General features: G+C 43.2%; 2 protein-coding genes across 3 annotated transcripts; one reads left to right on the forward strand and one right to left on the reverse strand.

The window, feature by feature from the left end:
* The first annotated feature begins 2,384 nt into the window (after window positions 1-2,384).
* SERF2 (small EDRK-rich factor 2) lies at window positions 2,385-11,228 on the forward strand. 2 transcript variants are annotated; one of them, XM_075855258.1, is made up of 3 exons: window positions 2,385-2,496; window positions 8,166-8,268; window positions 10,745-11,228. In XM_075855258.1, the coding sequence occupies exons 1-3, from the start codon at window positions 2,490-2,492 to the stop codon at window positions 10,806-10,808; spliced, it is 174 nt and encodes a 57-aa protein (XP_075711373.1). In that variant the 5' UTR covers window positions 2,385-2,489; the 3' UTR covers window positions 10,809-11,228. The 2 variants fall into 2 exon arrangements, with proteins under 2 accessions (XP_075711373.1, XP_075711372.1); XM_075855257.1 differs by lacking the exon at window positions 2,385-2,496 and adding an exon at window positions 2,616-2,715.
* An 8,267-nt stretch (window positions 11,229-19,495) lies between these two features.
* LOC142748130 (ras and EF-hand domain-containing protein-like) lies at window positions 19,496-75,145 on the reverse strand. Its single transcript, XM_075855259.1, has 17 exons — window positions 74,147-75,145; window positions 61,689-61,844; window positions 60,499-60,589; window positions 47,061-47,156; window positions 45,027-45,104; window positions 36,023-36,138; window positions 32,507-32,575; window positions 32,189-32,267; window positions 28,737-28,786; window positions 25,468-25,669; window positions 25,271-25,387; window positions 24,090-24,234; window positions 23,265-23,346; window positions 21,625-21,739; window positions 21,308-21,418; window positions 21,150-21,226; window positions 19,496-20,155 (listed from the first exon to the last, which is right to left on the reverse strand). The coding sequence occupies exons 1-17, from the start codon at window positions 74,458-74,460 to the stop codon at window positions 20,059-20,061; spliced, it is 1,995 nt and encodes a 664-aa protein (XP_075711374.1). The 5' UTR covers window positions 74,461-75,145; the 3' UTR covers window positions 19,496-20,058.
* Between the last annotated feature and the right edge of the window lie 69,034 nt (window positions 75,146-144,179).

The following is a 144,179-nucleotide window of genomic DNA, read 5'->3' on the forward strand; positions in this document are numbered from 1 at the left end:
GCATGGGAGGTCAATGAGGGGATTATAACTGCACAGATGATAGGGTTAATCACACACAGTGGAGGGGAGATGCATGGGGCATATTAAACTGGAGGGGGGGGGGGGTTGGCAATGTCATTATGGTCATGGGGACTGTAGGTCAGTGAAGTCAATACAGCAAGAGTAAGGAGGTTGGTGAAGGGATCACAACTAGTAGGGTAAAGTCAGTGAGGGGACTATGTACAGGGGATAGTGGGTCAGTGTGGTGATACAACTCAAGAAGAGATCTGGGTGAGGGGATTATGGCCAAGGATGGGATAGTAATGGTATTATATCAAGGTGAGAGCATAATTAATATGGGGTAATCATAGTAGATTACATCAAGGCGGTAGGGGATATGGCAGGAGGGGGAGGGCTAGCAGCAGAACTACAGTGGAAAGGAAGTGGTTAATAATGGGTATACATTTAGGGTATGTTCACACGCACTAATTACGGACGTAATTCAGGCGTTTTTGCCCCGAATTACGTCCGAAAATAGCGCCTCAATAGCGCTGACAAACATCTGCCCATTGAAAGCAATGGGCAGACGTTTGTCTGTTCACACGAGGCGTCAAAGAAGTGACCTGTCACTTCTTTGGCCGTAATTGGAGCCGTTATTCATTGACTCGGCGTTCAATGGACGCGGCGTTCAAGCGCCTGCACATGCCGTTACGGCTGAAATTATGGGGATGTTTTCAGGCTGAAACATCCCCGTAATTTCAGCCGTTACGGACGCCCTCGTGTGAACATACCCTTAGATTGTGGGATGGAAGAGGGAAATATGTCTGGCAGGGTAACAGGAGAGGTGATTACATAATGATTGTATATAGAAGGGCCAGGTTGGTTGGCAAATGTGATTATATCAGGAGAAAAATGGCGAAAGAATTGTGTGCTCAATGTGCAATGGGAACAGCCAGTGGATGAAGTGGACTGCAGCAAATTTGTAAGAGGGACTCGCAAAGTAGTCAATAAGAGGACTGTGAAGAAGGGAGACAGTCAGGGAGGGGACTGTGGAAGAGGGACAGTCAGGGAGGGGACTGTGGAAAAGGGACAGTCAAGGAGGGGATTGTGGAAGAGGGACAGTCAGGGAGGGAACTGTGGAAGAGGGACAGTCAGGGAGGGGACTGTGGAAGAGGGACAGTCAGGGAGGGGACTGTGGAGGAGAGGGACAGTCAGGGAGGGGACTGTAGAGGAGAGGGACAGTCCGGGAGGGGACTGTGGAAAAGGGACAGTCAGGGAGGGGACTGTGGAAGAGAGGGACAGTCAGGGAGGGGACTGTGGAAAAGGGACAGTCAAGGAGGGGATTGTGGAGGAGAGGGACAGTCAGGGAGGGGACTGTGGAAGAGAGGGACAGTCAGGGAGGGGACTGTGGAAAAGGGAGTCAAGGAGGGGATTGTGGAGGAGAGGGACAGTCAGGGAGGGGATTGTGGAAGAGGGACAGTCAGGGAGGGGACTGTGGAAAAGGGACAGTCAGGGAGGGGACTGTGGAAGAGAGACAGTCAGGGAGGGGACTGTGGAAGAGGGACAGTCAGGGAGGGGACTGTGGAAAAGGGACAGTCAGGGAGTGGACTGTGGAGGAGAGGGACAGTCAGGGAGGGGACTGTAGAGGAGAGGGACAGTCCGGGAGGGGGCTGTGGAAGAGGGGGACAGTCCGCGAGGGGGCTGTGGAAGAGGGGGACAGTCGAGGAGGGGGACAGTCCGGGAGGGGATTGTGGAGGAGGGGGACAGTCAGTGAAGGGACTGTGGAGGAGGGGGACAGTCAGTGAAGGGACTGTGGAAGATGGACAGTTAGGGATGGGACTGTGGAGAAAGGACAGTTAGTGATGAATGAGACAGTGAAAGAGGGTCAGTGATGGTCGGAACTGCAAAGTAGAGACAGTCAGAGAGGCGACAGTGTAGGAGAGGGACAGTCACTGAAGGGGACAGTCAGTGAGGGAGAACAGGGGAAGGCAGTAAAGGTACTGTGAAGGGCAATTATTGAAAAATCTAGGTTCTCCGAATGCAGCGGGAAAGTTGAGAGGTAATGGAGCCCTTCTTGCCGACTACAGGTTCCTGTACAAATTGCTCGCTTTGAGTGAATACATAAAGTACTGTAAATTCTGAGTAAACATACAGTGCTGCCCTCTAGCGTCTACTAGAAGAATGTCATGCTTCACGTGTCGAGCATTACAGGTGATGTTCCCCACAATCCTCTACGTTTAACCATAAAACTCCCGGTAATAACAACATTCATATACGTGACCACGCGTACATTCGCTGTGGACGCTCCCATTCGCTGATCTGACATGGAGGCACCACCTTTCCAAGGGGCGGGTCTTATGTGTAACACATTGGAAATAGTTGTTTCGCGAAAGTGTTGCTTTGGCCCACGTGATGCGGAGTAGCCAATCAGTGATCGGGGAACAACGTCGAACCGGACTGAGGAGGAAGTTGGTGCAGCACTGGGAAGCGAGTCCCGGAGAACAGGAGCCATGACCCGTGAGTATAACGGAGTATGAACGCGGTTATATGTCTACATAGGCGCTATATAGCAGCTGCGCGGTAACGCTTTGGTCTACGAGGGTACGGGCCAGAGACTGCGGCCTGCGTGCCACGTCAACAAGGCCCTGGATACCCGGGGGTGGCTGGGAGTGATGTCCCATGTACCGTTAGTGCTGGAGAGGACGTGTGATATCTACAATGTTAATCCCGGCAGAGGTGGGATCAGCGCAGCAGTGTTTGTTCAGCGCACTACGTCGCCCTGTAATGGTGATATCCAACTTTGTATAGGAGTAGTTCCAGGTTATGGGAATAGTTGTATGTTCAGTCACATAAGGGTATGTTCACACGTAGTCAACCAAAACGTCTGAAAATCCAGAGCTGTTTTCAAGGGAAAACAGACCCTGCTTTTCAGACGTTTTTTACCAACTCGCATTTTTACCAACTCATTTTTTTACCAACTCGTTTTTGGAGCTGTTTTCATTGGAGTCTATGAGAAAACAGCTCCAAAAACGTCTGAAAGAAGTGTCCTGCACTTCTTTTGACGAGGCTGTATTTTTACGAGTCGTCGTTTGACAGCTGTCAAACGACGACGCGTAAATAACAGGTCGTCTGCACAGTACGTCGGCAAACCCATTCAAATGAATGGGCAGATGTTTGCCGACGTATTGTAGCCATATTTTCAGACGTAAAACGAGGCATAATACGCCTCGTATACGTCTGAAATTTGGCCGTGTGAACATACCCTAAGGCTAGGGAGGAGGGAAGTCTTCCTGCTATGGGCAGCATGGTGGCTCAGTGGTCCGCACTGGGTTCGAGTACGACCAAGGACAACATCTGTTGTATGTTCTCCTTGGGTTCATTGACTTCCTATGTAATCCATAGGGGAAATTAGATTGTGAGCCTCATTGGGGACAGGGACTGATGTGAATGGTGACAATTGCTGTGGTATATGTATGGAATAAATTATATATAGGGTAAAACTAACACGCAAAATAACCTGAGTACGCTGGTAATTAACCATGGAGATTGGTTCAGTGAGATCAATGCCCAGGGCCACATTTGTCCTGAATCATACCTGATGGGATAGACTGGCACAGGAAGAGGGACACGTGTGGGGGCTGCCTAAATCTAGAGTAGAGAAGTATTCAAGAGACTGATGTGTTGTACTGTAGGGTGCACTGGGCACTTCTGTAACCACTATGTTGGCGCTGCTATGTGGTTATGTTATGGACACTGCTATTTAAAACTTTTGTTCCATCTGGTGGTAACAATGGAATGGGAACTTGTGTGGATGTCTATTGCTCTGCCGGCACTACTAAACAACGACCGTCACACGGACGCCTGTATTTCAATGAAGCCGTTCACACGACTGTTGTGTCAACGGACCGTGTGATGGGTTTGTTGAAAAATAAAACATGTCCTATTTTGTGCCGTTTTTACGGATCCCTCCATAGACTTAAGTCTATGGGGATCTGTGAAAAAGGGACCCGCACAGGGACACCTCACCACGTTCGTCTGATTAAAGGGGTTGCTTTGCATTCATATTTTTATGTAAGAAGAAGTCACTAATGTACTTTAATGAAAAATTCTGTCGTAAATGGTGCTGTTCAAACCCGGTGAACTGTTCCCAGGAAGTCCAGTAGCTTTTCTAATATTGATGCACCGACACGGCCCCACGTGACTGAGGGCTTGCTTCCTGTGCTGTTCGTGTCATCAATGACATGACCGCAGGGGGCAGTCACATTGCTTATTGCTGGAGATCCCCGAGCAGAGCATTATCTAGAGCTTTGCTTAGGACTCCAGCCCTGCTCCGACGATTTGGTTGGTGACTTCAGAGGTTTCCTATCGCTGGAGTCCCTGAGTAGAGCATTAACTGATGCTCTGCCCGTGACTCCAGCACTGCTGCCAACATCACTGTCCATATATGGGCAATGACGTCAGCAGCAGTACTAGTCCCCAGGCAGAGCATCAACTGATGCTCTGCTCGGGGACTCTAGCGATAGGAAACCCCTGAAGTCACTGTCCATATATGGGCAGTAGTGGAGTCCCCGAGCAGAGCATCAGCTGATGCTCTGCCTGGGTACTCCCATACTGCTGCCAACACCACTGCCCATATATGGACAGTGACGTTGGCAGCAATTCTGCAGTACCCGGGCAAAGCATCAGCTGATGCTCTGCTCTGGAACTCCAGCTATAGCAAAGCCCTGAAGTCACTGTGCATATAGTCGGCAGCAGTAGTGGAGTCCCTTGCAGAGCATCAGCTGATTCTTTGCTCGGGAACTCCAGCTATAGGAAACCCCTGAAGTCACTGACTATATGTCGGGAGCAATGCTGGAGTCCCGAGCAAAGCGCTAGCTGATGCTCTGCTCGGGGACTCCTGCAATAGGCAGTGTGACAGCCCCTTGCGGTCATGCCATTGATAACACGCCGACACTAATAGCACAGGAAGCAAGCCCTCAGTCACGTGGGGCCGTGTCGGTGTGTCATCCATATTAGAAAAACTCCAGGACTTCCTGGAACAGTTCACCGGGTTTGAACAGCCCCATTTAGTACCAAATTTTTAATTCAAGTACATTAGTTAGTGACTTCTTTTTACGTAAAAATATGAATGCAAAGCAATTTTTGGTCCCCGGATAACCCCTTTAAGGCCTAAGGGTGAGTTCAGACACACAGTATAGTCTAATGCTGGGTTCACACACCATGTAAACATTTTGTGGTATGAGCCTGAAAATCCACATGTTGGCCCTACATTTAGCGTGTACGTTGGGATAGCGCATGACATAAAAGCTAAACATATCCATAGCTCTCTTAGCCCGACGTATACATTAAACATAGTCCAAAAATGTCATATGCACAGAGCCTTACCTGTCCATTTCGGTGCGGATATAGCCACAGATTACATAGCAATGGCTAAAATTTGCAGTGAAAATCTGCAGCATGCCCAGAATCCGCTACACATTTTTTATGCTGTGAGTTAATGGGGACGATTAAAACCCTAATAGCTAACATTGTACTGGACTCTTGTGGAATATTTGAGCGGATCTGCAAAGTGTGAACAAACCCTGAGGAGTAGGACTAGCCTATAACCCTGTGTATACACAGCACATGCACATGCTGGCAGCCAGTAGTCTCCATAGTCTGAGCACCACAACTGTGCAGGATTGAACCAACCTCCCTTGCTCTTCAGGAAAGTAGTCAGAAATACCTCACTATTATGTCAGTTTTCACTTCACTCTAAGGGCCTGTTCACATCACCGTTCGCTTTCCGTTCCGGGGTTCCGTTGGAGGTTTCCATCGGGTGAACCTTGCAACGGAAAGTCAAACTGAAACCACAGCTTCCGTTTCCGTCACTATTGCTATCAATGGTGACGGAAACATTGCTAATGGTTTCCGTTCATCACCATTCCGGCATGTTTCCGTTTTTCCAACTGAATCAATAGCGCAGTCGACTCCGCTATTGATTCCGTTGTTAAAACGGAAACCTGCCGGAATGGTGACGAACGGAAACCATTAGCGATGTTTCCGTCACCATTGATAGCAATGGTGACTGAAACGGAAGCTGTGGTTTCAGTTTGACTTTCCGTTGCGGGGTTCACCCGACGGAAATCTCAGAGGGAACTCCGGAACGGAAAGAGAACGCTGATGTGAACAGGCCCTAATCCTGATGTCTAGAATAACATTACATTTTATAATTACTAATTGAATCACAGCCTGTAGTTGCTATAAATTGTGCGTGTAAGTTTTGTATGTAAAACGTTGTGCGCTCTGATTGGTCTAGAGGATTTTAGATGGTCAGGTAAACCCTCTTGCGCGATCAACCAGGAGGGATGTGCTGCTTTGTATGCAGTGCCACCTTCCTTACATGGGAGAGAGAGGGCCTTGTGTTATTGGCATCTGATGCCCCAGTTTTAAGAGGTCTGTTTCTGTGAATGCATATGGAAAGCAGTTGTCGTGATGACACAACCCCCTTAAAATGGGTTATGGGACACAGTTGGGTCCTGTTATGGAGTTGAAATTTTCCCCCTAATGTAAAAAAACAAACATAATTGGTATGGCCGCATCCGTAAAAGTCTGAACTATTACAATGTAACATTATTTAACCCGCAGTGTGAACACCGTAAAAAATACACCGCTAGAATTGCTGGTTTGGTCACCGTACCGCCCCGCAAAAAAAAAAAAAGAATTAAAAAAAAAAAAGTGAGCCATATGTACGCCAAAATAATACAAATCTAAACTACAGCTCACCCTGAAAAAAAAATAAAATAAGCCCTCACACCTACATTAACAAAATATAAAAGTTAGACCAGATTCACACGAGCGTGTTTGGTCCGTGATATATGCTCCGTACGTCGGCCGCATTTCTCGGACCGAACACACTGCAGGGAGCCGGTCCGGGAAATGCGGCCGACGTACGGACCGTATATCATGGACCGAACATGATGGTGTGTGTGAGGCTCCTTATGCGTGTCAGAATATGGCAACATAAACTTTTTTTTTTTTTTTTACAGATTGCTTTTATTGTGTAAAAGTAGACCATAATAAAACTATAAATTTGGTATTGCCGTATTGAGTATCGACCCGCAGAACAAAGTTAACATGTCGTTTTTACTGCTCAGTGAACGCTGTAAAAACAAACCAATCGAGGAATTGCTGGCTTTTTTTATTTCCATTCCACCCCGCAAAATCATTTCAAAACACTTCATAGTACATTATATGGTTCAATAAATAGTGAAATTAAAAACGACAAATTGCCTACAAAAAAAAGCCCTCAAGGCTATGTCGACGGAAAAATAGAAAAACATATTGCTTTTGGAAGACCGGAATGAAAAATAGCTGCAGTGGCAACGGCTTAAAGAACAACTTCCATTCCTGTTACTTACAGCAAGTGTTACCTAAGCAGGGCCTATCTATTGGTTTTGAGTGCTTGCACTTGTTGCCTGATGTTCACCACAGTATAAATACCTATAGATTTAGAAAGCTTTGGAGACGTGACATGTGAAGGTAAAGCTTTTCCTGTCGTAGTATTGAATTACAATTTGAGTTCTACTGTTCACTCTCGTGGGTGAATCGGGTCCGTAAAAACGGACCCAAGTTTACGATCCGTGGAAAGATAGGACATGTCCTATCTTTCCACCGATCACTGACTGGACCCGGCTGGCACACACGGTCGTGGGCATGAGGCATTATAGGTAATGCCACGATACACCCGTAGCAAGCACTCCAACAGGAATGTGTGTTTACATAGCAAGGTTTGAAGGTGGCTATAAACATGCAGATGTCTGCGCCACAACTGATATCTTGAAGATCTCGCTAGCAGCGATCAGATGTGTCTGTGACAATTGTATACTCAGTACATAGCCGTCCTCCCTGCTCTGACTATGGATTCCTCATTTTACCACCTTGTCAGCATCTCTTAGCAAAACAAATCTGCAGTCTGTTGCTAGGGAGCGTCTGACAGGATTGTTTACATCGTAACTGTAGAAACATCAGGAGGGGCTCAGTTTTCTATGAAACTTTTTTTTTTTATTTGGAAGAGACCAGGAATTAGAGGTCTGTTGGGACTGCTGTTTTCTATTTTGCCTTTTTAGCACTAAAGGGAATATTATTTGACAGCTTTTGTCATTGATCCAACATGGGAGGAAATAATAAAAGTTCTAATTTTGCAGGTGGAAACCAGCGTGAACTTGCCCGAGCAAAGAACATGAAAAAAACCCAAGATAAGGGGAAAAAGCCAGAGGATGGACTATCAGCTGCTGCACGAAAGCAGAGGTAATGTGTATACATCGCAAACTTGTCTTTTGTAATCTTCAGGAATCTCAGAAGACCAGGTAAAACATTTAGTGAAGAATCCTATAATGTACTATCACCTACCTGAAATAACCATGCAAGCACAAAAATGACAAACATTTGGAATATTGGGAGATTTAAAAAAAAAAAAAAAAAAAAAAAAGTGATTACATATTTGGTCTAAGATTCTTTGATTTATATTTTTCCAAAAGAACATATCACAGACAGCAATCCAGAATGCAGAACAAGGAATCAGGCAGAGGAAAGCAATAATAGTAACCACTGTACATCCAAAGAGATCATGTATATTCCCTGACACAGTAGGACAAATATGCAATAATGAACAGGAAGTCAATAGAAAAAAAAAAAGATTATCTGTTATGTAGAATCAGCAGATGGGTCTCAATACCCGTTGTCCTAATTAACCCCTTCACGACTGCCATATACGTTCTAATTGCCGATGCCCCGTGCAGTTAGCACGTGTATAGACGTCGTCAGCCTGCAAGGGGTTTAAGGAGTGCAGTGCTGCTTCAGCGTGAGCAGCACTGCACTCGTGTGCCGGGGCTTTGAGAGGACCAGAATACACTCCCCACTGTAGATAATGCCACCCATAACCAAGCTGTAAATAGGGCCACATAAGCTCCCTCCAACATCAGAATCCCGGGCCAGCGCTCTGGCCGAGGATTCCCCCGCCGTCTTTCCATCCCCACTGTACATAGTGCCGCCCTGCTGTAGATGGCATCGCACCCCCGACTGTAAATAGCGCCACCTGAACTGAGTCTAGGAGCGGAATCCCCTGTCAGATCGCAGTGGCCGGGAATGCAGCTCCTAGACAGAGCCACTAACGTCACTGTGCAAATGGACAGTGGAGTCAGGGGCTCTGTCTAGAAGCGGAATCTCCTGCCAGTGCGATCTGACACTGGGGATTCCGCTCCTAGACTCAGTTCAGTTGGCGCTATTTACAGTCGGGGGTGCGATGCTATCTACAGCGGGGGTAGGGGGTTTTCCATCTGTAGAGGGGGTAGCACTATCTACAGCGGGGATGGAAAGACGGCGGGGGCTCTCTAGGAGGGGAATCCTCGGCCGAAACTTTGGCCGGGGAATCCGCCCCTGGTGTCACTATCCATATATAGACCGTGAGGTCAGGGGCTACTCCTGGAGCGGAATCCCCGCTCTGGCAGTGGATTCTGCTTTTAAGAGTTAACCCCTGATGTCACTGTCCATATATGGACAGACAGGGGCTTCCTGTATGACCTACAGGGAGCTACAGTGGCGCTATTTACATGGGGTACTGCAGCATTATATTGGCACACTGGTGCTATCTACATGGGCACTGTGTTTGGCACTAAGTGGGCATTATCTACAGGGTGAACTGGCACTATTTACAGTGGCCACTATGTGGGCAATGTGGCACTATCTACAGTGGTATTGCGTCACTATCTACGTGGTCACTGGCGTTTTCAGGGGGTTGGGACAAAAAGCCCTAACGGATAAAATTCATCCATTTTTTTATTTTTATTTTTTCTCTTTTATAACGTCCATGAAAAACGGGTGACAAATGCCGGTTAAAAACGGTCAGACGGCCGGGAAATGGATTAAAATTTTGAGAAACTGATGCAAAACAGCCATGAAAAACTGACCGTTGATTCGTTGACTGCCATTTTTTTCACGATCGTGTGTATATAGCGCTCTTCACTCTCCCCTCACAGCGATCCAGGGTGACAGAGAGAAGAGGACTAATTGTTACAGAGCTCTACAGTGTATATAGTTAGATAATGTTAAAAAGTGATAAGTGTTTTTTCTTTAATTTTTAGTGATTTGTCTGCTCATAATAAAAATTAAAAGCACTGAATTAAACTAATCTAGAAAATGAAAGCCTCAAATCTTGTAAAAATAGTTGTGATATTCAAAGCGGTTCCAAAGATATTATCGTTTAAGGAAGTGCATATAAAAAATGGAAAATTTGACCTGGACACGGGCATCAATGACCCTTGGTCATGAAAGGGTTAAGCAATCACAGAATGTATAGAGGCGATATGCTGGAAGTGACCAGAAAAAACCATATAGAACAATTATAATGGCATTTCAATATAGATACATGTTAGTACCAGGCCGAGAACCGACATACATTCTGAAGTTATTCGGCTCAAGAAGAGGTATACAAGCCTGAGGTGAGGCGAGTGTGTATGAGGAGTAGAAATACAAGAACTATGGGTGAAAATCATTCCACCTGTTGTCATCACCTTTTTAATATTTTCAAAAAACCACTAATCTATACGATCAGGGTTTTAGAATTGGTGTAGTTTGTGCGGTGTTCACCCCCTCCCATTCAATGGAGCTAAACCTGCACCATTTATTGGCTGCTGCTATTGATTGGCATACAGACAGATCCAGTTTTGCGTATGAATTCGGGACTAACGGTTGCAATTATGTAATGTATGTCTCCTTTTTATTTTAGAGATGCTCAGATAATGCAAGAAAAACAGAAAAAGGCATCGGAGAAAAAAGATGACCCAAAATAGCATTTGTGGTTGGCATGTGGTAGAGGAGGATGAAGAGGCGATGATGATACATTGCTCAATCCCTGAACAAAAACATTTGGCTAAATGGCTTTGTTTGCCCTAATGCAGAGTAATTTCTCACAATGCGTCATGTCCAGCCTTTTCCTTTGTCATATACTAGTAGCATAGATTTTATTTTTTTCCTTGTGTAAATATTATAAATATACCACTTTATTCTAACCCCGCACAAAATTCAGGCCGTTGTTTTTTTACTCCTGGCTTTCTCTGCATGCTGACCTAGCTTTGAATAAGTCAGCTCTAGCAAATGTGTTCTGATGGAAATCAGGTCGAACAAGCGCTTCACCATGATTTGAGGTAAATTCTCATTTTGTATTCACGGTGGACCCAGTCAAATATTTAATAAAGTGACTTTTTCCGTGAGTGATATCTTTTTACGAACTAAAACTACATTAAAAAAAAAACACTTCTGACATTTGCAACAAAGAACAAAATCCCAATCCAATTGCCCAAGGACCACCCACATCTCTACTTTCTCAAGGAAATGTGGGCCAGAACATTTTTCCAGCAGAACCTCCTCTAACCCCCTCACAGATGACCTAGAAAGTGTTACTAAGCAGATTTTATTTCATAATATTTGGTGCTCCGTTTTGCTGTTAGGCTGGATTTAAACACAACTTTGATGCGTTTGTGGTGGCATTTTCGCACACTTTTTTTTTTTTTTTTTTTCTTCCTCTAAACACCGCTATGGTCAGATGTTACTTTAGTAAAATATGAGAGTCTACATAAGTGTTTTGATTTGTGGTATTTTTGTATTGCTTTTGGGATCGGTGTTTTTTTTTTTTTTTTTAAAGAGGCTCTGTCACCAGATTTTGCAACCCCTATCTGCTATTGCAGCAGATCGGCGCTGCAATGTAGATTACAGTAACGTTTTTATTTTAAAAAAAACAAGCATTTTTGGCCAAGTTATGACCATTTTTGTATTTATGCAAATGAGGCTTGCAAAAGTCCAAGTGGGCGTGTTTACAGTAAAAGTCCAACTGGGCGTGTATTATGTGCGTACATCGGGGCGTTTTTACTACTTTTACTAGCTGGGCGTTCTGACGAGAAGTGTCATCCACTTCTCTCCAGAACGCCCAGCTTCTGGCAGTGCAGACACACAGCGTGTTCTCGAGAGATCACGCTGTGTCGTCACTCACAGGTCCTGCATCGTGTCGGACGAGCGAGGACACATCGGCACCAGAGGCTACAGTTGATTCTGCAGCAGCATCAGCGTTTGCAGGTAAGTAGCTACATCGACTTACCTGCAAACGCCGATGCTGCTGCAGAATCAACTGTAGCCTCTGGTGCCGATGTGGCCGACACGATGCAGGACCTGTGAGTGACGACACAGCGTGATCTCTCGAGAACACGCTGTGTCTGCACTGCCAGAAGCTGGGCGTTCTGACGAGAAGTATCATCCACTTCTCTTCAGAACGCCCAGCTAGTAAAAGTAGTAAAAACGCCCCGATGTACGCACCTAATACACGCCCAGTTGTACTTTTGCAAGCCTCATTTGCATAAATACAAAAATGGTCATAACTTGGCCAAAAATGCTCGTTTTTTTTAAAAATAAAAACGTTACTGTAATCTACATTGCAGCGCCTATCTGCTGCAATAGCAGATAGGGGTTGCAAAATCTGGTGACAGAGCCTCTTTAACTGTGTTCTAGGTAGGTGTTTTTTTTTTTTTTTTTTACCTTCAAAGGCTTCTCTTTAGGACGCCAAAAACATTTGAAAGGTGTGGCATCTTTTACATTTGTTTTAAACCACTAAAGAAAAGGGGAAAAAAGGGTGTGGAGATTTTACACAGCCCCAACTCCACTGCATATATAGTACATAGTTAAAAGCATTATTGGCAGCATTCAATCCACCACTATGGGAGCTTCCAGACCAACGGTACTTTATAATAATTTCCAGTGCTGGTTGCAGGCGTGTAAAAAAATTTTTTACTTGTGAATTAGCATTTTTTTTTTTTTTACGGTGTCCATTCTGCCGAGAGACAAAAATAATTATTTGCCAATGTTTCCAACATTACCACTGAGGCTAGCCAAATGGCTGATTGTGGAAATGATCACATGTAAAAGGTAAAAAAAAAAAAATAGAACATCGATAAAGTTCTCTATAGCTTTCAGAAACTACATTCTGAAACTCATTGGGTAGCCACGCAGGTTTGTCATGCTCTTCCTATAATCAAAACAAGAATTGGATCATAAAAGGAAAAATGTCAAATATTCTAGTTTCTGGAGGTATCCCCAGTTAAGAATCAGGTCTAAGGCCCCATGCACACAAAAGTAAAAACGCGTGTAATTATGGGCCCATAGACTTCTATTGGCCACGGGTACCTTCCCGTTTGCTTACGGGAAGGTGCCCGGGCCTTTAAAATAGGGAATGTCCTATTTCAGGCCGTAATTACGGCACAGGCAGGCCCGTAGAAGTCTGAGGCTCCCGTAATTACAGGTGCACCTGTAATTACGGGAGCGTTGCTAGGTGACGGCGGGATAGTCGCTGTCCAGGGTGCTTAAAGGGTTATAGAAACACAGAGAGAACCTCCAGCTCACCGGTCTGCGTCTCCTGGTAGCGTCAATCGACAGCCTGCGGTGTAGGACAGCAATGTGGAGAAAGAAATGATCCAGCGCTGGTGGTGGTTTAAAAGGGAGATGAGTCCCATGTTAGAAAATTACTAAAATCGAAAGGGAGACGCAGTCCCAAAATGCAAGTAGTCAGGATTTGGACCTGAGCCTACGCGTTTCGAACGCGATCTGCGTTCTTAGTCATGGCAAGTAAGGTCACTCTTTCAGCACCCGGGACTGACTACCGCTGGCGTTAATAGTATTAAAGGGAAGGTGTCACAATTTTTTTTTATATAATGCTTTTAGTATGATAAAATAAATTATTTATTTGTGTTCTTGTGTTGTACGTTTTACTTCTCGATGGGGGCTGCCACTTTTTTTTCTTTATCTCTGTATGTGTGACACATACAGAGATGGAATACAGCACATACAACCCCATAGAGAATGTGAACGGGAGCCGTTCCATTCACTATAGCATACACCATCTGTGTGGGAACGGTGCATGCGCCGCTCCCACACAAACCGAAATCCGGCGCCATTTTCATGTGGACTGGAAGCCGTGGCCGGACAGTAAGATGACTGCTTCCGGCCATATGTTCAAGGCAGCGAAGACACAAGGTATAGGAGTGGAGGCGGCGGCAGGAGCAGGTAAGTAATGTTCGTGTTGTACTGTCTGATTACCACTGTATCTAATCCTCCTACACTGTGCATTTGCTCAGAAAATGGCAGCACACAGTGTAGGAGGTTTGAAGATTCAACCCTCTCCTCCTGGCACTAACCAGAATAAAGGAGGGGGGGGGGAATTGTGTGAGAACACTAGAGCGAGTGTGTCTACACCAAATTTGCAGCATAACGCAATGAGGTTGCTTTACTACATTTCCATGTGCTGGTCACTAGAGGGAGCAATTCCCAAAATTGCAGCATTGGCAATGTTATAAATTAGAATCTAATTTTATAATATTTCCTGACTTGTCAAAAAATTAAAACAATGTGTAATCACTTATATACTAACTGTTTAACTGAAAAAAAATAAAAATTCTAGTGACACATTTCCTTTAAAAGTTAACTTACTCAGAGCTCCCTGCTGCTTCTTCCTCCAGTCCAGCCTCCCGGGATGACGTTTCATCCCATGTGACCGCTGCCGCCAGTCACATGGACTGCCGAATCATCGAGGGAGGTCGGACGATGTCAAAAGAGGGACGCGTCACCAAGACTACGGCCGGGGTACGTATGAACTTTCAATCGCGGCAGAAACTCTGCCAGCAAGGGCTGCCCCTTCTCTCTATCCAGCACTGATGGAGAGAAGGGGCTGCCGATTAGTGCAAAGAAAACGGGTCCGTAAAATATGAGCTTAATACTGGTTACAACGGACATGTATTTACGGGCATGGGTCCGTGAATACGTGTGACAAGGAACCCGTATTTACAAAGGGGGGAAAAAAAATACATTTGTGTGCATGGGGCCTAAGAAGCGGATTATTTACATTGGCTGAAATTATCTGATTTGTACACCCACGCTGCATGCCCATATCAAGGTGGAGACTAAGGCCGGATTCACACGAGCGTGTTCGGTCCATGACATACGGTTCCATATGTCTGCCGCATTTCACACACTGCAGGGAGTCGGGCTCCTAGTGTCTTCTCAATGATGCGAGGAGTCCCTGCGGAAAACGAACCCGTACTGAAAACATGATTACAGTACGGGACAGTTTTCCCACAGCGAGGCAGGGACTCCTAGCATCGTATATAACTATGATGCTAGGAGCCCAGCTCCCTGTGGTGTGTTCGGTCCGGGAAATGCTGTTAGCATATGGTCCATATATCATGGACCGTACATGCTCGTCTGAATCCGGCCTTAGAAATACAACCATAGGCAAAAAAAAGAATTTTAGTTGAGAACGTTTTTCACATTGCACTCACATATAGGCGATAACTTTTCTTGGAAATTCTCGAGCCATATTCAATATGAAGCACAAATATGCATACCCCCTGTATATTGACGCACAATCCCCCAAAAGAAGATATTCCTGCTTTGTTGTGATAGAATCGGATACCTCTTTTAACACACAATGTACAGAGCTGTATTACAATCATATGAAAGTGGCCTTACACTTCAATAAAGTATGTTCACACTGCTTATTTAAAACTGTTTTTGGGCGGTAAAAGCCCAAAAAACGGCTGAAAATACGGAAGCGGAATGTCACCATACATCTGCCCATTTACTTCAATGGGAAAAACAGCATTTTGTTCTGACGGGGCGTTTTTTTTATTATGTGTAAAAAAAAACGCCCCGTAAAAAGAAGTGCATGTCACTTCCTGAGCCGTTTTTCATTGGGTCAATAGAAAAAAACGTCTGAAAATCGAGGCTGTTTTCCCTTGAAAACTGCTCCATGTTTTACATCCGTCTTTTGTTCACTGCGTGAACATACTCTGAGAGTAAAGGTGCTCGGGGGTGTTTTATTACAGTACTAATAAAAGTGCTTGTGCACAGGCTTAACATGGCACCAGGTGTCACACAGCGCTAGCATGTGTACAGTAGCACTTACTGGCACAATCCTGTATGCCATAGGCTAACCACTTGTAGGGTCAGATCGTCATCTCTTGCTGATTGTTTACAAATACAATAAATACAAAATGGGGGGTTATGATGTGATTGATTAACGGCATCCCACTGATCCTCATAACATTTATCCACTTATGCGTGGTCACTCTTCATGAGAGGAGTTAGAGGCAACGTTAATGCACATAACAGTATTTAGACGCTGTAGCATACAGTGACAAGAAACTGAAATAGGGCATGCTCTTCGTATTATTTGCATACCGCAGTAGATGCAATTTAGAGTAAAAGTGGATGGGTTTTTCAGAACCACATCCACATCCACATGTAGCAGGGAAAAAAAAAACGGCATTGACATAAATCCGCACCTTGCTAATTCTTATGTGGAGAAGCCAGATTTCACCCTTTGCAATGCATATAACAGGATTCGCAACATAACCCACATGATTTTATCTGACACGTGGCAGATAAAATCTGCATGTGGGAAACATTGTTGCATGCAAGACGTGTTTTTGTGAGAGCAGCCAGTATTCCCTATATGGTGCGTGGCTGCGCACCCTCCCCGTTCACTAATTTTTAAAGCCTGCACACTGTCAAGGCTGGCGGGGGGATGCAGTGGCGTCGCTAGCACCGGAAGGGTCTGTGTGGCGCTGTCTACAGAGGGGGTCTGTGTGGCGCTGTCTACAGAGGGGGTCTGTGTGGCGCTGTCTACAGAGGGGGTCTGTGTGGCGCTGTCTACAGAGGGGGTCTGTGTGGCGCTGTCTACAGAGGGGGTCTGTGTGGCGCTGTCTACAGAGGGGGTCTGTGTGGCGCTGTCTACAGAGGGGGTCTTTGTGGCGCTGTCTACAGAGGGGGTCTGTGTGGCGCTGTCTACAGAGGGGGTCTGTGTGGCGCTGTCTACAGAGGGGGTCGGTGTGGCGCTGTCTACAGAGGGGGTCGGTGTGGCGCTGTCTACAGAGGGGGTCGGTGTGGCGCTGTCTACAGAGAGGGTCTGTGTGGCGCTGTCTACAGAGGGGGTCGGTGTGGCGCTGTCTACAGAGGGGGTCGGTGTGGCGCTGTCTACAGAGGGGGTCGGTGTGGCGCTGTCTACAGAGGGGGTCTGTGTGGCGCTGTCTACACGGAGGACTGTGTGGCGCTCTCTACAGAGGGGGTCTGTGTGGCGCTCTCTACAGAGGGGGTCTGTGTGGCGCTCTCTACAGAGGGGGTCTGTGTGGCGCTCTCTACAGAGGGGGTCTGTGTGGCGCTCTCTACAGAGGGGGTCTGTGTGGCGCTCTCTACAGAGGGGGTCTGTGTGGCGCTCTCTACAGAGGGGGTCTGTGTGGCGCTCTCTACAGAGGGGGTCTGTGTGGCGCTCTCTACAGAGGGGGTCTGTGTGGCGCTCTCTACAGAGGGGGTCTGTGTGACGCTGTCTATAGGGACAGTGGTGTAAGAGAGGGATTCCTTCATTGATGCCTGTAATTGGTGTTTATAACTGTATCTTATTGCTGGACTTGTAATATTATAGTATTTAAAAAAGTAATTAAAACTAATGTAAGTTTTCTTATTCTCTCAATTAGTACGCTATATTAGCGTTTACTGGGGGTATTACTTTTAGTCATCAGATTGCCCACCATTGATGGAGACTTGCCCTGCTCCCTAAGGGTATGTGCACACGCTAGCTGTCATTTACGTGTGAAAAGACAGACTGTTTTCAAGAGAAAACAGCTGTCTCGTTTGACTCGTAAATGCTCCTCCTCGCATTTTGCGAGGCGTCTGAGACGCTCGTAAATCTTGAGCTGTGCTTCATTGAGTTCAATGAAGAACAGCTCAAATTACGTGGCAAAGAAGTGCCCTGAACTTCTTTGCCGAGGCAGTCCAATTACGCGTCGTCGTTTGACAGCTGTCAAACGACGACGCGTAAATGACAGGTTGTCTGCACAATACGTCGGCAAACCCATTCAAATGAATGGGCAGATGTTTGCCGACGTATTGTAGCCCTATTTTCAGGCGTAAAACGAGGCATAATACGCCTCGTTTACGCCTGAAAATAGGTTGTGTGAACCCAGCCTGACTGCCTCGCTCTGGAGCTGCCAAGACTTCGAGGGAACATTGGGAGCAGTTCTAGATATTTTGCCTAGAACGGTTTCTAAGGATAAACACGTGTTAACACATGAAGGGCTGGGTTCACATGTTGCAGTTGTATCACATTTTTTTCAAAATTGTGTCAAAAACTGATACGACCACAATAGGTACACAGTCTAAAGAGGTACAATCTGCTATTGTAGAAAATGAGGGAAAACGCAGAACCCAAAGCATTTTGCAATTTAAAAAAAAGATACTACGACCCATATTTATCAAAAGTGGCTTCATTTTAGCCAGTTCCTATGTTAAAGCTACTTTATGGACATGTGACAAGTTTGCCCTCTTTGATAAATCTGCCACAGCATACATCACTGCCATAACCTTTAGGGTACGTTCACACGCTTAGCAAAAAACATTTGAAAACACGAAGCTGTTTTCAAGGGAAAACAGCTCCTGATTTTCAGACGTTTTTAAGCCACTCATAATTTTTGCTGCGTTTCTTACGGCTGTTTTTGGAGCTTTTTTTTCCCTCTAGAGTCTATGGAAAAACGGCTCCAAAAAAGGCCGAAGGAAGTGACCTGCACTTCTTTTTCGTGGCCGTTTTGAAAAACGACCGCGAAAAAACGGCCTGTCGCAAACAAACGCCATTTTTTCCATTGAAATCAATGGGCAGATGTTTGGAGGTGTTCTGCTTCCGATTTTTCAGCCATTTTTCTGGACGTTTACGGCCCGAAAAACAACTGAAAACACTCCGTGTGAACATACCCTAACTTCACTTTTTCTATGACGGGGATCGGTGTGGAGGAGAGATACAACTCTTGCGACTTTTAAAAAAATAATAATAATTTAATTTCATAGATGTGTCTAAACACTAGCCAAAACCTAAGCCACATCCACTTTTACAAACTGACAAGCATGGCACAAATGACTCTAAATTCTGGCCCAAATGGCTAATAAATATGACCGTAGATTAGACACTATTTTGGAGTAAAATGCGCCAAAAAATGGTTCAAATACATTGTTAAATATGGTCCTACATGAGTAGAAGCCACACTTTTTTTTGTTAAGGCTAGGGCTACACGACGACATTGGCCGCGACACAGGTTGCATAGTCAAAGATCGCTGTGTAATCGCAGTATATTGCTGGCTGCCTCACAGTAATGAATGCGTTGTGCTTACGGCAACCTGTGGGTCGCTATGCGGCCATATTTACTTTTATTAATGTACTGCAGGCAGTGCAACACAGCGATCTCTGCCCGTGTGACCTTTGTCGCGACCAGAGTCGCCATGCAGCCCCTAGCAAACATGGCTGCTATGTTAAGGCACCAAAAATACCATCGCCCTAAAAAAGTAAGCAATGGAGTTTTTACAAAACATTTTTATCGAGTTACATTTCTAGTCAATCAGATGTAGATCATAGATACTTACAAATACTTAAATAAAAGCTTTATTTACCATAAAAATTGTAACTCTTTATCAAGGTACATAGTCCCATATACTGCAGTTCTATCATAGCAAAAGTATTTCTATCAAATGTCAAGTGTGTTGAATTCAGAAGTACGAGCTGCAGCCTCCACAGTGGAGTAAGTAAAAGACCTCATAGAGGAGCATTTCTCTGATGTTCTGCCCGGTGTCCCCGCAACACATTCACAGAACAAGTTTTATACTAAAATGTTACCTTGAAAGTTATCATTATTGGTAACGTCATAATTACTTGTATGTCAGTTTAGAAGTAACCCAAACTTTAAAATATCAGTCTCAAAATTCCAATATCACATACTTACAGGCAGTGAAGTCATAAAAATATACCCAAAAGAAATAGGGATTCATGATCAGTGACAATATAAAGTGATTTTTCCCCTCGGAGCTCATTCCAAATTCTGTGCTAGAAATGAACACCAAGTATTTGTTCAACCATAAAAAAAATGTCTTGCCCCTCTTGGGACAGATTATTCCACCTCCACAGTGAGGAAATATTCCATATCTTCTGTGCATGCCGGTATCCTGGCTGTAGAGGATATGCAGTTAAATCTTACAACAATTTGACTTCTTCTCTGGTATACTCAGTTTAGTCACGGACTCCGAGCTTTCTTCTGCAACATCCACAGATTTCTTCACTTGCCTGGAGAGAAAAAATGAAAATCACGAGACCTTATAATGCAAAAGGCCACGTTCACATGATGCAGAATTTGTGCAGTTTTATTTATTTATTTTTTAAACAAAAATTGGTGGTGGACCTAGCAAAAAGGACAAGTGCAAGCCCTTATTCATGCAAGCGTGTTTCTCATGTGCAGGTTGCTCGTTTTTAACTACGGACAGCACACGGACCCATGCAATTCAACGGGGCTATTCCTACATCCATGATTTTTCACGGAGCGCGTGTCAATTGCGAGAAACTCACTGCATGTCTTATTCTGGTCTGTTTTTGCGGACCACTTTGCTAATTGAAGTCAAAAAGTGCGTGAAAATAACGGACAGCACACGGACAACGTCCGTGTGCTGTCCATTTTTCACAGACAGCTGCCAAAGGAAAAAATGAAGTGAAACGGGAAGCGAACGAGAAACATGGAGTTCACACAGGTACCATACGCACGTAAAACACGAATACATGGAATGCACATGGAAGTAAAACGATCCGTTTTTTTTACAGATGTAAATTGGGCACGCTTGTGTGAATGAGACCTCTGCCTTTCTTTTAAACATTCCCAGTTTCATGTTCAGTGATTTAGTCGCTTTCACTTCACTGAGCGCCTGCAAAATCATCAACAAGCTCTTATATAGTTCATAAACCAGACAAGAGAACGCTTTAATATTAGCAGATGAACACCATTGCTAAGCCGTTTCAGCAGTATTATAGCGAACAATTTGTCAATTTTTAAACAACTTTTAAATTGAGCCAGCCCTGATTGGTTATCAAGACTAGCGGGAGGAGGAGAGAACGGTTTAGCCCACAGCAGCGTCCTACGCACAAGGCTATAAAGAGGAGCTCTGTGTACAGACGTGACTATGGGTCACACCATTCTCTCCGTCTCGACAGCTGCGGCTCACATACTTGGACAATGTTTGGGATTTTTTTTAGAACCCCTTTAACGGTGCATATTGTAGTGAGTAATTACCTCGCTAGATGAAGCACAGCTTCCACTACATTGGTGCCGTCCCTTGCACTGGTCTCACAGAAGAGGGAGCTATAGGCCTGCAAATAAACAAAGCAGACATAAAGCTCTGCCGACAAGTACTTCAGAAATCAGTCCTGCAGACGTTATTCTAAACTTACCATAGCTAGCTTCTCCCCCATTGAAGTCTGAATTCCACATTCATTTCCTTCTGTCCTCAGGTCTGTTTTATTGCCAATAAGCATCACTGGGATGGATCGATCACACGAGTTCTGGGACATAAAAAACACAATTGAATGTGGTGAACGGCAACATTTTGACGAGCTAAAACTCATTGGGAATAGTGTGCAAAAAAAAAAGTTCAGGCGTGGCCCATACCAACTGTTTTATAATAGATTCATAGCCGTCATGGCTAGTAATTCCAATGAAATCATGAACACACGGTCTGTCAGAAAGTAAAAGCATCTCCATTTTATACCTTGATCTCATCAATCCATTGGCGTACATTGAGGAAACTGGCTTCAGATGTGACATCATACATAAGTAACACCCCGTGTGCTTTACGGAAGTAAGACTTTGCTATACTGCGAAACCTAAAAAGATTACGGAAAAAAGGTGTATGACATTAAACAGAGCTATTGTGAACTAGAGACTCGCTGCAATGAAACCGCGCACCCTCATGTCTTCTTTCTACCTTTCTGCACATCAAGAATGTATCAGGCAGTAGTGCAATAAGCGAGTCTTTCCACAACCCTGTGCTGTGCGGTATATACTAGAGTGTTTATGACTCGTCAGCTGTAAATTCCCTTATAATTCTGCCATTGGATAATTCTAGCATTAGACAAGCAGATCTGATGTGAACCCATTATAGGAAAACCCCCTAAAGTTCACCTCCGTTAGAAAATAATTAAACTTTGCAATAGTTACACTTTCCTCTTCCTTTGTCTAGTGGGAGTCTTAGGCACTGTACACACGGAGTTTGACGCGGAAACCACACCAAAAAACGTCAGAAAATGCCTCCCATTGATTTCAATGGGAGGCGGAGGCGTTTATTTTCTTCCCACGAGCGGAAGAAAACGCTCGTGGGAAAAATAAGCGACATGCCCTATCTTCGGGCATTTACGTCTCTGACCTATTGAAATCAATGGGAGGCAGAGAAAGCGTATTTAGTGGCGTTTATGCACGTGGCGCTCAATGGGCGTGAGCGAAAAACGCCATGAAAAACGTGGCAAACGGCTTGTAGGCAGATCAAAATCTGCCTCAAAATTCCAAACGGAATTTTGAGGCAGAATTTTCTGCCTGCAAAAAACTCAGTGTGAACAGGGCCTTATTAAATCTACTTCTATCAAAGAGGATAAAGCTGCTGATGGGTCTCTTCCCCGTGCTTAAAATGGCAGTACTGCCTTTTTTATATTTGCTGCGGTGTATAATCGTAAACCCACCAGAAAGCTTGTGTGAACAGATTTTCCATCACAGCAAGCATAAAATAATTATAAACTACAAACCACCATCAAAAAAAGATTATCAGGTAATAAGCAATAATGTGTGGGTGGGGATCCTGGAGATCAACTTTTCTATAAATCGACCATTGATAGGATTTTATAACTAAACTGCATAGTGCTGTACAACCAATCTTATTTATCCCCACTCTACAGTCTAAGGCTCTGTTCACATCTGCGTCAAGGCTTGCCATTTTGCTGCTCCGTCATAGGAGCAGAACAACGAAAAACCGGGGTCACCGGATCCATCATATGACAGAATTTATTGGACTCTACGTCGTAGATGTGAACAGAGGCCAATATACAAAGTCCAAGTATAGGAGTTGTTATTTAAAGCATCTGAATTAGTAGAGGACAGTGGTCACTAAGCAGTTGTCAGTTCCCGTCTATGACACAGTAGTCGTTTCCCTCAATACTAAGGCAATCACTCGTCCACGGTTTAGTAGCCCAAGCTTATTCCACTCCATAACACCTACAGTCTCCCCTTTTTGGGATAATATTTTACATAAAGGTTTGTAAACGTGCTGTTTGCCAGGTATTTCCGATCACATGTGGGTTATTTTAAGTTCCAGTATTTGATCAGTGTAGATAGGCACATATTTTCAAGGTTTGCACACACCTTTCTTGCCCAGCTGTGTCCCAGATCTGAAGGGTTGTATAATCTCCATCAACTAGTAGTTTCTTCATTTGAAAGTCCACCCCTGAAATAGAAAAATTCTTAACTGACATGTTTATAGCAACCAGATAGCCAAGACACTACTGAATAAAATAGATCTGACGATAAAATAGGCTTAGCAAAGACAATCCACTGTTAACAAGGTGATCTGACATGGAAAAACAAACACAGCATCCAGGGCAAAGGTTCGAAATTGGGTGAGAAGACCATAGATCTTACTTTACTAAATCATAAAAAGAACACGTGCATGTGATCACACAGGGGATATTACGTACCACTAGTATGATAGGTAGGTAGTTAGATACACAGGAGGGAATCTATAAAGACTGGTGTTTCATACGCCAGTATTAATCTAAGACACGTGGCGTAAGAGTACGCGCATTTCAGGATGTCCGTGCACCAATAACGTAAAATCTTCGCCACTCATGAGCGTAGATTTGCACTTTAATAAAGGCCTCGCCCCTTTGACAAAGTGCCGCCTACTTTTTCAAATAGTGCCATGAGCGTCGCAAAAATAAAAAATATGTTTTTGCGCAAATTGTGAATGTTGTGCCAGAAAACTAGTGTTGGACAGGTAATAAATTCCCACGCTGTATACATGTGTAAAGTCCCATTAAAAAAAATGTAATTAAACATTATGTGGCTACTGTGGAAGGGTGACCCGTCAGAGGATAGATGGGGCAAATTTATGCTATACGAAAACATAAAAAGAAACAAAGCATTGGCTATTGTGTGGTTAGAATAACACAGAAACCTCAAACACTCAACCTAATGTGGTTGGGATGTCCCCTCTGAATTCATTCAAACATAGTCTTAGAAGGAAACTGGATTTTCCAGAACCTGCGTCCCCAGCCAAGACCAGCCTGTATATTGGAATAGGGGACAGAGATTCTTCCATTATCAAACCTTCTCTCTGCAATGAACATAAAAACAACGTCTATTTTATGCAAATCAACAATAATTAAAATTTAAAAAAAAAGAAAAAGTTTGTTGTCTTTGGTGGCAATTCTCCAAAGAAAATCTACCCACTGAAATCACCATTGGTGCCATTTATGTATATCATTTACAATAAGGGCTTGTCCACACACAACGGAATTGCTGCGGTGTTTACGACAGAAAATGGTGCGTATTTTGCTGTGTCACACAATGTTAGGAGATGGAGACATCTCCCCTGAAAAACGCAACAATTCTGGCCTCTTTTCGCAGCAGGTAAATTTCTGCTCTGAATTTTTTATGCAGCAATTATGGGTGGCTACGTGTGTGCACCCCGTAATTACGGGAGCGTTGCTAGGCGTCGTCAGGGGATTTCAATTTTTGAATAAAGAGAAGCAGAGAAAATGGCATCTGAGCGCCCCTTTTTTTTTTTTTAACGGGTCTGTAAATACGAGTGGAATACAGAGGACAACGGACCCGTTTACAGGCACGAGTCCGTAAATACGGGTTAAAAACGTGTGACAAGGGACCCGTATTTACGGGAGGGAAAAATACTGTCGTGTGCATGGGGCCTAACTGCAGTGTTTTGTAAATGCATACGGTAAGATCCCCCTAGTGGCAGCTATAGGCAGTCAGAATTTTAGATTTATGCAAATAACAAAATGAAATGGTGTTGAACAATGGGAGACTCATGCAGTAGGTGTGATAGACCAGTCCGCACTGAGACTTCAGCACAATTGCTTCCCTGAGACCAAAAAGATGCGGTCGCTTGATGTAACGTGTAACTACATGCCCATACATTTTCTGTTGGAAAATGGTCCTCATTCAGATATTAATTAGTTTAGAAATTTGTGTAACTTTTCACAAGAACTAATGTCTTTTTTAATGTATTAAATGCTAGTAACCTTTTTTCTGGCAAAAGAAGAAAAAGAAAAATCAGCCGGAACTATACATAAAACTTCTATCCAGATGGTTTCTCATAGCCCACTATCTAATATTGGAAGTCGTCTACTCACTTTTGGAGTAAATGCAGGAAGTCGCCTTTTGGAAGAGGCAGTGGAGCCACTGCGGCTTACTGGACGTGAGGGGGTCCATTTCATCCGTCCATCAACTTCTGATCTAGCCTCCATTGTCTGAAACCATGAAGGCAACAAATATCTGAATAGCACAGCAACATGGCTCCTACTTCTAAAAAAAATATATATATATTTACCTCAGTTTCAGAATTGACATAAGCACTCCCGTCCCAGGGCTCATCGGAGCTGTGACTTTGCTCACTTCCAAAATCACTAGCAGAGCAGTCTACATCACTATACCCAAGGCTTCGAGGCAGGGACACACCACTGTCTTTACATTTATTGGCCCAGCTGGCTACATCAGAATACCGGTTATACGGATCATCCTCTGCTGTAAATCTATGAGGAAAGTCAGACAAAGATACAGATTTTTAATGCATTAGTATCTAAACTGCACAATAAGAATTTAGAAGGAAAAAAAAAAGCAGAGCAAGTTTAATTTTAGTGATTGTAACTGCATGTATTTTTCGGTTTAAAGTTAATTTCTTGCTGTATTCAGCTACAAAGAGCAGAATACAGGCCAGAGCTGTGTAACACATTGCATATGTTACATGTCTACAGAAAAAACAATATGTTCAAGACATACATTATACGGCCAGTATGTATTCCGGTAGGTAGCGTTATCCCGGCTCCATTCCACCAAACCCAGATTTGTCCATCAGACTGGCAGTTAGTGAAACATGGTTTATCATTCCAGAGTACACGTTTCCACTGTCCAGTAGCGGCGTGCTTCACACCACTTGGCATTGCGAATGGTGATCTTTGGTTTGTGTGCAGATGATCGACCATGGAAACAGATTTCATGAAGATCCCGCCACACCGTTCTTGTGCGGATGTCACTTACAGAGGCAATTTCTAACTCTGTAGTGAGTAATGCAACAGGGAATGGGCGATTTTTATACCTCACAAGCTTCAGTGTCTGGAAGCCCCCGCTCTGTGAGTTTGCGTGGTCTACCACTTCGTGGCTGAGAGGTTATTAGTCCTAGACGCTTCCACTTCACAAGTATGGCACTTACAGTGGACCAGGGCAGAACTAGCAGATCAGAAATTTCACAAACTGACTTTTATTTAGCAAAGGTGGCCTCCTATGACAGTGCCATGTTTAAAGTCATTGAGCTCTTCAGAATGACACATACTTCTACCAATGTTGGTCTATGGAAATTGCATGGCTGTGTGCTTGATTCTATTCACCTGTTTGCAAAGGGAGAGGCTGAAACACCTAAGCTCATTCATTAGGAGGGGTGAGCACGTACTTTTAGCCATATAGTGTAGGACCCTAACATAGATTACACAGGGCAGGTACGAAAAATTCAGCATTAGCAAATTTTACAAATTACTGTTTTTTTTTTGTTTTTTTTTAAATTCCTGCACCTTTAAATGTTTTATCTTCAATGTAGTTATCAGACCTGACAAAGCAGGGGTGATGTGTAGGGTAAAAGAAAGTGACCCAGCCAATCTTAGCCCAGGCGAACTCCAGGTTCAACATGAAGTGGGAGCGAGAAATTTATGCTTTGGTTAGGCTTCGTTCACATCCGGGTCAGGGCTCCGTTACGACAGAGCTTTCCGTTAGAACGGAGCCCTGACTAACAGAAACGGAAACCATAGGTTTCCGTTTCCACCTCAATTGGTTTCAATGGTGACGGAACCGGTGCAAATGCTTTCCATTTGTGTCAGTTGTGCAATGGTTCCGTCATTTTGACGGAATAAATACTGTAGTCGACCATTGGCACCGGATCGGTCACCATTGAAATCAATGGTGATGGAAATGGAAACCTTTGGTTTCCGTTTCTGTTAGTCAGGGCTCCGTTCCGACAGAACGGGGCCCTGATGCAGATGTGAACAAAGCCTTGGAGGATGCAGCAGCTCTGATCTGGTCTTGTTTATTTCAATCTTTATTTAATTCTCATAAAGTAAACAATAGCAATTTTATAACTCATCTTTACTAAACATTTAGAGTCTACGTAAATCTTTGAAAGAAATTTTTTCGTACATAAATAAGGACTGGAATCCCTTATATAAGCCTTTTGCCCCATGTAATAGGCGATGCTTAGTCGACTATTGAATTTTTTTTCCGAATTCATCGAATATGAAAAATAAAGCAATTTTGCAAATAGTCTTAATTTAAAAAAATATTTTACCGTTTTACGTATATAGCTCATATACAGACCTATTTGTCTCCATAGCAAGTCTTTTTGCAAAATTGCTTAATTTTTCGTGTATAGGATTAAAAAATGCTGAAGAGCTTTTAGGGCATTAATCTGCACAGATTAGAGTGATCAGTTCACACTCTAGTTTCCCTATTTACTAAGGATTCTAGGTATTTACCACAAGCTCTATTAACCCCTTAAGGACCGGCCTATTTTGGGCTTCAAGGACCAAGCAACTTTTTTAGTTTTTACATCGTCGCATTCCAAGAGCCATAACTTTTTTATTTTTCTGTCGACGTAGCTGTATAAGGGCTTATTTTTTACAGAACGAGTTGTATTTTTTTAGTGGCACTATTTTGTGGCACAAATAAGATTAATTAGCGATCATTATTTTTTTTTGGGATGTAAAAAAAAAATACAAAAAAACCCCAGCAATTACGCCATTTTTTTTTGCAGGTTTTTTGTTAGTACGGTTCAATACGAATACGCCAATACCAAATATGTATAGTTTATGTTACGTTTTAGTACTTTTGCTAATAAAAAAACCAACCTGTTATATGGGAAATAGTCATTTCTGTAAGGTTGCATTCCAAAACTCATAACCATTTTATTTTTCAGTCGACGGAGCTGTAGGAGGGCTTGTTCGTTGCAAGACAAGCTGTAGTTTTAATTGGTACCATTTGATGATACAAATAATTTATCGACTGATTTTGATTAAAAAAAACACAGCAAATGCACCATCATTTTTTTTAGTTTTTCTTTTTTACGCCATATGCCGTTAGTTAGCTTTGTTCGGTGGGTCGTGACAACAGCAGCAGTACCCAATATGTATTTTTCTATAATGCGATAATTTTTTTGCTTCTATAATGTTTTGGAATACATAGAATTCCAAAGCACGATTGCCTGACAGTGTTACACAGACAGGCAACCTATTAGGCTACGCCTCTGGCATGGCCTAATAAGCGAATGCTTATGCTTTTGTTAGGCTCCCAGTTGCCATATTAACCCAATGGTGCCTCTGCTCTGTGAAACACCTTAGACAGGCCCCAGCATCTTAGGGGTTAAACAACAGAGATCAGGAATACAACTGTTGCCCCGCTCTTTATCACACAGGCACAACTGTTGTGCCCGCGCGTTGAGTTAGAGGAGATTGCTCGACCTGACGCAGTAACTACCTACCGCTCAGGACAAGCATTCTCGTCCTGTGTCGTCAACTGGTTAATTAAGTGTGCTGTAAGTTTTACATATTTACATCTTACCTGCTATAGGTAATCACAGGTGCGTCCTTTGGAGGATTAGGAGAGGAATGCTAAAACAGAAGATAGAAAAGGTTGCCACACTGACAGAAATAGGATGGTTTCTTTTATAACAAGGCGCATTTCCTCATATCTGTAAGCGTTCAAAGAAACAAAACTTTAAAATAGGTTTTACCTCCTAACCATAAATCCACTTATAGGTTTAAGCTCGAACCTCCAGGAAGAAAACCTCAGAAAATGCCTGTTTCAGGAAAAGGAACTCTTGTTCAGTGGCTAAGTAGGATTGTTTGTCTGTAGTTGTGAACAACTTCCTGTGTGATATCAGGATGGTCAATGGTCACTAGGATGTTGACGGCTCTTTTTGTGGAGTGCTGCCTATTTTATCCTATATTGCTGGAGGGTAGTGAGGGGATAGCACTCACTACTGCTGCTACAACTGTGCTGCTTTAGCTTCTATGTTTGGGTATGTTCACATCAGCGTCGGACTTCCATTCATCGGTTCCATTCGACCTTTCTGTTGGAGGAACCGATGAATGGAAAGTCAGACGGAAACCATAGCTTCCATTTGCATTACCATTGATTTCAATAGTAATGCTTCAGTAGCCATTTGTTTCCGTTCCATGAGGTTTCCGTTATTTTTAGCAGAAATAGCGCAGTAGACTACGCTATTGTTTCTGTTAAAAGAAAAAAATGGAAACCTTACAGAACATAAACTGCAACAGAGGCATTACCATTTAAATGCTAAGGCTTTCGTTTGACTTTCCATTCATCGGTTCCTGCGACGGAAAGGTCAAACGGGAACCGATGAACGGAAGCCCGACTGATGTGAAAAGGCCCTTAAATATACACAAACACACACCCACACACCCACATCAATAATTCCACCTGCCTAACATTGTTTATGTCCACCTCATGCCACCAATACAGCTCTTACCCGTCAAGGCATTGAGCACGTACCACAGATGCTCGATAAGATTGACATCTGCGGAATTTGGAAGCCAAGTCAACAATTTCAACTCTGTCATGTTCCTCAAAGCATTCCTAAACTATTTTTGCAGTGTGGCTGGGGGCATTATTCTGCTGGGTGAGGCCACTGCCATTAGGGAATACCTTTGCCACAAAGGGGTGTACTTGGTCTGCGGCAATATTTAGGTATGTGATATGTGTCCAAGTAAAATCCACATGAATACCAGGACCCAAGGTTTCCCAGCAGAACATTGCCCAAAGCATCACACTGCCTCCGCCAGCTTGCAGTCTCCCCATAGTGCATTCTGGTGTAATATCTTCCAAGAAAGCGACATACACGCTGTCCACATGATGTAAAAGAAAACGCGATTCATCAGATCAGGCCACCTTCTTCCATTGCTCCATAGTCCAAATATGATGCTCATATGCACTCTGACCAGTTTGCAGCTACACAGCAAGCTGCGATGCTCTGTGTGTTGTGACATCTCTTCTATTATAGCCGGCATTAACTTTTTCAGAAATTTGTGCAACAGTAGCTTTTCTGTCGAATTGTACCAAATGGACAAGCCTTCACTCCCCACGGACATCAATGAGCCTTGGGTGACCCGGATCATGCCAACGGTTCACCAGTTGCCCTTCCTTGGACCACTTTTGGTAGGTACTAACCACTGCATACCTGGAATACCCACAAAACCTGCCCTTTTGAAGATGCTCTGACCCAGTCGTCCATCCATCATCTAGCGTAATATATCCCACCGCTTTTCAGGTGCCATTGTAACAAGATAATCAATGTTATTCACTTCACCTGTCAGTGGTTTTAAGGCTGCTCATACACATACAGGTTGTGCTGCGGCAAAAACTGCACACTGTTTACCGCAAATTATCATGGTTCAACTAATAAATATATTATATATACACACACACACACACACACACACACACACACACACACACACACACACACACAATATTCCAAACAACTTGATTTATTCAGTATCGAGCATGAGCGCAGAAATACACACACATACACACCTTGCAGGCTATCAATGAGGTTATTAATGGTTGTCTGAGGAATGTTATGCCACGCTGAATGAACTTGGGCATGCAAACCACCACAAGATTGGCTGCTAGTAGCTCCCTTTGCGATTGCCAACCAATAACGTCCAAGATGCTCTATGGGAGACAAGTCCGGAGACGCTGCAGGCCATGGTAGAACGTTTACGCCACGCAGGCTGCTCACAGTAGCATGAGCAACATGCTGCCTGGCTTTGTCCTGTTGATAAATGTCCGTACCACTGGTTCCACAACCAAATCAATGTAACGCCGAGCTGAAAAGAAGACTAGAGGGGATGGCTACCGTACATTATGCTACCGCACACCATAATCCCGGGAGTAGGACCAGTGTGACATTCCCTTGTGAAGGCCTCTTCTTAATGACGTTGCCCACGTGGTCTCCAGACCCATCTCCGGCTATCATTGCATCTAAGACAAAAGCGAGACTCATCGCTGAAGATAGACCTCCATTTCAGCCTCCTTTGCCATCTTGCTGTGCACCACAATAGCATTTGAGAGCGGTGGCGTGTGATAAATGGAACACCTGTAGCTGGACATCTGGCTTATAGCCCAATGTCTTGCAAACGCCTTCTGATGGTTTGTGTCGACACTAATTGCCGCCCTAGGCTTGGGACGTGACGTCCAATTTCACTTGCAGTACAGATTGGATCACTACGCACCATTCTTCCAATCAGATGATCCATCCGTGCAGAGGTTCGCTTCCGCGCACCTCTTGCGGTCATTCCTGTTCGTCGTCATTTTCCCAACCTCCGAGTCACGCAAGGTTGAACAGTGCTAACATCTCAGCCGAGGCACGTAGCGTTCTGCCGGAGCAATAAACCAAGGTCCCTCAGTTCAAAGATTCTGTCCCTCTCAGTTCGCGACAAGTGGTGATAACTGGCACGTCGACTAACATGGGGCATCGCACAATCATCCCACACCACTTGATCCGATTTTTGAGGTTTCATGTGGCTTTTATGCCTCTCCCACATGCCACAGATTGGAGCTAGGTGCTTGAAAATTTGATCATTTGCAGATACTAGCGACACCAGCTACTTCCTTGATTTGCATAACCTTACGGCTTGCTCTTCTTGGTGTTGCAATCTCAATGTTGCGGAGTGTATATCTATATCTCCACACAAATTACTTGTGCCCTCTATCTCATTCTAACCGAAGCAATCCATGACAGAATGCATAACTTTCAAGATAAACCAGAGCTAGATATAAAACTGAACTTGAATGAGACTTGTGCAACATAAGGTTACAACCTTCACTATACAATATATGATAGAGTATTAGGATCGGAGCTTTGTGTTTAATTTTTTGTGTATTATAGTCATAGATTTATTGCTTGTTGAGAAGTTGTAACATGCGGGGGTATACATTGTCATAACCTCTCTATTACCTTGTCCAGCCACTCACGAAATACAACTCACCCTTTTTTTTTCATTTTCAATGTTCGTTAGAGCAAACCGCATGCTGTCATTACTGTCATACAGAGACTTGTTGGCCTCACTGCAAATGTAAAGCATAAACATCCAGTAAGCCTCAGAAACACTGGTACCGGGTACCAGGAATGTATTTTTTTATATGGAGGATTGCTCCAACTTGTATCTTTTTAGTTCTGATAAACATTTGGATTTAAGAACTTTTGAATAAATAAATAAAATATAACACAAACATTATAATATATAATACAAATGTATTACTAGAAAAAAAAAATACAAAAATAATAGTAAATATATTCTACTCACTTCAGTAACTGAATCTGACTGCTGTATCCCGTGCTTTCGTCTATCATGGTATTTAGCAGCAGTTTCTCTCTGTTTTATATGGAGACAATGGGAGTTACAGGGTAAGCCTACACATACATCAATCGCACAGTATAGACAGATTACATTCTTGGTTGCCTGGGACTCCAACTCTGCTCCTGACATCACTGTCCATCCTGTTAAACCAGGGCTTCTCTACCTTTTGATGTTTTGACAAAGACAACATTAGGCTTCCTTGGAGGTAGCTGTGGAGAGGTCATGTATTAAATCTCTGATTTAACGCAAGCAGCTCAGAATAATTATGGTACTAGTCTTAGAGATGGTAAAAAGAGCTCATGTAGACCTCCAGCTGTGTGCCGAGAAAACACTGGTATAAATACATTAAGAAATCTGCCACAGTATCCGATACTCTCAATCAGTTATGCACGGGTCAATAATAACGTTACCGAGGACCTGGCCGCTCCCCTGACAAGTTTGCTTTTGTAAATGTTTACATTCCCCAGAAAAAAAATTATTAAAAATTCTAGATCATCATTTCATAGAATTCTGCATTGTGCCATTCCTCCATTATTCATCCTGGAAATACATGCAATAACAAGGTGTGACCATTCCCCTTATCAATTGAGTGTGTCCCTACACGGTCTGACACTGTCTAGTCAATGCTGACAAAATGTGTAGGCACACATCCTATTGACAAGAGGAATGGTAACCAGTGGTCAATCTGTTCATACATTTGCAGAAAGAAAAAACAGACATAACATAACGTAGAGTTCTAAGAAAAGATGTTCTAGAATTGTTATTTAATGGGGAACCCAATTATTTACTAAAACTAACATGCGAGGAGAGCGGACAGCGCAGGACAGGTCATCATTAAATAGTTTATGATACTGTTTTAATGTCTCTATTGAATTTTCAGTATAAAAAGTTACAAACCTTCATACATTTCAAACATAAGTAAACTGAGGAAGACTAACGAAGAGATAAGACAAATAGGAGTATAACAATAACGCATGGTATTTACCAAGATAAGAAGATGTATATAAAGTATTTAACAAAGCACGGAAACCAGGTTGAAACTTTCAAAATGGGGATAAAAAGGGGATAAAGGGGGTCTCAGCTGGCTGGTGGGGCTGAAAAGTTAGTGGAACAGGAAATCTAGGGAATCCTGTCCTAGCTAGAATAAGGGCATCAAAGGGAGTGTAAGTCCATTGCTTGTGGGGTAAATTGAATGTGGTCACACCCTTGAGCTCCGGATTTGCATAAATCTCTCTCTCGTCTAACCTGGAGAATAGAGGTAGATTTTTCATTAGTGAAATACCACAAAAGGCGATGGTCGACTTCAGAGAAGTCTAATGTTGTGTTTGTTTGTTGTTGTTTTTTTATTTTAAAAACGGCTATAGTCTGCTTGGTGGCCAAGAAGATAAAAGAGATAAGATCTTGGATTGGTTTAGAGATGTTCATAAAACCCCTGTTTAGACAGGGGGGTCCTTCATCTGGTTTACTCCAGTAAAAGTAGGAATGAGGGTATCCAGTAGGTGCGAATCCAGAGGCAATTAACTTTTGGGTCGTCCACCAGGTGTGGAGCATGTCGCTGGGGGTTTGTCAGTCCCGAAAACAATATAGGGACTAGCCAGAAACCACTCGTGCCACCCGAGAGGGAGTTCGATACCAACGCATTGGTATTTTAATTGAAAAGAGTATTCAGGAGCGATTTGGAGGCAGAAGTCTCTATACCTATTATTTTAACCTTATTTATATATCCCCAGAGAACCTCTTTAAGCTATAAATGAAGTTAAACCAAGTGTAATTTTAGAAGAAACACATACTAAATTTATTTCAACCTTGAACTGATTACTTGATGAAGAAAAACACTGTGCTTATGCCCAATTAGGGCATACAGACATTATAGAGGTCCCCCACCTTTATGTGCCAGTACGGGGAGTCGCTCTACAAGAGCAACTACCACTCTGGCAGACTCAAGCCATCCACGTATAACATGCAATAATACTTTTCCCCTGCAGCAACCACTGCAAATTAAAAGTCTTGCTGTCAGGGCGTTTGCCAGAGTTACAGGAGTCAACCAATTGCTGCAGCGACGCCAATCTGAAAGGGGTTGTGTCTGATAAAAATGATGATGGGTCATAATAGGTACTTCTACTAAAGATGACCACCTCCTCCACCAACTATCCTGTAAACATGTATGCCGATCCACAATTTCTGGGGACATATGGATCGCTCCTGTACACAGTCAGTATGATTCACCAACATTTATCGAAGGAATATGGTCAGCTATAGGGCAAGTTACATTTTTATTTCTCTCGTTGAAGGAGTTGCAAACTACGCCAATTACACACTATACATCCTATATAATCCTTTTGTTTTGTCTTCACACTTCCAACAGAAGAAACCATCTCATACTGTTGTGCCTTTACATCATTCAGTATGGATTACTGTGTAAATTATAGGAATAATGAAGTAGCATCCTAACTTTGTTTCCACAGTCTTCACACACACACACACACACACACCTTTTTTGCGGGGAAATAAACTCTCACCTACCACAATTTAATATTATGACCCAAACAAGTTTCCTTCCTTTTGTTCTCATACAGATGTTTAGAGAAAAAGATGGTTGACAAACATGTAATAGTCAAACATTAGTCAAAACTGTTTAAAAAAAAAATAATCTTATTTTAGTCTTGGCAGACCAAGAAAAATATGCATGTATCCGATTCATAGAGATGGTAAAGGAGCTCATGTAGACCTACAGCTGTGTGCCTAGAGAACAAAGTTCAGGGACTGAATATTAACGTTAAAGAGGTTCTGTCACCAGATTATAAGTGCCCTGTCTACTACATAATTTGATTGGCGCTGTAATGTAGATAACAGCAGTGGTTTTTATTTTGAAAAACGATCATTTTTTAGCAAGTTATGAGCAATTTTAGCTTTATGCTAATGAGTTTCTTAGTGCGCAACTGGGCGTGTTTTTACTTTTGACCAAGTGGGCGTTGTACAGAGGAGTGTATGAGGCTGACCAATCAACGTTATACACTTCTCATTGTTCCAGCCCAGCTTCTTTCACTGCACAATCACACTGTACTGTGGATCATGCTGGGCTGGAAAAATGAGAAGTGTATGACGCTGATTAGTCACTGATTGGTCAGCGTCATACACTTCTCTGTACAACACCCAGTTGGTCAAAAGTAAAAACACGCCCAGTTGGGCATTAAGAAACTCATTAGCATAAATCTAAAACTGCTTAAAACTTGCTGAAAAATTATAATTTTTCAAAATAAAAACCACTGTTATCTACATTACAGCGCCGATCAGATTATGTAGGAGACAGGGCACTTCTAATCTGGTGACAGAGCCTCTTTAAAGATATATTTATAGCTGGAGCAATGTAGGTGTTTAACACTTTTATCCCTATTTCTAGATCATACACAAAACCGTACTATTAGTTCAATTGAAACTATTTATTGTCCCACCTTCCCTCACCTTTCATGCTGCGCAAGTTGATCAGTGAAGTTATTTTTCAGCCTATCCAAATCAGTCTGTAGTAGCGAGATACTTGTCTGCGTCTCTAGTAGGGTGCATTTCAAGTCAACATTTTCCTTAAAAAGAAGAGGAAAAAAATATATATTAAGTTCTGTAATCTGGCACTGAAATTCTAGTATTTGAAATTGATACGGAGACATTGGTATTTACAGTAAATATGGGACAGGCAGTGTTATCAGTATAACTTGCCCATAGACCATAGAAGTTTGTCTTAAAATGTTGCCGATTATAGAGATTATCAGCACTATTGGGGCTTATAGCAGCTAGATGAACAATCATTTAGTCAATAGGTATCGAATGTAGGACTGGCTGTCAAGGAATACTCTGAATAAGAACTCTTTTCTTTTAGAACAACAGGGCTATAATGTCAGGGATTAGATATAGTTTACCCTTTCTTTAGGTCATGGGCTACCTTTAGGTCACAGGATACGAGACAAGTCCGATGCCGGTTGATTAACCATATATACATACATATACTCACACACATACGAATACAGTGCACGTTGTATAAACACGATCATGATGATGGGTGTATAATACAGACAGAGTATCGCTATTCTACATTCTATTCTACAAGGAGCCTCATAGCCCACATTACATTGTAGGCTTAAAAAAGATCCTCTAATATTGCTACTTCAGTTTATATAACTTAGATCTTTCCCTCCCACTTGATAGCGGAAAGACAGAGGAGAGGGTAAAAATTGAACTGTCGGCCTACACCCTATTACAACCTAACGCGTTTCTTCATTTTTGTGATCTGCAGTGTATCAGGGGCATTGCAATAATAATATTTTTTTATCTCTAACAATAAAGAGTAACAAGTGCACTAATATATATATATTATACATATATATATATATACACACACACACACATATATACACACACACACACACTACAATTAAAAAGTTTGGGGTCACCCAGACAATTTGGTGTTTTGCATGAAAACTCACACTTATATTTATCAAATGAGTTGCAAAATGACTAGAAAATATAGTCAAGACATTGACAAGGTTAGAAATAATGATTTTTATTTGAAATAATAATTTTCTCCTTCAAACTTTGCTTTCGTCAAAGAATGCTCCATTTGCAGCAATTACAGCATTGCAGACCTTTGGCATTCTAGCTGTTAATTTGCTGAGGTAATCGGGAGAAATTTCACCCCATGCTTCCAGAAGCCCCTCCCACAAGTTGGATTGACTTGATGGGCACTTCTTGCGTACCATACGGTCAAGCTGCTCCCACAACAGCTCTATGGGGTTGAGATCTGGTGACTGCGCTGGCCACTCCATTACAGATAGAATACCAGCTGCCGGCTTCTTCCCTAAATAGTTCTTGCATAATTTGGAGGTGTGCTTTGGGTCATTGTCCTGTAGTAGGATGAAATTGGCTCCAATCAAGCGCTGTCCACAGGGTATGGCATGGCGTTGCAAAATGGAGTGATAGCCTTCCTTATTCAAAATCTATTTCTCAAACTAGAGACTCTAATGTACTTGTCTTGTTGCTCAGTTGTGCAGCGGGGCCTCCCACCTCTCTTTCTACTCTGGTTAGAGCCTGCGTATGCTGTCCTCTGAAGGGAGTAGTACACACCGTTGTAGTAAATCTTCAGTTTCTTGGCAATTTCTCGCATGGAATAGCCTTCATTTCCAAGAACAAGAATAGACTGTCGAGTTTCACATGAAAGCTCTCTTTTTCTAGCGATTTTGAGAGTTTAATTGAACCCACAAATGTAATGCTCCAGATTCTCAACTAGCTCAAAGGAAGGTCAGTTTTATAGCTCCTCTAAACAGCAAAACTGTTTACAGCGGTGCTAACATAATTGCACAAGGGTTTTCAAGTGTTTTCTAATCATCCATTAGCCTTCTAACACAGTTAGAAAACACAATGTACCATTAGAACACTGGAGTGATGGTTGCTGGAAATGGGCCTCTATACACCTATGTAGATATTGCATTAAAAACCAGACGTTTGCAGCTAGAATAGTCATTTAGCACATTAACAATGTATAGAGTGTATTTCTAATTAATTTAATGTTATCTTCATTGAAAAAAACTGTGCTTTTCTTTCAAAAATAAGGAAATTTCTAAGTGACCCTAAACTTTTGAACGGTAGTGTACATACACACACACACACACACACACACACACACACACACACGTCCATCTCAATGAATTAGAATATCATCAAAAAGTAATTTATTTCAGTAACTCAATTAAAAAAGTGATACTCAAATTATATACATTCATTACACACAGACTGATCTATTTCCAGCATTTTTTTCTTTTAATATTGATGATTATGGTAACAGTTAATGAAAATCCAAAATTTTGTGTCTCAGAAAAATTAGAATATTAAATAAGCCCAATTTCAAAAATTATTTTTAATACCGAAATGTTGGCCTACTGAAAAGTATGTACAGTATATGCACTCAATACTTGGTAGGGGCCAAAAGTACCAATACCTGGTTTAATAACCACAGTATCACTGCGCTTGATTGGTCAGCAAACAAGCCTGACCTAAACCCCATAGAGAATCTATGTGGTATTGTCAAGAGGAAGATGAGACACCAGACCCAACAATGCAGACGAGCTGAAGGCCGCTATCAAAGCAACCTGGGCTTCCATAACACCTCAGCAGTGCCACAGGCTGATCGCCCCCATGCCACGCCGCATTGATGCAGTAATTCATGCAAAAGGAGCCCCGACCAAGTATTGAGTTCATATACTATACATACTTTTCAGTAGGCCAACATTTCAAATTAAAAATCATTTTTGAAATTGGGCTTATTAATATTCAAATTTTGGGATTTCATTAACGGTTAGTCATAATCATCAACATTAACCCCTTCAGGACTGAGCCTGTTTTGGCATTGAGGACGAAGACGATTTTTTCAAATCGGACATGTGTTACCTTATGTAGTAATAACTTGGGAATGCTTTTACCTATCCAATCTGGGACTGTTTTCTCGTGACATATTGTACTTTATGTTAGTAAAAAAATTTGGATGATAAAAATGATATTTGTGTGTGAAAAACATTTAATTAAAAAAAAAAAAAAGTGAACATTTTTTTAAAATGTTCTCGAAATTTTGGTGTATCTGCTCGTAAGACAGACAGTAATACCACACAAAATAGTTACTATTTAATATATCCCATATGTGTACTTTATGTTTGCATCGTTTTTTTGAATGGTCTTTTATTTTTCTAGGACGTTACAAAGCTTAGAACTTTAGCAGCAATTTCTCATATTTTCAAGAAAATTTCAAAAGCCTATTTTTACAGGGGCCAGTTCAGTTCTGAAGTGGTTTTGAGGTCCTTATATATTAGAAAGTCCCCATAAATCACCCCATTTTGAAAACCGCACCCCTCAAAGTATCCAAAACAGCAATCAGAAAGTGTTTTAATCCCATAGACATTTCTCAGAAATTAAAGCAAAGTGGAGGTGAAATTTCCAAAATTCTTTTTTTTTTTTGCCAAAAATCATTTCATGCACACGACCGTATTTTTTCACACCCGTAAATACTGGCGTAAATACGGGTCCGGTGTCACACGTATTCCACCCGTTTTGCACCAGTATTTACGAACCCGTGCTCGTAAATATGGGTCCGGTGTCACACGTATTCCACCCGTATTTACGAGCACGTTTTTGGCAGCAAAATAGCACTGCACTAATCGGCAGCCCCTTCTCTCTATCAGTGCAGGATAGAGAGAAGGGACAGCCTTTTCTGTAATAAAAGTTAAAGAAATTCATACTTACCCGGCCGTTGTCTTGGTGACGCGTCCCTCTCTTCACATCCAGCCCGACATCCCTGGATGACGCGGCAGTCCATGTGACCGCTGCAGCCTGTGATTGACCTGTGATTGGCTGCAGCGGTCACATGGCCTGAAACGTCATCCAGGACGTCGGCCCGGATGTCGAGAGGGACGCGTCACCAAGGCAACGGGCGGGAGACCGGACTGGAGAAGCAGGAAGTTGTCGGTAAGTATGAACGTCTTTTATTTTTATTTTTTACAGGATAGGGGATACATGTCTTTTGTTTATGGCAGAGCGGGGAGATACCTCCCCGCTCTGCCATAGTTTTCATTGTAGTCCCGGCGGTAGTTACGCCACTGGGCTGTGGCCTGCAGACCGGGTAGTCCCCTGACCTCGCCTCACCTCACCTCGCAACGCTCCCGTAATCACGGGTGAACACACGCAGCCACCCATGATTACGGGAGCCCCATAGACTTCTATGGGATGCCCGTGCCGTTATTACGGCATGAAATAGGGCATGTTCTATCTTTTTTAACGGCACGGGTACCTTCCCGTGAGCAAACGGGAAGGTACCCGTGGCTAACAGAAGCCTATGAGCCCGTTATTGCGGGTCGTAATAACGACCCGCAATAACGGGTGTTTTTACGGTCGTGTGCATGAGGCCTAATACAATTTTTTCTGTAACACAGAAGGTTTTACATGAGAAACGCAACTCAATATATATTGCCCAGATTGTGCAGGTTTTAGAAATATCCCACCTGTGGCCCTAGTGTGCTAATAGACTGAAACACAGGCCTCAGAAGCAAAGAAGCACCTAGTGGATTTTGGGGCCTCCTTTTTTTTTTTTATAGATTTTAGGCACCATGTCAGGTTTGAAGAGGTCTTGTGGCACCAAAACAGTAAAAAAACAAAACAAAAGTGACCCCATTTTGGAAACTACAGCCCTCAATGAATTTATCTAGGGGTATAGTTAGCATTTTGACCCCACAATTTTTTTGCTAAATGTATTTGAATTCATCTGTGAAGATGAAAATCTACTTTTTTTCTGAAAAAACATTTTTACAAGGAATAAAGGAGAAACAATACCCCAGCATTTGTAAAGCAATTTCTCCCGATTACGGCAATACCCTATATGTGGTAATAAACGGCTGTTTGGACCCACAGCAGGGCTCAGAAGAGAAGGAGTGTCATTTGGATTTTGGAGTGCCGATTTTGCAGGATTCGTTTTCAGTGCCATGTCGCATTTGCAATGAACTAGAGGGACAAAAACCATGTAAACACCCCAAAAGTGACCCCATTTTGGAAACTACACCCCTCACTGAATTTATCTAGGGGTATAGTTAGCATTTTGACCAAACAGTTTTTTTGTCTGTGAAGATGAAAATCTACTTTTTTTTCTGAAAAAACGTAGACATTTTTAATTTTTACAAGGAATAAAGGAAAAAACCACCCCAGCATTTGTAAAGCAATTTCTACCGATTACGTAAATACCCCAAATGTGGTAATAAACTGCTATTTTGACCCACAGCACGGCTTAGAAGGGAAGGAGCGCTATTTGGCTTTTGGAGCTCAAATTTAGCTGAAATGGTTTTTGGGTGCCATGTTGTATTTGCAAAGCCCCTGACGTACCAAAACAGTGGAAACCACACAAAAGTGACACCATTTGTGAAACTACACCACTTAAGGAATCTTTCTAGGGGGGTATAGTGAGCATTTTGACCCCGCAGGTCTTTTGCAGAATTTATTAGAATCAGGCAGTGAAAATGAATATCAACATTATTTTCACTAAAATGTTGCATTTTTTAATTTTCACAAAAAATGAAAGGAGGAAAAAGCACCCCAACATTTGTAAAGCAATTTCTCCAGAGTATGTCTATACCCCACATGTGGTCATAAATGGTTTTTAATTAGAAATTAATGAACCCTTTCTGGACTGATCCATTTTTTGCTGTTTTATTTTTATTTTTCACTCCCCTTCTTCCAAGAGCCATAACTTTTTTTATTTTTCCATCAATAGATTCATGTGAGGGATTATTTCTTGCGGGAGGAGTTGTATTTTCTATTGACACGAACGCAGCGATACCAATTTTGTGTATTATTTTGACATTGCTTTAGCGAAAAAAAATGGGAAAAGGGTTTTCTTTTGGACTTTAAATATTTATTAATAATAACTATTTCATTTTTTTACACATTTTATTAGTCCCGCTAGGGGACTTGAACCAGCGATCATTATATCGCTTGTACAATACAATGCAATACTAATGTATTGCAGTATATTGTCATTTTTACAGGCTCCTGTAACAGCGCGATTGCTGTTCCTGTCCATTAGTACCGGGTGTCAGCTGTAATACACAGCTGACACCCACAACGTATGGCACGGGCTCAGCGTGTGAGCCCGCTCCATACATCACCCCCCACACCACGACATGCTATTAAGTCGTAGTGCACGAAGGGGTTAATGTGGATCGGAGTGAATATTAAAATTTTCCACTTATATGCCATTTTAGTGCACAGTATGTTGTGCCCAGTTTGTGCTAATGAAGACAAATACCTCATAAAATATTAATCGGGTTCTCCTGGGTATGACGATGCTAGATTTGTGGACGTAAATTGCTGTTTTGGGCACGCTGTAGGGCTCATAAGAGAGGGAGCGGCATGTGGCATTGGAGCGCAGATTTGGCTTGGTAGTAGTTCCGTGTGGGGTTTTACTTGTATTTCAGTTTATAATGTGATGGCATATGTAATCTGTGCGGAGAACATCAGGGTATAATAAGAGGGTAAATAAATAATAATCTGCAGATATGTGGCTGGTGTCGCACTGATAAATTGTGCCCAATCATATCCGCTTTTAGCACATTCTGCACATTTTGCATCGCTATATTCTGAGCCAGAATTTTTTTATTTTTTCTCCACCGGAGCCATGTGAGGGCTTATTTGTTGCGGGACAATCTGTAGTTTTCATTGGTACCATTTTGGGGTACATGCGTTTTTTTTAAATCACTTTTTATTCAATTTTTTGGCAAGCAAGGTGACAAAAAAAACAAATTCTGACTAGGTTTTTTCTTCTTCTTTTTTTTTTTTTTTTTAACTTATTTCACCCTGGGCTATAAATGACATTTTACTTTATTTTGCGGGTCGGTACGATTACGGCGATACCTATGTATATAGTTTTTTTAAGTTTTGCAGCGTTTGCGCAATAAAATTACTTTTTTTTATAAAAGAATACATTTTTTATGTCACCAGATTCTGAGAGCCATAACTTTTTTCTTTTTCAGTCAAAAAAGCTGTGTAAGGGCTTGTTTTTTGCGGGACGGGTTGTAGTTTTTATTGGTACTATTTTCTTGCAGTGTTCATCGTGCAGGAAAAATAACATTATAGTTTCATAGTTTGGGTCGTTACGAACGCGGTGATACCAAATATGTGTACTTTAACGTGTTACTTTTTTTCCCTATAATAAAAGACATAGGAAAAAAAGCATTTTTTGTTTATGTAACGTATAACTTTTATTTTAAAACTTTTATAAAACACATTTATTCTTTTTTTTTTTTTTTTACTTGTCCCACTAGGGGACATTTAGACTTGCAGCTCTGATCGCTGCTAGAACACATTACACTACCTACGTAGTGTAATGTGTTCTAACTGTCATTGTGACGTGACAGTCACTCTGACAGGAAGTCTATGAGGACCAGCCTCCGCGCAGCGGTTAACTGTCAAAGTACAGACATAACTGCACATCAAGGTGCGCGAAGTTACTGCTCACCTTGACGTGCCGTTACGAAGGGGTTAAAGGAAAAAAATGCTGGAAATAGATCACTCCGTGTGTAATGAATCTATATAATATAGGAGTTTCACTTTTTGAATTGAATTACTGAAATAAATAAACTTTTTGATGATATTCTAATTCATTGAGATGGACTAGTATCACCGTGACTGTGAAAAATGTATTTCATTTCTTTGGGAGAGAGGGACATTTACAAATCAGCTTTCCTTTTTTGACCAGAGTATAAGGGTAGTGTTCCTGCAACTAAACTAATAATTTATTATATAGAACAAAGATTTTTACTCTTAGGGGGGGGGTTAGATACAAAGATCATTTCTTTAAACCTTGGTAAGGATCATTTCGGAATTTATTTAGGCGCATCATAGAAAGATAATGGAGCTACCACTGAATTGAGACAGAAGTCTTCCAGATTAAAAAAAATAAAAAAAACATACACAACTATTAGTAGAGTCAAAAACTAGACATGTCTTGGAAAGTTATTTAGGTTACTTGAAAAATAAAATGTATGCAAGTATCTGCTGAAAGAGTCTTTCATGACTTCAGAGTGCGAATCACAAAATAAATAATACACAGTACTGAAGCATGTGCAGTGTAAATACAGGGATCCTGCCTTGTGTGGTACAGTGTACTAGTCACAGCCTTGATACTCCAAGATAAGAGACAGCTGTGTTATATTAGTCTCTGCACTACGGACAGCTTCACAGGAGTGAATGGAAGCCATAATACAGCAAATATTGGATCCTGACATCCAGGAGGATGACAATCTCTGTACGTTGCTGTAAATTATGCTGGTGCAACAATAAAATAAATCATAAACATCTAGGATATTAGAACATAATAAATCAAGAATATACTAAGGGCTCATTCAGACGAACGTGAATAGCGTCCGTGTGCAGCGCATGGAAATCTCGTGCAGCACACGGACCCATTGATTTCAACGGGGCACATGCGTGAAACTCACTGCATGTCCTATATTGGTGCGTGATCACGCACCAATGCGCCCATTGAAGTTAATGGGTGCATGAAAACCACGCACCGCGCTCGAATGCACATCCGTGTGCAATGCGTGATTTGCGCATCAATTCAATTGAAAAAAAGATGCTTTGCGAGTATGTGAATAACGTATGCCATTCGCAAAGCACACTGATGCATAACGGACCAGATCCACGCGCGTGAATCGGATATGCTCGTGTGAATGTAGCATTAGGCTAACTGGTTTTCTATGAAATTAGTCAGTCAATACGGGATTTAGAAAAATTTGTCTCGCACAACAGCATTTAATTTAGATGTTCAGCCTTTCTGGGAACAGGAACCAAGTGTGATCGATAACATTCTATACTGTATAGTAAATTCACAAAATATAAACCTTGCTCAATATAAGCTATGCAGCCATCAGTTTTACTCGCTTACCTGGGAAAGGTCATGGATTTGTTTTTTAAGCTTAGCACTTTCCTCTCTGGTTTCTTGGGCTTTCTGTTCATCTTTGTGCTTCAGATAGGAAAAAGAATAGAATATATATTCTATATATATTTATGTGGATATTACTAAGAAAAGTACATTTTTACACATCTAATGCATCAGTAAGTCAATAAATAAAAATGAAATATTACAGACAAAAAGTAATCTGTTTGTAACAATACAATATTATTTATATATATATATATATATATATATACACACACACACACACACACACACACACACACACACACACACGAAAAACAAATTGATTAACACATACTACATTTATATAATTGACATGGTTTGAAGTAAATGGGTCACTTATACAGAGATGTACAGTTAATACTATATTTTCCTCCTGTGCCAACCTCTAGCACAGGAAGAGGAAATTACATGAGAGCAACTGCCGATTGGTCTGTCACATGCGACTGACTATTGGACAAAGATATAGACAAGGGACCGTGGGGGGATTTTTTTTTTTCTTTTTTTTTTTTTATATAAATGCGGGAACTATGGCTGCCTGTATTTGAGGGGGAATTGGTATTAAAAAAAAAAAAAAAAAAATTGCTGCAAAACCCCCCCCCCCCCCGGTTTGTTTGTTTTTTTTAAAGAGGAAGGGTGAGCTACATGTCAGTATCTAATTGCAATGAAGCTCTCTACATCAACTGCTGCAGAAAAATGAACAGGAAAAGGGTGCTTCATAAGGGTATGTGCACACAACCTCTTTTCAGACATAATGGAGGCGTTTTACGCCTCGAATTACGCCTGAAAAGACGTCTCCAATACGTCAGCAAACATCTGCCCATTGCTTGCAATGGGTCTTACGATGTTCTGTGCAGACGAGCTGTCATTTTACGTGTCGCTGTCAAAATACGGCGCGTAAAATGACCGCTCGTCAAAAGAAGTGCAGGACACTTCTTGGGATGTTTTTGGAGCCGTTTTCTCATAGACTATCGAAAACAGCTCCAAAAACGGCCGTGAAAAACGCAGCGAAAAACACGAGTTGCTCATAAAAAGTCTGAAAATCAGGTGCTGTTTTCCCTTGAAAACAGCTCTGTATTTTCAGACGTATTTTGTTAATCGTGTGAACATAGCCTATCAACGGCTGACATCAAGCTTCCAAAAGCACTCGACATACACGATAAACATGTTCATACGGCACCATTATCTCGAGAGTATCCTTTTGGCCACCATCGGTATACCTTTTTTTTGAAGGATGGAATAGTGTAGAAGATTACGCTATTCCATCCTGAGAGATCCCACAAAACAACGTATACCACATGGTATACGTTTTTTTTAACACGGGAGCCTATGGGTGACGGATGCCACTGTATGGTATCCGTCACAGGTATACGTTAAATCTATAACCTCGGGGGAGCTCCCGACATCACTGTCCATATACAGTATGGGCAGTGTCGTCAGGAGAACTGCTGGAGTTGCTGGGCAGAGCGCTAGCTGATGCTCTGCTCGGGGACTCATGCAATAGGAAACGCCTGAAATCACTGTCTGAGCATCTACTAGCGCATCCATATACGGACAGTAACTTCAGGGGCTTCCCTAATGCTGGAGTCCCCGAATGTAGCATCAGTTAGCGCTCTGCCCGGGGACTCCAGAACTGCTCCGGACGTCATTGTCCTTATATGGACAGTTACTTTAGAAGTTTTACAAGGGCCGGTCCCCAGGAGACGCATCCCACTGTATGCCGCAGAGTGGGATAGGTTTGGGCCTTTCGTTGGAGGTATACGCCGGTATACTTGGACTCGCTGGACTTTTCAGTGCACCGTAAAATAACTGCCAAACCTCTAAATGCTTCAGGTTTACATCTTATTTGTATGTTATTTTCAACCAGAAAAACCACAGATGTCTGAACCACAGAGATCCATGTACCAGGAAGTAGTTTCTAGGATATACACCAATATAAAGATTAACATGAATGAGACAAAACGTGTTGGGTATAAATGTATCTTATACGGAGAATCCTACCTTTGCCATCCTGGAAACCCTGGCCTGAAGGTCTGAAATTTCAGAGTCGTGTCTTCTTTGCATCTCTTGAACTGCAGCTTCAAGTCTCCTTTGGTCCTGAGACAATACATGGAATTTCAAGACTACGTTTCAATACAAGCAATTCATAGAACATGAAGTTCAGCACTTCTACAAATGCCTGTAGAGCAGCACACTCCTGCCTTGCCACCTAACCCATGTGATCAATCAGGAAATTAAAGGTTCAATAGTAATTCACCAACTATGCATAATGCACAGGCAAATTACAGGAAGCAGGTCAAATCCAAAATGCAGAGAATGTGCCTTGCCTTACTTCATATTCATTTATTTACTATGTCAACATTCCCTTTGGGTGTATGCTAATTAACCATTTAATAAATTAACAAGCGAAAAACGGCTGCTCAGCGGATTATATTTAGTTTCTCACTGGTTCTTTAAACCTTTAGAGATATAGTTACTTCCGGTTACCATGTAACCGTTTATATTTGGTTCAGAATAAAATGATAATGCAGATTTAGCAATATTTGCTTCTAGTGCTATCGCACTTACATTGACACTATTAGTTTAAGTAATTTGGTAGGCTAATATGATATGCGCTCCACAAAAAACACTTGTCTCTCTAGTCTTTGTTCTATATTTTTTAGATAATTTCATGTTTTTATATTATTATTTTAATGTTTTGATATTTTTATTATTTCTCTAAATTAGAGGTTTTATTATACAGGCAATAATACGAGCAGAGGTCATTTGCCCCACTCCTATGCTCTGGTATATGTTACTAGTGCAGTTAGAGATCTTTATCTCTGTTCATTAACGTCCAAAAAAACACCAAACTGCTTGTGCAGCTCTGCAGTCCATATCAGCTGCACCACATTCAAAGCAAACAATGCCAGTGTTATTACCGCACCGTTTCTAATGTAGCTACCAAGTGGCAGCCCTATTGAAGCCCATATGTCTATTCAGCCACCAAGTATCAGCCCTATGCGTTTCTTTACTTTATTTGTATCTGCCGTAATTCTTCAGCGGCCTGCAGATTTTAGTCTATTTGATAATTTAGCGCACAATGTATTAGAGGCATCGATTCATGCCTGGCGTGGACCCAGATATCTAGCCGCAGTTGGTGGCAGAACACCCAGTCTTAAAAAGGCGAAGTGTCCACCCCCCTCTAGATGTCTAAACCAATGATGAGGCTCAGTGTATTATACTTGTTCCGCCCCCTTGAAAAAGGGGCTCGTCATGTATATCCAATCATGAGCCAGCTAAACAGACTTCCCCTAAATTATTTTTTTTTTTCACTGGATTATATTCTACTAATAATTAACCCCATGTTGTCATTTTGCCCGGTTATCTAATTTAATCTAATGTAACTTTAATTTAACTCATGATTTAAAAGGTTCTGTATTTTTTTTTTATAAACTATGATACCATATTGCACTAAATATCCCCCAAATTCATAATACAATGCATGTCAAAATTCCAGCTGACTATGGAAACCAGGTGAGGCACTGTGTTTCATTACATTTACATGTTCATAGAACAGATTATATAGACATGATAATTACATTGATCACAATTTAAATCGATTTTTGTATATGGTTTGTACTTTAAAAATGTAAAAGTACATTCAAACTTTTCCCCAAATGTGAAAAAAAACCTGCACTTACAACAGAATCTGAACTGGAAGTTCCAGGCATATTGCACCAGTGGCGCTATTCTACTGGTCAGGGATGGACAGGTGGCAGAGGGAGTATAAGGGCCCTTTGCTTTCCATCTGTTACTTTGATTGAAGATGGATGCTAGTCATAGACACCAGTAGTTGTGAGCCATTGATGGAAATCATTAGAGTAGTCTCTTATGTGCAACTGAATGGACAGTTTGCACATATGGTTTGTCAGTCTCTATTACTGGTCCCAATGACAATAGTTCCAGTATTCATCTTTGTCCACATGTTAAGTCACCTTAATTGGATATTAACAGCAGTTACGTTCTTATCCACCAATGGCCTCTACGATAACAGTAACTAGGCAGAGCTGCAAACTGGAAGCTAGTCGTTCGGACCAGGAGCTTGTTTGGAGAATACTTCAAAAAGATTTTTCTATTACCCTTTTGGAAGTTCTCTTCACCAGAGAGGCCCCTCTAAATTAGGGAAGATGATCTAACAGCAGTATGGGGCTATCACAGCCACTGAAACTTCCAATCAGGAGTCATAAGAGAACACGGGTCGTATATTTGCTTTACGAAGGTTTCTAAAAAATCATGGGGCCCTCCATGTACTCTTTCAGCAGCCATTTTACATACAGATTTCTTCAAATTCTAGTAGCCAAGACTTTTCCCACTAGGCTAGATAAAACAAGGATTATACAGATATATTATTTGTTACCTTTCATTAAAAAAAGTAAACTCTAATTTTGTGACTAAAACCTTGATCCTTGAGTAGAGCACATGTACACCACATACAGTGAAGGAAATAAGTATTTGATCCCTTGCTGATTTTGTAAGTTTGCCCACTGTCTAAGACATGAACAGTCTAGAATTTTTAGGCTAGGTTAATTTAACCAGTGAGAAATAGATTATATAAAAAAATAACCAGAAAATCACATTGTCACAATTATATATATTTATTTGCATTATGCACAGAGAAATAAGTATTTGATCCCTTTGGCAAACAAGACTTAATACTTGGTGGCAAAACCCTTGTTGGCAAGCACAGCAGTCAGAAGTTTTTTGTAGTTGATGATGAGGTTTGCTCACATGTTAGATGGAATTTTGGCCCACTCCTCTTTGCAGATCATCCGTAAATCATTAAGATTTCAAGGCTGTCGCTTGGCAACTCGGATCTTCAGCTCCCTCCATAAGTTTTCGATGGGATTAAGGTCTGGAGACTGGCTAGGCCACTCCATGACCTTAATGTGCTTCTTTTTGAGCCACTCCTTTGTTGCCTTGGCTGTATGTTTCTGGTCATTGTCGTGCTGGAAGACCCAGCCACGAGCCATTTTTAATGTCCTGGTGGAGGGAAGGAGGTTGTCACTCAGGATTTGACGGTACATGGCTCCATCCATTCTCCCATTGATGCGGTGAAGTAGTCCTGTGCCCTTAGCAGAGAAACACCCCCAAAACATAATGTTTCCACCTCCATGCTTGACAGTGGGGACGGTGTTCTTTGGGTCATAGGCAGCATTTCTCTTCCTCCAAACACGGCGAGTTGAGTTAATGACAAGGAGCTCAATTTTAGTCTCATCTGACCACAGTACTTTCTCCCAATCACTCTCAGAATCATCCAGATGTTCATTTGCAAACTTCAGACGGGCCTGTACATGTGCCTTCTTGAGCAGGGGGACCTTGCGGGCACTGAAGGATTTTAATCCATTACGGCGTAATGTGTTACCAATGGTTTTCTTGGTGACTGTGGTCCCAGCTGCCTTGAGATCATTAACAAGTTCCCCCCGTGTAGTTTTCAGCTGAGCTCTCACCTTCCTCAGGATCAAGGATACCCCACGAGGTGAGATTTTGCATGGAGCCCCAGATCGATGTCGATTGACAGTCATTTTGTATGTCTTCCATTTTCTTACTATTGCACCAACAGTTGTCTCCTTCTCACCAAGCGTCTTACTTATGGTTTTGTAGCCCATTCTAGCCTTGTGCAGGTCTATGATCTTGTCTCTGACATCCTTAGAAAGCTCTTTGGTCTTGCCCATGTTGTAGAGGTTAGAGTCAGAATGATTAATTGAGTCTGTGGACTGGAGTCTTTTATACTGGTGACCATTTAAGACAGCTGTCTTTAATGCAGGCACCAAGTTGATTTGGAGCGTGTAACTGGTCTGGAGGAGGCTGAACTCTTAATGGTTGGTAGGGGATCAAATACTTATTTCTCTGTGCACAATGCAAATAAATATATATAATTTTGACTATGTGATTTTCTTTTTTTTTTTTTTTATATAATCTATCTCTCACTGGTAAAATTAACCTAGCCTAAAAATTCTAGACTGTTCATGTCTTTGACAATGGGCAAACTTACAAAATCAGCAAGGGATCAAATACTTATTTCCTTCACTGTATGTAGAAGTCCACATGAGAACATGCACAAAAAATCTCCACAACTGCATGAATGCAGGACCTGGCATTTAGCAGCACAATTTCTAAGGTGCTAAATGCCAGAACCCTACAATCTGATAACGTTTCGCTACCAATGCATGTGAATATGGCAATTTATGCCCATTCACACACTGAAGTCAAATCCACAGCAGATTTGCCTATGGCAAATTCGTTCTGTGCGAACGCTGCTTTATGTCATTCTCTAGCAAAAAACAGTCAACCAAGAAAATATTCCCATTCAAAACACCTTCAGAAAATGTGCCTATCCCATCACTGAAGCAATTCCTTCTCCCAGCTGTGCAAGGAAGTTAAATAGAAATGCAAATCTACTGGTTTACAGGTCCCCAATTGTATACAACCTCATTAACACCAGATCCAGATGAGGGAAAAAAACAAACTGCGCCAGCCACAGATGCCCTCTTTAAAAACCCAAGCCCGCCACAGTTGGTACCTTTACAGTCTGCGAAAGCCACAGACATCCCCACAAAAGCATGCTAGGAAAGCTTTTCTATTATCTTTTAACTATAAAGGAGATGACCTCTTAATGCCAAAGATGGCTTGGTCCTTAAAGAGGCTCTGTCACCAGATTTTGCAACCCCTATCTGCTATTGCAGCAGATAGGCGCTGCAATGTAGATTACAGTAACGTTTTTATTTTTAAAAAACGAGCATTTTTGGCCAAGTTATGACCATTTTTGTAGTTATGCAAATGAGGCTTGCAAAAGTCCAAGTGGGTGTGTTTAAAAGTAAAAGTCCAAGTGGGCGTGTATTATGTGCGTACATCGGGGCGTTTTTAATACTTTTACTAGCTGGGCGCTCTGACGAGAAGTATCATCCACTTCTCTTCAGAACGCCCAGCTTCTGCCAGATCACGCTGTGACGTCACTCACAGGTCCTGCATCGTGTCAGACGAGCGAGGACACATCGGCACCAGAGGCTTCAGTTGATTCTGCAGCAGCATCGGCGTTAGCAGGTAAGTCGATGTAGCTACTTACCTGCAAACGCTGATGCTGCTGCAGAATCAACTGTAGCCTCTGGTGCCGATGTGTCCTCGCTCGTCCGACACGATGCAGGACCTGGGGCAGGAAGTGAGTGACGTCACAGCGTGATCTCTCGAGAACACGCTGTGTGTCTGTGCACTGCCAGAAGCTGGGCGTTGTGAAGAGAAGTGGATGATGCTGATTCGTCAGCATCATACACTCCCATTCACAACGCCCAGCTAGTAAAAGAAGTAAAAACGCCCAGATGTAACGAGCATAATACACGCCCAGTTGTACTTTAACTTTAAACACGCCCAGTTGTACTTTAGAAAGCCTCATTTGCATAAATATAAAAATGGTCATAACTTGGCCAAAAATGCTCGTTTTAAAAAAAAAAACAAAAACTTTACTGTTATCTACATTGCAGCGCCGATCTGCTGCAATAGGAGATAGGGGTTGCAAAATCTGGTGACAGAGCCTCTTTAAAGACCAACTGGGCGTGTTTTTACTTTTGACCAAGTGGGTGTTGTAAAGAAGTGTATGAGGCTGACCAATCAGTGACCAATCAGCATCATACACTTCTCATTGTTCCAGCCCAGCATGATCCACAGCCCAGTGTGATTGTGCAGTGAAAGAAGCTGGGCTGGAACAATGAGAAGTGTATGAAAAACTGATTGGTCACCGATTGGTCAGCGTCATACACTCCTCTTTACAACACCCACTTGGTCAAAAGTAAAAACACGCCCAGTTGGTCTTTAAGAAACTAATCTAAAATTTCTCATAACTTGCTCAAAAATGATCGTTTTTGAAAATAAAAACCACTGCTGTTATCTACATTCCAGAGCAGATCAGATTATGTAGGAGATAGGGCACTTATAATCTGGTGACAGATCCTCTTTAAAGGAACAGTGTCATCACAAATTATTTTTTTATATGTTAAAGATGTTAGTGCTTTATTAAAAACGTTTATATTCATTTGTGTGTTTGTGTTTTACTTTTTCTTATTTTTACACTTTTTCTTCCCTATGGGGGCTGCCATTTTTTGTTCCATTTCTGTCTGTGTCGATTAACGACACATACAGACATGGAATACGGCAGCCACAGTCCCATAGGGACTGCGAACGGCTCCAGTCCCATTGACTTCTGTGTACGGCGTCTGTGTGGGAACTGCGCATGCGCCGCTCCCACACAGTCCAATTCGAAATTGGCGCCGTCCGGCGCCATTTTCCTGTGGACCGGAAGTCGCGGCCGGACAGTAATATTACTACTTCCGGTCGCGGCTTCCGGATTTGTGCACTTGGACCAGCGGCAGCAAACGGAGCGGACGGGCCGGAGGGAGCCGCGGCGGCAGGAGCAGGTAAGGGATTTCAATGTATGTTCGTGTTTGTGTGTGTTTACTACTGTATGTAAACCTACTACACTGTGTGTTAGCTCAAAAAATGGCGACACACAGTGTAGGAGGTTACACCGTTCAAACCCCTCGTTTATCCCGGCACTAGCCAGGATAAAGGAGGGGGGGATGCTGAGAGCTCACTAGAGCGAGGGCTTTTAACCCAATGTTGCAATGCTGCAATTTTGGGAATAGCTCCATCTAGTGACCAAAAATGGGTAGTATTATAAATTAGAATTAATTTATAATATTTCCTGACTCGTGAAAAAAATAAAAAAAATTTGAACAATGTTTAATCACCCACACACTAAATGTTTAATTTTTTTTTAAAAAACATGTTTTTCTGGCAACACATTCCCTTTAAAGGCATGGTGTCGCCCGAAAAACATGTTTTTTTTTTAAAATTTAAACATTTAGTGTGTGGGTGATTAAACATTGTTCAAATTTTTTTTATTTTTTTCGCGAGTCAGGAAATATTATAAATTTTTTCAAATTTATAATACTACCCATTTTTGGTCACTAGATGGAGCTAGTTCCCAAAATTGCAGCATTGCAACATTGGGTTAAAAGCTCTCGCTCTAGTGAGCTCTCAGCATCCCCCCCTCCTTTATCCTGGCTAGTGCCGGGATAAACGAGGGGTTTGAAAGGTTTAACCTCCTACACTGTGTGTCGCCATTTTTTGAGGTAACCCACAGTGTATTAGGTTTACATACAGTAGTAAACACACACAAACACTAACATACATTGAAATCGCTTACCTGCTCCTGCCGCCGCGGCTCCCTCCGGCCCGTCCGCTCCCTTTGCTGCCGCTGTTCCATGTGCACAAGTCCGGAAGCCGCGACCGGAAGTAGTAATATTACAGTCCGGCCGCGACTTCCGGTCCACAGGAAAATGGCGCCGGACGGCGCCAATTTCGAATAGGACTGTGTGGGAGCGGCGCATGCGCAGTTCCCACACAGACGCCGTACACGGACGTGAATGGGACGGGAGCCGTTCACAGTCCCTATGGGACTGTGGCTGCCGTACTCCATGTCTGTGTGTGTCGTTAATCGACACACACAGAAATGGAACAAAAAATGGCAGCCCCCATAGGGAAGAAAAAGTGTAAAAATAAGAAACAGTAAAACACAAACACACAAATGAATATAAACGTTTTTATTACAGCACTAACATCTTTAACATATAAAAAATTTATTTGCCATGACACTGTTCCTTTAAGGATAGATTTAACATTTCAGCAAAAGCCTTTTTTCATTATTTCCAGTTACGGCATGCCTGGTGTGCCCAATTTGGCTCTGTCACCTTAGGTGGGTTTCTCTAGGCTGGAAGACCTTCTTGGTGCTCCAGATCTTTCAAAGGTCCTCACCCAATTGTACACCTTAATGACATCCCTGGGACATAGACCCTTTGATAAGGCATTTATGCAATGGAGAGGAGATGTCTCTGACTTGACAGAGGAGGACTGGAAGGAGGTGGAATTTTCTTTTTTAATTCAGTTGTAAGTGCATGGGATTTTCTGATACAGTCTCTGTTTTTACATAGGATCTATTACATGGCAATTAGACTTCAGAGGATGGGAGCATTAACTTCGGATAGTTGTTTTCGCTGCCAATTAGAGGTTGATACTTTCATACATTGTGTGTGGATGTGTCCCAGAATTGTCCCCTTTTGGTCGGAGGTAGTGGAGTTTCTTCATACCCATTATAAATTTCCATGACTTCTTACCCCTCAGATGTGCCTCTTAGGCATTATGAATGAAGTTATACAAAACCATTACGATAAGATTTTCTTTCGCTTTGTTCTTTTCTGTGCCAGAAAGATTGTGATTATGGCTTGGAAGAATACAGAGAGTTCAAGTTTACTACACTGGAAGCAACTGGTAAATAAATATATACCTATGTATAAAAAAAACTATACCTCAGCAGAAAATGTCCGGATAAATTCAGTAAAATTTGGTCAAGGTGGTTAGAGACTCTAGAAACGGCGGTTTAATTGTCACTTGTGAGTGGAAGAGGTATGGGGGGGGGGGGGGGGGGTTTAGAGCACAAGGATGACTGTGAGTGAATGTTAGTTTTGATTAAGTTAGGCCTTCAGAGATGGTAATTTAGCATATACTGTATATGCCATGCAATGAATCTGCTCTGGCTTGACATTTCTACACGCTATTAATGCCTTTCTAAATGGCTTTTGTTTTTTATTAATTGCATATTTGTACGTGTTTTGTACAACAAGAGTTTTTAAAAAAAGGCATTTAAAAAAAAAAAAAAAAAAAGTAGCAGCACTTTTTATGGAAATGCCAAATCAAACCATTCAAGCCAATCCTACTCTAGCTAGATGCAAATCAACTTTTTATACAAAGTACATGTTAGACCCTGGGATGCAACATGGGGTTTTGGCATCTAAAGGGTGGAGATAACAAAATTTGCTTCCAGATCTGAAGCAAATTTTTTCAGCATCATCATCTAAAGCAGGGGTTTCAGACACGGAGGGAGGAGTGCGCCGACACTCCTTCATGCCGTCCCACAGCCCCCTGTAGATTGTGCACCCCCCAGTAGATAGCGTCCCACACACCCCACCCTGTTGACAGTGCTACACCCTCCCTCCCTGTATATAGCTCTATTGGTGCTCACTCTAGGAGTGGAATCTCAAGCCAGAGCATTGCCGACCTTTTGGCCGGGGATTCCTCTTAGAGGATCCCCTGAAGTCACTGTCCATATATGGACAGTGATGTCAGGGGCTTCCCAGAGAAGGAGTCTTAGAGCAGAGACTATACTAGCGCTCTTCTCCGAGACTCCTGCTCTGGGGAAGCCCCTGACATCACTGTCCATATATGGTTAGTGATGTCAGGAGCAGAGCTGGAGTCCCAGGAAGAGCGCTACTAGCTCTGCCCAGGACTCCGGCTCTGGGCAAGCCCCTTATATTACTTTCCATATACGGACAGTAATGTCAGGGGCAGAGATGGAGTCCCAGGCAGAGTGCTAGTAGCGCTTTGCCCGATACTCCTGCTCTGGGGTTGCCCCTGACATCACATTCCGGTCCAAGAGGATCCCCTGACATCACTGTCTATGGACAGTGACGTCAGGGGCTTCCCCAGCACAGAATCCCCGGCCAAAGTGTCGGCAATGCTCTGGCTGGGGATTCCACTCCTAGAGGGAGCCCCAATGGAGCTATCTAGAGAGGGGGGGGTGTGGCACTATCTACAGAGGGCAACGTGGCACTATCTACAGAGGGCAGTGTGGCCCTATCTAAGAAGGGTCTGCCCAATCTTGTGTCGGCCGGACTACATTTAGCGACACTTAAACTGGAAAACTGGATTGTTAAAATACACGTGGAGTAAACTTGCAAATTAACAGTAAGTTGAAACCGAACTGTATTATTACAAAAAAAATGTAGGATTGTTATAGTAGTTTAAATAACTATTTGATTAACAATAATTTTTTTTGTATCAAATTTCAATGTAATGATGCCCGTCAACTTCACATTTTTTTCTACATGCGACTCATTTACCCTGCTGAGTTTGAGACCCCTGATTTAATGTATAGTTATGCAAAGATGAAATTAACATTGGGATGCATTGCTAGCAATCGCTCTTTTAGTTAAAGAGGCTCTGTGACAGATTATCAAATCCCTATCTCCTATTGAATGTGATGGGCGCTGCAATGTAGATAACTGCAAAGTTGTTTTTTTTTTTTTTTTTTAAACGATCATTTTTGCCCAAGCTATGAGCAATTTTATATTTATGCAAATTAGCTTTTCAATGGACAACTGGGCATGTTTTCTCGTATTACGAACTGGGCGTGTATTGTGTTTTTACCAACTGGGCGTTGTGAATAGAAGTGTATGACGCTGACAAATCAGCATCATACACTTCTCATCGTTCCCACCCAGCTTCTTTCACTAAAGACACACAACGTGAGTCTCCCACAGGTCCTTCAAGCTTGTCGTCGGACAAAGAAGATACATCGACTCGAGCGTCCAAAAGGTTAATATGGTCGTCTCTAGGGAGTTTACTATGCTTACCTGACACGGTGATGCTGCTGCAAATTTAAACTGTACGCCTGGAGCTGATGTGTCTACTCTCTTCCGACGCCAAGGTTGAAGGACCTGTGGGTGACGTCACTCTGTGTCTGCAGTGAAAGATGCTGGCTGGGAATGATGACGTCACCCACAGGTCCTCCAACCTTGGCGTCGGAAAAGAGAAGACACAGAAGCTCCAGGCGTACAGTTGAATTTGTAGCAGCATCACCGTGTCAGGTAAGCATAGTAAACTCCCTAGAGACGAGCATATTAACCTTTTGGACGCTCGAGCCGATGTATCTTCTTTGTCCGACGACAAGCTTGAAGGACCTGTGGGTGACGTCACGCTGTGTGTCTTTAGTGAAAGAAGCTGGGTGGGAACGATAAGAAGTGTATGATGCCGATTTGTCAGCGTCATACACTTCTATTCACAATGCCCAGTTGGTAAAAACACAATACACGCCCAGTTGGTAAAAACACAATACACGCCCAGTTGGTAATACGAGAAAACACGCCCAGGTAGTAATACGAGAAAACACACCCAGTTGTCCATTGAAAAGCTCATTTGCATAAATATAAAATTGCTCATTACTTGGGCAAAAATGATCGTTTTAAAAAAAACAAAAAACGTTGCTGTTATCTACATTGCAGCACCGATCACATTCAATAGGAGATAGGGATTTGATAATCTGGTGACAGAGCCTCTTTAAATCCTAAAGTGTTTTTCTTTCTGGTGTAATGCGAAGTAGACCTCTTACAGGAGGTTCTTATATTGTGCAATCAGTATCTACTTCCTATAGTTACATCTTTTATCATCTAACCAAGGAGTTAGCCGGAGTGTGGTAAAGTGAAAATTGTGGTTGGAGTGATGCTGAGACATGTTCTGCAAATGTAGTGGCAGCTCACAGTAGGCACAACAGTATCTGAGATGTAATGAAAAACTAGTAACTCCTTCAATTAGTTGCCACTGCGTCTTTGGTTGGTGCCTACTGTGCGTACCCACTCTTCTGGCATTATAGCTGGGCAGTAATGTGCATACATGGACTGTTTTACAGCTTGAAACACAGAATAGCTGTAGTTAGCTGCTAATGCATTCAAATAAAAGGGATGGAGGGTTGCAGGGAAGTTTAAGCCCTTATTCACACGACAGGGTTTCCCGGCCGTGTGACGGCCGTTCAAAAATCGTCCGTCACACGGCTGCAGTAGGAACAATAGACCCCTAATGGGGCTATTCACACGAACAATTTTTTTGACGGCCCGGGAAACCCGGCCGTCAAAAAATGGGAGATCCTCTATTTTCGGACGTTCTCCCGGCCCCCATAGAAGTCTATGGGGCCAGGTAATACACGGCTATCACTTGAATGTGCCCCAAGTGACGGCTGTGTCTTCCGTCGCTCGCTCTCTCCTTCTCAGAGTGCGAAGTACATGTTAGGATGAGGGTAAGTCTTTTGCTCCCTGTAGGAGCTTCGGCAACGCTGTCGCCGGGGATTGGGGATTCCGCTCCAGCAGAAGTCCCTGACTTCACGGTGTCCAAATATGGACATTGAAGTCAGGGACATCTAAAGCGGAATCCCCGACCCTGTGGCCGGTGTCTCCGCTCCAGGAGAAGTCCCTGACTTCATATATGGACATTGAAGTCAGGGACTTCTCCTGGAACGGTGGCGCTATCTACAGACAGGTAGGGGGAGGGGTGGCATCCATGGGGGGGGGGGGGTGCTCTGTAGAACTACCTGCAGGGGGCTGTGTGCCACTACCTACAAGGGGGCTGTGTGCCACTACCTACAGGGGGGAAGTGTGTCACTACCTACAGAGGGGCTGTGTGCCACTAGCTACAGGGGGGCTGTGTGCCACTAGCTACAGGGGGGCTGTGTGCCACTAGCTACAGGGGGGCTGTGTGCCACTAGCTACAGGGGGGCTGTGTGCCACTAGCTACAGGGGGGCTGTGTGCCACTAGCTACAGGGGGGCTGTGTGCCACTAGCTACAGGGGGGCTGTGTGCCACTAGCTACAGGGGGGCTGTGTGCCACTAGCTACAGGGGGGCTGTGTGCCACTAGCTACAGGGGGGCTGTGTGCCACTAGCTACAGGGGGGCTGTGTGCCACTAGCTACAGGGGGGCTGTGTGCCACTAGCTACAGGGGGGCTGTGTGCCACTAGCTACAGGGGGGCTGTGTGCCACTAGCTACAGGGGGGCTGTGTGCCACTAGCTACAGGGGGGCTGTGTGCCACTAGCTACAGGGGGGCTGTGTGCCACTAGCTACAGGGGGGCTGTGTGCCACTAGCTACAGGGGGGCTGTGTGCCACTACCTACAGGGGGGCTGTGTGCCACTACCTACAGAGGGGCTGTGTGGCACTACCTACAGAGGGGCTGTGTGGCACTACCTACAGAGGGGCTGTGACAGTATCTACAGAGGGCAGTGTGTGGCATTATCTACAGAGGGAAGTGTGTGGCAAAAATGTACAAATGAAATTCATTCGATTTTAAAACGGACAGGGAAAAAAAACGGATGCAAAATGGGTCAAAATCGGCACAGATGCAAAATGAATGCAAACCGGCCGGGAAAAACGTCCCAAAACGGCCGATTTTATCAGCCGACATTCGGACCCTGTCGTGTGAATAAGGCCTAAAGGGGTAATATGAGATTAGAAAAAAAAGTGATCGAGGTTGAGATGCAATACCAGACACAGCTAATGGACAAAAGTGGCGCTGTATCTAGAAATAAAAAAGCAGCCCCCTTTTTCTACTCATACAACCCCTTCACTGCTGCCCAATGAATTATGTCAGCAGACAACAGCCTGTAGTCTGAAAAACAATATATTAAAGCTAAAGAAGGTGCATTAAAAAAAAAAAGGGTCAACATGGCCAAGTCATTTAGTAGTGGCTATAATCCCATTATATCACTGTCTAACACAATACAGGTCTCATGGAGTAGCTCATATCTTACCTCTTCACGTATTTGACTTTCTGCTTTAACTAAATGATGCTGAAAATCTTCTTCCAACTCCGCCATCTGTAAGGATGTGGTCTCCTCAGTTCTACAACATATATGAACATGGTTTACAATGTAGACAAGCTATGACAGCACCCCGTGGTAACAAAGAACAAGGAGAAGTAGCTGTGTGCATTTTATTCAGCATAGAGCACACAAACTGATAAATCTCTGCATACATATATATTGTTCTGGATCACTGAAATAAACCAAAGCATGTGAAGTTCCACAGCATAAATGGAGTCGTTTCAGCGACTCATAATACCTCACTCCTCCAGTTTCCTGAATTACTTCGTGGATGAAAGGACAACTTGCCATTTCGCCTGCTCTAGTTCCGAATTTTTCCAATTTGCCAGCATGGAAAACTTCAGCAATGTATCTTACCATTCAGATGAAAGAGGAAAACAAATACATCACGGTTTACCTAATTAAAGGCTATGTAAACCTTTGAATGGCATTTTTTTTTTAAAATAAAAAGGTCAGTCAGTGTGATTGGTGCAACTTTATAAATAGTTTTTATTAAAAAAAAAATATTTACGTTTTGAGATAAAGCTGCTCTGTATCCTCTAAACAGAGCAGCTGTATCTACCGTTTGTTAAATCCTGTTCCTGTCAGGTCCGCGGGACTGACGGGTTGAGTGTCAGCAGGTCCTGTGACACGCAGGATCCACTTGTAACTTACATGTGACAGATTACAGGTGGATCCTGCATGATCCGCTGACACTGAACCCGTCAGGTTTGCGGGGACTGACGGATTTAGGTCATAGCGAAAGATACAGCTGCTCTGTATATAGAATACAGAGCAGCTGTATCTCAAAAAGTAAAAATAATGTTTAATAAAACCCATTTATAAAGTTGCACCAATCACACTGATAGACCTTTTTATTTTTTATAAAAAAAATATAATAAATGCCATTTAAAGGCTTACATAGCCTTTAAGAATTGTCAAGGAGCTATTTGGGGCAGACTGCTTCTTAAAGAGCAGCCTGTCATGCTGTGCTTTTGACGATGTATCCTGCAGAATGTACCTAACAACAGAAGAATGTGTCCTATTGTCAGGAGTCCCCTGCTAGCCCACTCTTATAGCCATGGTTACGGAGAAGGAAAACAAAGCTAAGACTTAGATCACTGTTTTTACGAACAAACCTTTTCAGAATGGACTCCAGTTTTTCAGTGTTAAGCCGCTGAGCACGGTAGTCATAGGACATGTTCTCAATCAGTTTTTCATATTGTTCCAGGAGGCCAGGTACAGACACCCCCTGAATTTCCTGGTGTAAGCTCCATAGCTGTTCTCTGGTCTCACTACAAACACATTAGAAAGGTTACTAAGAAATACAAAACCTGGCATACACACACATTATATATATATATATATATATGCATAATGAAAAAAAAAAGGGTTAAACCAGCAAAGATCATGATCGGTTGTACATTTGGGGAGCAGCTATAGTGGGTGGAGAGGTAGAAGTCGCACCCAGGCCCTGGCCCCCTCTGACACATGAGAAACCACCAAAATTATAAATAGTAGGTGGTAGGACCTGTTCACATCTGGACGGCCGATTCCACCTGCGCTCAACGGACCTAATTGATTAATAATGGTGTCATTAGTTTGAGATGATGTGAAAAATATTGCTGCATTCAGTGCTATTCTTCCCGCCAAATCTTATGGAATCGCAACGGAGGCTCCACCTCCAACACAGATGTGAGCTGAGCCTTACATATTCTGCTTTGGCGGCCAGAAGCTTCAAGTTACCCTTCTGCATACAATTTAGGAAAAGGTGCAGAAGTAAGTTTTAGTTTTTGCTCGAAACAATAACATATACGCGGGAAGCGGAGGACAAAATGGTGCACAACTTATTATAGTTTATTACTAGAGACCTAGAAACAATACAATTGATAGAGATATTTGAAGGTTTCTTCATTTTACTGTACATAACATTTGTTTTACATTTAGCAAAAATGTTAAACCTTCTGTTTATTTCGAAGTTTAAGTTTACAAAATCCCAGATTTGCAATGTTCTCAAATTTTTGGATAGCACGATCCTTTGGTCTGTCTGTCTTTTGTAGTTATACAGTTTAATGTATTGTCAGGGTGAATCCCGCTTGGCTTACACCTAAATAAATTATAGAGAATGCCTTGATTGTTGTTACTGTACACATACTGTTACTTGCAGTACTAAGGTCATGTACTCAAATCTGACAAAAACGCCAATGAAAGTGCTCGCTTGGAACATTCTTTGGAGTATTTTTTAGGGTATGATCACACGCCAGATTTGTTGTTGAAATTTCTACGACTGTTTCCCATTTCTGAACGTGGGTTTGTAAAAATCCATGCATATTCTGCAGAAACAAACCCATTCAAATGAATGGAACAGATTTTTTAGTTCTGCAACAAATCTATCCTGTGTGAATATGCCCTTATTACGGTCATGGCCTTGGGCACCATGTGACATTGCTCACTAAATGCAAAATATCTTTTCTCCTCATACCACAAAGGTAAAAGTACACAATCTTCAGCTATGACTTGTAATAATATGAATACACGCGAGTACATACAATCCTTATTAATACATGTTTTCTCTGGTTTAAAAAACAAAAAAGTAGGAAATTATTCAGTTGGCTCGAAGTGTTAATTGTCAACAACTGCATTGCTTCCACTCTGCATGTAAAGGTAATAAACCCAGATTACAATCTATAAACGATAAAGTATGGATTATAAATATAGTAAAAAGAAATGACTCAGCAGGTTAAGACTGGGATCGCGAGGAATGTGGGCGATGGCACTTTCCTTTTATCTTCTACAAACAGGTGTAACTCTGAAGACCAGTTTTATACTGCTCCGACAGTCACAAATACCTACTCTGACATGTCCATGAATGTTTGCAGTCTAGGTGGAGAATTAGAACTGTGACTCAATGACCAGTGACTCATCCTGACTGGCCCTCGGCCAACTAGCTCTATCACACAAGGCCCAGCCAATGTTAAATTTATCATCCACACACAAAGGAGGTCATAGATATAGGTACTGATACTAATAGTTAGCAGGCCTCTTCTGCTTCTTCAAGAACATAAATGTAAAATTGGAATATACATACAGGCAAAATGTCTTGCGCCTCAGCCCACTTCCTGTCCCGGGCAGGTCCGTTTATACCCTAGGCCTCAGTAGCGTCGTGACCTTAGTGACACAACATGACATGGCCATATTGTTCACTGTATAATACACAACTATGGATGCAAAGAAACTGAGGCCTAGTCACTATACAGGCCAAATGTAGATGAGAAACAAGCGGTGTCACTGGACCAGAACAGAATTATGATGGTACGTATATTGCAATTTTATTTTATTCTTATTTTACTACAAGTGAAATCTCTTTGAGACGAGTAGAGGTCGTTTCAACGAAGAGGGCCAATATACATAGGATCTGATGGAATTGAAAAATAATTCTTCTGGTCTTCTCAGGAGTGGTCTTCTTTGGGTATGTTCACACAGGGTGGATAGCCTGCATTTTTTTTGCTGATGAACACCCTTGGAAAGACATGGGAGTTTATTCACAAAAACAAAAACATGCATTCTAAAAATTCACCTTGTGAACCTAGCCTTAGGCCTTATTCGGACGGCCGTGTTTGGTTCGTAATATACTGACCGTGTGTCGCCGTATTTCCTGGACCGACCACAATTCAGGGAGCTGGGCTCCTAGCATCATAGTTATCTATTTTTTTTTTATTCTGAGTGCTGAGTTGCGGAATACTGTCCTGTACTGAAAACATGGTCACAGTTCAGGACCGTATTCCTGGGGTGAGGCAGGGACCCCTAGCATCATGGATAACAATGATGCTAGAAGCCCGGCTCCCTGAACTGTGGTCGGTCCGGGAAATACGGCCGACACACGGTCCGTATATCACGGACCGACACGGTTGTCTGAATAAGGCCTGAGGCTAGGTTCACAAGGTGCGTTTTTAGTATGCATGTTTTTGGTTTGGTGAATAAACTTCCATGTCTCTCCACTGGAGTTGATCATCAACAAAAAATGCAGGCTAAAAAAAATGCAACAAAAAGGCACCATGTGAACCCAGGGCTTATTCAGACAAATGAGTGTAAACTCGGACATGTAAAACAGGTGGTTTTTTTTAAAGTCCGAGTCGCACCAGTGCAGGACTTGTTTGCACGGATCCCTCATAGACTTGAATCTATTGAGGGATCCGTGAAAATGGACGAAAATAGGACATGTCCTATTTTTCCACGGGCCCTTCAGAGTTCATTATAACAATGGCTGTGTGAACAGCCCCGTTGAATTGAATGGGTCCGTGTGCTGTCCTTTTTTTTTAACGGACAGCAAATGGATGTATAACACGTTCGTCTGAATATGCCCTTAATGTGGAGAACAACTTTATCAAGTGTCTGCAATTAGAAAATTGAACAAGAAAATCTCTGAACAATTATAACGGAGAGTGAAAACACAGGCAGTATTGTGTATCTTGCTCATGTATCAGTCACATATTTATTTACTTGCATTCCGTTGGACTGACAACTGACATACAAATCTTCAATATAAATTTAACGACAGTGACTCAGCCTCCTGGACTAGTTTTACAGGTAAAACATGGAAGTGAAATATGCGCGTGGTAGAGTGGAGGAAGGTGGGAGGAGAATGTGTGCGCTGTCAAATGACCAAGCCGCTTTCAGGGAACATAATCCTACATCACTTAAGGGCACTGCAAAACCAGTTAAGAATATCTAATACCAAATGTCAAATTGTTTAAGTAAGCAGCCAAAAAGATTAAGTCAGTGTGATTTCAACAAACTTTCCATTAGTCAATAGTACAAATGAATATACAAAACTTTCTGGAACGCAACTCAGAAGAAAAAAATCTTGTACTTACCCAAAATTCTGTGTTTTTTTTTTGTCCAGGCCGGCCTCCTGGGATGATGTTTCTTCCCATGTGACCACTGCAGCCATTCACAGGCTGCAGTGGTCACATGTGTGAAAAAGTCATCCAAGGATGTCGGCCTGCAGAAGGACACGTCGCCGTAGCTATGTAAGTATTAAACTTTTTTATGTGCAGTTTTCTGCAGCAGACACTCCAGCTGAAAAACCGCAGCACGATTTGGTGCAGTTTTTTTACCGGAATTCCCTGCGGCGCCCAGGGCGGATAAGCTGTGCGCTTTTATGCAGCGTATCTGCCCTGTGTGAACATACCCATAGTGTTCTATCTCACCCCAGTAGTGGATTCATAGCTACACTGCTCAGTACTGCTGTATGAGGTCCTTCATGCTGCTTCTGAGGGTGAGCTACAGAGTGATAGGAGAGCAGAATTCGCTTTTTGTGTGCGGTGTATGGGAGACATCATGACAACTAGTTTGCACCCCCACTGGAGCAGAGTTCAGGGACAAATGACAATTAGTTCACACATAGTTTTTTGGTGCTGATTTTGGCAAGTTGAATCAGCGCCGAGAAATGTCCCAAATTGCCCCCCATTTATTTCAAAGGGAGGCAGAGGCTTTTCTTCCCCCCTATCGGCTTCCGGCTGCTCGCAGAAAAAAGAAAGCAACATTCTCTTGATTCAAGCGCCTTCCGCCTCTGACCTCCCGTCGAAAGCAACCGGAGCCAGAAAAAAAAACAGTGGTGCACGTTTGGAGCATTTTTTTGTTTTGATTACATTCAATGTCCGCGGGCAAAAAATGCAACAACAAAAAAGCGTCCAAAAACGCTGGCAATTAATAATCTGTCTCAAAATCCCTGATGGAATTTTGAGGCAGATTTTTTCTGACTGTCAAAAAAACCACAGTGTGAACTAGGCCTTAGAGCCTGCAGAAGAAGAAACCGCTCAAAAATGACATATAAAAGTCATATAATGGCCAGAAATAGGGTTATTCCACATGTCCACACATATGACCGCTCATTCTGAAAATCTCCTGAAACGACAGGTACGCTTTACTGAGGGACTGTTGGCTGAAATATAGGAAGATGATGCTATATTACACGGATATCAATCCTGAAAACTGCTACACTTTTAACATGTCATTGGACTAAAAAAAGCTAATATTTATCTATGGTTATGAATAGAGTTGCATTTTTCGGTCAAGTCCTCTTGAAATAAAAGTACAGACCTAGAGTGGACCTTTAGCCACAAAAGGCACAGAAAACAGTTGTAAAATGACATCTAACGAGTTAAAAACATAGGTACCATATGACGGATATCACATTAAAACTGGTAACCATATTATTGTAGTTGTAAGTGCGGTCTGATTTTACTAACTACTAAAGTAACACTAGTGATTAAAGTGTATGTTCACCATTTTAGTGTTCTTCAACCCTGTATAAATTCATGGTACAAATATTTGTCTCTATATATACACTATTTTCATATAGATATACGGTACATGTGGATTTAGTTACTCTTTTTTAGACGTAATCAATCTTCTATATATAGATGTATCCTCTAGAGAGTATCGGTGTGGATCGAGTGTGAAATCCCATATGGGATGATCTTCACACTTAAATTGATTTATAGTGAAGTCTATTTAGTGGAGCTATATGTTCTCAACTGAGTATTAATCACGGTGCCATTTGAAGGTAGATTTTTTGCACTGTTGTACCATTTGTCACACACTGTCATCTATGCAGTATTTTCTCTACTGCATTAGTTCAATATGTGTGTAAATTCTGAATTTCTCAGGTTTGTAGCACTTTGATACTGTATATACGCAGCCCGCGCATGCGCAAATGGGCTGAAACGCAAGTTCCAATCAGGCGCATGCGCAGTGGCGATTCTTTCACTGTCTGCGTTCCACAGACTACTTCCGGTCTTGGCGCCATCTTTGAGCATGCGCAGTAGGCGCGCGCGAACGCTACTGTCTCAAGGTGTGCAACACATTGGTAATGTATGTTTTCAGATGTGATCTATATAGAATTATACTTTGTAGATTGGCCTCTGCATCTTTCATTGATTAGCCTAATTGCTAATTAAAGCACAGTAGATTGTTTTTTTATATATTATGTATTCATGTACATTACACTTGGGATATGAATGTACGTCTGTACTTATGCACTTTACGGAACTGTTCCACAGTATGGGTTGAAATCTCTATGTATACACTTGACTTTTCCAAATTGTACATCAATTGGTTTTATGTTAATTATTGGATGTACCTCCTATTTATATCTGACAATGTATGTAGTGTTGCACAGCTTGAGAAAGGTTCTGTGACGAACCGAAACGTCACTGCTCACTTGAGGTGAATAAATCCACCCTTTTTTCATCTATCTGGAAGTCCTGGTGCCGTTATTTTGTCCTATGGTTTTTATGCATTCAAGTTGGGGAACCGATTCATCCTTGGCAACGTGCACATGGCCTAATTTATAGCTGTGTGGAGTGCTGTGTTCATCTACAATTGGACTGTACATACACTACCGTTCAAAAGTTTAGGGTCACTTACAAATTTCCTTATTTTTGCAAGAAAAGCACCGTTTTTTTCCAATGAAGATAACATTAAATTAATCAGAAATACACTCTATACATTGTTAATGTGCTAAATGACTATTCTAGCTGCAAACGTCTGGTTTTAATGCAATATCTTCATAGGTGTATAGAGGCCCATTTCCAGCAACCATCACTCCAGTGTTCTAATGGTACATTGTGTTTGCTAACTGTGTTAGAAGGCTAATGGATGATTAGAAAACACTTGAAAACCCTTGTGGAATTATGTTAGCACCGCTGTAAACCGTTTTGCTGTTTAGAGGAGCTATAAAACTGACCTTCCTTTGAGCTAGTTGAGATTCTGGAGCATTACATTTGTGGGTTCGATTAAACTCTCAAAACGGCTAGAAAAAGAGAGCTTTCATGTGAAACTCGACAGTCTATTCTTGTTCTTAGAAATGAAGGCTATTCCATGCGAGAAATTGCCAAGAAACTGAAGATTTCCTACAACGGTGTGTACTACTCCCTTCAGAGGACAGCACACACAGGCTCTAACCAGAGTAGAAAGAGAAGTGGGAGGCCCCGCTGCACAACTGAGCAACAAGACAAGTACATTAGAGTCTCTAGTTTGAGAAATAGACGCCTCACAGGTCCTCAACTGGCAGCTTCATTAAATAGTACCCGCAAAACGCCAGTGTCAATGTCTACAGTAAAGAGGCGACTCCGGAATGCTGGCCTTCAGGGCAGAGTGGCAAAGAAAAAGCCATATCTGAGACTGGCTAATAAAAGGAAAAAATTAATATGGGCAAAAGCACACAGACATTGGACAGAGGAAGATTGGAAAAAAGTGTTATGGACAGACGAATCGAAGTTTGAGGTGTTTGGATCACACAGAAGAACATTTGTGAGACGCAGAACAACTGAAAAAGATGCTGGAAGAGTGCCTGACGCCATCTGTCAAGCATGGTGGAGGTAATGTGATGGTCTGGGGTTGCTTTGGTGCTGGTAAAGTGGGAGATTTGTACAAGGTAAAAGGGATTTTGAATAAGGAAGGCTATCACTCCATTTTGCAACGCCATGCCATACCCTCTGGACAGCGCTTGATTGGAGCCAATTTCATCCTACAACAGGACAATCACCCAAAGCACACCTCCAAATTATGCAAGAACTATTTAGGGAAGAAGCAGGCAGCTGGTATTCTATCTGTAATGGAGTGGCCAGCGTAGTCACCAGATCTCAACCCCATAGAGCTGTTGTGGGAGCAGCTTGACCGTATGGTACGCAAGAAGTGCCCATCAAGCCAATCCAACTTGTGGGAGGGGCTTCTGGAAGCATGGGGTGAAATTTCTCCCGATTACCTCAGCAAATTAACAGCTAGAATGCCAAAGGTCTGCAATGATGTAATTGCTGCAAATGGAGCATTCTTTGACGAAAGCAAAGTTTGAAGGAGATAATTATTTTTTCAAATAAAAATCATTATTTCTAACCTTGTCAATGTCTTGACTATATTTTCTAGTCATTTTGCAATTCATTTGATAAATATAAGTGTGAGTTTTCATGGAAAACACAAAATTGTCTGGGTGACCCCAAACTTTTGAACGGTAGTGTGTATATATATATATATATATATATATATATATACATACACACACACACACACACACACACACACACACACACACAATCTAAACTACCTTGTACTGATCCAGACTAAATCTAGCCACATATACTTCTGAAAACGGTTGGTCAAACACTCATTCAACTGACAGATATTCCTCCCAACTACCCCATATAGGTTTTTAATGGGGGGAACACATAAGCCTGTGCTGTGAACAAAGGACAAATGATCGGGCATGTGAAAATCCAACTTGCCTGATCCTTCTCTCCCCCGTTGTCTACCGTTGGTGGAGAGTCGGGACACCCCCATACAAATTAAATAGTTCACTGGTCCCGCCAAAATTAGCATGCTCGAACGACTGTAGCTTTACATCCTGTATTATAGTCCAGAGCTGCATTCATAGTTCTGCTAGTTTCTGAGCTGAGATTTACCAGCATTTCATGGTGATTTGGAGAATTTTACACCTGACGTACAGTAATTGGAAGTAGGAAAAAGGAAGTAGGAAAAACTATCACACCTCATTATAGAGCGCAAACAAGCTGTTAAAGGGAACCTGTCACCTGCATTTCACATATTGAACTTTACTTATCCCCCACTGGCCGCCGCTATAAAAAGTTAATTGCCGTTATCCCCTCTCCTAAACTCCTCCTCCGACTGTAAATAACGGTCGGCAAACATTCAATCAAAAGTAAGGAGGCGGGGCAAACTCAAAAAGACTTGAGGAATGAAGATTTGACTCTTTTCAAACAAAGATTTGACTTTCTGCTCATTAGCATACGGTGTGGGAACACAAAAACTGAATACTCAAGCTAAAGAGCCGACTAAGAAGACAATTATAGGTTATATAGAAATTATTTTTCACCCACTACCACCAGGTATTGCTGGCTTAATAGGTGAAATGTCAACTGTTTGCAATAGCAACAAATAGAAATGTGAATGCAGCCCTGGGCTTGAATACAGGCTATAACTCAGAAACGGTACAAGATAAGTAATTAAATTACAGTATGGTACTGGTAACTTTTATTTATTTAGAATAGATCTATATATAAAATGTAAATGGTCGGGGTATCTATGGTAACGCAGACTTCAGCACATAATTTGTTCATTGCATGGATGGTCAAACTCTGATGTCTACAGATAAGTGTGAATTGAGTCTGACGTCTCATTTTGCTGAACAAGAAAACGTTGCATGCAACGTTTTTCATCCGGTATAATGAGACATCCGCCGTATGGTGGATCAAACTGCAAATGCAGGGATAAGTGTAAACAGAGCCTGCCAAATCTGAGAACACCCTGAAGCTCCCCTAAATAGCAAAATAATAAAGTTTATAATAGACTAGACTTCGTTCCCACACCTACCAGGCCCTGTAGATCTCTGCCGCTCAAGACCTGTCATGTGACGCCATTATAGACAAGTCAGTGCGTGAAAATGGATGTCGGAGGCAGGGAGTTTCAAGGGTGTTCTACATATTGAGGAAATTGCTGGGGGTTTTTTCATTCCCCTTTTCCAAAAGATAAAAAGTATAAAAGTTATTTAATACATTATATGCATCCCGAAATGGCTTCTATAAAAGCTACAAGTCAAGAAAAAAAAAGTTGCGTGCTGAAACACAGAGGGGGGGAAAAAGTTATTAAAATTAGTTACGTTACTAAGGAGTTAAACGGGTATTCCCATCTCGGACATTTATGGCATGCCCCTAGGATGTGCCATAACTGTCCGATAGATTTGGGTCCCAATGAGTTGGCCTTTTTCCAGAAACCACTGAACGCACTTTAATACGCTGTTTCCGGAACTCCCATAGAAGTGAATCGGATTTACGGGAACCACGTAGCTCGCTGTGCTATGATTTTTCCGTAACTCCCATTCACTTCGATAGCATATCTGGAAATAGTGTAGCAAAACGCGCCGGCTGTTTCCAGAAAACCTGGCCACCTCATAACTCAGTGGCCGGAGACCAGCAAAAGAAGGTAAAACAGGTGTCCGGGTTCAAGAGATCGGTGCAGGTCCCATAGACATTTTTGCCATATCCTGTTGAGACGACACAAATGTCTGCGATGGGAATACCCCTTTAAAATTCACTTAAAGAGTAACTTCACTTTCATCTAACTTTTGATGTGTCAGAGACATATCAAATGTTTGGATCAGTGACGGTTCAGGTGCAGAGACCCCCACCGTTGCCGAAACGAAGGTCCAGAAGCACTCAGGTGAGCACTTTGTTGAGACTGTGACCAGAGCTCCCTGTCAAACTGAAGATGGCTTACACAGACGTTCTAAGTAAGCCATCTTCAGCCCGACGGTGAGCGCCGATCACAGCCAAAGGAGCAAAGCGCTGCTGCACCTTCGTTTCAGCAATCCAAACTTTTGATAATTCTCTAAGACATATCAAAAGTTTGATGAAAGTGGTTCTTATTTATATATTCACTAATTATATTTACTTGAGACATAAATTCAAAATCTAGAATAATCGAAAAGTGAAATTTTTGGGATGGTTTTTCCATTAATGAGACTGTTCACCCTTTTTATCCAAGTTGTTTTGAGTCAGACATTTGATAGTGTAACCCATGTTATAGATAAGACTAAAACTGACTAGATGCAATTTCTCAAGTGTAAAAAAACCAAACAAAAAAAACCAGCATCTATTTGGTCTTTAACAGTATTTATCTAAACAAAAAAGTGCCTAAAATTGACATATTACAAAAAACCTGATCCATTTAAATAAGAACAAATCTAAATCAGACCAAGATGCCAAGAGTACAAGAGTATACAAACACAATAAAACGAGAGACCTTCTCTGTAAAGCAGAAGACAATCCCCTCATAGCAAATATTGACTTGCATCATCTGTATATCAGAACGGTCTTCATTATTTAGTGACAGGGGATACAGAATACTTATAACGTCTCATGTCTGGAGGGCGCTACATTACTGCAGAAAGCGGTCATTGCACCACATCCTAACTGCCTGCAAATACTATCCTAGGTTCAGGTCTTTCAATGTTATAGAGACAAATAATTTGTAGATACAAGTGTCATTTTATATCAGTCTTGCTTACCATTCTTGAAGGGGTTGAACCAGAATCAAAAGTTATCCCCTATCCATAGGATAGGTGATCATTTTCTGTTCAGTTGGGGACCTGCCACTGGGAAACCACCGATCATGGGACCAGGGGTTCCCGAACCCACTGTTCCTACTCACTGCTCGACCGCAGTAAGGAGGACATTGAATGGAGCGTCTGTCCACCATGTGTGCTGCTCCATTCAAAGCGCGAGTCCAGTGATAATAACATGTAGGCGAGGGAGGCGCGTGCGTCGTGATCATATCATGTACGCGAGGAAGGCGCGTGCGTCCAGTGATAATGACATGTAGGCGAGGGAGGTGCGTGCGTCCAGTGATAATGACATGTAGGCGAGGGAGGTGCGTCCAGTGATAATGACATGTAGGCGAGGGAGGCGCGTGCGTCGTGATCATATCATGTACGCGAGGAAGGCGCGTGCGTCCAGTGATAATGACATGTAGGCGAGGGAGGTGCGTGCGTCCAGTGATAATGACATGTAGGCGAGGGAGGTGCGTCCAGTGATAATGACATGTAGGCGAGGGAGGTGCGTGCGTCCAGTGATAATGACATGTAGGCGAGGGAGGTGCGTCCAGTGATAATGACATGTAGGCGAGGGAGGTGTATGCGTCCAGTGAGAAGGACATGAACGAGCGGGAGGCGGCTGCGTCCAGTGATAAGGACATGTACGCGATAGAGGCGCGTGCGTCCAGTGATAATGACATGTAGGCGAGGGAGGTGCATGCGTCCAGTGATAAGGACATGAACGAGCGGGAGGCGGCTGCGTCCAGTGATAAGGACATGTAGGCGAGGGAGGCGCGTGCTTCCAGTGAGAATGACAAGCATGGGTGGGAAATGCGCATCCAGTAACAGTGACGTGTATGTAAGGTAAGCATTTGTCTTATACACCCCACATGATAATAATGTGGGTCAGGAGAGCATGTTGCCCACCAGAGTACCAGTGACTCCTCTGGTGGCCCCAGGCTCTGGCACAATAATGGACCTCAATGGTAAAGCAAGATGATATCTCCATTTGGAGGTGACTGTGGAGCCAATCACTTGTCACTAGGGTCTACGTATGAGGCTGGGTTCACATGGTGCGTTTTTTGTTTTGGTTGGTGAACTTTCATTGAGACACGGGAGCTCATCTACCAAAACAGGAATACATGCTATAACGCGACAAAAACGCGCCATGTGAACCCGGCTTAACAGGTTAACTCACAAATAACCGATTAGATCTTATTGATAACATCTTGTGTTCAGTGATAACTACCATGTTTGCCATGTTCTATATACTATAGATGGAGGGTAGGCCCAGCTGCATACATGTGAGGGGAGAAGCTGCCCTGTACACCCCACATGTTATGTATAACATAGATGTGAGGGCAGCATGCCTCCTCCTATGATAATATCCCACCTGATAACGACATGAATGCCGCATGTGTCCTGTACACACTACATGATAATAACATATAATAAGTTAGTGAAGGCTCTATCATGCACACAGTGATGTACCTGGTCAGGTGCCGAGTCTCTCCCCCCAGCCTCCCCTCCAGCTCCTCCCAAGCAGGCGGCGGCTCAGACGGCTGATAAGCGGACAAGTTGAGGGCTTCGGAGACCTCCTCGAATCTGGCGCAGAAATCCTGGAAATCTATTAACCCATCTCCATCCACATCCAGTCTACGAAACAGAGGACGCACCAGGTGGGACTGGAGCCCGAGATCCGTACACACTGTAGCGAAGTCCTCCAGCTCCACTAACCCGGAGCCGTTCACATCACAGGCGGCGAACAAGCTCCGGAGCTGGGAGAGGTCAGGTGCTGAGCCCATCAGCTGCGGACACTGTGGCAGAGAGTAACAATCTGTCCGAAAAAGTGCGTCTGGACTAAATTCCTTTACACTCCCCCAATGTGTTACTATGGTACAGCCTGTTCCTATGGGGTTCTGCTACCTGGGCAGGTGCCACTCTGACAATATGGGGGTTGTTGTAGATTACACCTGGTCAGTGTTACTGGCACTGTGCTGTTACGATGTATAGGTATGTGATGAGCAGAAGTTATGGACGATCCTGATTACAGTCTTGTGCCGTCACTGGCTGCAGTAACGGGATCGCGTCAGGAAGTCGATGATTCGTTAGAATAATATTCCAAGTTGATCCCAACGGTGTAACTTTCCGCATATCACATGAAGGAGAAGATCCAGCTGGCTGGCCAACAACACATTCTTATAGGAAAGTCCATGATATGTGATGAGAACTTGTGAATTTGTTACGTCCCCTCCTCGGAGTCCCTCATCGTCCGTGCAGCTCCTCCCCATACACCTCAGCGTGTCCTGAGGCACAGAGCGGCCCGCACCTCACCGCAGCCGCCTCCTCCCTCATGTAACAGGCACATAACAATCACCTCACTCGTGTCTGGTTCCTCATAGTTTATTACATCTGTGCGGTTTCCCAAGAAGACATACCTTTCATAGCACAGCAATATATTTGCTACCACACCTGCAGCTTTACCTCAGAGCTATGAAACACGTGACGTAGCGGAATACAATTTGTAAATTAAGCAGGACAGGAATCGTTTTATTTATTTTTTCACATTGTAATATTTTGGCAACTGGCTATACTAAGACAGCCCTAGTGTCCTTCAATGGAGTCCCTATGCTCACAAAAGCACATCCTCCTATTTAATCTACCTCCTCTATTCTGCCATCATCATTGTGGCATAGAATGGGTTAAATAGCTAATAGGTCTATCTGATCTCCGCCCTTAGAGCAGCGGTGTGACATTAGCAGCCGCACTCCCGTCCTGACGCCATCGCGGTGCGGTACCTCTCACTGGTGCCGTACTATTGTGGGTTGTGGGGCTCTCCATGAATATATAACCATCGTTCACATTTATAAGTGTATTTAAAAAAATTGTGCAAAGGAAAACTGGAAGGCCTCAATTAAAGAGACTGTCACCACATTATAAGTGCCCATTTCCTACATCGATGGGCGCTGTAATGTAATGTGACAGTAATGCTTTTTATTTAGAAAAACTATCTATTTTCACCACTTTATGAGCGATTTTTAGATTTATGCTAATGAGCTTTCTTAATGCCCAAGTGGGCCTGTTTTTACTTTAGACCAAGTGGGCGTTGTACAGAGGAGTGTATGACGCTGACCAATCAGTGACCAATCAGCGTCATGCACTTCTCTCCATTGATTTACACTGCACTAGCGATATAGTTATATCATTATGTGCAGCTACATAAACACACTATAACATTACTGCAGTGTCCTGACAGTGAATATACATTACCTCCAGCCTGGACGTCATGTGTATTCAGAAGCCTGACACTTCTGTATCGTTTCTCTGAGATTTCCAGCAAGGCAAACGTAATCTCGCGAGATTACGATGTAAACGAGATTACGTTTGTCTTGCTGGAAATCTCACAGAAAAGATTCAGAAGTATCAGGATTCTGAATACACATGACGTCCAGGCTGGTAGGGTTGTTTATTCATTATCAGGACACTGTAGTAATGTTTGTGTATGTGGCTGCACATAGCGATATAGTTATATCGCTAGTGCAGTGTAAATGAATGGAGAGAAGTGTATGAGGCTGATTGGTCACTGATTGGTCAGCGTCATACACTACTCTGTACAACGCCCACTTGGTCTAAAGTAAAAACACGCCCACATGGGCATTGAGAAACTCAGCATAAAGCTAAAAATCGCTCATAAAGTGGTAAAAATAGATTGTTTTTCTAAATAAAAAGCACTGCTGTCAGCTACTTTATAGCGCCCATCTCCTTCTGTAGGAGATCGGGCACTTATAATGTGGTGACAGAGCCTCTTTAAGTTGTATTATGACCACAAGACCCGGACTCCAGCAATTCAAGTGAACCTAAATTTGGCATACTTGTGTAAGGGGCTTGTGGACACTTGTTGTCCATAGTCACCAATGAATTCACTGCTTTTACTGTTCAAACTACCTAAGAAAATGAAAAGGCTAATTTGATTGGTTGCTATAAGCAACTGCTGCTTTTCTCCTTTGCTGTAGTTTTCCGACTTTTTCTCTTGTGTTTGATAGGCCCCCAAATGTTGTCTCGGGGAGTGCAGCATTTGTTTTATTTACATCTGTCTCATCCATAAGTACATATTCCATGTCAATGGCACATGTATGTAAATAAACCGTACCATCCCCTCCCCCAATGCCTGTCAGATTCATATGTGGTGTTTCCAGTCAATGAGACCTGCTTACACAAAGTGATCGCTGAGTAGTGACATCATGCCATTCATTAAAACGTTCTGTTAAGACTGGAACAATACTTTCATTCATGGGAGATAATTTAAATTCTTAACCATCAATTTGGGAGTGACCTGACTCCCGACAGCAGATGCTAAAATCCAACATGGCCGATCCTTTGTTCCCATGGGAGATAAACCCCTGCCAGAGGTGCCCGGCTGTGGCTTATTCCCCTCTCCCCGAGTGACGTAAACATGCAGGTACAGCTGAGCGTGCATGTTTATGGGGTAATTCTGATAATAACTGTCAGCTGAACGAGCATTCGGCCGACAGTTGTTTAATGTGTATGACAACCTTAATATTGGATAATCTTATACGACAGTACTGGACAGTGATCATAGTTACAAAAAGAGACTTTTTAAATGTAATTTATCTCTCGAATCACCCAATTCAAGTGGAAAGCTGAATAACATGTTTTGATAAAGCATAATATACTATTGTATCTCCAATGGGGCTAAACAGTGACAATCTAAGCTTCCCACACAGATGCCTATGGGGAAGCAGAGCTCCTAGCATTTTCCCTGTTTTAAAGTTAAAATAATATTTAGGCCCCATGCACACAGCAGAGTCGTGTGCAAGGAACCTAAAGAGCAGTGCATGGAGGCCATACGGCCCTCGAGTACAGAGCTGCACAGCCTCCGTGTGTTGCTGTAAAGGCACAGTTGGGTGCCATATGTATGCATGATTCCATACAAAAGAACCTTTATATTCCTCTTTGAAATCTAATGTGTTTGTCACCCAAGTCCCGTCCCTGATCCGTGGAAGGATAGGACATGTTCTATCTTTACCACGTATCGGAGAGTCAGGTCTGTTATTCACCAACTGAAGAGAATGGGTCCGTGAAAACTATCCACTCGGATGCCGTGAAAAACGTCCCGAGTGGCACTCCGTCGTGTCCAAGAGGGCTTAAGGCCCCACGTATCTCCATGGAAGCCCTATTGCGGCTCAATGCATAATGGATATCATACGGCCGTATGCATGAAGCCCCATTTTTTAATTGTCCCTGATGTTTATTGCGTTCTTATATAAATAAATGTTCAGAAGAAATACCCTAATGATATTTGTATTTATAAGACTAGGTTCACATCACATTTAGCAGCCTCTTAAAACCTCCTGTTGGTTTTTTTTATGTAAAAAAAATATGGACGTCAAACTGAATGTGGTGCAAAGGGATGCATATCCTATTGCCATAGACTTGAATTGTACAGAAAAACTGATCCGCCAGGATCTGGCTGTTCAACAGGACAGAAAAATAAGACCGTGTCTGATTGTCCTGTTGAAAAACTGGATCTTGATGGCAATTGGAAAATGGAGGCAAACAGATACTTTTAACCATTATTGAAAACCTATGGATCCGCCTGTTTGAAAAGGAAAAAAAAAACACAAACTGACGTTAAACAGAATGCTCAAATGTAATGTGAAAGGGCCTTAGGGTATGTTCACACGGCCAAATTTCAGACGTATACGAGGCGTATTATGCCTCGTTTTACGTCTGAAAATATGGCTACAATACGTCGGCAAACATCTGCCCATTCATTTGAATGGGTTTGCCGACGTACTGTGCAGACGACCTGTTATTTACGAGTCGTCGTTTGACAGCTGTCAAACGACGACCCGTAAATTTACTGCCTCGGCAAAGAAGTGCAGGGCACTTCTTTGCCACGTAATTTGAGCCGTTCTTCATTGAAATCAATGAAGCACGGCTCAAGGTTTACGAGCGTCTCAGACGCCTCGTAAATTACGAGGAGGAGCTTTTACGTGTGAAACGAGGCAGCTGTTAACAGTCTGTCTTTTCACACGTAACTGCCTCTCAGCGTGTGAACATACCCTAACTCTTCAGGGTTTGGTCATGGCAAAGTATTCTACAGAGCAACTGCGGTAATTCAATTTATTTGTTTTTATGACAGAGAGCAGGTAAAGTCTGTACTCAGAACACGTTTGTCAACATGTTAGGTGTAAATGTCAAAAGGAACCTAAGGCGCTGTTGTCAGGATTGATATAGATATGTTTTGCTATTAAAAATAAAATTATACACGTATAATGTACATGTTTTGTTCTAATATCCATATATTTGTTTTCTGTAGCAGCAATTGGAGGCTCATGTTGGAAGGCTAAGCACACCTCTCATGACCTGCCTAAGTAGAGTCATGTGTTAGTGCACCTTCCCTTATCCCTACCAATCCCTCCACCCCCACCTTTAGGAAAAAGACACGTGACACCGAGGTTGGATGTGAAATGGCCACAGCAGCCGTTTTATTAATTTCACCGTTTTAAAACAAATTAAATCCGAAACGTTCGGATAACTAATTAGGAATCCACCAGAGAATTCCTCCTAATAATTCACATGACCCAACATGGGTCAGAATCATAAATAACAATTTAACGTTAACATTAGACCGAGCAGGGGCAGTCCTTGAAGCCATTTTAGATATTCCTTTTTTACACACCTCGAGTTAGCCATCTGCAAACCACCAATTACCTCCAGCCGTAAACCAGCTCGGAGGCACCGCTCACCTCTGCAGATGGCTCCAACCACCAGAAGTCCACTTCAAAGGGATAACACCCGATGAAGCCTTCAAGTGCTATACCGACCACTAGAAGTCCACTTCAAAGGGATAACACCCGATGAAGCCTTCGAGTGATATACCTTCCACCAGAAGACCACTTCAAAGGGATAACACCTGATGAAGTCTTCAACCATGTACCTTTTTTGGGGGACGCATACCCCCGATGCGACCCCCCCCCACCAATTTTGTACTGACTGGCCTCAAGGACTCCCCCCGCCACAGCGAAACAGGCCTTGACCACCTTAAGTCTGTGAGTTCCGCCACACCACCACCGCCCTTTCAATTCCTTCTGCTATTGCCAAGCTCCACAGATCAATCCCAACCTCGGTCAAATGAACCCCATCGCTCCTCCAGTAGTTCCCCACTCCTGACTCCAAGTCCCTGTGCCGAACGCAAATGCCCCCGTTTTTGGCTACAAATCGGGACACCGCGCGATTAACCTTAATGCGAGCCTTATTGACTCTTTCCACTGACCTAGCCAGCCGCCAATGTTTTCTTGGGACAATGTCCGACCACACAATTACCAACCTGGGATAAGAAACCCACAAACACAACATATCGTGTTTAATATCCCGCACCAACTCACGAAAAGGGCGGACACCCAAGTCATTCCCACCCACGTGCAAGACCAAGACCTCCGGGACCCTATCAAGCCGGGCATATGTCTGGAATTCCGCTAACACCCTACTCCACGACATACCTCTAAATCCCAGCCAATGCAAAACCGCATCCTGTCGCGGAATGCGCAACTGGCGACCGTCCGGGCGGACGTCCGCCCTCAAAGCCCCCCAATGCACGTAAGAGTGGCCCAGCAACCACACCAAACACGGAGGCGGATCTGAAACGGAAAAGCAAGTTAGATACCACCACACAAAACATTCTTATAAGTGCAAACGGCAAAACTCATAACAGATGGGGGCGGACATAAGACCTAAATCTGTTGGACTCCCAACGACCGATGCGCCGCACCCCCTCATCATCCAACCCCCAGCGCCCTGCTTCCGTTGCTGCGCCAATCCTGAAGGAATGAGATGAGTACGCGTCCGCCGCGACACCGACCGCCGCCAAACATTTTTTTGAATACCGCTCCAAATTGAAATCTGGACAAAAATAACCCGTCCTCGTGACATAGCAATGGCAACTCCGGAGACCCCACTTGTGGCTTAAAACCCTGCCTGCACGCCACCAGGCACATAGCCGAACCCGGGAGAGCGAACAACACTATCAGCTTCCCCTTTCCTAATTGGTCAGTTTTTGACCGACGCAACCATACCTCCAGCCGATCTGTATATAGGCTCACGTCTCTCAGTCTCAACCCCCCAGCTTGCTTGGTACTCGGCGAAACCAACTCGCCGATTCTAAATGCCCCAAAGAACGCTAAAGAAAAAGCTAACCGAAACAACCTCATCTCGGCCGAAGAACGACAGACCGATGCTAATGATCCGCCCAAAGAGCTCAGCAGAGAAAACGACACAGGCCTTCTACGATCCGCCTCGACCCTACCTCGGCGCAAACCCTTCAAAGCCTGCCCCACTAAGAATTCCTTAGACACATCCCTAAAGCCCCGTAACTTAAAACCAAACGCCACCGCCGACATGAAACGGTTAACCTTCGCCAATGAAAACCCCGCCTCCCAAGCGTCCCCTAACCAGTACAAAAGTGCCACCAACCTGTCTCTATCCGTGTTGACGTCACCCAACTCTCTTACCCACTCCTCCCACTGCCTCCAACAAGCAGAATAAGCACTCCACGTTGTGCGCGCCAAAGACCTTTCCACCAATCGTTCTACGGGACCGAGACCAGATCCCAAAGATGTTCCGGGCAGACCAAACCGAGACGTTCCGCTCCCGGTGCCAATTCCCGAAACCGGTCCCACTGCGAGCGAGAAAGAGCATCAGCGATACAATTCCGTACCCCCGGCACGTGCACCGCCACCACCCACGCGTTCAACGACAAGCACACCAACACTAAATGTCGCAACAACTGAATTACCGGAGGAGAGGACGCCGTGATGTTGTTAATGGCCAGCACCACCCCCATGTTGTCGCAGTAAAAACGAACCTTCTTATCCCTGAGCCTGTCCCCCCAGATGGTCGCCGCAACCACGATGGGGAACAGCTCGAGCAGGGCCAGGTTCCGCGTGAGTCCACTGGACACCCAGCTAGCCGGCCATTGACCTGCGCACCACGGACCCCCCCCATAAGCTCCAAAACCGCCCGCTCCAGCTGCATCCGTAAAAATATTCAAATCACTCGTATCCTGCGCTGGAGCCATCCATAGCGAGCGACCGTTATACTGGCCCAAGAAGTCATCCCATACCTGCAAATCAGCCCGATGCTCCTCCTTGAGCCGTACGAAGTGATGTGCCGCACGCACTCCCGCCGTAGCCGCCGCCAACCGTCTACCAAACACCCTCCCCATTGGCATAATCCGGCAGGCGAAATTCAACTTCCCCAGCAACGACTGAATCTCCCGCAGCGTAATTTTCTTTAACTTGCAAGCCCGACGTACCTCCTGACTCAAAGCCCCCAACTTATCCATAGGAAGACGACACTCCATAGCCACCGAATCTATCTCAATTCCCAAAAAACAAATCGTCGTTACCGGGCCCTCAGTCTTTTCTGGCGCCAAAGGGATCCCAAAATCCCTCGCAACCTTCTGCAGTGCATGAAGCAGATTACCGCAAACCGGCAAACCCCCCGGGCCGACGCACAAGAAATCGTCTAAGTAATGTATCAACGAATCGACCCCGGCCACACCCTTCGTCACCCACTCCACGAAGCTACTAAAAGCCTCGAAGTACGCGCAAGAAAGGGAACACCCCATCGGAAGGCACCGATCCACGTAAAAAGCCCCATTCCAAAAACAACCCAACAGCCGTTGGCTTTCTGGATGAACTGGCAACAACCTGAACGCCGCCTCGATGTCGGTTTTTGCGAGCAGCGCGCCTGGACCCGCAGCACGAACTAACCCCACCGCTTTATCGAATGAGGTATACACTACGGAGCACAACTCATGATCAATCCCGTCATTTACCGACGAACCCTTGGGAAACGACAAGTGCTGAATCAACCGGAATTTTTGGGGCTCGCGCTTTGGAACATTACCCAATGGGGACACAACTAAATCCTTTATTGGCGGATCAACAAAAGGCCCTGCCATGCGGCATAACGAAACTTCTTTAAACAATTTTTTCGACACGACCTCAGCATGCAAGTAGGCCGATTTAAGGTTCCTCCGCGTAACCGGGACCTCATAAGGAGGCGGAGGAATAATAAAACCAACACTAAACCCTTCGTAAAGCAACTTCGCCGCAGCCCTATCCGGATACTCATTTAGATAAGGGGCCATCCTTTCCACCCTCACCGGTGACAACCCCTTGACCAGCCGAGGAGGACTGGTTCCCTGACCTCTTTTTCCGCATACATTTTGCCGCCCCATGGGATGCACCATTACACTCTGAACACACGTGCTTGAACTTGCACGTGGCCCCGAACTTACACTGGCCATCGTTGAATTTGCAGCAGAATCCCAACTTTGCCCCACCGCCCTGTCCGACCTGACTGGACTGGCCCCCTTGGCCAACGCTCCTGGGAAAGGACTGCCTAACCGGAGCCGTGACCCTTAACCAGAGAGCAATATCCTTCTGGTCCCACTGAATCGCCGGCCGCACCGCTTTACGCTGACGGAATTGCTCATCGTATCTGAGCCAAGCCTGCCCCCCGTACACCCGATGAGCCTCCCCAATGGCGTCAAAATAACAAAACAACGCCGAACAATTTTCCGGCGCCTTTTCTCCTATTACACTAGCTAAGATGGCGAACGCCTGCGACCAATTAACGAACGTCTGCGGGATAAGCCTATACCGCCGACGTTCCTCCTCGTCCTTCTTGCTCTCATCCCGCTTGCTCTTATCCAAATTGAATTTAGCAAGCGGCAGAAGAGAAAAAATCTCAACGTATTCGTCCTTCCAAATACGCTCACGCACCTCCTGCTTTAAGTGCGCCCCCAACGGACCTTCAAAGCAAACATACACCTCCCCGCGAGCACGATCATCAATACGCACCCGATCGCCGTCTTTTTGGGCCTCGGTCTGTACCGACACCGCGACCGCCTCCGTAGCCGCCATTACGGGCCGCGCCTGTAACAATCCCACTTCCCTGGGGCCTTCCCAAACTACCGCCGGGGACACCTCCGTAACTACTGGCGCCGCCGCCCTATCTAGACGCCCGACCAGCTCCCGCAAGCAACCCACCAAGTCCGCTAGACCCGCGCCGTCGCGCCCGCCCGCGCCACTACCGGCCACCGATGCGACGCTAGCAGCCCCCCCCGCCGACACCCGACATAAAAATCGCTGGATACGACAAAGATGGAGTTATGCACTCACCGGGCTGCACAGGCGCTGTGTTCCCGTCAGCCGGACCATCCTGCCCTCGCCGATACACGTCTAGTTCACCGTCTTCCAGCTCCTCTCTCGCCGACGAATGGCCATCCCACCGACATCTCCGAACCGGGGATGATGACGCGCTGGCAGATGGGCCGGCAACCTGCCGCCCGACCGCTGGGATCCAAACTTCCGACCGGACCTGTTGCCTCGACGTCGCTGCAGGTCTAGGCGTCCGTCTCGACGATCCTGATGAAGCCTGCCCCCTGGCCGGAGCATCACCAGGCGGGGCGGCCGTAACTAGTCCTCCCAATCTTGCATCTGATGGGGGGGGGGTGACAGGGAGCCCGGCCTGCGACTCCCTGAGAACCGCCGGACCCCGCCGCGGCCTGGGATTCCTGCCAGGACGCAGGGCCTGGGAAGGGACGGTCCTCCCAGCTGCCTGGCCTGCAGCGTCCATATTAGGGCTCCCCCTGCAACGCCGTGTCCGCGGGACCACCTCAGGGCTGAGGCGTTCTGGAGGTCGGGACCGCCGGGAGCGACGGGCAGACCCGGCCTGAGTCACCGTCACCCCCGGCGACGCTCTCTGCCTCCTCTGAGCAGGAGCGGGTGTTGTAGACTCCCCCCCCCGCCGCCAAATTACTGCCAGGAAGGGGGCCGGGGGAGGGGAGCCTGTCCCCCACTGCAACAGACCTCGTATGCCGTGCCTGACGTGGCGAATCGGCGTCCGGGATCATTGTAAGCGCAGCCACGGTCTCCTCCAACCAACCGGGACCGTGGTGCACAGCAGCGGCGCGCAGCCGCGCAAGAATATCAGCCTCAGACATGACGTACAGAGCGGGGCAACGGGAGCTTACTTGGGTGAGTGTTACTTCTCCCGCTGCTTCCGGCTCACTGCCGAAAAACAGCGGGAAGCTCCGTAACGGCCCCCTAACTCCTCCCTGTCCCTCCTCCACCTCTAACTTTCCCTCCAAAGTTAACCCTTTCCCTCCTAGGGCTGTCATGGAGGCTTCCCTCCTAAGCCCTGCAGGCTGCGTCCAGCCTCGTCTTTCTGATTCTCAATGGCAGGATAGATGACAACACAATGAAATAGTCATTAATCGCAGTATTATACAGGCATGACTGTACCTCATAAAAATACATCTATAGTACTGTATAGTTATTGTGGAATGTTTCATTAATACTACTTTCGGCCTGTTTCACAAGACTGTAATATGGTGATGATCTAAGTTCGGTTGAGTAGAACCACTTTGGGGGTTGTAGTACAGATGCTATATCCGAAACCTATTTAATTTTTGTTCATCATGCAAGTTTACAAATGAATGACTTAGAAAAGAGCACAACATTTAAAGATGTTACACAAAGACAATTTGTACATGTGGTGATAAATCATTAAGATAAGCCGGGCCCATAATACTAAGGTTATAGGGGACCACAGTAGGGCAGATTTAAAAGTACCAATACTTAAAGAGTCTCGGTCACCACATTATAAGTGCCCTATCTTGTACATCATGTGATCGGCGCTGTAATGTAGATTACAGCTGTGTTTTTTATTTAGAAATGGTCAAAAAGTAAAACACGCCCAGTTGTCCATTAAGAAAGTCATTATCATAAAGCTAATATAGGTCATAACTCCGTCAAAAATGATCGTTTTTCTAAATAAAAAAAAACACTGCTGTAATCTACATTACAGCGCCGATCACATTATGTACAAGATAGGCCACTTATAATGTGGTGACAGAGTTGGGATCAGAGTTATCTCCGATCCTGGCTGTTAGTGCAATGTGTCAGCTGTAATATACAGCTGACTCCCTGCAGTGTGTCAACCAATGAAATGTCAGTGAATAAAAGATACTGAGGGTGTATTTACACTGTGTGGTCAAATTGTGGTTTTTGCAGCGACTTTCACAAATTCTTGGCAAGCCATTGCAGACTTGTCGCGATTTTGGAAAAAGCTTGATTTGACCACACTGTGTCAATATACCCTAAGACTACAATACAGAAAAAGAGGCAGCACTTCAGTATTATAAAAATCCCAAAATTTTTATTCACCCAACATATAGGCAACGTTTCACCTTCCTATTGAAGCCATTTTCAAGCTTGAAAATGTCTTCAATGGGAAGGTGAAACGTTGCCTATATGTTGGGTGAATAGAAATTTTGGGATTTTTATAATACTGAAGTGCTGCCTCTTTTTCTGGATTGTAGCTGTGCGTATTTGGGGTCTCACGTCAAGTTTCCCCTGAGGATAGCACCGATATTGCATGCTACGGTGCAGCTCCTATACTTTGTTTGTTCCTATACCCTAAGACTACATGTACACATTATGGAATTTGCGGAAAATCAACGCAAATAAATGCAGTTAGTTCTGCAGGTAAAATTTGCACTTAATTTTTTTTTTTGTTGTTTTAGGTTCTTTGGAATATTTGTATAAGTTATACTAAGTGATTTAAATATGGGTAAAGGACATTTTTATGTCATGTGTATCGTAATTGTTTGTATGAAGATGTAAATTCAATAAATAAGTTTTTGGGAGGTGCTGCTTAAAATAATACTGGAAGTCTCTGGGGTCTCGGTCCCCAGTTCTCCCGAGGCGGCCCTTTTGTTTATGTTCCCTATGCCACTACCCAGTTACAAACGCTCTCTGATTAGGCACCTCCTTCAGGCTGCCAAATCGGTTATCCCTGCAAGTGGATAACGACAGTTCCTCCACTGTTAGATGAATGGTTTCAGGAGGTTGCCCTGATACATTGTATTGAACTCCTGGCTCAATCCCCGGCTGCCTCTGCACGATATAAGATACTTGGTCTCAATGGCTTCTGTTTCTCCAACATACCATACTGTAGTGGCTTGAGGCCCAGTGCCTATCCACCCTCATGAGACTTCATGTGCTGCTGACAACGATAATGTTTTACTTTTTTATAACGTTACGATCAGCAGATGATCGAGCGTTTGCTCGTTCATCTGCTGATCGCTGCCCTGTTTACACAGGGCAATTATCGGCAACGAGCGTTGTATGAACGCTCGTCTGCATGATAATCGCCCAGTGTAAAACCCCCTTAAGGCCGCTTTCAGACCGGCGTAATAGGGGTGCTTATTTGCATTTGTATTACTTCTTTTGGTTCCTCAGAAACTAAAATAGAGCACCATAGGCCTTTTTTTTATTTTTTTTACAGCGTGCAGGATGGAGAGCAGCAGGATCAGCCACTGTAAGGCTTCGTTCACATATCTGTTAGGCTGGGTTCTCATGACCTATTTTCAGGCGTAATGGAGGCATTTTACGCCTCGAATTACGCCTAAAAACACGGCTCCAATACGTCGGCAAACATCTGCCCATTCATTTCAATGGGTTTGCCGATGTACTGTGCTGACGACCTGTAATTTTACGTGTCGTTGTAAAATAACAGCCTCGTCAAAGAAGTGCAGGACACTTCTTGGGACGTAATTGGAGCCGTTTTCCATTGAATCCAATGAAGAACAGCTCCAAATTACGGCCGTAAAAGACGCCCCGCAAAACGCGAGTACGAGCAATTACGTCTGAAATTCAGGAGCTGTTTTCTCCTGAAAACAGCTCCGTAATTTCAGACGCAAATGCAGTTATCGTGTGCACATACCCTTAGGGCACTATTCTGACGTGCCGTCTGAGGTTTCCGTCCGAATAGAGCCCTGACTGACAGAAACGGAAATCATAGGTGCGTTTTCGATTGCAGTTGTGTTTTTTACCTAATCGCATGTGGCGTTTCAATGCATTTTTTTCTAACCGAACCTCAACCGCAACGTTTCAATGGACCCTAAAGTAAACCGGGACATTGAAAAATGCATGTTCAACGGAATAGTTTTGGATATTTGTTGCTTTTGATTGGGTGGCAGATATAAAAGCATAGAAACGTACAATATATAACTATAAAATACGCATGGGAAGCTGGTTAAATGGCTATAATGCCTTTTCAAATGACTTTGATTTTGCCCTTTTGATCCCGTGTCCTAGGAAATAAAAAGAATGCGCTCTATGTTTACAAGATCTGTTCATATTGTATTGTAAAAGAGTCAGAGTCTTCATATGCCTGCACATCATTCCTCATAGAGGCCACTGGGCAAAATACTTGTGAAAAGAAGAGTACAAAAGGCTTTATAGCACACATTCCTTTAGTTACATAAGACCTACATGACAAACAGAAGGGAATGTGTTGTCTCTAAGGGTACAGAACAGCTCACAAATAAACCAGATTATTGAAATTGCACACGAAATTTCAGTGTGCATTTAGATGAAACGATTTTAGTTGTATGGTGAAAAACGCATCAAAAATTGAGGCAAAACCGCACATCGTATCGTTTTATCGTGATTTGCTGTGGTATCCGACTATTTTTTTTGCCTGCGGGGATTATATAGGTTAAAAAAACATTTTATTTCTCACGTTTCACCTGTAAAAACGGCACAGGCAAAAACTGCAAAGTAAACGACAGCAAATTGTGGTAAAACCATGCGCAGTTTTACTGCAATTTTAGGGCTCCTTCAGATGAGCATATTCCTCGTCACAGACCCATTAATTTCAATGGGGCTATTCAGACATGCATCCGTTGCGCGAAACTCGCTTCATATCCTATAATGTTGCGCTTTTGCGGACGTGGATGCCCATTAAAGTGTATGGGTGTGTGAAAAACACGGACATCACACCCATGGCCGGCGTTAGGTAGGTGTGACCAGTGCGGTCGCACAGGGCGCCGCCCGCCCGCACTGTAAGGGGGGGCACCACCGGGAGTACATGCCCCACGCCATGTCCACTACTCCGGATGCCAGCGGCAGTGGCGTAACTACCGCAGTAGCAGCCGTAGTGGCTGCTACGGGGCCCGCGGCTTGAGGGGGCCAGTGTCGCCAGCCGACACGCCCCCCCCATATGCCCGGTGGCGCCGCTAGCAGCCGCCATGGCTGCTACAGCAGTAGCGCCGTTACTATGGGGCCTGCGCCGCCGAGCCTCCAACGAGTATGGGCCGGGCGACACAGGCCCTCTCATGCTTGTAGGCGTCGCTAGCACCGGAGGGGGCCCCGGTGCTAGCGACAGCCAAATACATGCACTAGCGCTGAATGGCCGGGCATGTTCCGTGCCCGACCATTCAGCGCCTTACAATGATGCTCGTTAAGCTCCTGCAGACCTGCTCAGAAGAGAGCAGATCTGCATCGCCAGCGAACAGGAATGGGATCATGTGAGTATGTAAAGGTTTTTTTTCTCTCATAAAACTGTTAATGGCATTATCTATAGTGGGGGCTCTATCTATAGGGGGGTCGTCTATATGTGGGCCACTATATACAGGGGGGTCTATATGTGGGGATGTGGGGCACTAGCTACAGGGGTGGTCTGTATGTGGGGCACAATCTACAAGGGGGATCTATATGTGGGGATGTGGGCCACTATATACAGGGGGGTCTATATGTGGGCCACTATCTACAGGGGGTGTCTATATGTGGGGCACTATCTACAGGGTGGGCTATATGTGGGGCACTATATACAGGGGGAGCTATATGTGAGACACTATACAGGGGTGGGCTATATGTAGAGCACTATCTATAGGGGAGCTATTTTTTCGGGCACTTTCTATAGGGGTGGGCTATATGTGGGACACTATATACAGGGGTGGGTTACCTGTGGGGTACTAGCAACAGGGTGGCTATATGTAGGGCACTGTCTACAGAGGTGGGCTATACATGGAGCACTACCTATAGGGGAAGCTATATGTAGGGCAGCACGGTGGCTATCAGGGCAATATCTACAGAGGGCACGGTGTGTGTGTGTGTGTGGGTACTATTATAATCAGGGACACAGTGTATGGCGCTATTATAGTTAGAGGTGCAAGAGGTGTTGAGAATTTTAAATTGTTTATAGGTGCAGAAATGTTTTAAAAGTGAGAAGCTGAAGACATCTGAGCGGAAAACTGCAGAAATGGGTCATGGCCGGTAGAAATCCATCATAGATGTCTGGACTGGAGGGAGAAGAAAAGAACTAGAATCTGAGACGTCACCGGTGAGTCACTTAATGTAAATCTTTATTCTGCCTCTAATCAGCACTGTAGTCACTGTATGATCTGCAGCGAGATGATTATGATATGATTTTTTTTTTGTGAAACAGCATCTCCCAGCATATCCCCACCATGCTGGGAGCTGTAGTTTTACGCTGTACAAACCAATACGGCAGGGGTTGCACTAAATTGAGCTGTATTTGTCCTGTTGTTGTATATATGTACTGATCTTGGCTCTGATGCTGTATGTAAGTACTATAAGCTTTGTTCTAGTGCTGTATATACATATGAGATTGGTTTTGGTTCTGTATATATAGGTACTGAGCTTGGTTCTGGAGATGTATTTATGTACTGAGGTTTTCTCTTGTGCTGTATTTATGTACTGAGGTTTGTTCTGGTGCTGTATACATGTACTCAGCTTGGTTCTAGTCCTGTATTTATGTACTGAGGTTGGTTTTGGTGCTGTATTTATGTACTGAGGTTGGTTCTGGTGCTGTATATATGTACTCAGCTTGGTTCTAGTTCTGTATTTATGTACTGAACTTTGTTCTAGTGCTGTATATATGTACTGAGCTTTGTTCTAGTGCTGTATATATGTACTGAGCTTTGTTCTGGTGCTGTCTATATGTACTTAGCTTTGTTCTAGTGCTGTATTTATGTACTGATCTTGGTTGTGGTACTGTATATATGTCAGAGCTTTGTTCTGGAGCTGAATGTATGTCAGAGCTTGGTTCTGGTGCTGTATGTATGTCAGCTTGGTTCTGGATCTGTAGTTTATATAGGATATATTTATAATAACAAAATTGCAGGGCAGATGGAATTGTTTTCAATTCATTGTATATTTAATGGAAATCTGTCAGGTAGTTTTAACCCCTTGAACCGCCACCATGCGATAATACATGACCTGACAATATTTCCAAACATTCCCTTGTATGTTTTTTTCAGATGCAGCAAAATTCCAAAAATCCACTTTTAAAATGACGCACACTATATGCTAATTACTCATTAGAGGGTCATGGGGCAGTGCCGCTATCCTGAAGAGTCACATAGACCTGCCTCCAAACCCACCTTTCCATGTTTGAGTGACATCTCCCTGGCTGATACAACTTTCTCGGATGCGCCATTGCCTTGTCGCACTATACACAAGGGGGGCGGCTGTGTGGCACTATACACAAAGGGGGGGCTGTGTGACACTATACACAAGGGGGAGCTGTGTGGCACTATACACAAGAGGAACTGTGTGGCACTATACACATGGGGGAACTGTATGGCACTATCTTTCTACTAAGGGGGGCTGTGTGGCACTATATACAGTGGGAGCTGTATAGTGCTATATACAGTGGGGGCTTTATGGAAATATCTACAGGGGGTTGTATGGCACTATCTACAAGGGGGAGGTGGGGGCGCTATCTACAAATGGGGTGTGACATGGTCTATAGGCGGGGCTATATAGCACTGTCTACAGGAGGGCTGTATTGCACATTCTACAGGGGGGCACTATTTATAATGGGGGCTGCTTTTGGCACCCTCAGCGGGTCCTGCGTGTCGACGGTTCATAACTTAGATGTGATCGATAACAGGTGGATCCTGCGTGTCAGAGACACAGAATGTAATGTCTGTGGCTGCGGGCTGTCAGCTCCAACCTCCCCCTGACAGCCGTAGCCACGAGTCGGCAAGCGCTGGCCCCAGCCTCCTCCTCAGGAGACACCAGCGCTTGCGTCCACTCACCTCTGCCAGATCCCGTAGGGTGCGCGTGCACGCTCGTGCCCGCTCTTAAAGGGGCAGCGCGCGCACCAGACCTCATGGACGAACTTTGACCCGTGAGTACCCTGGACTATAAGAGGGGTCCAGCCCCCTAGTTCTATGCCTGAGCATTGTTGTGTAACCTATAGTTTGTCTATGCAAATGGTCCCCTAGTGTTTCCTGCTCCCAGTGTTTCCTGTTCCTGTACCTGTATCCTGATCTAGTGCCGTGCTTAGCTGTAGTCGTGCTTTGCTGAATACCACGCCTGTCCTGCTTCTCCATGCCTGATGTCTATCTGCTGCCTAGTTCCTGCCAAGCTACTGTCCGTGCTGCCACAGGTACCCTATATAACTATAGACTCTGACCTGCGTCCTGTTGGCCAGGTGCCTTACCGCCAAGGCGGTACGGCCCAGTGGGTCCACAGACCCTTCGTGACAGTACGCTCAGGCCATGGACCCCGCTGGTTGATTCAAGACTATGACGATGACATAGGAGATGCGAGCGGATATGCTGGACCACCGGTCTCGACAGGACCAACTCCTCCAGGCGTTGAACATTCTTGCACGTTGGCAGGAGGCACAAGCTGACATTCCTCTTACTACACCTCCTGGCAATGTGGATCCTCAGTCTACACCTCTTGGCAGTATTGACCCACATGTTTCTTTGCCACTTCCTGACCGCTATGATGGAGAAGCAAGTACCTGTTTTGGTTTTCTTAATCAATTCCAGATCCACTTCAGCCTGTATGCTAGGACATTTTCGTCTGATGGTGCCAGGGTCGCTTTCATAATTTCTCTCCTCACCAGAAAGGCTCTTGCATGGGCGAACCCTATCTGGGAGAGACAAGGACCAGAGACCCGTGACTTCCCTGCCTTCCTCCGGACTTTTCGCATGGTGTTTGAGGAGCATGGACGGATCTCATCTGCAGCGGCCTCTTTGATTAACCTGCGCCAAGGAGACACCTCCGTGAATGAGTACGCAATCCATTTCCGCACCCTGACGGGAGAGCTCTTATGGAACAATGAGGCTCTGGTGGCTGCATTCTGGCATGGACTATCTTCCAGAATTAAAGACGAACTTACCGCCCGGGATCTGCCGTCTACCCTGGATGACCTCATCCTTCTGTCTGCTCGGATTGATATACGGATCCGTGAACGCCTCCAAGAGGTTCAATGGGAGGGAGCCCTTCCTAGTCTGGTCCCTACGTTGCAGCAACCCCTGCTGTCCTCAGATGTCGATCCTCCTAAGAAGTCGGTAATAACGGATCAGTATAAGTTATCTACCCAAGAGAGACAACGCAGACGCACATCTGGACTCTGTCTTTATTGCGGTCTCGATGGGCCTCTGGTGCGCCTGTGCCCCCAAAAATCCCAAAACCTAGGGTTGCTTGGAGTGACGACCTTGGGTAAAAATGGACTTCCGTCTAAATTGTCCATACCTGTGACAATAGTGCCTGGTGAAAGAACGCATCAGGTCTCTGCGTATCTGGACTCTGGATCCGCTGCTAATTTCATCCGCAGAGATGAGATCTGGTGGACCTTCTGCAATTGCCCACCACCCCTCTGGAGAGCCCGTTGACAGTTGCTTCAGTAAATGGACTACCTCTGCCAGATCCTGTTATAGTTGTGACCAAGCTACTGAGGCTCCAAGTGGGAGCTCTTCACTCCGAACTTCTGGCTTTCTATTCCTGCCCAAAGCTGTTAACCCTGTGTTGCTCGGCCTGCCTTGGCTCCGTCTGCATGCCCCAGTTCTGGACTGGAATTCTGGAGAGGTTCTCCAGTGGGGCCCTGAGTGTCAAGGTCGTTGCCTGGTGAGGATTCGCTGCCTCGGACATTGGCAGGATTGCCGGGTCATTATGCTGCCTTTTCGGACGTCTTCAGCAAGAGGGAGGCAGAGACATTGCCTCCACATCGGGCGTATGACTGCCCTATTGAACTGATTCCCGGTGCATCCCTTCCTCGTGGTAGGGTATATCCTCTCTCCTTGCCAGAGACTCTGCCCATGTCCTCCTATGTGAAAGAGAACTTAGAAAGGGGCTTCATACGAAAGTCTTCCTCCCTACCACGGTCAGGTTCTTCTTCGTCAAAAAGAAAGATGGCTCTCTTCGTCCTTGCATAGACTACCGTGGGCTCAACCAGATCACGGTGAAGAATAAATATCTGTTGCTACTGATCTCCGAACTGTTTGATCGTATACGTGGTGCAAGTTTTTTTTCTAAACTTGACCTGCGTGGGGCTTACAACCTAGTCCGGATTCGCCAGGGTGATGAATGGAAGACTGCATTTAACACACGTGATGGACACTCTGAGTATCTAGTAATGCCCTTCGGCCTGTGTAATGCTCCCGCGGTCTTCCAGGAGTTTGTGAATTACATTTTCCGTGACCTCCTCTATGTTTGTGTTGTAGTTTACCTTGATGACATCTTGATTTTCTCCCCAGATCCTCTGACTCACCAGAGACCTGTCCGTCAGGTTCTGCTACGGTTAAGGGAGAATCGTCTGTACGCCAAGTTGGAGAAGTGCGTATTTGACAAGGATTCTCTACCCTTCCTGGGCTACATCGTCACGAATTGAGGTCTCGAGATTGACTGAGAAGGTAAAGTCTGTCCTGGAGTGGCCACGTCCTCAAGGCTTGAGGGCCATACAGCGCTTTCTTGGATTTGCTAACTTTTACAAGCAGTTTTTTCTGAACTTCTCCTCACTGACTTCTCCCATCTCTAACTTTACTAAGAAGGGTATGAACGCCAAGGTGTGGACTCCCGAGGCAGAGTCCGCATTCAATAGCCTGAGGTGTGCCTTCACGTCAGCCTCTATCCTCCATCATCCGGATGTCTCTCTACAGTTCTCGTTGGAGGTGGACGCATCCTCTGTCGGTGCTGGTGCACTCCTGTTCCAGAGAGGTCCCAAGGGCAAGTCAAGGGTATGTGGATACTTTTCCAAGCTCTTCTCTTCCGCAGAACGCAACTACTCGATTGGGGATCGGGAATTACTGGCCATCAAATTGGCTCTGGAAGAGTGGAGACATCTACTAGAGGGCGCAGCTCATCCAATCTTGATTTTTACGGACCACAAGAATCTGACCTACCGCCAGACGGCCCAACAGCTGAACCCTCGTCAGGCCAGGTGGTCACTGTTCTTTGCAAGGTTTCAGTTTGAGCTTCATTTTGCCCGGCCGACAAGAATGTGAGGGCTGATGCCTTGTCCAGGTGTTTCGAGACAGAAGACACAATTGAGAGTCCACAGAACATTATCGATCCATCTTGTATTGTCTCGGTCAATCCCCTGTAAATTGGGGACATTCCTCCAGGGAGGACTTTGTGCGCCTGGCTGGTCATGGAAGAATCCTCTGCTGGGGACACTCCTCTAGACTGGCAGGTGACACGGGGTTACGTAAGACCCGGGATTTGATTGCTCGTCATTTCTGGTGGCCCACTCTGCCCAAGGATATTGTGTTTCTTCCTGTGCTGTATGTGCAGACAACAAGGCCACCCACTCCAGACCTACAGGTCTGCTCCAACCATTGCCTATGCCCAATGCTCCCTGGCAGCATATAGCGATGGACTTTATCACGGACCTGCCTCTCTCTGCTGGATGCAGTGCTGTCTGGGTGGTGGTGGACCGATTTTCGAAGATGGCCCACTTCGTTTCTCTGACCGGTCTTCCTTCTGCTCCTCAGTTGGCCAAGTTATTTATTCAACACATCTTCCGCCTGCACGGCTTGCCGCAGCATATTGTGTCTGATCGGGGGGTTCAGTTTACCTCGAGGTTCTGGAGAGCCCTCTGCGGACTTCTTGGCGTGAAGTTGGACTTTTCTTTTGCCTACCATCCTCAGTCTAATGGTCAGGTCGAGAGGATCAACCAGATTTTGGAGAACTACCTACGCCACCTCATCTCCAAGCAGCATGATGACTGGGTGCAGATGCTCCCATGGGCGGAGTTCTCCTACAATAATCACACCAGCGAGTCTACTAGGAATACACCGTTCCGCATTGTCTACGGCCAGCACCCACGAATTCCTCTTCCGGTGCCTGATACTTCCGAGGTACCTGCAGCTGACTCCACGTTTAGAGACTTTTTGCAGATCTGGCAGCAGACTCGATCCTCCATCCTAATGGCAGTGGACCGCATGAAACGGAAGGCTGACACAAGGAGAAGAGAGCCTCCTCTGTTTCTTCCTGGCACTAAGGTCTGGCTGTCGTCTAGGAATATCCGACTGAGGGTACCGTCATGTAAATTTGCCCCCAGGTTCCTCAGACCATTTGAGGTCCTGCAGCAGATCAACCCTGTCGCCTACAAGCTTCGGCTGCCTCCTACCCTCAGGATTCCCAACTCCTTCCATGTCTCCCTCCTGAAACCAGTGATCCTGAACTGCTCTCATGTATCATCTGTCCAAGTATAGTACGTAAGACCAGACACTTCAAACTTTCCTGGTGGAGGTGACTAATTTCCTTATGATGCACAATTATTTCCACTTCTCAGGAACCTACTATCTAGAAAAAAGAGGGGTGTACATGGGGGCCAAGTTCTCCCCGTCCATGGCCAATCTGGTCATGGCATGGTGGGAAGAGCACTCTCTGTTTTCCACCAGCAATCTCTGTGCAAAATCCATACACTGGTATGGCAGATACATCGACGACCTCCTGTTCATATGGGAGGGCGATGTGTATGCCATACCAACCTTTCTGACCTTCTTGAACAGCAATGATCTGAATCTTAGATTCACCCATAGTCATGATTCCACTTCCATCAAGTTTCTTGATCTCAAGTTAACATCCAAAACGTGGCATAAAATATGTTCAGAAATTTTCCATAAACCAATTTCCAGTATTACCATCTTGCACGCTGCCAGTTGTCACCCTAAACACACCATTTCTGCAATACCAGTAGGGGAGCTGACACAGGCCAAGAGAAACTGTAGCCTAAAAACAGGTTTCACTAAAGAAGAGTCCAATATATGTCAAAGGTTAAAAGAACGTGGATATAAAAAATGGACACTAGAAAGGGCCAAAACAATAGTCAGATCCAAAAATAGGGACTCCCTTTTGTCCAATGAAAATGACAGTGAAACAGATAAATCTTACACTACGAATTCCAATATACCCACTCTAGTTTTGTAATTTACCAACTAATTCAACATGATCAAAAACATGGTTCTTAAATACATTCCTCTTCTATATGAGGATACTAAATTGGAAAAGGTCTTAGAGAACGGCTGTAGAGTGGTGTCACGGAGAGCACCAACTCTAGGAAACATGTTGTCTCCCTCACTTCTAACATTAAATAATCCAAAACCAACATGGTTATTACATAAAGGTTACTTTAAGTGTGGTACCCATCCATGCAAGCTATGCACCTTTTCCAAAGTCACAAAACAATTTTCCAATTCTACAGAAACTTCAATTTTTCCAATTAAATCCTATATAAACTGTAATAGTGAATATATAGTTTATATCATTGAATGTACAAGCTGCAACTTAAAATACGTGGGTTGCACAACGAGGAAATTTAAAACTCGCATTTTGGAGCACCTAGGGTATATAAGGAATCCAGCCACTGTAAACATCTCCAACGCAGCCAGACACTTCATTACCTGCCACAATAGGTGCATTAATTCTTTCTGCACCTATGCAATTGAGAAAATCAGGGGGATGACCAGATGAGGAGATCTCAAACATCTCCTTCTAACCAGAGAAGCATTCTGGATTTATAATCTAGAAACACGATACCCACTTGGCTTAAATCTCAAAAAAGAATTGATGTTTCATTACTAAATACCACAGTTTCTATATTGTTTCCTCTTTACAATAAATATGAACAACTTAAATTATGTTCTCCCAAACAAAAATAAGTGGAAATATGACTATATATGTAATAATAAAAAGTTCATAATATATCTACTCCATATTTTTATTTTAAATACAACCAGACCTATTGAGTCTTAGTTACCAGTTATTTTCAGGGATACATAAATAAATACTCTGCAAACTATTAACTATCATTAAACCATGAGATGTACCGCTAGTATACATAATAAAACACAACACAATTTGACTCACCATTCAGACGCAGCGTTCTCTAGCCTGGTTTTGGCTCTTGATCTTGTTCTGTGGAAGTTTTCCCTGAGTACCCCTGTAAGAAAAAATAAAGTTGTTTCACATAAAGTACTAGATTCACAATATAAACCCCTTACGCTGAACCGTCTCTGATTTTCAAAACTAAATTCGTTTCTTTCCTACATAATCGTATAATAAATGTTATTATCATGCATACACCAAAGACATATTGTTATGTAACTTAGTGCATTAAAATTATGACAATATTTCACATTTGTCGCTTAGAGGATAAGCGAGTTTCTGATCCCGTGTTTTTTTTATATATCAGAAAGTGTTTTTCTTTCTATTTTAACTTTACAGACAGTGCATTACATTCCATTGTTACACACATAATCAAGTGTACCCCACATCCTTTTAATCATACACTTGATATATACCTAGAAAAACTATGTAACAAAGTACTGCATTATAGTCTGGTTTTTTTTTCTTTCTATTTCTGTGTTTTCTCTATCAAAATTGTCCATTGTATATTGAAGAGTGTCTTCACGGCTATGTGTTTTTGTGCTCCTTTTTATCTTCGTTGGTGAAGGATCATATAATTGGATGCTACATTTGTCCTAATATGAATTTACCATTGACAGTTCAAGTATTTATTCTATATATATTTCTCCCTAATTTGGACAAATTATTATCATTACAATTTAATACTTATTAGTTAATAACAACGAAGCTCACTTACGTTCGAATCATACGGGGCCACTCCTTTGTTAATGACTTTCACCAATCACTGACGTCCAATTACCAACCCGTTTTAACCACCAACAATGCATATAAATGAGACAAACACATAGGGCTTTCACATTCTTTGCCATGAATAAGAACACTGCACGTGTTCGAAACGCGTAGGCTCGGTTACTAACCCGCACTACTCTTCGCCTTGAGACTGCGTCTCTGTTCTATTTTTAAATAATTTTTTGTAAATAAAAGTGGGAATAGAACTTCCCTTTTAACTTTATACAGCGCTGGATCATCTCTTTTTTTCTTTCCTGCATTATCTACCATGGGCCGTCGCAGGGATCGGAGCGAGGTGTCTGGAGACGCAGAACCGGTGAGCTGGAGGTTTCCTCCCTATTCCTCTTTTCTTTATACCTTATGTTCCTTTTGGATCCACTTCTGGCATTGGCTCAAAAAACTGATCCAAAAACTGCCCCAATGACTGGGTGTGTGATCCTGGCCTAAAGCAGAACCCTTTGTAATATGCAATGGACACAATGTATTTAAAAAAAATAAAGAGGATCTGTTATGTTCTGTATGAAATATTTAAATCTTTTGAAAGCAAGCAGCGGTGGCTGGTGATAGAGGAGGGATTTGACAGCCACTTGATGTCTCCACTGCAACAACACAACATAAAGGCAGGCTTGATACATATTGGCATCTAATTAATTTAGGGCTTAAATAGACGTTTTTCATGTCCGAATCGCACCCGTGTGGAACCCCTTTTCACAGATCCCTCATAGACTTGAGTCTATTGAAGACTGCAGGGATGACTTTTGCCAATTTTGGATCTAAGGCCTTAAATGAACCATATTTAAGAAGATACATCAGACCATATGGTGTGTAAGTAGAGTGGATATCAATCAAAATTGTAAATAACCTTTACATATAAAATCTAACTATAATCTTTTCTCGTCGTTTACCACCTCGCTATTGTCCATGCAGCGAGCGGGTGAATCCCGCGTAAGGTCTTTTAAGAATAATCCATCGCCAAGCTGTGACATCTGTGAAAATAAATACTAAGTCTACAATTAAACTACATAGAAAAACTTAGGGGTGGGAAGGGCAGGCGTTCCACACACCACACAGGTAGAAAGTAAGAGACCGTCCCAAAGCTATCCCCCTGTATTTAAACTAACTAGCCCTCCCCTTCCTAATCCCCCTTATCCAATATTGCCTCGAGCCCTTTTCCAGTGACGTTATGACTGCGGGTCCTTTTGCAGGACACAAACAATGGAGTTCTGTTGCGTTTTTTTGCCTCGATCCGCGAAAAAAACAAAACTGCAATGTACTTTGGAGGGCCATGAGCGGCCGCCCAAAACGCCCCTATTATGATCCGCCATTGGCTGCGTGTCTCTGACACGTAGGATCCACCTGTAAACTATCACATCTAAGTTCATAACTTAGATGTCATGGATTACAGGGGGATCCTGTATGTCAGAGACACGCAGGACCTGCTGACGCTGAACCCGTCAGTCCCACGGACCTGACGGGTACAGGATTCAGTGCAAGATACAGCTGCACTGTATGCAGAATACAAAGCAGCTGTATCTCAAAAATATATATTTTTTCATATTCAAAATTTTTATTGGTTTTAATACAAACAATACAAACACAATTGGAAAAGATGTGTCCCCATAGTAAGAAAAACATGACAAAGGAGGGCACAGCCCAAACAGGAGGGCCAACATCACAACCCATGAAAAGCACAAAATACAATGGCAGTCTGAGTAAGCATAATGGAAAGGAGCCTTGCTGCAAAAAGAAAAGAAAAATACAACAATTCTGCTTCCTATACATCCTAAAATGCCGTGGCAATAATAGGTAAGTGCAAGCACAGGAAGCAAATGACCACTCAAAATAGACACAACAAGGGAAGGAAAGGATAGAATGTGAAACAAACAAGGGTGAAGGAGAGACAAGGGGAATTTGTAGTGAACCTGGACGCTGGTTCCGGACTATCATAGTTAACCCCTTCGCGCTCAGCGACGTAATATTCCGTCGCGCTAACCATGCCGTTCTTGCTCAGCAACGGAATATTACGTCGCGGGAGTAACGGCCATTTCAGCCGTCTTCCCGACACATGCAGGAGCTGTGACAGCTGCTGTCTCATACAGCAGCTGCCGCAGCTCCTACAGCGGGCACCGATCGCTGTGTCCCCGCTGATTAACCCCTTAAAAGCCACGTTCATCACCGAATGCGGCTTTTTAGGGGTTAAGCTACCATCGCCGGCCTGCTACACGATAGGGGCCGGCGATGGTGACTATGGTAACCGGACACCTAACATGGCGTCCGGCTATGCCATCAACGGAAGCCTAGTGGGTTCCTGACAAAGTCAGGACCCACTATGCTTGCTGTCAGTGAGTAGCTGACAGTTCTAATACACTGCACTACGCATGTAGTGCAGTGTATTAGAATTGCGATCAGAGCCTCCTGCCCTCAAGTCCCCTAGTGGGACAAAGTAATAAAGTTAAAAAAAGATGTGTAAAAATAAGAAAATAAAAGTTTTAACAGTAATAAAAGTAAAAATCCCCCTTTTTCCCTTATCAGTCCTTTATTATTAATAAAAATATATAAACAAACAAATAAACTATACATAATTGGTATTGCCGTGTCCGTAACGGCCTGAACTACAAATTTATTTCGTTATCTATCCCGCACGGTGAACGCCGTAAAAGAAAATAATAATAAACTGTACCAGAATCACAATTGTTTGGTCACTTCACCTCCCAAAAAATTGAATAAAAAGAGATCAAAAAGTCACATGTACCTAAAAATGGTACTGATTGAAACTACAGTCCGTTACGCAAAAAATAAGTCCTCGCACGGATTTATTGATGGAAAAATAAAAAAGTTCTGGCTCTTAGCATAAGGTAACACAAAAAGTCAATGATTTTTTACAAAAAGTATTTTATTGTGCAAACGCCATAAGACATAAAAAAACTATAAACATCTGGTATCGCCGTAATCATATCGCCCCACAGAATAAAGTGAATGTCATTTATAGCGCACGGTGAACGCTGTAAAAAAAATAGAATGAAAAAACAATAGTAGAATTGCTGTTTTTTAGTCACCCCGGATCAAAAAGTCGCATGCACCCCATGAAAACTGCAATGAATTCCTCAAGGGGTCTAGTTTCCAAAATGGGGTCACTTTTGGGGGTTTCCACTGTTTTGGCACCACAAGACCTCTTCAAACCGGACATGGGGCCTAATAAAAAGGAGGCCTCAAAATCCACTATGTGCTCTTTTGCTTCGGAGGCCGGCGCTTCAGTCCATTACCGCACTAGGGCCACATGTGGGATATTTCTCAAAACTGCAGAATCTGGGCAATAAGTATTAAGTTGCGTTTCTCTGGTAAAACCTTTTGTTTTATAGAAAAAATGGTATAAAAAGGATTTTCTGATAAAGAAAAATATGTAAATTTCACCTCTACTTTTCTCTAAATTTCCGTGAAACACCTAAATGGTTCATAAACTTTCTAAATGCTGTTGTGAATACTTTGAGGGGTCTAGTTTCTAAAATGGAGTGTTTGATAGGGGTTTCTAATATATAGGCCCTTCAAAGAAACTTCAGAACTGAACTGGAACCTAAAAATAAATAAAAATGAGGCAATACTTTGCTTCTTACATTATACTGATAATGAGCCGTGCTCACCCTGAGATGACCCCAGTTTTGACCGTTTGTATAAACGGAGACCCCTATTAGACCGTTTCAGTGCCCGGTTTTCCCAAGCATTCACCCCCGAGAATTGTATTTCTCTTGATGTGTCCTTGGTACATTTTAAAGGGGGGCTTCAATTTCGCCAGTCCCTGCCGAGTAAGAGGGCAAGGTATGGCGTGAAGATGTATGAGCTGTACGAGAGTGCATCAGGGTATATCTACAAATTTAGGATATATGAAGGGAAGGACAGCAGTCTTCAGCCCCCAGAATGCCCCCCCTCCCTTACTGGGAGTTAATGCAAAAATTGTGTGGGATTTGGTTCACCCACTGCTGGACCAAGGTTACCACCTCTACCTGGATAATTTTTATACCAGCTTCCCACTCTTCAACTGCCTCGCTTCCAGAAGTCCTGCGGCATGCGGCACTGCTAGAAGAAATCTGAGAGGCCTCCCTAAGACTCTGCTTGGGCGAACACTCAGAAGGGGTGAGAACAGGGCACAATCCAGCAGCAACATATTGTGTGTCAAGTACAAGAACAAGAGAGATGTCACACCAGTACCCATGTACCTGTACGAGGTACCAGTACAGAGACCCCCGAACCAGACTGCATCCTGGACTACAATACGTACATGGGAGGGGTGGACTTGTCAGATCAAGTCCTGAAGCCCTACAGCGCCATGCGGTGTGGTATAAGAAGCTGGCCGTGCACCTCATACAGATGGCATTGTACAATGCGTACGTGCCACGTCGATGTACAGACCAGAGGGGAACTTTCCTGGAATTTCAAGAGGTGGTTATCAAGAAACTAATTGTTAGGGACCAGGAAGGGGGGGGGCTCCCAGTCAGGGGCGGATTACAATGAGGGCAATATGGGCAAGTGCCCGGGGCCCGAGGCTGGAAGGGGGCCCAGTTCGCCCCGGTTCTCCCTTACCGGCTGTTAAAATTGCAGCCGGTTCAGAGAACCGGAGTGAAGTGGGACCGCTCACCCAACCAGTGGCTATACACTACACTACGCACTACACAATAAAAAAGTTACTATAGTAACGGGAGCCGCGGCCCGTTACTATAGTAACGGGAGCCGCGGCCCGTTACTATAGTAACTACAGTACTTATCTTCCTGTTTCCGGTGCGCAGCGCTTGACGTCACCACCATCCTGAGTCAGGACATCCGCCGCGGCTGAAGAGCAGGGTAAGTTTGATACCCCTTCTGCTTGAAGCTTATGGCTTGGGGTCCGACTCCCAGGACCCCCGACAATCACCTGTTTTGAAGGGGACGCAGCGCACGTACGAGAGCTGGTGCTTCCCCTTCATTCCGGTCACTTGCTCACACTGAATCCGTGTGGGCGATTCACAGTGTGAGCGAGTAAGTGAAATGAAGGGGAAGCACCAGCTCTCGTACGAGCTTCAAAACAGGTGATTGGGGGGTCCCGGGAGACGGACCCCAAGCCATCAGCTATTGATGGCCTATCCTGAGGATAGGCCATCAATGTTTAGGGACTGCACAACCCTTTTAAGCCTAGAGGGCCCATGCAGGCTTAGAGGGCCCATGAGACACAGATTGTGTGATGCTGTTTGCTGGGCCCTGTATCTAAGCCAATCACATGGTAGGCTTAGATACAAGGCCCATGTGTGATCCTGTCTGTTGGGCCCTGTATCTAAGCATCTTACATAAGCACATGGTAGGCTTAGATACATGGCCCATGAGTGATCCTGTCTGATGGGCCCTGTATCTAAGCCTACCACACGTGTTAGTAATCGTTTTTTGTGTGTTTTCTTACAGGTTCGGCCGTTGGACTACGTCGGATTCCAGGACTACTTCGATGACGGCATTTTTATTATCAATAAAATGGTTAATGAGGGTTGTCTGGGTGGTTTTTATTTCAATAAAATATTTTTTCTATGTCTTTGTTTGTTTTTTAAACTTTATTATTACCGCCTTAGTAATGGACGCCGGCTGATTGACAGCGTCCATTACTATACACTGTACTCCTGAATATAATCGTACTATACACTGTGCTCCTGAATATAATATTACTATACATTACGCTTCTGAATATAATAGTATTATACACTGTACTCCTGAATATAATATTACTATACACTACGCTCCTGAATATAATAGTACTATACACTGCGCCCCTGAATATAATATTATATTCAGGAGTACAGTGTATAATACTATTATATTCAGAAGCGTAGTGTATAGTAATATTATATTCAGGAGCACAGTGTATAGTACTATTATATTCAGGAGTACAGTGTATAGTACCAATACAGAGCGGTAAGCCGCCGGTTACTGACCACAGCAGCGCTATATACGCATCATATTTTGTACCGATCCAGTCCCCAGCACGGCTCAGTGCCCGACGAAGGTCTGTCTGACCGAAACGTCGACGTCGCACATGCAGCCTCTGGCATCCATAATAAAAATATATATTTTTGTAACACAAGCAAGGTGTGCCGAGTACAAATTCTTAACCTACACCCGGGTTGGGACCCTACCTCGAGCACCCAAAGAAACCGGTGCCATCTGAACACAACCATATAGTACTATTATATTCAGGAGTACAGTGTATAGTACTATAATCATTGTATGATACTATTATAGTTAGAAGCATAGAGTGTGGCATCATGAGAATTTTATCTTCGTTTACAGGTGCGGAAATGTTGGAAAAGTGAGGAGCCGAAGACATCTGAGCTGCAAACTTCAGAAATGGGCCGTGCCCGGGAGAAGTCATCATAGAGGTCTGGACCGGATGGAGAAGAAAAGAGAAAGAACGAAAAAGAGTCTGAGGCGTCACCGGTGAGTCACTCAATATAAATGTTTATTCTACCTGTGACTGATCAGTACTGTAGTCACTGTATGATCTGCAGCGAGATGACGGATGGTAGCATTCTTTTTGTTAAACAGCAACTCCCAGCATATCCTAACCATTGTTCAGGCTATACTGGGAGCTGTCGTTTTATGATGTACAAATTTATATGGCAGGGGTTTAACTGAATTTGCAAATGATCTCTGTACTGAACTGTATTTGTTCTGGTGCTGTATATACAGTGAAGGAAATAAGTATTTGATCCCTTGCTGATTTTGTACGTTTGCCCACTGTCAAAGACATGAACAGTCTAGAATTTTTAGGCTAGGTTAATTGTACCAGTGAGAAATAGATTATATGAAAAAAAAAACCAGAAAATCACATAGTCAAAATTATATATATTTATTTGCATTGTGCACAGAGAAATAAGTATTTGATCCCTTTGGCAAACAAGACTTAATACTTGGTGGCAAAACCCTTGTTGGCAAGCACAGCAGTCAGACGTTTTTTTGTAGTTGATGATGAGGTTTGCACACATGTTAGATGGAATTTTGGCCCACTCCTCTTTGCAGATCATCTGTAAATCATTAAGATTTCGAGGCTGTCGTTTGGCAACTCGGATCTTCAGCTCCCTCCATAAGTTTTCGATGGGATTAAGGTCTGGAGACTGGCTAGGCCACTCCATGACCTTAATGTGCTTCTTTTTGAGCCACTCCTTTGTTGCCTTGGCTGTATGTTTCGGGTCATTGTCGTGCTGGAAGACCCAGCCATGAGCCATTTTTAATGTCCTGGTGGAGGGAAGAAGGTTGTCACTCAGGATTTGACGGTACATGGCTCCAGCCATTCTCCCATTGATGCGGTGAAGTAGTCCTGTGCCCTTAGCAGAGAAACACCCCCAAAACATAATGTTTCCACCTCCATGCTTGACAGTGGGGACGGTGTTCTTTGGGTCATAGGCAGCATTTCTCTTCCTCCAAACACGGCGAGTTGAGTTAATGGCAAAGAGCTCAATTTTAGTCTCATCTGACCACAGCACCTTCTCCCAATCACTCTCAGAATCATCCAGATGTTCATTTGCAAACTTCAGACGGGCCTGTACATGTGCCTTCTTGAGCAGGGGGACCTTGCAGGCACTGCAGGATTTTAATCCATTACGGCGTAATGTGTTACCAATGGTTTTCTTGGTGACTGTGGTCCCAGCTGCCTTGAGATCATTAACAAGTTGCCCCCGTGTAGTTTTCGGCTGAGCTCTCACCTTCCTCAGGATCAAGGATACCCAACGAGGTGAGATTTTGCATGGAGCCCCAGATCGATGTCGATTGACAGTCATTTTGTATGTCTTCCATTTTCTTACTATTGCACCAACAGTTGTCTCCTTCTCACCCAGCGTCTTACTTATGGTTTTGTAGCCCATTCCAGCCTTGTGCAGGTCTATAATCTTGTCCCTGACATCCTTAGAAAGCTCTTTGGTCTTGCCCATGTTGTAGAGGTTAGAGTCAGACTGATTAATTGAGTCTGAGGACAGGAGTCTTTTATACAGGTGACCATGTAAGACAGCTGTCTTTAATGCAGGCACCTAGTTGATTTGGAGCGTGTAACTGGTCTGGAGGAGGCTGAACTCTTAATGGTTGGTAGGGGATCAAATACTTATTTCTCTGTGCAAAATGCAAATAAATATATATAATTTTGACTATGTGATTTTCTTTATTTTTTTTTTATATAATCTATCTCTCACTGGTAAAATTAACCTAGCCTAAAAATTCTAGACTGTTCATGACTTTGACAGTGGGCAAACTTACAAAATCAGCAAGGGATCAAATACTTATTTCCTCCACTGTATGTACTGAGCTTGGTTCTGGGGCTGTATATATGTACTGAGCTTGGTTCTGGGGCTGTATATATGTGCTGAGCTTGGTTCTGGGTATGTATATATTTACCTTCTCTTAAGGTAAAAGTATATATTAAATCTACTTTTACCTTAAGAGAAGGTAAATATATACAGTAAAAACTAAATCCAAAAAACCATGGAGGAATCTCAGTTTTTTCCAATTCACCCATTATATGGTACTTTACATGGTGAGAATAAAAACTATAATTGCTCCTGCAAAAAAATAATCCTTCACACACCACTCCTTTTGACGTAAAAATTAAAAAGTTATAAAGTGCCTGACCACTTCAGTGTCTCAAAGTATTCTGCTTTCTTTATTCTATATGGCTCATTCCGCTTTTACAGCTAAATTAAAACCGTGCCAGGTCTGTGGCCGCCTAAACAGAAATCTGCAAATACGTACAGTACAGCGTCTTCGGAGTTCGGGGGTGGGGGGGCAGACCTGAAAATGTGCCCGGGGCCCATGGTACCCTTAATCCGCCCCTGCTCCCAGTACTTCTGGAAGCGGGGCCACACGCATCGTACCAGGGAAACACTTTCCAGGAGAAGTTCCCCAAACTGGCAAGAAGGGAAAAAGTCAAAAGAGGTGCAAAGTCTGTTATAAGAGGGGGGTAAGGGAGGACACAATATATCAATGTGACACGTTTCCTGAAAAACTAAGCCTATGTATGAAAGAGTGTTTTAAATGTATCATACATCCCTTGATTTTTAATCTACGCCAGTTTTACTTACCCTGATGCCCTCCGCACAGCTTATCCCCTCATCTTTCCCTTCTGAGCCCTGCTGCGTGCCCAGGCAGCTGATAACAGCCACATGGAGGGTATTGCCATACCCAGGAGAACCCACATTACAGTTTATGGGGTGTATGTCTCCGGTCAAAATGCTCACTACACCTCTAGATGAATGCCTTAAGGGGTGTAGTTTTAAAATGGGGTCACTTCTCGGGGGTTTCAACTGTACTGGTACCTCAGGGGCTTCTGCATACATGACTTCGCACCAGAAAATCCCCAGTAGGCCAATGGTGGTCCTTTCCTTCTGAGCCCTCCCTTGGGCCCAAACGGCAGTTTATCACCACAAATGGGGTATTTCTCACTCAGGACAAATTGGGCAACAAAATGGGGTATTTTGTTCCCTGTGAAAACAAGAAATTTTGATAAAAAATTACATCTTATTGGAAAAAATGACATTTTTTTCATTTCACAGCCCAATTCAAATAGGTGCTGTGAAAAAACTGTGCAGTCAAAATGGTAACAATAACCATTAGTGAATTCCTTGAAGGGTCTAGTTTCCAAAATGGGGTCACTTCTGGTGGGTTTCCATTGCTTTGATACCTCTGGGGCTCTGCAAATGCGACATGGCACCCGAAAACCAATCCAGCAAAATCTGGACTCCAAAGAACAAATAGCGCTCCTTTCCTTCTGAGCCCTCCCATAGGCCCAAACGGCAGTTTATCGCCACAAATGGGATATTGCTGCATTCAGGAGAATCTGGGCAACAAAATGGGTTATTTTGTTCTCTGTGAAAATAAGAAATTTTGATGAAAAATGACATTTTATTTGAAAAATTGTCATGTTTTAAATTTCACAGCCCAATTCGAATACATGCCGTGTAAAACCTGTGGGGTCAAAATGGTAACAACAACCATAAATTAATTCCTTGAGGGGTGTAGTTTCCGAAATGGGGTCACTTTTGTGGGATTCCTACTGTTTTGGCACCTCAACGCCTCTTCAAACCTGGCATGCTGCCTAAAATATATTCTAATAAAAAAAGAGGCCGCAAAATGCAGTAGGTGCTTCTTTGCTTCTGGGGCTTGTGTTTTAGTCCACGAGCGCACTAGAGACACATGTGGGACATTTCTAAAAACTGCAGAATCTGGACAATACATATTTAGTAGTGTTTCTCTGGTAAAACCTTCTGTGTTACAGAAAAAAAATTAATACAATTGAAATTCAGCAAGAAAAATGAAATTTGCAAATTTCACCTCCACTTTGCTTTAACTCCTGTGAAATGCCTAAAAGGTTAAATAAACTTTTTAAATGCTGTTTTGAATACTTTGAGGGGTCTAGTTTTCAAAATGGGGTGTTTTATGGGGGTTTCTAACACATAGGCCCCTCAAAGCCACTTCAGATCTGAACAGCTACCTTAAAAAAAAGGCTTTTGAAATTTTCTTAAAAATATGAGAAATTGCTGTTTATGTTCTAAGCCTTGTAATGTCCAAGAAAAATAAAAGAATGTTCAAAAAATGATGCAAATCTAAAGTAGACATATGGGAAATGTGAACTAGTAACTATTTTGGGTGGTATAAGCATCTGTTTTACAGCGCCAACACGTGTCAGGTACAGACGGGTACCATTTATGCAAGGCAGTGGGTACCCGATACCACCGAGAGATAATTATGTAGCTAGTTACCTGAGCTCGTATGGCTATCGAGGCTTTCTGGGAAAGGGAGAAACCATGTCTCCATTTTGCGTCAGAGAATGTCGTGTTCAATTCTGTCTCCCAAGCCTTGCAGAAGGATGGGAGAAGTGGGGATTGCTGGGAGAGGAGTAGTTTATAGAGTGCGGAGATGGCGTGTGTAGGGGTCTGAGTGGAAACACATAAGCACTCAAAGTCAGTAAGCGGCCGGTGAAGGTGAGCCTGTCGCTTAGTAACACTATAGAAATGTTTTAACTGGGCGTATTCAAATATGTCAAGTGGTGAAGGAGTATCAGCTGGGCAGATAGTGGCTAATGGGAGTAGAGAGGAATCGGAAATAACCTGAGTGAAGCACATGGGGTTGGTGGAAGACCTACCCACTAAAGAGAGACACGCCTCCCCGCAGGAAATGCCGGGTTGTCAGTAATAGGGGTCAATGCACCCAGTGGGTCAACGAGTGAGCCCCCTATCCCAGAGGACCGCAATGCCAAGAGGGTATGGGAGACAACGAAGGAGGCGGGGGCCAGTCTGTTCCATGGCAGAGTAGATAGGATACGAGTACAGAGTTGCTGGGATAAACGAACCCAGAGATTCGAATCTTGATTATGAAAAAAGTCGAGGACACGTGCATGTGTCGTCGCCAGATAATAAAAACGACAGTCCGGCAGACCAACCCCACCTGTGTCCCTGGAGCGAGTAAGAATAGTCCCACTCAGTCGTGGATGACCCGTTGGCCATATGAAGGATCCAAAACATTGTTGGATACGCAGCCAATAAGAGGATGGAATGGAGATAGGGATCGTCTGCAGGAGGTACAGTAGTCTGGGGAGGAGTGACATTTTAATAATATTAATACTACCAAACCAGGAGAATTCCCTTTTATGCTAAGAGGCGAGATCTATACAAAATTTGGCTAGCAAAGGGGCAAAGTTATTGGTAAACAGTTGTGAGAGATCCGAGCTTATACGTGCACCCAAGTATGTTATACCCCTAGCAGGCGAGGAGGAGGGGAAATTACTTTTGAGGAGTGAAAGTGTCGAGAGTGGAAGGGAGACATTCAAAGCCTGAGACTTGGAGAAATTAATCTTAAAATTGGATCATGTTACAAAACGGAACAGCTCGGACATCAATGAGGGAAGAGATATTTGTGGGTTCTTGAGATAAACCAATAGGTCATCAGCAAATGCAGAGCATGTATATTCTGTCCCGCCTATGAGCATACCCTTAATATCCGTGCTGTTCCGAATGGAGGCCATCAGATGCTTCATAACGAGGACATACAACAATGGGGATAAAGGCCAGCCCTACTGGTGCCATTATAAATACCAAACGGCGCAGAGAGGGAGCCATTTATTTTCAATTGGGCGGATGGGGAATGATAAAGGGCCATTATTTTACTCATAAGGGAAGGGCCTAGTCCTATATTTGTAAATAGACAAGCTCCACATGCATAATTGTTAAAGGCTGGGTAATGTTTAATATACCAACATCCCCCCATATTTTACCATATAGGCTGCTCCATAGCCATTTAAACCATACCAGAAAGAATAGAGCTTTATAGCAAAAGTTTATATAAATATGAAAAGTTTATTAATTACATTAATATAACAAACATTTAAAATTATATGCAATCACAAGACTCTAGTACATGTAGTGTGGTATTGTTGAGCACAACATGGAAATTACTTAGTGAAAGATGCAATGGGTTACATAGACTGTACTGGCTTGATACAAAACATATATATATATATATATATATATATATATATATATATCTGTTTAGCCCACAGAAAGTTTGGTTCTAATAGACCCTAATGTCTTCTAGTATCCCATATAATTTAAACACTGGTAGGAGTAGGGAAAAGACAGGGGGAAGTATCACTATATGTAATAACCAGCAGAAAACAGGCTTACCCATTATAGCATCAGAAAGAAGGGGGTATAAACACCAATGTTGGCTCTGCCACAAACACCCCAACGCGCGTTTCGCCTTGAGTGCTTCCTCAGGGGGTATGTGCTCAGTACAAGAGCATGTCTGATCCTTATATAATGCATTACTGTGTGTATTAGGGTGTAGCACATCGCCGTAATGAACACTCGGCGCATGCGCTCTGGCGCGACTGGAAGCGAGGCATGTCCCACTTCCGGCTCCACACGCTGAAGCACACATCCGGATTCCCGAAGCGTAACGGGAGTTCCGGACATGCGCAGTGCGTGAAAGAAGCCGAAGGGGGCCGTGCATCGCCGCCAGCGACAACAGATGGCATGCGCTCATCATTACAATGGAGATGGATGAAATGAATAGAGATGTAAGTATCTAATATCATTATTAGGGAGAGGTTTATTTAACCTACTGTTCATAGTAACATTAATCATACCGGAACTAAAGTGAAGTGATAAAAGATAAAGAATAAATAAATGTGGCACAAATAAACGGGACAAACTGATGTAAATGAACATGATATAAAGACATAAGATCATGTATAAACACAGATACGTGATATAAAAGAAAAAGGAATATGAATGAGTGCAACATTTATATTTAAAATAAACAATATATACATATATACGGGGTTAATATTAACCCATAGACAGTGCAGTGAACAAGTATGTATAGAAAAATACAAAAATTACAGTGTAGGGGGATGATGTGAATAGAAGTATAAATATAATATTACCATAGCAGGCTATTGTATCAACCTGGAGGCTATCAAAGATATTAAACATATTTTCTAAAATAAATAGACAAATTCACAGTATAATAAAAGGAAGAGGAGCCCCTGTGTAATCTTATAAAAATAGAAAAAGAAATTATTTTTTTTTATAAAGCAAATGGTCATGTAGCAGCAAATTCATGAATAGAATCGGCAATTTTGAACTCCCACTTTACATCGCTCTCCAAAGTATTCGGAGCATTCAGATGGCTTGAATCATATCTCCACTGTTAAGGCAATCGGACATGAGAAAAGGATAAAAGAACACCTAAAAAAGACATCACAATACAAAACATAATTAATAAAATCTAAGTAGTAGGGATTATAAAAAAGGAACAAAACTCAATTTTTCATTAAGTCCATGGCGTTTCATTGATCCCAACAGGACAATCCACTTGCACTCTTTTTGTGCCAAGACCTTCTTCACATTGCCACCTCTGATGCCGCAGTGAATTCTGTCAATTCCCCGTATTAATAATGTTCTGGGATTACAATCGTGATGTGCCTTAAAGTGTCTCGGGAGCGTCTTTAGTTGTGCTAGATCTTCAATCTTACTGGCCCCCATGATATCTCGTACGTGCTCTCTCGTAAGGATTCTCAACTCCCTAGAGGTCAGTCCTATATAAACTTTCGGACACCCACATGTGGCCTAGTATATCACATGTGTGGTGCTACATGAGATATAATCTCTAATCTCAAACTGCCTCGTTCCATCAACCGTCAAAAAATCAGTTGCACGACAGATGTTGGCACAGGATTTACAGTCTCCACAAGGATAACATCCCTTTCTGGGTCCTCGTGAGCCAGTGTTGGAGAATTTGGCGAAGGACGTGCCAGGATATCCTGTCAAACGCCTTTTCGGCATCTAGAATGTGGTGAGTCTGGGCATGATGGATAATATCTAAAGTTTTAAGGGTATTATCGCGCGCCTCCCGACCAGGCACAAATCCAATTTGAAACTTCAATTTGTTAGCTAGTAATTTGGCATTAATTTTCAGGTCTACGTTGAGCAAGGAGATGGGGCGATAACTGGAGCAGAGCTCAAGATCCAATTTAGGGATGACCGTAACATGGGCCAAGGTGGAGCCAGAGGGGATCAGGACGTCAGGCGAGATAGTGGTATGAAAGTTTTATTTTAAATTTATACTTATTTGATGCAATGAAATTAAATATACACTCAGTTATGCAGAACTTCTCAAGAAATCTTTAAGCTGTTAAAGTGTTGTTTTGCTGACAAATTTTGGACAGTTGAAACTTCTCAATAAAGTCAGATGGAATTTAGGGAAGTTCAACTTTATCCCAGTTTCAGTTGTAAGTGTCAAAATATGCCATATGAAGCAAAACTGCATTAGACTAATATTTTGTGTAAGATACTCACTGTTATGTGCAAAATGTAATAAAAGCAGACAAACTTCTGATTTATTGTCATTTTGTCTCCTCGCCGCGAGAATAAAGCTCATATTGAGATGAAAACTTTAATCATTTTTGATAAGTATCGAAAATTCTTATAACATCTTGGTCCTTCGCAGCCAGAAACCAATTTTTCCAGACCCTCTTCCACCCATGGACTGTATACCGAGTCATCAAAATACTCACTTAATTCAAAGACCTACCGTTGAATTACCGTTAAACAGAGGCCAGTCATACGGAGGGACGAGGTGGAGTGACCGTTTTTAAAAGAACATAGTAAGGAGAATTGAGGATTCGAGTTTTCATCTGAATAACGGAATATAATTTTGTATATATATGTTTAGATGTTATAAGGTTATGTGATAAAAACCTAAGTTGGATCTTAGGTACTAAGACTGGGTCTTAGTTATATTAAGTACCGGTCTTAATATAAAAACCTGAGAATAACGGTTCTCGAGGTTAGTAGTCTATAGCCTATGTGAGAAGGCTACAGGTAATAAATAACTCTGTGCAGCACGTTAAAGATAAAGTACTTGGAGATTTGGAGGATCTCTTATAGAGTATTAGGATTATTTGTTATAGAGTATTCGGATTAGTTGTTTTATAAAGTTTAAGATTGTGATTAAAAGTATTGAATGATTGAGATAAAATAAATCCAAAGTTAAAGAAAATGAAAGACTTTCAAACTGTGGTGTAGAGATACATCCAGAACATCTGCTGCTGGTTTGACCAGCCTCTCATTTACTATATTTGTGATGATTAAGATATTTAAAAATATTAGAAAAGGACAAAGGCCCAACAGATTGTTTTGAATGTCTTATCCTGAGTGTATGTTTGGATTAATGTTGGTTATTTCTACTGAAGATTGGAGAATAGTCAAAATAATTGATAAAGGATACAAAGTTAATCAAATCTTTCCACATTAAAAGTTAGATTAAATATATGACTTCTACTCTAGAAAAAACTATTGGCACATTATTAACGGACCTAGAAAGAGGCATACTATATATCCATAGAAGACGCCCCATTTAGGGTTGTTTGTGTTAAAAAGTAAAAAAATATTAATTTAGAAGGGGATGTTAAGTATATGCACAAATTAGATGTGGTGAATGTAAAATGATGATGATGATGATGATAAGGGTGTGGCAAATTTGGATTTAAAGGGACTTTGAGGGTAATTGAATGTTATAATTTAGTAAATCAGAAAAGAGAAGTGTGGTTTTGATTGTGTAAGATGACGGTTGGAAGAATTTCAGAAAAGGGAACAAGGTAGAAGGTTCTGACAGAATGTTAAAATGATTGGAAAAGTGGAACTTTAGAAGAATGTGTCAATATATGTTGATACTGAATTAATTGAACTTCAAATTATTGTTATTATATGTAAAATTAGTGTGTAAAAAGTCCTAGAACATTGAACTAAAGTACAAGATTGTGTAAATAGACTGACCTTTTAAGTAATTAAAGATAGCTGTATAAAATCAGGTTTTAAAGTTATAAATACAGCAGTTTCCTTAATGTACGGATTTGAAAATTACAATGTCTTGTTTGATATGGAACATGAGCCTGATTGTCACAGTTTAATGCAACTTGAAGCCCAAGGGTTACCAGGTTTCACTGATGTACTTTTGACTAACTATGATATTCAGTATTTTGTAGACGGATCCAGATACTGGAATGAGCAGACAGGATATTTCACCACCGGGTATGCAGTAGTCCAGGAAACTTAAGACAGTGCTGCAAAAGTCACTGCCCTCCAGCAGCTCTGTCCAGGAGGCAGAATTCATGGCACTCGCAGAAGCATGTAAGTTGGGCACAGGTAAAAGGGTGAATATCTATACAGACTCAAGGTACACCTTTGGAGTAGCACATGATTATGACACAATATGGTGAGCAAGAGGCTTTCTGACTGCAGCAGGCAAACCAATGCAACACTGGTTTGCACCTGAATCTCAGAACACAGCTGCTCGACATGTAGAGGGCTGCCTGACATGTGTCAGACACAACCCCGGTAAAATGACAAAAACATCCAGTAAGCACATGCCTCTCCCTGATTACACCTTCCAGCGACTGCAGGTGGACTACATACAGCTACCCAAGGTAGATGTATATGAATATGTCCTAGTATGTACTGACGTGTTTTCAAATTGGCCTGAGGCATGGCCAGTAACCAAAAACATAGCTAAAAACACTGCTAGGAAAATACTCAGTGAAGTAATATGCCGATATGGGGTCCTGAAGTAATTGAGATTGACAGAGGAACCCACTTGACAGGAGAAGTATTAGGGCATATACTTACTAGCCTCGGTAACACACAGGCATTCCATACACCATATTACCCAAGAAGGTAAACATCTAGATGAAGGAAGAAAGTCAGCAATACTCCAAGCACCAAAACCTCTGACAAAAAGACAAATGATGTCCTTTTTGGGTATGACTAACTTCTGCAGAAGTTGGATAGCCAATTATGCTGCTATTACAGGACCATTGATGTCTTTGATTTATGAAGAGGCATTTTTTTCAGATAAAACAGGTTATTGTAGGATCTTCAGTGCTTGGACTAACTGATTATTAAAAAAAAACAAAAACTTTATTCAATCTGTAGATGGTAAAAATGGATATATGACTTCAGTGCTAACACAGGAGTATGGAGGAAAGGATAGACCTCTAGCTTACTACTCATCAAAACTTGACCCAGTAGCTAGAGCCTTACCTCCCTGTGTTCAATCAGTTGTAGCCGTCGCAGAAGCTATAAGAGCTTCCGTCACATTAGTGTTATTTATAATAGAAAGATGTACCACTTTACATTTTTCAACCTTGATGCCTACTGCTGAGGATGGTGAACCATATGATTGCCTATCCTCCATAGCAGAAAGAGTGTTACCAAGATCAGATTTTAAAGATATTCCACTACTAGATAGTGATCTCATACTGTTTGTAGATGGATCTTGTAAGAACAAATATATCCTACCCAGCAACTTATTCAGATGTGCAGTTATATTGAGCCATCGGACAAGCCATGTCTCAACAGGGGGGATGGTAGAAATCATATCTAAAGTGTTCACGGCATATGGCTTTACTAACTACTATAAAAAAAATTGTTTAAAGAGGCTCTGTCACCACATTATAAGTGCCCTATCTTGTACATGATGCGATCGGCGCTGTAATGTAGATTTCATTGTTAGTCACTACCCCTCCCAAAACAGAATTAAAAAAAAGGGATCTAAAAGTTTAATATACCCCAAAATTCTGCCATTAAAAACTGCAGCCTGTCCTGCAAAAATCAAGAACTCCCTTTTTGACGGAAAAATAAAAAAGTTATGGCTCTCAGAATATGGTGACACAAAAAATAAATAATTTGAAACAAAAGTGATTTTATTGTGCAGACGCTGCAAAACATAGGAAAAACTATATACATCTGGTATCGCCGTAATCGTACCGACACGCAGAATAAAGTAAAATTGTCATTCATAGCGCATGGCGAACGCCGTAAAAAAAAGAATAAAAAACATCAGAATTGCTGGTTTTTGGTCACCTTGCTTGCCAAAAAATGAAATAAAAAGTGATCAAAAAATCGCATTTACACCAAAATGGTACCAATGAAATCTACAGATTCTCCCGCATCAAATAAGATCTCACACACAGCTCCAGTGGAGAAAAAATAAAAATGTTCTGGCTCTCAGAATATAGTGATGCAAAATGTTGCAGAGTGTCCAAAAGTGGATAACATCTGCCACCATTTATCAGTGCGACACCGGCCACATATCTATGAAATATTATTTATTTACCCCATTATTATACCCTCTTCTGTACTCCGGACAGCTTACATATGCCCCCACATCATAAACTGAAATACCAGCAAAACCCCAAACAAAACTACCACTAAGCAAAATCTGCGCTCCAAAAGCCAAATGGCTCTCCCTCCCTTCTGAGCCCTGCAGCGTGCCCAAACAGCAGTTTACGTCCACATATATGGCATCGCCATACCCGGGAGAACCCGCTTAACAGTTTGAGGTATTTGTCTTCAGTGGCACGAACTGGGCACAACATATTGTGCACTAAAATGGCATATACCTGTGGAAATTTTCAATTTTCACTTTGCACCATCCACTGAGCATACATTTCTAATAAAAAAAACAAACCTGTTTGGTCAAAATGCCCACTACACCCCTTAATAAAATGCCTTCAGGGATGCAGTTTCCAAAATGGGGGTCAATACTTGGGGGTTTGTTTTACTATTTAACCCCAGGGCCCTGCTATTGTGGGCTAATGCTGCGAAAATCACCAAAATAGGCCTCACATGCGCTTTCCCTCCTAAGCCCTGTCATATGTCCAGGCAAATGATAAATGCCTTGAGGGGTGTAGTTTACAAAATGGGGTCACTTCTCAGGGTTTTACACTCTACTCTGGAGCTCTGCAAATGCGAGATGGCGACCGTACACCAGCCCAGCAAAATCTGCGCTCTAAAAGCCAAATGGATCTCCTTCCAATTTGAGCTCTGCCATGTGCCCAAACAGCCGTTTAGGGCCACACATGGGTTATTGCCGTACTCGGGAGTAATTGGGTAACAAATTGTGTTTTGTTTTTTCTCCTATTACCCCTTGTGGAAAAAAAAATTGGGTGCAAAACGACATATTTTTGGGGAATTTTTTTTTTTCATTTTCACTGCCTCATTCTAAAACAATTTATGAAATCCCTGAGGGATCAAAATCCTCACTACACCCCTAGATGATTACCCTCAGGGGTATAGTTTCCAAAATGGAGTCACTTCTCAGGGGTTTCTACTTTACTGGTACCTCCGGGGCTCTGCAAATGCGACATGGCGCCAAAAAAGCAATCAACCAAAATCTACATGCCAAGTAGCACTCCTACCATTCTGAGCCCTGCCGTGTGTCCAAGCAGCAGTTTACTGCCGTACTCGGGAGAAATTGCTTTACAATTGGTTGAGTGCTTTTTCTCCTTTGTTCCTTGTAAAAATGAAAAAAACTCAACATTTTAGTGGAAAGAATGTAGATTTTCATTTTCACTGCCTAATTCCAATAAATTCGGCAAAAAAACAGTGGGGTCAAAATGCTCACTATACCGCTAGATAAATTCCACGAGGGGTGTAGTTTCCCAAATGGGTTCACTTTTGCGGGGTTTGCACTATTTTGGCCCCTCAGTGGCTTTGCAAATGTGACATGGGGCCACAAACCATTCCAGCAAAACTTGAGCTCCAAAAGTTAAATGGCGCTCCGTCCTTTCTAAGCCCCGCCGTGTGTCCAAACAGCAGTTTATTACCACATATGGTGTATTGCTGTGCTCAGAAGAGTTTGCTTTACAAATTTTGGGGTGCTTTTTCTCCTTTATCTATTGTAAAAATTAAAAAAAAAAAATTTATTAGAAAAAAATTTAGATTTTCAATTTCACGGCATAATTCCCATAAATTTTGCAAAAACCATGTGGGCAACTATACCCTTAGAAATATTCCTTGAGGGGTGTAGTTTCAAAAATGGGTCACTTTTTGTTTCCGCTTTTTTGGTCCCTCCGGGGCATTGCAAACACGACATGGCGCTGAAAACTATTCCAGCAAAATAAACTCTCCAAAATCGAAATGGTGCTCCTTCCCTTGTGAGCCCTGCCGTGGGTCCAAACAGCAGTTTATTACCACTTATGGCGCATTGCCATAATCGGGAGAAGATGCTTTACAAATGTTGGGGTGCTTTTTCTCATTTATTCTTTGTAAAAAGTAAAAATTTCTAATTTTTTTTTTTAGAAAAACTAGATTTTCAATTTTACAGACTAATTCCAATATGTTTAGCAAAGAAACTGTGGGGTCAAAATGCTAACTATACCCCTAGATAAATTTCTTGAGGGGTGTAGTTTCCAAAATGGGGTCACTTTTGGGAGCTTTGTACTGTTTTGGCACCACAAGACCTCTTCAAACCCGACATGGTGCCTAAAATATATTCTAAAAAAGGCAGCCCCAAAATCCACTAGGTGCTCCTTTGCTTCAGAGGCCTGTGTTTCAGTCCATTAGCACACTAGGGCCACATGTGGCATGTTTCTAAAAACTGAAGAATCTGGGCAATAAATATTGCGCTGTGTTTCTCTAGTAAAACGTTCTCTGTTAAAAAAAATTTTTTATTACCAATGAATTTTGGCAAAAAAAATTAAAATTGTACATCTCCCCTCTACTTTGCTTTAATTCCTGTTAAAACACTTTCTGAATGCTGTTTTTAATGCTTTGAGGGGTCATTTATGGGGACTTTCTAATATATAAGGCCCTCAAAGCCACTTCAGAACTGAACTGGTCTCTGAAAAAAATGGCCTTTTGAAATTTTCTTGAAAATGTGAGAATTTGCTGCTAAAGTTCTAAGCCTTGTAACGTCCTAGAAAAATAAAAATACTTTTAAAAAACGATGCAAACATAAAGTAGACATATGGAAAATGTTAACTAGTAACTATTTTGTGTGGTATTACTATCTGTCTTACAAGCAAATACATTTAAATTTAGAAAAATTTAAATTTTTTAAAATTTTCTCAGAATTTTGTGGTTTTTCACAAATAAACACTGAAAATATCGACCAAATTTTAACGCTAACATAAAGTAAATTGTGTCACGAGAAAACAATTTTAAAAATACTTGGATACATAAAAGCATTCCAAAGTTATTACCACATAAAGTGACACATGTCAGATTTTAAAAAAATTGGCTGTGTCCTTAAATGGAATGTCGCTAGAAATATATATTTTTTTTCAGTTAAACAATTAGTATTTGAGTGATTACACATTGTTGTTTTTTTTTCATTTTTTCACAAGTCAGGAAATATTATAAATTAGATTCTAATTTATAACATTTCCATGTGCTGGGCACTAGACGGAGCAGTTCCCAAAATTGCAGCATGGTCACTGTGGTAAAGCAACCTCATTGATTAATTCTGCAAATTTGGGGTGGACACACTCTCTTCTAGTGTCCTCACACAATCCCCCCTCCCTTCTTCTGGCTAGTGCCAGGAGAAGGAAGGGTTTTAATCTTCAAACCTCCTACACTGTGTCGCCATTTTCTTTTTTTTGTCATATCTGTTTTTTATTTTCATAACCAAAGGTACAGGAGTAAGAACAAACACAGCCCATGTGCAACATGGGTAATATAAACAAATAAAGGCCATTGGCCTGTGTAAGCAGTACATTTCCAGAGAATAAGCATTTCAAAAATACAAAGACACATATTACAAATGTGCAAAACAAAGGCTGAAAGAAAAGGGGGGGGGGGGAGGGAGTGGGCAACATGATTATTCAACAATACAGTTAGATGTCAAATAAAAACATATTTGGCTCACAATACGAAGGGTTCCAAATATTTGCAATGTATCATAAGAAGCTTTTGTAGAATCAATGCACACTGGACCTATAATCCAACCACGGCTTCCAATTTTTTACAAATTTTACATGTGTATGGTCTTGCCACATCCTCAAGACTACAAATCTGATGGACCTTGTTCAACCATTGTGTTTTGGATGGGGATGCGGTCTGAAGCCAACAAAGTGGGATTAAATATTTAGCTTCTGCTATTAAATGTGTTGCTAGATGTGTTTTAGGAGGTTTAAATTCCTGCGAGGGTAACGCCAGAGCTATCAATTCTATAGAGAGGGGAATATCAGAACTGCAGATCTTATTGATCTCCTGGGATACATCTTTCCAGAAATCCATGACCAGCGGGCAATACCACCAAATGTGAGACAGCGTTCCCACTGCCCCTTGACAACGCCAACACAGTTTGGAGTCCAAAAGACCCAGATGAAACATACGCTCCGGCTTCTTGTACCACTTTGTTAACAATTTATAATAACTCTCTTGTAGCTTGACACACCTAGAGAACCCATGTGAGTATCTCAGGATCCATTTATGCTCGCGCTCAGTGAACTTCCTGTTTAACTCCATTTCCCAAGACAATATTCCCTTGCAGTTTCCTTCCTGAGGAGCTGAGTAACGGGGAGGGGTTAGCTGGTACCAGGTGCTATAAATCAGGCCTCAGTACTCTGTAGAGCCTGCTCTGTGGCTTGAAAAAACAAGTGGGTTGTAGATCAAGTGGAGTTCCAAAAACCGGATTGACTTACTGTGTTGTGTGTGACAAAGTGGGGGGCCATTGTATGTGATATATGTATTGATTGCTTGCTTGCTACAAAGTTTGCAAAAGTGACATTATTTAAAACCATTTTTCCCTTGCAGTTTCCTTCCTGAGTAGCTGAGTAAGGGGGAGGGATTAGCTGGTCCCAGGTGCTATAAATCAGGCCTCAGTACTCTGTGGAGCCTGCTCTGTGGCTTGAAAAAACAAGTGGGTTGTAGATCAAGTGGAGTTTCAAAAACCGGATTGACTTACTGTGTTGTGTGTGACAAAGTGGGGGGCCATTGTATGTGATATATGTATTGATTGCTTGCTACAAAGTTTGCAAAAGTGACATTATTTAAAACCATTTTTCCCTTGCAGTTTCCTTCCTGAGTAGCTGAGTAAGGGGGAGGGATTAGCTGGTCCCAGGTGCTATAAATCAGGCCTCAGTACTCTGTGGAGCCTGCTCTGTGGCTTGAAAAAACAAGTGGGTTGTAGATCAAGTGGAGTTCCAAAAACCGGAGTTGAAAAGAGGAGTTACAGCCACAGTAAGTACTCTTCTACTTCTTTTTCTTTTTGATTAACACCTGTTCGCTGTTTTTTTTTGTAACTTGGATAATGGATAGCAAGATTGGAGGTTTTCTTCAGTGCACAGTTTGCCATATGTATGCACGACTAGAGCCGGAGTTCCAGTGTGAATATCTCTGTGGCAGATGTGAGCATGTTGGTCACCTGGAAGCTCATATTAGAGATCTGGAGGAGCAGAATGCAACACTGAGGAGGATAGACAATCTTGAGCTGAGCTTGCTGCTCACGGAGCATGCAGTTAGTGGGTTACAACTGGAGGGTGAAGACATGGGTGAGCAGGATCAGGTAAGTAGCTGGGTTAATGTAGTTAGGGGCAGTAGAAAGGGGTCAAAGAAAAGGAAGGCCGATCCGGTTTCTGACATTCCAGGCAAAATTGCCAAGTTGGGTGATGATGCGAGGGTGTCAGTCTCAGAAATGGCAGCCTTAGTGGATACTGATCTCCCTAACAGCCGGGAGAACAGCCCAGCTAGTAGTTGGCGGGATGGTAATGCAGGTAAGCCAAGACAATTGATAGTCGTAGGGGATTCTATAATCAGGAAGACAGATAGAATAATTTGTCGCCAAGACCACCTCAACCGAATGGTTTGCTGTCTCCCTGGTGCCAGGGTTCGGCATGTGGTGGAACGGGTGGACAAATTGCTGGGAGGGGCTGGTGATGATCCAGCTGTCGTGGTCCATGTCGGTACCAACGACAGAATAAATGGTAGGTGGAGGAGCCTTAAGAATAATTTTAAAGAACTAGGCTACAAGCTGAAGGGAAGGACCTCCAAATTAGTATTCTCAGGAATACTGCCTGTGCCATGCGCATCACAGGAAAGACAGCGGGAGCTCAGGGAGTTAAATGCATGGCTGAAGTCTTGGTGTAGAGGAGAAGGATTTGGGTTCCTAGAGCACTGGGCTGACTTTTCATTGGGGTACAAACTGTATTCTGCAGATGATTTGCACCTAAATGGAAGGGGGTCCGCTGTGCTGGGGGAGAGAATTCTAGCTGGGGTGGCGGAGTATTTAAACCAGGGCTGAGGAGGGAGGTCAATGTAGAAAAAAAAGGGGTAGCCAGGTTAGAGAGGGGTCAGACTATATTGGTGGGGGGAGAAACAGAATGTGGGGAGAGGACTAGACAACAAGATAAGGAGATCCTTTCGTTACAAAACATCAGTGTAAATAAAAAGGCCCGATTTAATGTCAAATCACATTTCTGATAATAAAAGTGAAAAACTGACAGGCAAGTTAAAGTGTATGTTCACAAATGCCAGAAGTCTAGCAAGCAAAATGGGTGAGCTGGAGGCCTTGATACTGGAAGAAAATATAGATATAGTTGGTGTTGCTGAAACATGGCTGGACTCTTCACATGACTGGGCTGTAAATCTACAGGGTTTTACACTTTTTCGGAAAGACAGGACAAATAGGAAAGGTGGTGGTGTATGTCTGTATGTGAGAAATGATATGAAGGCGAGTGTGAAAGAGACAATAGTGGGTGAATACTGTGAGGAGGTTGAAACCTTGTGGGTGGAACTAGAAAGGGAGGTAAACACTGAAAAAATTACTTTTGGTGTAATCTATAGACCCCCCAATATAACTGAGGAGATGGAAGTTCAGCTATATAAACAGATGGAGCGGGCTGCACAGGCGGGTACTGTAGTGATAATGGGAGATTTTAATTTCCGGGATATTAATTGGTGTCATGGTTCGGCTTCAACTGCAAAGGGGAGACATTTCCTCAACCTGTTGCAGGAAAATTTTATGGGCCAGTTTGTGGAAGACCCGACTAGAGGTGAAGCTCTGTTGGATCTGGTCATTTCTAATAATGCAGATCTTGTTGGGAATGTCAATGTTCGTGAAAACCTCGGTAACAGTGATCATAATATAGTTACATTTTACCTATACTGTAAAAAACAAACGCAGGCTGGGAGGGCAAAAACATTTAATTTTAAGAAAGCCAATTTCCCCAGGATGAGGGCTGCAATTCAGGATATGGACTGGGAAGAACTAATGTCAAATAATGTAACAAATGATAAATGGGAGATTTTCAAATCTACTTTGAGTTATTATAGTGCAAAATTTATTCCTATAGGTAACAAGTATAAACGACTCAAATTAAACCCCACATGGCTTACACCTTCTGTGAAAGGGGCAATACATGACAAAAAAAGGGCATTTAAAAAATACAAATCTGAGGGTACAGCTGTAGCCTTTGTAAAATATAAAGAGCTTAATAAAATCTGTAAAAATGTAATAAAATTAGCAAAAATACAAAATGAAAGGCAGGTGGCCAAGGATAGTAAAACAAATCCCAAAAAATTCTTCCAGTATATAAATGCTAAAAAGCTAAGGTCTGAACATGTAGGACCCCTAGATAATGGTAATGGGGAGTTGATCACAGGGGATCAAGAGAAGGCAGAGTTACTAAATGGGTTCTTTAGCTCTGTATATACAACTGAAGAAAGAGCAGCTGATGTAGCCGCTGCCAGTGCTGTTAATATATCAGTTGATATACTGAATTGGATGAATGTAGAGATGGTCCAAGCTAAATTAAATAAAATAAATGTGCACAAGGCCCCGGGACCAGATGGGTTACACCCTAGAATTCTTAAAGAGCTTAGTTCAGTTATTTCTGTCCCCCTTTTCATAATATTCAGAGAATCTCTAGTGACTGGTATAGTGCCAAGGGACTGGCGCAGCGCAAATGTGGTGCCTATGTTCAAAAAGGGCTCTAGGTCTTCCCCGGGTAATTATAGACCGGTAAGCTTAACATCCATCGTGGGGAAAATGTTTGAGGGGCTATTGAGAGACTATATACAGGATTATGTGACAATAAATAGCATTATAAGTGACAGCCAGCACAGTTTTACTAAGGACAGAAGTTGTCAAACTAACCTAATCTGTTTTTATGAAGAGGTGAGCAGAAGTCTAGACAGAGGGGCCGCTGTGGATTTAGTGTTTTTGGACTTTGCAAAGGCATTTGACACTGTCCCCCAAAGACGCCTAATGGGTAAATTAAGGACTATAGGTTTAGAAAATATAGTTTGTAATTGGATTGAGAATTGGCTCAAGGACCGTATCCAGAGAGTTGTGGTCAATGATTCCTTCTCTGAATGGTCACCGGTTATAAGTGGTGTACCCCAGGGTTCAGTGCTGGGACCACTATTATTCAACTTATTTATTATTGATATAGAGGATGGGATTAATAGCACTATTTCTATTTTTGCAGATGACACCAAGCTATGTAATATAGTTCAGTCTATGGAAGATGTTCATGAATTGCAGGCAGATTTAAACAAACTAAGTGTTTGGGCATCCACTTGGCAGATGAAGTTTAATGTAGATAAATGTAAAGTTATGCATCTGGGTACCAACAACCTGCATGCATCATATGTCCTAGGGGGAGCTACACTGGTGGATTCACTTGTTGAGAAGGATCTGGGTGTACTTGTAAATCATAAACTCAATAACAGCATGCAGTGTCAATCAGCTGCTTCAAAGGCCAGCAGGATATTGTCGTGTATTAAAAGAGGCATGGACTCGCGGGACAGGGATGTAATATTACCACTTTACAAAGCATTAGTGAGGCCTCATCTAGAATATGCAGTCCAGTTCTGGGCTCCAGTTCATAGAAAGGATGCCCTGGAGTTGGAAAAAATACAAAGAAGAGCAACGAAGCTAATTAGGGGCATGGAGAATTTAAGTTATGAGGAAAGATTGAAAGAATTAAACCTATTTAGCCTTGAAAAAAGACGACTAAGGGGGGACATAATTAACTTATATAAATATATTAATGGCACATACAAAAAATATGGTGAAATCCTGTTCCTTGTAAAACCCCCTCAAAAAACAAGGGGGCACTCCCTCCGTCTGGAGAAAAAAAGGTTCAAGCTTCAGGGGCGACAAGCCTTCTTTACAGTGAGAACTGTGAATCTATGGAATAGCCTACCGCAGGAGCTGGTCACAGCAGGGACAGTAGATGGCTTTAAAAAAGGGTTAGATAATTTCCTAGAACAAAAAAATATTAGCTCCTATGTGTAGAAATTTTTCCTTTCCTTTTCCCTTCCCTTGGTTGAACTTGATGGACATGTGTCTTTTTTCAGCCGTACTAACTATGTAACTATGTAACTAATATAAAAGTGGGGATCAAGGGTGTGCCAATGCCCTGAAGTACAGAATATAGTCTAGATAATTTGCATTTAGTCACTGACTTGGCAAAGTATTTTTTCAATATCACCAAGGTCCCTAATGGCTTTCTGGGAAGAGAGGAAAGCTGTGCAAACATGTTGGATATGGTCCATTTGAAGGAAATTTAAGTTATTCGGTGACACCAAAGATCTAAGTTTAGCATGGGAAGGAACCTTATTAACCTCCAACAAGTCTGCTCTGTTTACATGACAAAACGAATTCCATATGTCAACTGGAGGAGGATCACTATGTGTAACAGTATATGGTAGTAGAGAGGCTGGCATTATTGGTGAGGATGTCAGGTGAGGAACACTCAAAGTTTTTTAGGACCTCCAAACCGAAAGAGTGCCTTTCAAAAGGGGATTTGTAATGAATTTTAAATCCCTATGGTCTGGTAGCCACCACATTCGCAGAGATTCCCTCCCCAAAGTTGTTGTCTCTACTGCTGTACCCCAAATTAGTTCACCAGGCGATATCAGATCAAGCCATCTCTGTAAGTGAATTGCCCTATAGTAAACCTCCACGTCCGGCAGCCCCAAACCACCTCTATCTCTCTTCTGTGATAGCATTTTATAAGAGAGGCGTGGCCTACGCTGATTCCACCTGAAAGAGTAAAAAAGATGCCTCACTATTACAAAGAAGTTCTTTGGTAGGTAAATCGGGACCATGGCCATTACATATAAAAGTATCGGCAGTATATATGTCTGTAAAAGGTTTTTCCGACTCATCCAGGACATGAAGGGCATGTTATAAGAAGTAAGCTGTGTTGACAGTTTCTTTAATAGCGGTTGGTAATTAAGCTTATAGAGATCCTGGAGCCGACTGGGTATTTGAACTCCTAGATATGTAATGGAATGAGAGGGCCAGGAAAAGGGGGAGTCCCGTTTTAGGTACTGTGCCAGAGAAGGTGAAAGGGAAATGTTGAGTATTTCAGACTTACTGTAATTGATTTTGAAGTTGGAGACCATCCCATACTCAGTAAAAATATTTTGGAGCCGTGGCAGAGCTTGTTGCGGGTTAATAACCATGAGGAGTATGTCATCGGCAAAAGCAGCCACCAAGTGTGTATGCCACCCTATCTGCAAACCTTTAATAAGAGAGACCGATCTAATTTTTTGTAAGAGGTTCTCCAAAGTCAAAACAAAAAGAGTGGGTGATAGTGGACAATCCTGTCTAGTATCATTCGCGATGGAGAAGGAAGCGGACAATACCCCATTAACCCGTATCAGTGTATAGCAAAAAAATTGCAGTTATAAATTGAGGCGGAAAAAGAAACTTGGCTAACATGTGTTTCATGAAATCCCAATCCACTCTGTCGAAAGCTTTTTCAGCATCCGTGCCCACTAGTATCAATGGTAGTTTAGAGTGGTTAGCAAATTGAATACAGTTTAGCAACCTCATAGCGTTATGCCTGCCCTCCCTCCCCCACACAAACCCCATCTGGTCAGAGCTAATGAGTTTAGGCAACAAGTCGCCAATTTTCAAAGCCAAAAGTTTGGCCCAAATCTTCAGATCAATATTTAGCAAGGATATCGGTCTGTAGCTAGCGCAGAGAGAAGCATCCTTCCCCTCCTTTGGTATTATGGTGATGAACGCTTCCGAGGATTGTTTCGAGAAAGGGGTGCCCTGTAACAGTGCATTACACATATAAGTTAGATGTGGTAACAATAAGTCTTGAAATTTTCTATAATAGATAAGAGGGAAGCCATCAGGGCCCGGGCTTTTACCTGGTGGAAAGGAAGAGATTACACTCTTCACTTCTTCTACAGTAATAGGACGCAGAAGTGCTTCCGTCTCCTCTAAGGAGAGAGTAGGTAAGTCAAGTGACTCCAAAAGATTTAGTATTCGTGTGCCTCCTTGATCAGATTGAGGTCCAGCCCCCCCCCCCCCTCTTTGATGTTATAAAGGGAGGAATAGAATGACATGAATTCTTTAGCTATATCTGACATGGAGGTGCGCATAACCCTACCAGCCCCCTTAATCTTTGAAATGAAGGATTTTTCCTTTCGTTTTTTAATGAGAGCAGACATGAGTCTCCCGCCCTTGTCGCCATGGGCATAGATCTTCTGTTTATAGTAGAGCAAATTTTGGGCTAATTTTTGATTTAATATATCTTTTAGTTGCATTCTCAAGGATCCAAGTTCAACTTGAGAAATGCATGGCTCAAGTAAGGCACGGCACCAAATATCATAATAAAACACAGTCTGTGTTCAACATTAGAGGCGCCGCAACAAACTGAAGAGTGTGAGGGACAGAGAAGCATCAACCTTGAGCCGATACCTGATCCAGGACCACTATGTCAACATACATAGTATTAAGGCACTATATAATACTAGGAATTTAAGCAAAAAGCAGGTATGCAGTACATGGGGGCGCACTTCCACACTCTGGGTCACACGATTCTCCTCAATATGGGTAAGTGCATTCACTGGATTCATAGGGACACTTGTTATTTCCCTAGGAACACTTGTTTCCTTAGGCAAATGGTCTAATGGTCCGGTCTGCTGTACTTTTTGTATTTACATCTTATCATTTATATAATTCTTATAGATATACCCTGTGTAGGAGTAATTCCGATTATCAATGTAATATGTATACTCTTATGTGACTTAATATTCCGTTTTATATTGGTAGTGTGACTTAGTCAAGGATTCATTTTTAGATTCTCTGTTTTTTGTTCTATGTATTTATTATCAATAAAGATGTTTAATTTCTTCAGATGTGGATATATATGACTCTTTTTCTCTGGTTTATTATATATTGTTAGAGTCTTTATCTCTAATTGTGTCATATGGATGGTTGAGATTTCCTCTCCCACCCTTATACCTATGTCCTGTGAGACTTCGCGTCTAATCATGCAGTACATGAAGTAACTCTCAATGAACCTCCTCAGACATACTCACTGTTTCCAACCATAATGCATATAAAACATACGAGTCAAGTAGGGTCAGCGAGAGAAAGTTATACTCAAGTAAAGTCCCCATCGTCAGCCCTTGCTTGAGCTTTCTTAGATCTAGGAGATCTCGTCTTTCCCGCCGTCGCCCATGGAGTGAGTTGTGGTAGACTCGGCAAACGTAGATCAGTGTGAGCAGGCCTCCAGGAGGGAATGTCCATAGGAGCAATACCCAGCTTTTCCCATGCGTATTGTAGATCTTCAGGTGTATGAATAACAAGGCGTTTGCCATTTTTCAATATGGCTAGACCAAAGGGATACATCCAGTTGTATAAAATCCACATATCCTGCAGTTTAAGTAGTAAAGGCCGCATTAATCTGCATTTCGCCAGAGTGGATGCCGCTATATCTTGAAATAACTGAACTTTCGCACCTTCCAGCACAATATCAGCACGTGCCCTGTTAGCTTGTAAAATGGCCGATGTATCCACACAGCTAAGCATGCCACAAACAACGTCTCTAGGAGGGTCTGACGCCTTCGGTGCAGGACGCAGTGCCCTGTGAATCCTCTCAATAACAATGGCGGAAGCTCGTTCCTGACCAAGCATATCAGCAAATATTTGCATGGCCACCGCGTGTAGTGCATCAGATGCCACGGATTCAGGTATCCCCTTGAATCTTACATTCTTCCTCCTGCTTCTATTTTCTTGATCCTCCAGAAGCGTCATCACACGATTAAGTTGAGCTTCTTGATGTTGCACCTTATGGCTCAAGCAGTCACAGAAGCTGACAGAATCTGTAAACACAGATTCCAAGTGCTCCACGCGGTTGCCAATATGGCGGGCATCCACCTTGATATCTGAAAGGTCCTTCATCATCGGCGTAAGTGCCTGTAAGATAGTTTTCTTTAGGTAAGCTCTAGAAATCGGAGCTTTCTCAGAAAGTGAGGCTGTAGAAGCAGGGGCAGACTCCTGATCTCTGTCCTCATCCGAGTCATCGTCCGGTCTTGGTTCTGTAGCAGTATGCGACACCATTTTAGATTGGCGAGTCTGGGTCTGGGACGGTTTCATTTTTAAAAATGTATCCAAATCTGCCTGACCTTTGTGGGTTTTGAGCGTCCCTTGTTGTTCCCTGGTATCGGGTTTGCCAATTTTGACCATTCTGAAACTTCGTGCCTTGCTATTTCAGTGATCCCGGATCATGTGTTTGAGGAGCTAAGGTACTAAGCTGTCATCACCCACCGCGGTCAGGCTCCGCCCGTGTGCCGCCATTTTCTGAGTGACTGCACAGTGTAGGAGGATTAGATACAGGGCTCCGCAGACAGTATCACACTAACATAATACATACATACATCACATACACGAACATAAATTACCTGCCGCCTCCACTGGTCTACGCTCCTATTCCTTGCGCCTGAACATATGGCCGGAAGCCGCCGCCGGAAGTCGTCATCTTACTGTCCGGCAGCGGCTTCCGGTCCACATGAAAATGGTGCCGGATTTCGGTCTGCGAACAAACTTTGTTTTGGTCTGTGTGGGAGCGGCACATGCGCCTTTTCCACACAGACGGCGTACGCTTCTGAGAATGGACCTGCTCCCGTTCGCATTCTCTATGGGGTTGTATGTTGTATGTTGGGGTTGTATTCCATCTCTGTATGTGTCGTTAATCGACACATACAGAGATGGAAAAAAAATGGCAGCCCCCATAGAGAAGTAAAAGTTTGAACACAGTAAAAATTAGAACGTGACAACACTAATAAATAACATTTTTGTTTATATTTTATTAAAAGCAACATAATAAAATAATATATAAAAATCATGACACCTTCCCTTTAAAGGCATGGTGTTGCCCTAAAAACATGTTTTTTTTTTAAAAAATTAAACATTTAGTGTGTGGGTGATTAAACATTGTTCAAATTTTTTTTTTTTTTTTGCACGAGTCCAGGAAATATTATAAATTATTTCTAATTTATAATACTACCCATTTTTGGTCACTAGATGGAGCTGTTCCCAATGTTGCAGCATTGCAACATTGGGTTAAAAGCCCTCGCTCTAGTGAGCTCTCAGCATCCCCCCCTCCTTTATCCTGGCTAGTGCCGGGATAAACGAGGGGTTTGAAAGGTTTAACCTCCTACACTGTGTGTCGCCATTTTTTGAGGTAACCCACAGTGTAGTAGGTTTACATACAGTAGTAAACACACACAAACACTAACATACATTGAAATGTCTTACCTGCTCCTGCCGCCGCGGCTCCCTCGGGCCCGTCCGCTCCCTTTGCTGCCGCTGTTCCATGTGCACAAGTCCGGAAGCCGCGACCGGAAGTAGTAATATTACAGTCCGGCCGCGACTTCCGGTCCACAGGAAAATGGCGCCGGACGGCGCCAATTTCGAATAGGACTGTGTGGGAGCGGCGCATGCGCAGTTCCCACACAGACGCCGTACACGGACGTGAATGGGACGGGAGCCGTTCACAGTCCCTATGGGACTGTGGCTGCCGTACTCCATGTCTGTGTGTGTCGTTAATCGACACACACAGAAATGGAACAAAAAATGGCAGCCCCCATAGGGAAGAAAAAGTGTAAAAATAAGAAACAGTAAAACACAAACACACAAATGAATATAAACGTTTTTATTACAGCACTAACATCTTTAACATATAAAAAAATTATTTGCCATGACACTGTTCCTTTAAGGCCAAATCAGGCTGTGTCCTTAAGGGGTTAAAGAAAAAGAAAAACATCAACAAAAAAGGTAGCAAAATAGACACAAAAATGTGAAGGACCAAGAAGCGTCCGCTGCGCTGCGGGTTGGTCCGGTACCTACAGGGGGAGTACAAATAATTTTTTAATAAAAACGAATTTAAAAGTTGTACCAAACAAACTGACATCTTTAGAAAAAATAAAAATCACTTTCAAATGTTTACAAAGCCTTTCAGCAGGCCATACAGTATCTACGATCTCCTCCAAGTTCCCCATTAACATGCGTTTTTGAATTGGCCAATATTAAATGGGCCTAAAGAAGTTTTCCCACGAGGGACATTTATGACATATGTCGCTGAGCTACGCTATTTTTGTAAGCGCCATAGAACTGAATTATAGTTATGGAAACAGCGTAGCTCACATGCTACGCTGCTTCCGTAACTGCTATTCACTACTATGGGAGTTATGGAAACCGCGTAGCTCAGCGGGCTACGCTGTTTTCGTAACTCCCGACCATAAAGTCAGGAAGTGGTCGGGAGTCAGCGATAGCAGACAAAGCTAGAACTAGAACCGTTCTAGAGATAGGTGGGACCCGCATCTAACTGACATTTATGACATATCCTGTGGATATTCCAAAAAAAGTAGTAAGACAACAGCACACGTCTTTTCATGATCTTCAAAGTGGTTTATGGTCAAAACATCCACGCCAATGTTTCGACCCATAGTGAGTGTAGGGTTTTTGTCAAGCCTAACATTATGTCTAAAAACATCATCTTTAAATAGGTGAATACAAAAAATCACATGGTACATTTCAGCCTGTGAAAATCGTGATCAGTGTCTCCCAGGTGAATTATACATTAGTCTTAATTACATCAATCAACTTGTTACATAATAATAAAATGTGTATAAAAACGACATACAATACATCTTCAATCAACAGCTGATATATATACATCAATCATTGTTCTGCCAATGGAAAACGAAGAAGGGAAGTTCACCACACTACAGCTCACAGCTCCGATCCTAGGACGCTACTGCGCATGCTCTGCAATCAATAAACAACCGAGGCACAATAGAAACAGTGAATTTGGGTATAACCGACTCCCAACTAAACAAATCGGCCAGGAATGCTAATCAGGAACGTATAGAAGCCATAATATCCTCGATCCCAAACCTTGTGGCTCATGTATGTGGACCACAACATAAGTGTAATTTGTAAAGAACGTTGTAAGTATGCAGACATGACTTGCTATGTTGGTAGGGACACCATCGCTAAGCAACACTAAGTCACATGTTTCCAAATATCCAGGGGGTCAATGGGAAAAAAATGGGGGGAGGGGTCCGGCCCCTAACTATATGTATGGATTAATAAGCAGTCTAATCTTTGCTCATATCATAAGTCATCCACTTTGTTAAATCGCCTATATAAACTAGATCACAAAAGTGATCAAAAATAGTTGCAGGGAACGCTTGTAACATGTGTCCGAAGGAAGTCATCAGACAGATGTACAGGGTAATAAACACAAGACTTCTGAAGGGCTACTGATCGTCTCCTATAGTATCTCCCTTGAGACCCATATGATCTCTCCAATTATTACAAAAATCTAATAGAAACAGTCGCATTTTTGACAACAGACAGTAGATGGACAAAAAAAGAGGAAAAATTGCAGTCTTTATCCTGGTCGTGTGTTCGCTGGTGTGTGGTGAACGAACCTCCAAGAAGAACAATCTTCAACTGTAAAAAATAAAAATAAAAATGAGAGTATATCGAAAATCACCAAATGATGTGCAAAATATTAGATAAAAATGTTAAAAACAGCAATAAAATCTCAGAGTCCAGGTGTTATCTTATACTCTAGATTCAGACCTCTGCGGTACAATGTGTCAAGCTCAAAAATCTAATGTAATTCCTTTCTTTTTAGTGACTTCTGTCTGTCCCCTCCCCTTCTGAGTGTTGGAACACAAACTATTATCCTAAACCTTAGTTGATTTAACTGATGATTTTTTTCAATGAAATGTCTCGGTAATGGTAGTTCAATCATTTTCTTTGTAATTGTACTCTTGTGTTTATTGATTCTCAATTTAATGGGCATAGTCGTTTCTCTTATATAAATTAATGAACAAGGGCATTTTATCATATATACGACTAAATCAAATGGTTGTAATAGTAAATATTAAAATGGAATAAATGTAAGAATAGGAAATGGTATAGATCTTGTGTTAGAAAAAAATAATACGCAGGTAAGTGCATAAAATCAGAGGCCTGACAATAGGTTGCAATTGCAGCTGAATTCTATGTCCTGAGCCCACAGGAATCTCTGCTACATTAGGAAGGGCAGTACTAATAAGGCCCCATGCACACAAACGTGCTTTTGCTGTCGCAATTCCCCCGAAAATCCACTGGAGAATTGCAGCCCCAGAGCCCGGACCGCAGAAAGAACGGACATGTCTTATTACGGCCGTGTTCTGTGGTCCAGGCTCATTGAAAATAATGGCCGCCGGGGCGTGGTCTCGGCATGTGAGGAAGAAGGTCGCATTTTCAGGAGCTCCCGCCGGCCGTGATTTAACCTGTGACATTAACGCTTTCAGCGACTTACCATCAACCCGGCACCTCGCGTTATGCCCCGAAGGAAACCTCTGAAGACCGTGGACAAAAATATTCCGGCATCCTCACTGTCTCGCTTCCTACGGCCACGTATATCTCAGAAGCAGGAGGAAGCCAACATGGCGGCCGCAGCCGCATGTGGAACGCCTCAACGACCGGGTACGACGACATCAGCCCGTTCCCACGAGCTACCAGGTGTGTCAACCCCTTATAAACCCCTGAAGAGTGCCCCGGTCACCAGCCCTAGTCCGGAGAGATCCCATGAGGGAAGTTCTTGGTCGCCGGGCCCGGTCTCCCCGCCTTGCATGGAGACGCCATTAATGCCACTAACACGATCAGAGCTGGAGGAGGCCCTTAAACATCTCCCATCCCAGAGCTTTTTTGACACCATGCTGGAAAGAATGGAGAAAATGCAACGTACGTGTTTAGAGGAGGTGAACCGTACTGTTGAGCAAATGTGCTCTAGGGTCTCAGCTATTGAGCAACAGACATCTTCTCATGGCGACAGATTGGAAAATAATGGAGGACCAACTGCGCTCACAACAGGCATTAATCCAAGCTATAACTCTGGACCATGATGATCTGGAGAACCGCAACAGGCGCAATAATGTCCGTATTAGGGGACTACCGGAGGATAAGGAAGGTCATAATCTACGCGCAATAGTGGTAGAACTGTTTAACGGTATCCTGGGAGAGCTGCCGAACAATCACATAGAATTGGATCGGGTACACAGAGCGTTGGGCCCGGTGTCAGAAGATCCAGATCGTCCACGGGACATTGTATGTAGTATTCACTACTTTACAGTGAAGGAAAATTTAATGCGTAAAATGCGCACCATGGGCCAAGTGAAATTTAGGGGGGCTGAAATTCATATTTTGCCTGACCTATCAGCTCGTACACTGCATATGAGACGGGTTATGAGACCACTGTTGGATATCATCAGAGAGGCTGAAGCGACATATGTGGGGTTTTCCGTTCCACCTCATTGTCAAGAAACAAGGCTTGGTGATTGCTATTCATTCGCCACAAGATCTACCCGCCCTTTTTGTCTTCCTGGAAGTCCCACCGAGAGCCATTCCGGACTGGATTGCGGCATCCTTGAATTATCGTCCTACAAGACGCAGCAGAAACCGCCCTATCGACCCTCTTCAACCCAGACCGTAGCGCATCAGACCGGTGAGGCAACAACTGCCATAGAAGGGAATCCAAGATCTGGGATTATCTTACCGTACTGTGGAGGCAGGATTGCACATGACACGGGACTCCTTGTTCATCCTGGTGCAAATGTTCGGTTTCCTGATTTTGTGCCTAGCGGGTCAGATAATGTATCCTTATAAATGGAGCCATGCTTAAAGGAATAGTTACCTAAAAATGTTTATCTAGTAGCTAGATATCTCTCTCAGAACAAATCACGGAGCGGTCCGTACGTGGTTAGGGGGAAAGAGATAGAGTCACTCACGCAGCTGGTTAATGCGGGCCTCAGGGTTCATGGTACGTCATCTGATGGGATATGCATAGGATTATGCCACATAGTTGAGTTAGGTTTTATTAGTTGGGACTTAATGTGTAGGGAGACGTCGGTTATGGGTAATGGAGTACGTTTCATAAACACCCTCTGAGGGCGAGAGAAATTTTAGGATTCCATTGCACAAGGTGAAGGAGACTTATGTGGTCATGAGTGTCGCTGCAGGAGCTGGTACATGGGGTTAGGCTCCTTATGGAGTTTGTGAGCCTATGGGCGAGAGCGAGTTAGTCAGGGCGGAGAAGGGGTTTGAGATTCCTACGGAGTAGGGCTATACCTTTATTGTTACAAGTTTTGAAGTAGCATCACTCCATTGATCTCCCTGGTGAATTACTAATAGAGGTTGGAGGTAGATGTTTGTGTTCGCTGAAAGTGTACTATTTACAGACAATTACACGGGAGGTGGTCTCCACTTCCTTAGATTCCTTACCAACTCTCCCCTATAGGTATTCCCTCCGAGGTGTCTCGCTGGCTGAGTACCCTCGGTTTCTTTAACCTTCCTTAGAGAATTCCCTGATTATCCTTACTTACTTATCTCTTTTTTCGATTCCTATTGTTGTTTCTTTTCTTTTCTTCCCCTTTTCTCCTTCCCTCCCTTCGGTTTCTTCCCTAGCAGCACCTGGGAACTATGAACACAGATACGAAGTTGCTCTCCTACAATGTCCGAGGCCTGAGGACTCCGGAGAAGCGCTCCATGATTCTTGCTGAACTGTGGAGACTTAAAACTCAGGTGGCGTTTCTTCAAGAAACACATTTCCGGAAAGATAAGGTACCACGGTTCTCCAATAGACGTTTTCCATATTGCTATCATGGTTGCTCAGAGGATGCCAGATCTAGGGGTGTGAGTATTCTCATTGCACAACATGTACCTTGGATCTTCACTGATTCTTTGGCAGACCCTCAGGGTAGATTTCTGTTTGTCAAGGGCACTCTATTCTCACAGGCAGTTACACTAGCTAACCTGTACTTACCAAACACGGGACAATCAGCGGCTCTAGCGGCATATTTGGAACAGCTCCAGACTTTTGGGGACGGTATGATTATAGTTGGAGGGGATTTTAATGTAGCAATGGAACCTCACCTAGACGTCTCAAGGGGCGCCTCCCATCTTCCTTACTCTCAACTTAGCTCCATTAGGAAAACTATTCATGATCACCAACTAGTGGATGTCTGGAGAACTCTGTGCCCGGGAGCTAGGGATTACTCATATAACTCAGCAACTCATGATATGTTTTCCAGAATAGACTATTTTTTCATCAGTCATTTCCATCTGGATAGAGTAGTGGGGGCAGACATTCACATATCACCTTTGTCGGACCATTCGCCAATTGCGCTCTCTCTCTCTCTTTCGCCCCGCCCTCACAGGCACAAGGTCGGTGGAAACTCAATGAGTTTTTACTTCAACATCCTGAGGCTCAATCTGAAATTCGTCATGAGCTGGAGCTCTACTTCGCTACCAATACTGGCTCTGTGGCAAATCCGCTCATATTATGGGAGGCCCATAAATGCTACATAAGAGGTTTTTTCATCAAGTGGGGGGCGCGGCTCAAGAGAGAGAGAGTGGCAAAAACAAGTGACCTGTTGACCAAGATTGGCGAAATAGAGGTCAAACATAAACATTGTCAGACCTCAGAAACTAGGGGAGTTTTGCTGTCACTTCGGGAAGAACTTAGAGCTCTTTATGAAGTTAAGGCTAAAGCCACATTAGTTAAGTGTCGGAGAATATTTTATGAATATGGAAATAAACCGGGGAAAATTCTGGCAAATGCCTTGAGAACCCAGAGAGCCTCGGCTTATGTTCCTCATATTACTTCCCAGACAGGGGCAAAGATAACCTCCCCGGGGGAGATAGCCCGATCCTTTCGGGAATTCTACTCCTCACTATACCAATTAACACCTCATTCGCCTCCCACGAAGGTAGCTATACAGGAATATATATCCTACTCAGGTTTCCCACGACTACCTGAGGATGCATGTGACACCTTAGATCATCCAATCACTCATGAAGAACTTTCTAAAGCTTTGCAGGACACAAAAAAGGGTAAGGCCCCAGGCCCGGACGGACTGACGGTGGGTTACTATAAAATGTTCCTAGATCAGTTAGCAGATGGCTTTTTGGGGGCTCTTAATGCGATATCATCGGGCAGCTCGGTACCTTCAGATTCACTGAAGGCCACCATAGTGGTTATCCCGAAGGATGGCAAAGATCCCTCCTCATGTGCTAGCTATAGACCGATTTCGTTACTCAATGTAGATCTGAAATTGTTTTCTAAAATATTGGCGAATCGGCTAGCCCCATTGATGACTACCGTAATTCACGGAGACTAAACAGGCTTCATCCCATCAAGGGAAGCGAGAGATAATACGACTAAGGCTCTCAACCTTGTCCATTGGGTCAACTCACAGAAGAGCCCTGCAGTCATTTTATCCACAGACGCGGAAAAGGCTTTTGATCGAGTCGGGTGGCCTTTTTTATTTGGAACTCTGGAACATCTGGGTGTAGGACCTAACATGCGCTCCTGGGTGGGAGCACTATACTCGTCGCCTTCGGCTTCTGTGAGAGTAAATGGTACTTATTCTTCCCCGTTTACGATCCATAATGGGACAAGACAGGGATGCCCTCTTTCACCCCTGCTGTTCGCCTTAGCTCTGGAACCTTTTTTATGTAAGATCAGAGGCAACGTTAATGTGAGTGGCTTAAACATGAGAGGTAAAGTTTTCAAGGTGGCGGCTTATGCAGATGATCTGCTATTTTTCGTGACCTCTCCTCACATTTCAATGCCCAATCTCATGAAGGAATTTCGAGAGTATGGCCTAATGTCCAACCTGAAAATCAACTTTCAGAAGTCGGAGGCGATGATGCTACATACTCCACATGATCTAGGGAACTCCCTAGGGGGTAGTTTTTCCTTTAGATGGGCGAGGGAATCGATCAAATATCTGGGTATCCAACTGCCGGCCACTATAGATCGGACATTCCAGCTGAACTTTTTTACCTCTGTTACAAACATTGAGAAATGATTTGGCTCAATGGACAAGGGGGACGTTCTCATGGTTTGGGAGAGTGAGCATTATTAAGATGAATGTGTTACCCAGATTCCTATACCCGATGCAGGCATTACCAATTAAATTACCTACGTCCTTTTTTAAAACTGTATATCAATACATCACTTCCTTTGTATGGGCTGATAAACCGCCGAGATTACAGAGGAGAATTCTAGTGCTTGCCAAACGTCGTGGAGGGATTGGGCTGCCTGATGTAGAGCAATATTACCAAGCCATACACTTGACTAGGATAGTGGACTGGTGCCGCCATGCTTATCTTAAGGATTGGATAAATGTGGAACAAGGCTTTACGGACCTCCCACTAAAATGCTTGCCATGGATACCCTTGACTCATCTAAAATCCCTGAGAGATCACCCTACTATATATTCAACACTACAGGTGTTTAGGAGAGTGAGGGGAAGGGAAGGGGTTTCATCGGCTCCTTCGCCGCTCGCGCCGGTCCTGGGGACACCAGAGTTTGAACCAGGATTATCGGAAGGGACATTTAAGAACTGGCTTCAACAGGGTCATTTTAGGATTTGTCACTTTCGTAGACAGGCGACTTGGCTACGGGATAGGGAACTCACTGAACCGGAGGGCATGCTGGTAGCGTCACAGTGGCCGATTTTACAGCTATTTCACTACTTGGCTTATATACCTGCACCTGCTGCTTATGATCGCAGACTAACCCAGTTTGAAACAATGTGTTCCCAGATGGGACATGTGAAACGAGCATTGTCTAAAATCTATGGTATACTGATTTCTCCTGTAGAAGATTTCACGCCACCGTTTATCACGAAATGGGAGCGGGATCTCCAGATCTCCCTAACACAAGAACAAAAAGAGAAGGTCATGCTCCTTTCACATAAAGCGTCTATTAGTAATGCTTATCAAGAAACGAATTATAAAATATTATCCCGGTGGTACAGAGTCCCACATGCACTTCACAAAATGTTCCCTGAGGCTTCACATCTCTGCTGGAGATGTGTCAAGAAAGAAGGTACGCTACTACATATATTCTGGGGCTGTGACAGTCTTCGACCCTTTTGGGCAGAAGTACAAGACGTCATATTTGAGATCACGGGACTCACTCTGGGGGACGATCCGGCGTGGATTCTGTTGCATCACCATGACCTCTCCATAGGGACGTATAAGAAATCGCTGGTGAGACACTTGTTAAACGCAGCTAAAGCATGTATTCCAGCGAAATGGCAGTCCTCTGAGCCTCCATCGATTAGACAATGGCTGAAGCGGGTACAAGATATTAGGAGAATGGAGGAGTTGCTTCATCACTCTCCTGATCAAGCAGGTAGATTCCGGAAAACATGGTTCTACTGGCTGGAATTTTGTAGCTCAGACAGGTACAAGGAAATCATGGGTGAACAAGTTGGGAATGATGCTGGGAACTCTTAGAAATATTTGGTTCGTAGAGACGTGCTGCGGGGGGGGGGGGGGGAGAGAGCTGGGAGAGATGACTCCCCTCTTCCCTCATATCTTTTAATCTTCTTTGTTTTTCCTTTTTTCCTTTCTTCTTATTGTTCTTTTTCTGTCATCTGACTTTTGACTATCATCACAGATGGTCATAAGAGGGGGGGGGGGAGGAGGGTATAGGGAAATGTCGCTAAGAGATGTTAATCTATGGTACAAGTCTATCTATATTGACAATGGTGGATGTGAGAAGTATTTCAAAATATTGCCATTTCTGGAAAATCTAGCAGACTTGTAGTTAACTGTGTACATTTAACATTGTGTTCCGATTTTATTGATGTACCCTCGTCTCACCCTTTTTTCCTTCTGTATCCTTACTTTCTTTGTTGAAAATAAAAAAAATGTAAATACAAAAAAAAAAAAGAAAATAATGGCCGCCGCCATGTGCACAGCCCGCGATTTGCAGGTGGCTTGCGGCTGACACTCCGTGGCCGGCCGACCCGAAAATCAGGGCCGTGCACATGGCTACAGTCGTGTGCAAGAGGCCTAAAAGTGTGAGCTGCAGAAGAGCATGACGTATGAATGGAAATGGACAATAAAGTAATAATGCTAGACAGAGCTATAGTAGTGAATAGTATAGCCCCACGTTCAGCTAGTGGGCCTGGGCGTAGCTTTTGCTTTGGGACCCATAAGCTACACATTTATTGTATATAATCGCAATATAACAGGGGTATTCTGTGTTATGGTATGTGTTAAATTTTATCTACAACACAATCTAATGGCTAAAAATTATGCCACACCTAAAGCAGTACCCATATTCCTTTGTACCCCCTTTTCAAAGTGTATAGCACTTATTACATATTGGCCTGAATGGGACATTTGTGATCCTAGATATGAAGGTGCCATCTACTTCCTTATCCTAAATGACCTCTGAAAAGGCGGATAAATTAATAATTATTTTTGCCACGCTCTATAACTCACCGGCAAACACTAGCTAGCATGCACAAGGACAGAAACCATTACCATAATCCCTACTGTAGACCTAAACTACTTATAAACAGTATGCTGCAGAGCGAGTTTTCAGTCTGTTCTGACCTGTGGTGTTTCGTCTCATTTTCATGTGCCTTCTCCTTTAATAGATTATATTCCACACAGGTATGTAACTGGTTCTTAAGAATGTCTTTAAACCAATCGTACTCTATAGTGTTACAAGCAATCAGTTTTACATTAAACAAATCACACAATAAGTAGATGAGTATACAGTACCTATAAATTCCCTCACTTTTTTATGTTTTATTGTATAATAACATTAAGGGCACGTTCAGACTTGGCAGAATTTTTCCGCTGCAAATGTTGGTGCAGATTTGGGGCAATTACGCAACGAATTTGCACCAACACTTGCATATTTGACAGGTATTTCTTCTCCGCAAGAGACCGTGCATGTTGCGGAGGGAAAATTCTGCACCGCAGCCTGATTTCCGCACAGTTATTTTCTGCAACGTCTGAACTAAAATGTATAGAAACAAATGTCAAAAACGGCCGCTGGAAAATTCCACTGCAGACTGTCCGCAGCGGAATTCCACAGCAATTCCGCCAAGTGTGAATGTGCCCTAAGGCTCAGTTCACAGAGTTTTTTGGTGCTGATTTTGACGTGGAAACCATATCGCAATCATCGCCAAAAAAAACGTCCGAAACCGCCTTCCATTGATTTCAATAGGAGGCAGAGGCGTTTCTCTTTCCAGGGCGGCCTTTAGCCGCTTGCAGGAAAAAGAAGTGGCATGTTCCGCCTTTGACCTCCCATTGAAATCAATAGGAGGCGGGCAAAAAACGCTGCGAAAACTGCGGCAACAAAATGCGGGCAGGTCAAAATCCTGAAGAAATGTTAAAGCAGATTTTTTCTGCCTGCAACATACTCTGTGTGAACAGGGCCTAAGGCTACATTCACACGAGCGTGACAGATTTACACGCGTAAAAAACAAGCGTAAATCTGGTCATGTGCGTTATTGCGTCTGTGCTTTGCGAGTGGCATGTGTTTTTCACGCACTCACAAAGCAAATTTATTTTTCAATGGAATTGATGCTTTTCACGCACTTATTGCCTTCAATGGGCGTGTGTGCGTGAAAACGCACCAATATAGGACATGCAGTGAGTTTCTCGCAACAAACTCTCGCTGCGTGAAAACTCCTGCATGTGTGAACGGCCCCATTGAAATCAATGGGTCCGTATGTTTTGAGTGATTTTCACGCACAGCACACGGACGCGTTTTACGATCGTCTGAATGAGCCCTTAATGGGTTATCCAGGATTTTAAAATTGATGGCTTAATTTACGATAGGCCAAAAATATTAGATCGGTGGGCATCTGACTCTCGGCACCCCTGCCGATTTACTGTTTAAAGGGGCTGCGGCGCTTGTTCGAGTACTGAAGCCACTTAATTCTTTACATAGCTTTCATTCCTGTCCGTACTATAACACGCCTCGCCCCCTTCAAACAGCTGATTGGCGGGGGTGCCGAGAGTCGGACCCCCATCGATTTAATATTGAAGGCCTATCAATAATTTGATATAATTGAAACTCAGAATAATTTATGCATTACTATTCACCCCTTTCAAGTCAGTATTTAATGAGAGTACAGCCCCACGTAGTAACATCTGCATGGGCCCATAACCGCACCCACATGCGGCGGAAAACGGCCGCATGATTTTGGCGGTAATACCTGGCAAAATAGTGTGGCCATTAAACCACTGCAACTGCGCGTAGTTTGGGACGCCGCTATGTTTGCATTTTTTTTTTGTCTTTAGTCAGACATACAGAGTACATTACATCGCCCTACTGTAAAACCTACAAGAAATGGTTTGGGCAAATGATGCCAGTTACAGAAGATGCCTAAAAATGTGCAAAACATTGGCTGCAGAGACACCTTGTGGCTGATGTTCAGATTACCCCTTTGGAGCCACTGGAACTTGTAAGGGTATGTGCACACACACTAATTACGTCCGTAATTGACGGACGTATTTCGGCCACAAGTACCGGACCGAACACACTGCAGGGAGCCGGGCTCCTAGCATCATACTTATGTACGATGCTAGGAGTCCCTGCCTCGCTGCAGGACAACTGTCACGTACTGTAATCATGTTTTCAGTACGTGACAGTTGTCCTGCAGCGAGGCAGGGACTCCTAGCATCGTACATAAGTATGATGCTAGGAGCCCGGCTCCCTGCACTGTGTTCGGTCCTGTACTTGCGGCCGAAATACGTCCGTCAATTACAGACGTAATTAGTGTGTGTGCACATACCCTTAAAGGGATGGATCCTAATGGATGTTATTAAATAATTAAAAAAAACTGTTCTCACCTGTTAAAACGCCTTCCGCTCAAGCATTGTACTAATCAGCAATTCCCTAATATTATAAGCTCTCGATGGCAGGGTCCTCTCTCCTTCTGTATCAGTCTGTCATTCATTAAGTTCATGTTTATTGTACTTGTTGTTTTTATTGTATCATGTTATGTACTTAACAGCCCCCTGGAATTAGTGGTGCTTTAAAAAAGAAATAAAAATAATAATAATACCACAAATAGAACAAATAACACTGCAGTGATGTGGTGATTTTAAGTTCCCCACAACTGTCTTGGAGGTGCCACCAGCAGAATCAAGATACTATTTACAGCAGCCTGCATTCTGTGATCTGTTGAATTAGAAAACCACATTCACACGCTGCAGAAAAATATGCACAGAATTCAGAGATTGCTACAGATGTGAAAATCTGCTCTACTTTTTATCTGGATGTGTTTTAGATTTTG

Source organism: Rhinoderma darwinii, chromosome 3, assembly GCF_050947455.1.
Source record: "Rhinoderma darwinii isolate aRhiDar2 chromosome 3, aRhiDar2.hap1, whole genome shotgun sequence".
Taxonomy (NCBI): domain Eukaryota; kingdom Metazoa; phylum Chordata; class Amphibia; order Anura; family Rhinodermatidae; genus Rhinoderma; species Rhinoderma darwinii.

What these genes read in the sequence shown, in the direction of transcription:
- SERF2 (XM_075855257.1), top strand. Translation starts at nt 2,652, where the DNA reads ATGTCCCATGTACCGTTAGTGCTGGAGAGGACGTGTGATATCTACAAT. An exon ending in CAATGTTAATCCCGGCAGAG is followed by an intron (nt 2,716 to 8,165) that starts GTGGGATCAGCG and finishes CTAATTTTGCAG; the next exon opens with GTGGAAACCAGCGTGAACTT. An exon ending in GCTGCTGCACGAAAGCAGAG is followed by an intron (nt 8,269 to 10,744) that starts GTAATGTGTATA and finishes TTTTTATTTTAG; the next exon opens with AGATGCTCAGATAATGCAAG.
- LOC142748130 (XM_075855259.1), bottom strand. Translation starts at nt 74,460, where the DNA reads ATGGGCTCAGCACCTGACCTCTCCCAGCTCCGGAGCTTGTTCGCCGCC. An exon ending in AAATCCATGACCTTTCCCAG is followed by an intron (nt 36,139 to 45,026) that starts GTAAGCGAGTAA and finishes CTTCTTTTTAAG; the next exon opens with GAAAATGTTGACTTGAAATG. An exon ending in GCTGTGCTTCATCTAGCGAG is followed by an intron (nt 20,156 to 21,149) that starts GTAATTACTCAC and finishes TTTTCTCTCCAG; the next exon opens with GCAAGTGAAGAAATCTGTGG.